Raw genomic sequence first — 143993 nt, forward strand, 5'->3', positions numbered from 1 at the left:
AGTTCGAGCTGCTGGAAGGCACACCTCTGTGGTCCAAGTGAAGGTGCCCACATTGGTTTGCTCAGAGGCATCAGGGGTGCATCAGACAGTTTCCTCTGCTGGCTTCCTCGTCCCAGAGCCAGTCTGCAGACAAAGGCTGTCTGCTCTGAGAATAACAAAGGAGGGTGTCGGGGAGACTGGGGCGGGCCACAGGAACGTCAGCCCTCAGGGAGATGGAAGGAAGAAGCAGGTCCTGGCCCCTCACCAGCCAGAGACAGAATCCTGGAGCAACACAGTCTGGGAGCAAGGGGCTTGTCCTGTGAGAAACTGGCTGGGCAGAGGCGCAGGGAGGGGCTGCGGGAAACAGCTGGCTTGGCTGAGATCCCAGCGGGGAGACGAGGCCAGACTTGTCTCCAGTCCTGGGGGGCAGGGGCTGGGGCCCTCTGAGGGGTTGGCCAGGCCTCTCCTGCCAGAAGGCTGGAGAGCGGCCAGGAAGATAGGCAGCGCCTTCCAAACACCCAGGGGCCGATGGGGAGGGGGTCCAGATGGCTGCTGGCCACTCCACTCGGCCGCCAGCTTGGCAGAGCCAGCTCCTAGGCCTGGCCCCTGGTGAGCTCCAACTGCAACAGGGCCACTCTGGGCCAGATCACCTGCCTCCCTTCACGGAAACATTCGCCAGTGCATTTGACTTGAAAACAAAAATCAATTTATGCAGAAATTAACAAATGCTTGGTTTACCTTGGTGAATCATTTCTTTTAATGACAAAAGTTGCATAATCACTTGTAAGAAGCCAATGACTTTATTATTTACTGGTTTAAGTCATGACTCTATTGTGCAAGCAAGGAAAGGGGGAATTCTAATCCTTGTTCGTTAGAAAGATTTCTCCAAAGAATGATGGGACAGTGAGAGGAACTGGGTCCCTGTCGCTCGCGAGGGTGGGCCGCTTTGGGCTCACTGCCATGTATCCATCAGACACCAAAGGGGTGTCCTGGCTTAGAGGGCAGGATTGTACATCACCAGAGTGAAAGGGGTGAGGCCACCGACAGCACATTAACCCCTAGGATGGCTGGCTGCGCCATGAAAGTGAAAAGTGAAAATGTTAAGTCACTCAGTCATGTCCAACTTTTTAATCCCATGGACTGAAGCCCCTCAGGCTCCTCTGTCCATGGAATTTTCCAAGGCAAGAATACTAGAGTGGGTAGCCAGTCCCTTCTCCAAGGGGATCTTCCCAACCCAGGGATCGAACCCAGGTCTCTTGCATTGTGGGCAGACTCTTTACTTTCTGAGCCACCAGAGGTTCCCACCAAAGCTGAAGGCCTTAATAAACTGCCACGGAACCCAGCTCCAAATACCAGGGAAGTAACCCAAGAAGGCAGTGTAGCCACATTAACAAAAGTAAAGCCTAGCCCAGCTCTCCCAGTCCTGCCTTAGAGAGAGCACAGACATGGAGGAAATCAGTGTGAAAGCCGACACCCTCCTGGAGTCTTCAGACCTTGCCCTCAGACCCCCATGCAGGTTACCCAGGATAAAAATGCCCTTTCTCTCCCACTGGAATGTTACTCAAGCCTGATGACCTTTTCAAACTGGATGACCTTCTTGCTGGACTATTCCAGAGAGGACTCCGGAACTGGGAGGGAAAGGGGCAGGGAGGCTGGGTTAGGGGGGTCTCAGAAACAAGACTTCCCAAGGAGATAGCACGATGGCAGAAGGTGGCATGGAGGTCATTTTCAACATCTCAGAAAATCCGAAGGAATCACACATTCACATCTATCTGGCTCAAGCAAGTTAAAACTCGGTAATCTCATTAAATATTTACGGTATCTTATGGCAGATGTACGTAGATCCAGTAAGTAGACAGAAAAACAAATTATTTCCTAATGAGTTATTCAGTTCTTGGTGGACAAAATTTCTGATAATCTAAGCGAAAGATAAAGTTCAAAAAACTCATGTCCATCGAGTTGGTGATGCCATCCTGCCATCTCATCCTCTGTCATCTCCTTCTCCTCTTCCCCCAATCCCTCCCAGCATCAGGGTCTTTTCCAATGAGACAGCTCTTCGCATGAGGTGGCCAAAGTATTGGAGTTCCAGCTTTAGTATCAGTCCTTCTAATGAACACCCAATGAACACCCAGGACTGATCTCCTTTAGGATGGACAGGTTGGATCTCCTTGGGTATAGTATAAATACATTTATCTAGCTGCTAGTGTTGTTTCCACTTTTAATCATCCCTGTATGTGTATCTTGGAATTCAGTGGCTCCTGACTAGCTCTGCTACACAAGAAAGTAATCAGAATTTTACCCTCAGTTCATCTTGGGGCGTTCTATGGTAAAAGGGTAACAAAATCCTTTCCTTTTGGAAAAGGAATTGACCTTGGGTTACCACAAAATGAAAACAGTTTTAGAAGGTGGGGAGGTGGAAAGACAAACTGAGGCAGTGAGAGTACCTCACTTTCTCACCTCAGAATTAAAGCCTCCTACAAACCTGGTTTCTGAGGCTCTTCTGTCTCCCGCCTTTGGGGGGCACAGCATAGCAGGCACGGAAGGGCCAGCCCACGTTAAGAGAATCAGTTTCTGTCAAGAACAAGAGGCTCTGTTGTTGAAAGCTCCCTGTGGTAGGTCAGTCATCATCCTCCTTGTTTCCACAAGTCATTTAATGAAGGAGGTATAGTTTAAGTAAATATGGAAACAGATTTAGTTAGCAAACAGGGTTTCCCTCTGGGAAACCAACACCTGAATTCAAAATCCAATTATCCTCGGGTGTCTCCCACGTTCTTCCTGATTTTGTTTTTCGTGTATGCTTTGTCTTCTTGCCAATTCGGATTCTTCCCAAACTCAGTTCAAATGTCATGTTGCTAGAGAAAACTCTGCTCTTAACCCGTCTTTCGTGGATCCTTCCTTTACCCTGCATTCTCATTCAGACCATGTAGTAAATATTGTGCTTGCTTGTACTCAAGCATGCTACTATTTCACTTTTAACCAGATCCTAAGTACTGGTGGGCAGGGTCTCCCCCGACTTCCGCACACAGAATTCCCAGGGAGAAGGGTTGGGCCACAAAAAGCTGTGGTACCTACCTAGTGATGCAGGAAATCCAGCCTCATTACTCCTGCTTCTTAATCTGCTTGAGTCTTTCTCTTTTTTCAGCAAGAGCACCACTGTCAGGGGCCCTAAGAATCAGATATCTCTCAGCTGATGAGGACAAATCGTGATGCTTCTCTGGCAGGCTCTAGTGACACTGCCTACAAGATTCAGAAAACCAAGTGATGCTTGATTCCCACAGGAGGGGAAGAACACCTTCTTTGCTCTTTGATGCCCTTGGCCAATGTACCCAGGAACTCATCTACCCCTTCTCTGCTTCTTCTGAAGACAATAGGCTTTTTTTTTTTTTAAGTCTGCCACAGACTTATTTTTGGCCAGTAATTCCCAACATTCTGTAAGGAATTCTCTGTGTAGAAACAAAAGGCTTTGTAGAGTGATTGGACAACATATGTTATACCAGGTCAATAAAAGTAATATTGCTTTTTTCCATCATGTGACCTAGGTAATAATTTTTTAAAGATAATCCTCTGGCTTATAAAATCTCTGCACTGTACAACATACATCCTGTAAGTTATCTTGACAGTCTTTACATTGAGTTAGATGTTTTCTAGAAAAAATATTTTTCAGAAACGTATTAAAAATAATTAAGACTTCTCATAAATAGATTTAATACAGTACCCTTCCGAGGTGTGGCCTGCTTGTCAGTATGTCCTATGAGCGAAGGATGGAAGCAATGCATGTGTGCTTCTGCTTCCTGGTACTGGCTGGACTTCTCACAGTCACCCGGGAGAACTTTCATGTAAGGAGACGGGCACACCTGGAGTCATGCAGTCTTTATTGATAAACAACAGGAAAACCTGCAATCATCTATCAAAATTATATCTTACCAAGAATATGAAAGGTAAGGACTTCCCTGGTGGCTCAGACGGTAAAGCATCTGTCTACCATGTGGGAGACCTGCCACACCAGGCCGATGACCTTCAATGCACAGATCTGACGTGTTCTGTGCAGAGGGCAGTTCTGACAATGCCATCCAGACGACCTGGAATGTGAGTGCTACAGTGGTCTTGTTGGGACACCTTGCTCTATCACTTCAGCGAGGGTTGTGAAGAGCTGAACCACTGTATCTAAGTCTCCCGTGTCTGGGGACTTTTAAAATCAAGTCTCTTCTCAAACTCCTACATTCAGGACAACACCCTTGGTGTTGGAGACGACAGATCAGATGGTTTTTTATACTATTCAAAAGCAAACTTAGAGAAAAAGGAATTGTACTGAAAGGACTGGTTTCTGGAAGAATCAGGTCACCTCTGTAACATACACTTTCAAGCCCTCAATAACAGTAATCATAAAAAAGGGTTTTGACAAGTAGACAGTATTTTAGAGAAGCTAAAATGGTGTTCACCAGAAAACAAGAGACTGCAGCTACACTGAGGATACATTTGAGTCATTTTTGCTTCCTTAGACTCCAGCACCATGCCAGGAACAGGGAAGACATTGAACAAAACCTTTCTGAGTGGTTTCTGAGCTCATTTTCTTTAGGGCTAGATCATAAACAGGCGAATACGAAAGGCCAGGCCCTGGGGGTCAGGATCAGAGGCTTCCTTGAGATGTCTGACCCTGTGAAATCTTATGTGCTGGTTTAACTTCTGTCTTACCTTCCACAAATTATGATTAAAACTACATATATAAAGTCTGTTGAGGTCAAGTAAAAGCCAAGGACTAAACACGTTTTCTGTTTGTAACATAAGGAAGGTTTTTAAAACCAAGGAACTTGAAAAAATGGAGATTCAGGAATTTAAAAGTAAAAACACCACCTTGTCAGTTGTTGCTTCTATAGTGCAATCAATAAATTGTTCACTTGTGATTTCCTTCCACATTGCTCAGAAAGGTTCTTTTTCTGATCAAAGTCTAGTCATTTATAATGAGCGCTGTGATCCAAGACTGCAGGCTCTCCTAGTGAGAATCAGAAACAGAGAAGCGAGCACTTCTTTGAAAAAAATGCTCCACAAATCCTCCAAATATGGTTGGAATTTCCACAGGCTGGTTTATGGCAACATTCTGTATGTAAACACTCTGTGTAGGCCAGTCAGACTCAGACATCAGGGGGCGCCATTCCTCCCACGACCCTCCCCCTCTTATAAAGCAGGTCAGCCGGGCTGGCCATGCTTTGTCAATGGTTCTGGCTCTACAGCCACCCCTCGCCCATGTATGAGGGCACATCCTCAGTGGAATTGCTGTTTTCTCTGGTGTCAATCTATTTTTCATGGTGGACGACTAGCTTTTTGATATTGCAGAAACTGACCTGACTTTAAGAAGAAGGTTCAAAGGAAAAGTTCTACATCTAAGACTGGCAATTAGAAGAAATTAGATGTTCTTCTCTCTGTGCTGAGATGTGGCTCTGTCTTGCAGAAAGTGACAGGTCCACTGCAATCTTTCTACATAGGCCAGTAACACACAGGGCAGATCTGAACACAATCACACACACCACACATCCTCTTCAAAGGTAAACCCTTCATGAAAGGCATAGCACATTTGGGAGCCTCACACAAATAAACTACTCAGGGCTCCCTTCAAGACTGCTTCAAGTCACATACTGGAGTTCAGGTGGCTTTGCTGTAGCTTGTTGAATCGTGTCCTCCTAGAAGAGAAGATCCATGTTGCCACATATCTGAGGAGAAAAATGGCCATCTTGGGGAAAGGGAGCTAAAGGAAAAAAAGAGAGATCACAAAACCTACTCTCGAGCTCCAACTTTCCCTGCAGTTCTCACAGCCCAGGAGCCAGTTTTTACACACAGGGTAGTGCTGGCACATTACTCCTAAAGCTAATTTCTTAGAAGAAATTTTCCACAACAGAAAACAAATCCTCTAAGATGGTGACTGCAGCCATGAAATTAAAAGACGCTTACTTCTTGGAAGGAAAGTTATAACCAACCTAGATGGTATATTCAAAAGCAGAGACATTACTTTGCCAACAAAGGTCCGTCTAGTTAAGGCTATGGTTTTTCCAGTGGTCATGTATGCATGTGAGAGTTGGACTGTGAAGAAAGCTGAGCTCCCAAGAATTGATGCTTTTGAACTGTGGTGTTGGAGAAGACTCTTGAGAATCCCTTGGACTGCAAGGAGATCCAACCAGTCCATTCTGAAGGAGATTAGCCCTGGGTGTTCTTTGGAAGGAATGATGCTAAAGCTGAAACTCCAATACTTTGGCCACCTCATGCGAAGAGCTGACTCACTGGAAAAGACTCTGATGCTGGGAGGGATTGGGGCAGGAGAAGGGGACGACAGAGGATGAGATGGCTGGATGGCATCACCGACTCGATGGACATGAGTTTGAGTGAACTCTGGGAGTTGGTGATGGACAGGGAGGCCTGGTGTACTGCGATTCATGGGATCGCAAGATTTGGACACGACTGAGCGACTGAACTGAACTGAAACTCCACAGAGAACCCAAAGCAGCCTCAGGGGGAAACCACATTCCACACAAATGCTCAGTGTGGCCACCATGGCTGAGGGCTGGCTGTGGTAGGAGAAGGGGGTGTGGTCACCATGGCTGAGGGCTGGCTGTGGTAGGAGAAGGGGTGTGCCTGGCAAAGCTTCATCCAGAGGTGCCATGTGCCCACAGCCGGTGACTCTATTTCTGTTCACTGTCCAACTAAACTGCTCAGGGGCTGAACTCGGAGGCCCAGCTCTCACAGAGGTACATTGAAACGAAAGATAACGCAGAAGGGGAAATGCAGAACACCCGTTTTGAGCTGCTTGAGGAATCGCTCGAATCCTCTCCTTCATGGGACTTGGCCTCATCTTGTCCCACTGGCTGCTGGGGGCCTCTCCTCTCTTCTCTTGGCAGCTGGTTCTCCTCCAGACTCTCGGTTCTCCCTCAACTCACCAAGGGAAACAACGGTGTTCTTCAAGCTTTGTACAGATACAACTGAGTTGTAAACTTTATAAACCACTGGCTTTTGGCTATTGGCTCAAATTCTGACCTACTGTCAAGAGACAATGGGTTGTAGTTTAAAAAAAAAGAAAGAAAGGAAAAAAACCAGGACAGAAAAGCGCTTCACGAGCAATTTTACTCTTCTTTAATTCTACTGTCTTTGGGCACACACTGTATTTTGCTATTGAAGAAATTATGACAGCAGGGCTTAGAGCACTGATTCATGACACATTCTTTGTGCCACACAAAGAGCAAAATCCTATGACAACCGGACCATCTGCTACCACAACAGGGCTGTCTTATTCACTGCACAGGACAAGTGCTCGTGAGGGGAGTAAAGGGAGAGAGAGGGAAGGAGGGAGGCACCTGGGGGCAAGTGAACCTCCCAATATGCCTACAAATTAGAAATTTGGTGGAGAATCCAGAATTTACCTAAGGGTGATAGGGAATCGTTGAGTTACAGTCCCATTATTTCCAGAAATTACTGAATTTGAACCTGAGGTTAAGACTTTTAAGATAAAGCAACCTCAAATAAGTTCAGACTGGCCTTGGGAAGAAATGGCAGCCACAGATAGTAATGAGCTTCAGTGCTTGAGAAGAAGTGTCAAAATCAACCTATACCTCTGACTTGACTCAGGTGAAAAAAAGTCTCATTTAAAAAATGGTAAGTCCGCAGCAAAAAGTCTGAAAGTTTGAGTCCCTTCTCGTCTTTCCATTTTGCTGCTGGTGCCTGCTCTCCTTATGGTATCTCCCGAAAAGGTTCAGAATTCAATACAGATTTATTAGGTTGATTTGCAGTATGTAGCTTAAGATGAAGAGTCCTGTTTGGTTTTAACCATTTCATTTAACCTTCTGGTAATGGTAGTCCTGAGAGTCTGCAGCGTTGGTAAAGTCCACCTGTGACCACAGGTCAACCTGCTGGTGGGAGCACAGCAACTTTTTGGCCCATGGCTTTGCCTTGTCCTTGTCCCTCAAATCTGGTAGTTTCTGCATTGAGGGACTTAGTTCACCACAATGACGTGTTCAAAACCGTTTTCTGTAGAAACCTCCTTCCAACGCCCAATAGTGCAGGTGGTCAGGAAGACTTGGAAGGAAGCTGCAAAAAGTCCAGCTGGGAATCTTGACTTTGTTAGATGTGGACACTGGAAAATCACCTTTGTCCTCCCCAGATTTTATTATAGTTAAAGGAGAAAAATCCATGAGATTCTAACTGTAAATATGCTAGATATAAAACTGATGGAATGCTAACTGGTCCATAAAGGGCTGAACAAGATAATCTGTGGCAAAGTAGAAAATAAGCCCAAAGGTGATAGAGACTGGAAGAGCTGGTAATGCTTTCTTGAAAATGGCGAGGAGCAATAATGTAAGGCACAAACCCTGTGGAGAAGTGGGGAAAAAACACAAATGCAGACATAATTATGCAAGTATTCTGTGCAAATCAACTCAATCACAAATCTGGGTCTTGATTTAGTTAACTGAACATATGATCCTTTGAGATTAAATTTTAGAACAAAAGTTTTTTCACTGAATCTGGAACATTTATTTTTCTTCACAATAGAGATTATCCATATATTATTGATATTTCATCCCCTAATTCTAGGTAGGGAATAGAATCTGAAAATAAGCAAAATGGTTTTTTAAACAAATGAACAATATTGAAATTTCTATCTAAAATATTGACTTGGCTACTGTAGATTTAGTTTGGCTAAAAATCCCAGAGGTGAAGAACATTCTTTATGCTGTCTGGGGGCAAAGAGGTGCTCATGGAATAAACCAACAAATATTTGTTTATAAAATGTATAATGTTTTCTTATAAAGACAGAGCAGCTATATAATACAGCCCATTTTTTACCCTAGTTAACTGACACTAAAACACATCCAGAAAACTAACCTCAAAAGAGAAATAAATGAAAATTCTAACTGGTCATATGACCAAGATAAATCACAAATATAATCACAAAATAAATACATAAGTAAAGGCTCTCATCTAACCTCTCATCCAACTTCACTCATATATACATATACATGAGACATCACACCTCCAGCAAAAACAACAGTAAGAAATATCTTATGAGTTACTTAAAATCACAGTTCTGAAAGCTTCAGGCTCACATTGTGACTCTATAAGCAAAATCTATGTGTGATCAGGCACTATGTTAGCTTTTCTTGCCTCATATTGCCTGCCCAAAGGACACTGTATGTTGCAGGTTGTGGTGTTAAATGCAAAACTGCCACCAAGACCACTCTAAGTGAGGAACTGCTTATCCCTTTAAGACTGATCTAATTCTCTACATAATTATTTATGCTGCCAGGCTTGAAGCAGTGGTTCCTAGTCAGAAGTGCTTACCAGAATTTCCTGGGGGAACTTAAAAAAAATACACAATTAAAACAAATTAAATAATATCTCAGGGCAGAGAAGCACTGTTTTAAAAGCTCTCAGGTGATTTCAATGTGTGGCCACGTGGCGAAACTATTCGGGTGAGGTCCTATTATTTGTGTTTTTAAAAAGCTCCCCAGGTGATTGGAACACTCAGCCAAGCTGGGGTTAAAAGAGCTGCCTTTTAATCAGAGTTTTGAGATAAGGAGTTCTAACAGGTTTTAATCAATGTATACTTACAATTAATATGGCTACAAAACAGGCTATGGTTGTGTTCCAGTCTCCACTGGCTGTTGCAGAAGCTTTACCAACCAGAACACTGTAGAAAATGAAATCTCCTAATCCAAGTTTTACTCCTCCTAAAATGGAAAGATTATGAATATAAGTTTGTCACTCTTTGCTATGACTTCACAATTTAAAAATGTGCCCCCTCCCCATCCCACACTGAATGCTGCTGCTGCTGCTGCTGCTAAGTTGCCTCAGTAATGTCCGACTCTGTGCGACCCCACAGACAGAAGCCCACCAGGCTCCCCTGTCCCTGGGATTCTCAAGGCAAAAACACTGGAGTGGGTTGCCATTTCCTTCTCCAATGCATGAAAGTGAAAAGTGAAAGTGAAGTTGCTCAGTTGTGTCCTACTCTTAGTGATCCCATGGACTGCACCCTACCAGGCTCCTCCTTCCATGGGATTTTCCAGGCCAAGAGTACTGGAGTGGGTTGCCATTGCCTTCTCTGCCACACTGAATGAGAAGTCAGTAAATGATATTATACAAAGTTAGGCTTTCTTTAGGTTTTCCCTCTTTTTTTTTTTTTTGGTTTTCTGTAACGGGAGGTTCAGATGCTATAGGGCTGACTCTGCAGTCTTAACAGTAGATGCTGCGGTTATATATAAAAAAAATACTGACAGTAAATAATAATTGTCATCTATTACTGCCTAGTTTGTACCTGGCACTTGTTCAAATAAATCCTCACAAGAAGCCCTATGAGATAGTATCATCTCCTTTTATTTGAAAAACAGTTTCACTGGAATATAATTTATTTCATAAAATGCACCAATTCAATGACTGTAAAAAACCTGGAGTTGTACAACCATCACCATCATCTATCACATTTCCATCACCCCACTTAGATACTTGTGTTTCAAGCCTTAAGCAACTACTTTCTAACTCTATAAATCTGACTTTTCTAGACACATAGAAATGGACTCATAATATGAAGTTTTTTTGTGACTGGCTTCTTTCATTTAATATAATTTTTAAAAACTGAAGTATAGTGACATTCAAAAAACCAAGATCATGGCATCTGGTCCCATCACTTCATAGCCAATAGATGGGGAAACAATGGAAACAGTGACAGACTTTATTTTCTTGGGCTCCAAAATCACTAGAGATGGTGAATGCAGCTGTGAAATTTAAAAATGCTTGCTCCTTGGAAGAAAAGCTATGACCAACCTGGACAGCATATTAAAAAGCAGAGACATTACTTTGCTGACAAAGGTCTGTCTAGTCAAATCTATGGTTTTTCCAGTAGTCATGTATGGAAACAGAGGTGAGAGTTGGACCATAAAGAGAGCTGAGCACTGAAGAATTAATGCTTTTGAACTGTGGGGTTAGAGAAGACTCTTGAGAGTCCCTTGGACTGCAAGGAGATCCAACCAGTCAATCCTAAAGGAAATCAACCCTGAATATTCACTGGAAGGACTGCTGCTGAAGCTGAAGCTCCAATACTCTGGCCACCTAATGCGAAGAACTGACTCACTAGAAAAGACCCTGATGCTGGGAAAGATTGAAGCCAGGAGGAGAAGGGGGTGACAGAGGATGAAATGGTTGGATGGCATCACCGACTCAATGGACACAAGTTTGAGCAATCTCCGGGAGTTGGTGATGGACAGAGAAGCCTGGCATGCTGCAGTCCACGGGGTCGCAAAGAGTCGGATATGACTGAGCAACTGAACTGAACTGATGTACAATGTAGTGTTAGTTTCAGGTGTACAAGGTGATTCAGTTTTATATATATATATATACAGATTATCTTCCATTACAGGTTATTACAAGATACTGAAGATAGCTTCCTGTAGTATATAGTAGGTTCTTGTTGTTTACCTATTTTATGTATAATACTATGTATCTATTAACCCCAAACACCTAAATTACCCCCCACCCTACAGGTTCCCCTTTGGTAACCAAGTTTGTTTTCTATGTCTGCGAGTCTATTTCTGTTCTGTTAGTAAGCCCATGTGTATCATTTTTTTAGATTTCACATATAAGTGATATCACATCATATTTATCATTCTCTGACTTACTTCACTTAGTATGATAATCTCTAGGTCCATCCAAGTTGCTGCAAATGGCATTATTTCATTCTTTTGTATTGCTGAATATATTCCATCGTGTATATATGTACCACATCTTTATACATTCACCAGTCAATGGACATTTAGGTTACTTCCATGTCTTGACTACTGTAAATAGTGCTGCTATGAACATCAGGGTATATGTGTCTTTTTTGAATTAGAGTTTTTAATATGCCCAGGAGTAGGGCTGCAGAATCATACGGTAACTAGTTTTTTAAGGAACCTCCATACTATTCTTACAAAGCGGCTGCAACAATTTACATTCCCACCAACAGTTCAGGAAGGTTCCCTTTTCTCCACATCCTCTCCAGAATTTATTATTTACAGACTTTTTGATGATGGTCATTCTGACTGGTGTGAGGTGAAACTTCACTGTAGTTTTGATTTGCATTTTTTGGGGGCTCCAAAATCACTGCAGATGGTGACTGCAGCTATGAAATTAAAAGATGCTTACTCCTTGGAAGGAAAGTTATGACCAACCTAGAGAGCATATTGAAAAGCAGAGATATTACTTTGCCAACAAAGATCCGTCTAGTCAAGGCTATGGTTTTTCCAGTGGTCACGTATGGATGTGAGAGTTGGACTGTGAACAAAGCTGAGCGTCGAAGAATTGATGCTTTTGAACTGCGGTGTTGGAGAAGACTCTTGAGAGTCCCTTGGACTCCAAGGAGATCTAACCAGTCCATTCTGAAGGAGACCAGTCTGGGGTGTTCATTGGAAGGACTGATGTTGAGGCTGAAACTCCAATACTTTGGCCACCTCATGCGAAGAGTTGACTCATTGGAAAAGACTCTGATGCTGGGAGGGATTGGGGCAGGAGGAGAAGGGGACGACCGAGGATGAGATGGCTGGATGGCATCACTGACTCGATAGACGTGAGTCTGAGTGAACTCCGGGAGTTGGTGATGGACAGGGAGGCCTGGCATGCTGCGATTCATGGGGTTGCAGAGAGTCGGACACGACTGAGCGACTGAACTGAACTGAATAATGAGTGATGTTGAATACTTTTTCATGTGCTTGTTGGCCATCTGTATTAACGTATTTCTGAGGTTTATCCATGATTTTGGCATGTATCTATAGTTTGTTCCTTTTCACTGATGAATAGCTTTTCATTGTATGGATATACTATATTGTGTTTATCCATTACCAGTTGATGGACGTTTAGATTGTGTTCCGTTTTTGGCTGTTATGAATAATGCTGCTATGAACATCAGCGTACACATCTTTGTGTGGGCAGACTGCTTTCATTCCCATTGGGGAGATTCCTAGGAGTGGATCTGCTGGGTTATATGGTAAATTAACGTTTAGCCTTTTGACAAGCTGCCAAGTTTTCTCTATGATGGCTGTATGTGTGCATTCCCACCAGCAGTGCACAATGCTTCTGGTTTCTTCAGTCCTCACCAGCACTTGGTGTTGCTGTCTTTTTGATTAAAGCCATTCTGAATCATGATGTTGAGTATCTTTTCATGTGTTGATTAGCCATTATACTTCTCCTCTGAGGAAATGTTTATTAAAAGTATTACCCTATTTTTAAAATAGCCTCCTATTATTGAGTTATAAGAATTCTCTTTATATCCTAACTACAAATTCTTTTAACAGGATTTACAAATATTTTCTCTCAGTATGTGGCTCTTTTTCTTTTTTAAAAAAATTTAATTAAAAAAAAAAACTTACTTATTTTTATTTGGCTTTGCTGGATCTTAGTTAGAGCACGTGGGATCTAGTTCTCTGGCCAGGGATTGAACCCAGCCCCCCTGCACTGGGAGCACGGAGTCTTGGCCACTGGACCATCAGGGAAGTCCCCCAATTTTTTAATTTTTTAAAAATTTATTTTTGGCTGTGCTGGGTCTTCGTCGCTGCACACAGGCTTTCTCTAGTGTGGAGAGGCAGGGCTACTCTTCCCTGTGGTGCTCGGGCTGCTCACTGCGGTGGCTTCTCTTGTTGCACAGCACAGGTCCTAGGAGTGCAGGCTTCAGCAGCTGCAGCACTCAGCACGTGGGATCTTTCTGGACAAGGGATCAAACCTGCGTCCTCGGATTCTTAACCACTAGGGAAGTCCCGCTTTGCTTTTTTTTTTTTTTTAATGTGGTTAAATACACAGTTCAGTGGCATTAAGTACATTCACACTGTTGTGCCACCATCACCACCATCCACCCACAGAACTCTTCACTTTGCAGAAGTGAAACTCTGTCCTCATTAAGTAACTCCTTCCTCTCTCCCTCCAGACTCTGGAAACCACCACTCCACTCTCCGTCTCTGAGTCTGACTACTAGAGGTACTTCATTTAAGTGGAATCATACAGTATTCATCTTACTGTGACCAGTTTATTTCACTTAGCATAATGCCTTGGATCATCCACACTGCAGCATGTGTTAGGTCTTCCTTTCTTTTTGAAGTTGAGTAATACCTCATCATATGTATACACCGCATTTTGTTTATCCATTCATCTGTCAATGGACACTTAGGTTGCCTCCATCTCATGGTCACTGTGAAAAGTGCTATGAACATGAGTATAGATACCTCTTCTCTCTCTCTCTTTTTCGGCTGTGCCATGTGGCTTGTGGGATCGCAGTTCCCTGACCAGGGTTCGCACCCTCATCCTCAGCAGTGAAAGCACAGAGCTCTAACCACTGCCAGGGAATTTCCTAAATATCTCTTCTCTAAATGGTATCGTCTGAAGTTTTAAACTTTGACAAGGTCCAACCTATCAATTTTTTTTCTCTATGTATCACTGTTGTATTAATGAACTCTTTGCTCAACTGAAGGTCATGAAGTTTTTCTTTGTTTTCTTCTAGAAGTTTTATAGTTTTGCCATTTACATTTCAGGTTATGACACATTCTGGGTTAACTTTTGATTGTGTTGAAAAGATTATATCCCTTTGCCACTGAATTATTTTAGCACCTTTGTAAAAAAAAAAAATCATTGACCATAAATATAAAGGTTTACTTCTGGACTTTCAGTTTTGTTTCATTGATTTATATGCCTGTCCTTATCTTGATTACTGTGGTTTTAGAGTAAGCTTTCATTGAAATCAGATTGCTGAAGTCCACCACCTTTTTTCTTCTCTTTCAAAATTGTTTTGGATATTCTAAGTTCTTCACATTTCCAAATAAATTTTAGGATCAATTTATAGAAATTAACAAGCTGATTCCTAAAACTTACACAGAAATGCAGAGGTCCTAGATTTTCTACTGTCAAACATTATTTTTAACTTTTCAAAACTATGGATTCAAAAATACTCTTTGACTTGAGGCTCAACAGTAACCCATTAAACTTTACAACTTGGTTTTACCTTTCTGATTGTTAAGTAACTATTGCCAACTGAAGTTTGATCCCGGTCTTAAAGCTTTGTTTCCTGAGATACTTCTGGAAGATAGGGGTTGAAAGCCCTGAGAAGCAGGGTCTGCTCCAGATGTGTGTGACAAAGGAGCGGGGTGCTGGTTAATAAGATCTTACTGAGTAGCCAGCATTTCTTTTTAAGTTGTGGAAGCCAGAGTGAAGTCTTCCTTAATGCGAAAAATAAACCATATGACCTGTGAAATTCAATGCTCTGAATTAGAGAGTCAGTTATCCTTTAACTTGCTAACCTTCCCAGAATGATGAATATTTCTACCAGTTTCAAGTGTGCAAAAGAGCCCAACTCATTCTTTAACCCTCAAATTCTTCAGCTACAAGATGGGGATTACAGAGCTATTTCACAAGGTTGGTATCAGAGTTGAAAATAATACAGAAAAGTTCTTGGCACACACAGTGGCTAAACAAATGATAGCCTTAAAAAGACTTGATTCCAAATAGTGCTATAAGAAACTAACTGAAAGAAACTAAGTTCTTCAGGGAAGGGAAAAAAAAGCTATAGAAATAAATTTTAAAAAATAATGCAGATGATGGACTTCCCTGGTGGTTAACAATATGCCTGCAAATACGGAGGACATGGGTTCGATCCCTGCTCTGGCAGGGTTCCACATGCCAGAGGGCAACTGGGCCCATGCTCTGCAATGAGAAGTCTGTGCATGGCACAGCAGGACTGTGTAGTACTCCTGCTCGCTGCAACTAGAGAAAGCCCAAGTGCAGCAACACAGGCCCAGCACAGCCAAAAAGAAACAAATACAAATTTTAGCACACAAAAAGGTACTCAACATTATTAGTCATCAGAAAAAGGCAAATCAAAACCCTGATGAGATACCACTTTACATTCACTAGAATGATTATAATCAAAAGACAGATAATAAAAAGTTATCAGTGAAGATGTGTAAGAACTGGAACATATAAACAGTGCTAGTGGGAATGCAAAATGGTGCAGACACTTTGGAAAACCATCTGGGAGTTCCTCAAAAGGTTAACTATAGAGTTATCATATGACCCAGCATTCTAACTGCAGGTATAAACCTAAGAGAAATAAAAACTATGTCCACACAGACAGGTACATGAACATTCACAGCAACAATATGCCTAATAGCTTGAAATGGAAAAAATCTAGATGTCCATTAACTGATGAATGGATGATAAACGTGACATATCCTTTAAATGGAATATTATTTGGCTACAAAAAGAAATGAGGGGGTTTCCCTAGTGGCCGAGGGGTGAAGAATCAGCCTGCCAGTGCAGGAGCCATGGGTTTGATCCCTCATCTGGGAAGATCCCACAAGCTGTGGAGCAACTAAGCCCGTGTGCCACAACCACCGAGCCTGCGCTCTAGAGTTTGGGAGCTGCAACTACTGAGCCCGTGTGCTACAGCCCGTGCTCCGCAGCAAGAGAAGCCACTGAAACAAGAAGCCCTGGCACCACATCCAGAGAGAAGCTCAAGCAGCAACAAAGGCCCAGCACAGCCAAAAGTGAATGAAAAAAAATAGAAACAAGTACCAGCACATACTATAACATAAACCTTGAAAATATTATGCTAAGTGAAAGAAATCAGCACAAAGAACCATATACTGGCTGATTCTATTTAGCTGAAATGGCCGGAAAAGGCAAATCTATTATGAGGGTACATTAGGTGGTTTTTTTGGGGGGACAGGAGTAATGAGTACAGCGTTTCTCTCTGAGGTGATGAGCATGTTCCAACATTAGCTTGTGGTAATGGCTATACAACTATAATAAAAACCACTGCATTGCACACTTTTAAAGGGGAAGGCAGGATGAGAGGGACTGACGAGGTAATAGTAAAGAGTGTAAGGTTTCTTTATGGGGTATTGACAATGTTCTAAAGTCAACTGTGGTGATGGCTGAATAATTCTGTGAATATATTAAGGCCATCACTGTAAATGTAGGACTTCCCTTGTGGCTCAGCTGGTAAAGAATCTGCCTGCACTGCGGGAATCCTGGGTTCAGTTCCTGGGTTGGGAAGATCCCCTGGAGAAGGGAAAGGTTACCCACTCCAGTATTCTGGCCTGGAGAATTCCATGGACTATATAGTCCATGGGGTCATTAAGAGTTAGACACAGCTGAGTAACTTTCACTTTCATCACTTTAAATGGGTGAATAGTACAGTATGTGAGTTATGTCTCAACAGAGGTTTACAAAAAAATAAACAAAAACAAAGTACCGATCAAGCTTAAAAATTATCACCTCATTTTTCATATACTGGCTTATGTTTGTTTAAATAATAATAATATTATGGCAAATGCTATAGTTATGCTTCACAGAATTCATTTTAATGGACAGAGAAATGTAGGTATATTTTATCAGCAAATTTAAAATAGAACTCAGGAGAATTCCCGGGTGGTCCAGTGGTTAGGACTCTGCACTTCCAATGCAGACCACTGAATAAACATGTTTTACATTTCTATCTAAAAACTCTCAGTGTTCAGTTTTCTGATTAAATTATGATTTTGATAGGGCTGTTTTGGAAGACACACATGTCTTTACATACATATCAAATTCTATTGTAAACTGAGACTTTTCTGTAAGTAACCACCACAAGTCTGGTTTACTTGTGAAGAATAAACCACTAATGAGATGGTTATGTGTGTGCTGGATGCTTAGAAGAGAAAAGAATGCCAATTATTAGTTTATATTGGTCCCAGATAAATGAAACATTAATCTGAAGGTGGAAGGGAAATTTTGGGGTTCTCCTTTAAAAAGAAAAAGTTACTGATGAAGAATGCAGATGATCCAGAGAGAGACTCTTCAAGTAGAAAAAGCAGTCATGAGAGAATCCCACTGCTGTCACGCTCAACGGCTACACTGCTGACTTCTTTTGTTTCTACACATCATTGAGAAAAGAAGAGACAGAACAGAAGAGGCAACCTAATTACAGTGGTAACTGCAGGCCGAGACAATACCAGCAAAGGCTAAGTTCAAGCCTGGCTAAGAGGTGATTGCGTCTGGTTTCCCAGGAGTGCGAAAGGTACAGGCTGCAGCTGACTCTAACATCTGGAAAACTTAGCCAGCACCACAGTCATGGATCTGCCCAGGTTCTAACCCAGGTAAAAGACTAAGGGTGAGCTCTAAGTAAGAACTGTTCTGCTCAAACTAAAGGACAATGTCAAGGTCACAATTAATACTGACTAGAGAAGGAATCTCTTGCCTGGAAAGTCCCATGGGTGGAGGAGCCTGGTAGGCTGCAGTCCATGGGGTCGCTAAGAGTCAGACAAAACTAAGCGACTTCACTTTCTCTTTTCACCTTCATGCATTGGAAAAGGAAATGGCAACCCACTCCAGTATTCTTGCCTGGAGAATCCCAGGGACGGGGGAGCCTGGTAGGCTGCCGCCTATGGGGTCACACAGAGTCGGACATGACTGGAGTGACTTAGCAGCAGCAGCAGCAGAGAAGGAATCTAGGTGTCTCTTTCCTTCAAACTACTTAATACTTCTGTATGTTTTAATCAAGAGTTTCACTTCTGTGAAAATGAAAACACCGAGGTAACTTGGTTGGGAAATGTGCTAATCTCTTCTTATTCAGTAAATCACCTCTCTAAGACCAAGTGAGGAGGTGACTGAGCCCTAACTTGTGGGCTCTACTGGCTAATATCCTAAGAAGCCCCGAGTGCTGACCTGAATCTGAGCAATTACACACCTCAGACACTCAACAAACTTTTACATTACTGCACAGAACCTAAATCCCTTTGATTTTCTTCAGAATTAATAAAACGCAGTGCTTGCCAACAAAGGGTAGGAACAATGTAAAAGGGCAAAACATTTAAATTCAAAGGTCTCTGTGCAGCAAAGAACGAAATATATTAATGACATTTTTGTACACCTAAAGTTTTATTGGAATAATATTTTAAAAATTTTTTTACCTTACAGAATCAATCCCCAAGGTTAAGGATATTATCAAATTATTAAGGGATAATTTTTAAAAATCTGAGGGGTAGAATTTGGTCCATTAATAAATTTAACCATGAGAAAAGCAGCAACTATTGTTACTTCTCAGTAAAAACTGCACTGCTGTTTAGAATTAGACTGGAACACTCTGACTCATGTTATTTTGGGAAGAGTATGATACTGCAGCACCTTAAAAACTCAGGACTTGCATGACTTGCCAGTGTAGAGAAAGGCACATACTTTCCTCTGGGTCCTCACTGGCCAGGATGCTGCTGGAAAGGTCCTGCACAGCAGATCGTGACTCAGCCGTAGAATGATGAGGCCCCAGGCGACTGTCCCTCTGGGCTTCCCACTCTTCGCTGAAGCCACCATCGTCACTCTCTGTCACTGGGTCTTGTGACTCACTTTCTGTGCCTTCAAGAAAAAGTGTATATTGCAGCTGTAATACTTGGAAAATTCTCTTTATACCTTTAAGAAAATTACATGGGAACAGTAATTTACCTGTCATTGTAACTAGGTGAGTTGTCTGGCCCTTAAACAACAAATCAAGGGTTATTTCAGTGCCCGCTGGTTGCTTCCACAACAGCCATTTCTCCCCTTATTTCCTGAGGGCAGAGTCATGATTTATTTGGGTTTCCACCTCTCACCCAGGACTCTGGTGGTTAATTCTGTTCAGTCCGAGCTAAGCGTGGTCACCCCACCCTTCCTCTTCCCAATGAACGCTCTAAGGCTGTGGGGCTCGTACCAGCCAATGTGTGGTGAGACAAAATCTGCTGGAAAGCGGGGGACACTTGTTCACTCTTTATGAGATTCAAGGAAGCCACAAGCAGCCCCTCGTTCCCCTGGATGTTGTCTTATCTGCATATGATGCCTGGCACTGCAGCTGTCACCTTGTGACCATGAGGAGCAGTGCGCCGAGGACCAAGCCAGCAAGTAAGGATGGCAGAGCAGGAAGGTAGGAAAGAACTCGGACCCCTGATAATTATCGAGTCATAAAATGAGCCAAGACTTCTGGTCACGTGAGAGAACGTTTCCTCTGATCTTTGCAGCTGGTGGCACTCACTAACTGGTGGCACCCACCACTGGCTCCAGTGACTGAGTTATAAAAGCAGACCACGACTAGAGGGTGGAGGATGGGAAGGAGCAAGGGGATTTTCTTATGGGCTAGTCATTTTGTTATCATGACTAGTTCTGACTGAAAACGGTGAGTATAACATGACTGTCTCCAGAACCTTCCATACGTCAAAAATAGTTAAAATACATAAGTGGAGTTGATAATATTTTTTTCTCACTTATTTTATTTTTTATACAAGTAATGGATGCTCAAATTTATTCATCTACCACGAATAAATGAAACTTGTACACTTCTTACTTGCATGGAGTTTTTTTTGAGAGAGGTTCTAGCAATTTTGTATTTTTAATTTGTATTTTTTCCTTACCCAGGTCTCCATAAAACCTGAATCTTCTCTGAGCTTGTTTATAAAATTATAAAAGTATAAGATTTAGAAATGAAAACAGCAGTCCCTGCCCTATCCTTCCTCACTCCTGATCCCCATCCTACTTCCAACCCGTTTGGCTATTTATTTTGGCATTTACTTCCATAATTAATTATAAACAGCATGTTCATAGTGCTGGACCTTGATTTTTTTTTTTTTAAGGTACAGGCAACCCCTGAGCTCTATTATTTTTTCCTCTTACAGACGACCTATACCCCTTTGTTCCAATCTAACTTCTAGTTCCTGTAACAGACTAGTTTTCAACTGGGGGTAGTACCTCCTTACATGGGTGGTTGGAAATAACTAGGATGCGGGGAGTTTTTGGTTATTGCAACCTCCACGCCACTCCTGGCATTTAGTGGGTGAGCGAGGGGCCAGGCATGTTAAACATGCTACATGGTGTGCAGAGCGGAGTCCACACAATGAAGAGCGCCCACCCAAAATACCAAGTGCACTCCCACCGAGCGAGTTCGTCCAGCTCCTCCTCCTCTCAAGGTCCCTGCCCATGATGCTTCCCCTTCTGGAAAGCTCTTACACTCTTCAGCTGGCCATCTCCTATTATCACTTCCTCAGGGAAGCCTTCCTGACTTTCTAAAATAAATGAAAGTCTTCCACTATAGACTTTCATAGCAACTTACACTTCTCCTTTGTAGAGCTTATCACAAACCGAATGAACTGTCTGGTGAACATGTGTGTCTCCCAAATAGGCTACAAGCTCCACAGGAACAGGACCTCTGATTCAGTGCCCTATCCCCAGTGCTGAAAAATACCAGGCACATGGTCAGGTACTCAATCTACACTTGTCGGAAGAGTAAAATCTTGATGTACAAAAACACACTCAAACTCATATACACTCACAGGTAACTAATCTTTAGTTTAACAAGGTTAACACAATACCCAGGCCTGGAGCAACTGTCTTCTCCATTTCCCACTTCTCTACCAGGTCTATAGCTGGTCTAATCCCAGCCTGATTTACTACCTCGGTCACTGCAGAATGGGCCAAATATCTTTGGGTCCCAAATACTAATTGCCAGTTGAAACTGACCTCCTCGCAGTTACTCAAATGCTAAATCAGCAGTTTTCTTGTCTCTATAAAACCTGAATTCTCCCTTTCCTGATGAATAGCATCTCAATTAAAGCCCTTTCTCTAACTTTTATTTTGCCTTTGTTTGTCTGCTTCCTCATAAGGTTAGTCCTGTTTTTCTTAAAAAAAAAAAAAAAAAAAAAGTTTCCTTTCTTTTTGACTATTGATATCAGGCTGTTATTCCTCAACTCTTTCTAACTACAACTCCTCCTAACCTGTGTTTGCCTTAACATCCTCTGTAGTGTCCAGGGGCTTTCAATCTCCTATCCTAGGTCATTATTCTTACCCTCCTCCAAAAAGTCAAGTCTATCTGGATATTTTATCTTCTTAGCATAAACATCACATCTCAAATCAAATTATATGTAAGTTACCCTGACCTTGTCAGACAAGGAGCTCTCATTTTTACATATTTGAAGATAGTGCTTAAGACCTTTCTAAAATCATACCCTCAACTTGAACATTTTCATACTGGTATTAATGGTAGAAATTCTTAAACCTAGCCCAACTGTCAGGTTTGGAGCATGTGAATTCAAGTATTTATCTGTGTTTGCTGGGTGTTACTACAGTTTCCAGGAGATTCTCAAAACAGTTCATGACCAGTGAAAGTACTTAAAATCATTGCTTCATAACTCATAAGATGACAATGATCCCCCAAATCAGGAAATAATAAAATAAAAGCCACCTACTTTGTGCATTGTAATTGGAGTTTTTGGATACCTTCCTTTGGGCTTCTGGGTCTCCTTCTGCCATATTCACCAACCATACCATTGTTGCTGTTGAGAAAGACAAAAGTCCAGGTAAACACTGGGAACACAGAAGGCAGGCTCACAAACAGAGAGCAGGCTGTTATTTCTCCACACAAATCAGAGAAACAACCAGAAGTAAATTCATATTGAAAATCACAAAAGGTTCTCTTCGATTTTAGTAGATCAAAGAAAAAATTCTGAAACTGGATGTTTATCGTGGCCTTCAAACTGCAGCTGCTATAATAAAACTTTTCATTATCACTTATAGTCCCTGAAAAGTAACCAGAAGGAAGATTCTTTTTCACTATTGATATAGGGCTGTTATTCCTCAACTCCTTCTAACTACAGCTCCTCCTAACCTGTGTTTGCCTCAACATCTTCTGTAGTGTCCACAGTGGGCCTTTCAATCTCCCAGCCGAGGTCATTATTTTATTCTCCTCCAGAAAGTCATGTCTATCTGGAATATTTTATCTTCTTAGCATAAACATCACATCTCAAATCAAATTATATTTAAGTTACTCTGATCTTGTCAGACAAGGAGTTATCATTTTTACATGTTTGAAGATAGAGCTTTTTGGACCTTTCTAAAATCATAACCTCAACTTGAACAATTTCCACTGAAACAAATGGACTAGTTAAATATCCTAAAATAGTGTGAATTCTAAGGAAAATTACTTATGGAACTAAATTAGAGGAAAAACAGAGGCTCACAAAGCATCAAATGCTTATAATTCAAAAGATGCAAATAAATTCCCTCATATTCTGTCTCACTTCGGGGATTTTCAATAATGCTAAACTGTGTTATACACAGGAAATAAGGAAAAAAGGTTAAAAGCAATAAACATAAAGAGATAGTCAATTGCCTTCTATTCTCTATGTCCCTTCCACAAAATCACATATATATTAATATACCTATACAGATCTAGGTATACACACACACTCCCTCATCACACTTTAATTAAGAGGCAATGTGAATACTCTAAAATGGTGCTTCTTTTACATACTGCAGGTACGATGAAACATGGAGGGGAATTTGGTAACCACTAACAAAACTACATGTACATTAACCCTCCGATCCAGCAATAATACTTTTGGGAATTTATCCTGAAGATACACCAACAGTAACACAAAAATACATACAGACATGTGCCACTCTCTCTGGGCGACAGCAGAAACCAAAACTTGCCGCAAACTCAGTTCAGTCCCTCCACTTGGCATCCATGTTTCTCTGGCATTTTGTCACTGATTCTATAATTCTATCTATTTGCCTAATACTCTAAGGTTTCTTGAATAACTTATGAAAGAAATACATAACCAAAGAGGATGAAAATCCTGTAATAGCTGCACTTACTCATCCACTATAGCTTTGTAATTCTGAGGTCAGACAAGATCATTACAGGATAACTTGGATCAGTCAATATCAGCTAGGCAGGCAATTCACTGTAACTAAACCCAAACCCAATGAAGGGGAAATATGGTGATCACCAAGGTTTGCAAATTTCAGTAGCGTTCTTGGCAGCAAAGGCAGAAAGTATTTATTTGATTTTCTTTCTTCATACAAGTATAGAAAGATAAGGCTGCAAATTCTTCCAATACTCGGTATAACTACAGAAATCAGGGACCAGCAATCTTTTTCTGGGAAGGGCCAGATGGTAAACATTTTGTGCTTGTGAGTCACATCTGGCCTCTGTCACACATTTTTCTTTGTTCTTTTCTTTTTCATTAACTCTTTAAAGACGTAAAAACCATTCTTAGCTTACAGGGCTGTACAAAAACAGGCCACAGGCCAGATTTGGTTATGGGCAGTAGTTTATTAACCCCTGATGTAAATTATCATGAACAGAATATATACTTGTTGAATGAATTAATATTACTAAAGTAATACCTTAAAAACCCACTTTCCCATTTTTTCGGCTTAACACCAAACATCTTAGATCAACTGAAAAATTAGCAAATTAAAATTCAACATAATCTAAAAACTTCCCAAAGTGATACGAAAACAGAAAAATTTTACATAATGGTCAACCTCAAGGAATTGTTACCTTTGTATTTTGAAAAGCTAACAAAGAGGTGTGCCTCTTTTCCTGTCCAAATGAGGGACACAGAAAACAAAAATGCTCAGGTTTCCTGAGGGTAAGATCCTTTAGCATACTGAATACCCTTAACTGGGGAAGAGTATACAAATGCATCAAAGGATTGTATTTTTTTAAAAAACAAATAACCGGGAGAACCAACTTAAAACTTTTTATATTCATGTATATATCCATTTCAAGGGGAAAGTACTGATTAATATTGCTGTTTTTGTATATTCTACTTTAAAAAAACACCTCTCAAGCTCAATGATTAATGAAATGCTCACTAAAGATTCAGTATTTCATGAGAACACTTTCTTAAACCTATTTAATTTACACAGGAGTTGAAGGTTTATGCTTATGCTTTCCCATATATGTGGAATTACTGCAAAAATATCTCAGCATCAATTGTTATACAGATTCAAGTTTTTAAAAATATTATATATGAATGATTTCTTCAAAATGAGAGTAAATCCTTTTTCTGAGTATAAAATTAACATATAAGCTTAATGTCATGGCTAACTCAACAACCTCTTCACCCCTCTTGCACCACTCTTGGTCAGCCTCACTGAGTCTGGAATGCAGTTTTCTTCCTCTTGACCAGGGGCTCAGCTATGTGACTTGCTTCAACTGATGGTACATGGGCAGAGGAGACAGTGTGCTAATACCGAGTGTAGGCCTTAATAGGCCGGCTGCCCTCCTGTTCCTCCAAATGCTTGAACATCACCTTCAGCTAAACTGCTGGTCCAAGGAGGAACGGGGAATACGTGGGGCAGAGCTGCTGCTGCTGCTGCTGCTGCTGCTAAGTCACTTCAGTCGTGTCTGACGCTGTGCGACCCCATAGACAGCAGCCCACCAGGCTCCCCCATCCCTGGGATTCTCCAGGCAAGAACACTAGAGTGGGTTGCCATTTCCTTCTCCAATGCATGAAAGTGAAAAGTGAAAATGAAGTCGCTCAGTCGGGTCTGACTCTTAGCGACCCCACAGACTGCAGCCTACCAGGCTCCTCTGTCCATGGGATTTGCCAGGCAAGAGTACTGGAGTGGGGTGCCACTGCCTTCTCCCAGGGCAAAGCTACCCACAGCCAAGTCAGATCAGCCGAGCCAACTGATCTGCAGGTGATGGTGGTGAACTAGTAATATTCGTAAGGCACTAAATTTTAATCTGCAGGTGATGCTGAGTGAGCATTATCTGTGAGGGACTGAATTCTGGGGTGGTTTGTTACACAGCATTATTGCAGTACTGACAGTAGATACAACAGTACAACAATGCAAATTTCTAAAACTAAGAAAACATTTAAAACTCACAATCCCTTCACTTTGACATTCACAATTAACTTCTTAAAAAATAATCAGTATCGCTTAAGACTCTACAAGAAGTGAAAGATATAAGGAAGAAAGTAAAAGCTGTCTCAAATCTCTAAATCCCACTTTCCAGAGGTAAACACTAGTATCATCAATTCTGAAATGTATCATTGGGATTTTACACACACATATCCATATATATTTGGTCCTTTCCCCCACTCCTTCCATATGACATTGCATATATTGTTTTAAATCTTGCTTTTGGTATATATTAATATATAATCTTTGACATTTAAAAAAATCAGAAATACAGAGTTATTTTCTTTCTTTCGGAGTACAAATGGCTGCACAACTATCCATTTTAGGAATGGACCATAATTATTTCAAAGTGTTCCCTTTTGATAGACATGTGTTATTTCCACTTATCTCTTAATAGAAGCATTGCTTCAGAGAACATACTTCTATACTTTTACAAGTATATTCTTTAGTCTAAATTCCTAGCATTCACTATTAACATTTGGTGTGACATTCTACACACACAAATATCAAATATATATAGAGAGAAATTTTAATTTCCAGGAATAACACAGAAGAAGCTTACACCCAACTGCTCACTAAGCGGAAAATATTGATGCTCAAAGCCTCGTCTGTTCTTTTTGGCTGAAAAACACAGTAAGAATGTGGTAATACATTTATACTGGAAAAAAGGTAAGAGAAAGATCCTTGCGTTTCAGACACTAGGTGTTCTAAAACTTTACCAGACTTCTCCTACTACAAGCACAATTCCCACCTTCTCCACGTCCCACAAATGACCTAACATCAAGGTCACAAGAATGATTTGAGGTCAACTAACATGTATTCCCAACTTGATCTCTCTATATATCTCACTATCTTCTGCTTTTCTATCTTCCTTTTCCTTCTTCTGGGTTTCCCCTGGTGGTCCAGTGGTTAAGAATCCACCTTCCAATGCAGGAGACACAGCTTTGATCCCCGGTCCAACATTCCACATACCAGGAGGCAACTAAACCCATGTGCCACCACTGCTAAGCCCGTGCTCTAGAGCCTGTGTGCTGCAACTGCTGAAGCCTAGAGCCCGCGCTTCGCACCAAGAGAAGCCACCACAACTACAGAGTAAGCCCTCATTCGCCACACCCATAGAAAGTCCACGCAGAGCAACAAAGACCCAATGTAGCTGCAAACAAAAAATTTAAAGGCACATATCCCTTGACCTAGCAATTACATGTCTACAAATGTATGTATACAACAGGATTCACAAATTCTAAGTGTCCTCTGCAAGTACTGTTTGCGATGGGAATGATCTAAATGTCCATCAATAAAAATACCCTTTACTATATGCAAGAGAAAACTACGCAGACATTTCATGTATGCGTGCTAAATCACTTCAGTCGTGTTAGACTCTTTGAGCTCCCATGGACTGTAGCCCACCAGGCTCCTCTGTCCATGGGATTCTCCAAGGCAAGAATACTGGAGTGGGTTGCCATGCCCTCCACCAGTGGATCTTCCCAATCCAAGGAAGAAACCCGTGTCTCTTACATCTCTTGCATTGGCAGGCGGGTTCTTTACAGCTAGTAGCACCTGGGAAGCCTAAAAAATGCTGATTTTCCCAATTTTCTGATATTTTCTTTTTTCCTTTACTATTCCCTCTTCATTTCTCACTCTCTAAATAGAGCAGTTGAGAAAGATCTATTTCTGGTGTCCTTTCCTCTTTTCCTTTTATTTGATTCACCCATCTAATCCCACAGCTGCAATTACTACCTCTATATTGGTGTTCTTCAATTCTGCATCTCTATTACCAACCTTTCCCTCTGCACTGGTACTTCATTTATAAACTCATGATGGAAATTTCTCTCCAGATGGCTCACAGATCCTGCCAAGAAAATTAGATATGGGCCACACGCAACACTACACAGATTTCTCAAATAAGAAAAACTTCTCTTTTTCATCATCCTTCTTTTAGGCTTTAAACTTCTCTCACTCATCACTAAGAACAACTGAAACGATCCCCAAAAGCTCTCACTGAGGCCTTTCCCTTGACTGTCATCATCATTCCATAATTTAGACTTTCACCATTTTTTACCTAAATCATGGCAATATTCACTTAGTTATACTTCCCAGTATCTCAGTTCTCACTCCCTCCCATTTATCTTGCCCAAAGCTGCAAGCTTACAAAGGCACAGCTCTGATCACATTACTCTTCAAGACTCTTCTATGATTTTCAAGCTATCATGAAGAGGATACAAAGATCTAAACCAGTCATCAAAGCTATCCTGGATCTTGCCCGAAGTGCCTTTCCAAACCCATCTCCTAGTACTCTCCCCATTTTGTACTCCATGTTCTAGTCAACTTGAACACTTGAAACTTGAAAAAGATGCCCCACTTTTACACTTCCAATGTGTGGGGCTTCCTTCATAGCTCAGTTGGTAAAGAATCCGCCTGCAATGCAGAAGACCCTGGTTCAATTCCTGGGTCGGGAAAATCTGCTAGAGAAGGGATAGGCTACCCACTCTGGTATTCTTGGGCTTCCCTTGTGGCTCAGCTGGTAAAGAATCCACCCGCAATGCAGGAGACCTGGGTTCAATTCCTAGGTTGCGAAGATCCGCTGGAGAAGGGATAGGCTACCAACTCCAGTATTCCTGGGCTTCCCTTGTGGCTCAGCTGGTAAAGAATCTGCCTGCAATGCAGGAGACCTGGGTTCGATTCCTTGGTCCAAGTCATTCTTTGCAACAAGCCCACTTTTGAAACTGACTCTTCTATGTGCGCTTGCCAAAATCCAATCCACTCTTAAAAGGGTCAATCCAAATGCTATCTCTTCAGTGAAGCCTTCCATGATTCTCCATTCAGATTTTCCCTGTTTTAAGCTCTTTCTGCACTTCCTATTCCTTCTGAATCTGGTAACAGTCTGCCTTGAATGTTGTGTATCTATTTGCCTTATCTCACTTCTAAATTGTAAGCAAGGGAATACCCCAGCAGTCCAGTGGTTAGGAATCCATGCTTTCACTGCCAAGGTTGTAGGTTCAATCCCTGGTCAGGGAACTAATATCCTACAAATCACATGACACAGTCAAATAAAAAAAGAGTAAGCAAATGCACTCTGAGGGAAAGCAAAGCATCTTAACCATCCTTATATCCTCCACAGTGCTCTGTGGAAGCAGATCAGGTCCATGACCAATAAATACATAATGAATGATTTGGAAGAGTATGACTCTACAACAAACCAAAAACAAAGGCCAACCCATACTGAAGGAACAGTATAATTTTTCCAACATACTAGTGTGAGAGCCACCTACAATATATGTATATAACAAATATTCAATACTTGTTAACTAACAAGATTTTAAGTAAGAATACTGGCTCCCCAATCTAAATATTTCTTCTATCTCCACACACACTGAAAACCCTCTTCAATCAATATCAGATAGAAGATAATAATTTGCAAGGAAACAGAGATCTGCAGGAGTCCCACCAATGCTATGTATTTAAGGTAAGAAAAAGTACCACGATAATGATCATAATTACATGCATTTGAATCTTTATTAATTCTAAGCTGTTTACTAATTTAACATCATTTTGAAATACTTACAAGAGTAAATAAGAGCTGGGAAGAGAGTTTCATTTCTCTCCTGAGCTGTTTCAACCAGCATACGAAGCGGGCCTTTTGGACACAAAACAGCCACTAAATCTAGAAGAAGAAAAACAGAAATGACATCTGAAAAATGTATTTGCTAAACTCGTAAATGAGTGTTAGGGAAGAATTAACCAACTGAAAAGGTTTAATTTTTTTTTCTACAAGAAAGATATTGAATGAATATGAAATAAGCAGCAGGTAAGCTGATGGGGGAGGGAGGTGGGGACAATCTAAACAAAATACACACCACCACACAGAGATCTTTGCTTTTGGTCTGCCTGCTATTTGGTTAGTTTACAATGTATTTTGGGTTCTAGGAGAAAGTCTTCCCAGTTTGAAAGAAAACAGGCAGAAATAATCACAAGACAGAATTATTCTAGAGCAGTTGTCAATTTCCAATAAGCAGAAACAAGGACAAGCCATTTCCAAACTAAACATAACTATGAACCACAAACTGAAGTTTTACAGCTTAGGAGGGATTTAATAGAGAGGATATGACTGAACTTTTTCAAAATATGAAGAACAGAGGAGAAAAGATGCATCTCTTTTTTTTTTGGTATCAGGAGTGGGATCCTCTCTTTTTTGAAAATAGTATATGTACTACTTAGGAATACTTCAAATAAGAGGGCAGTAAATTTCAACAAAATAACTAATAAACCTCTGTGTGAGAATGTTTAGCATTTCTTCAGTTCTCCTGTCAAAAGCACTTCACAAGTATTTAGGTCTCAGAATACATATGGTGCTAAAAAGTGTCTTATAAAAACTGCAAATCAAAACAAGGAAGCAATAACGCATAAATTATTCTTGATGCTACCACCTTCTCTTTTTCAACCACTGCGATTTTTTCTTACATTTACTGTGTCATGAAAATTCAGAATATACAAATATAGAAAACAAGTTCAAGCATTTAAAATGTAAAACAGATATAGGTAAATTTGTAAAGGAAGATCTGATCACTTGCATTGACATCACTATCATTCAGGTGCATTTAGGTAATAAATCTCACACTTTCAAGTGGTCATATCTTCTTGTACACCACTACTACTACCACTGCCATAATAAAACACACAAATGCACAGAAATCTCTATCTCACTGCTTCCACTTTGATTTGTTTGGATGAGAAAAGGGGAATTTGCCATGCTCTGAAATAATGAGATTTTCAACCTGTTTCAACCTTTAATATTCTGTAACTATCTTGGTTTTTCAACATACTTCGTTGTACAGAAATGCTAAATGATAAACCCTTATTTTTAGAGCAATTAAATTAATTTTGTTTTGAAAGCTTTCAGTTCAGTTCAATTCAGTTGCTCAGTGGTGTCCGACTTTTTGCAACCCCATGAATCGCAGCACGCCAGGCCTCCCTGTCTATCACCAACTCCTGGAGTTCACTCAAACTCATGTCCATCGAATCGGTGATGCCATCCAGCCATCTTATCCTCTGTCGTCCCCTTCTCCTCCTGCCCCCAATCCCTCCCAGCATCAGAGTCTTTTCCAATGAGTCAACTCTTCGCATGAGGTGGCCAAAATATTGGAGTTTCAGCTTTAGCATCAGTCCTTCCAAAGAACACCCAGGACTGATCTCCTTTAGAATGGACTCACTGGATCTCCTTGCAGTCCAAGGGACTCTCAAGAGTCTTCAACACCGCAGTTCGAAAGCATCGATTCTTCGGCACTCAGCTTTCTTCACAGTCCAACTCTCACATCCATACGTGACCACTGGAAAAACCATAGCCTTGACTAGACGGACCTTTGTTGGCAAAGTAATGTCTCTGCTTTTCAATATACTATCTAGGTTGGTCATAACTTTCCTTCCAAGGAGGAAGGAAATTTAATTTCCTTTTAATTTCATGGCTGCAATGACCATCTGCAGTGATTTTGGAGCCAAAAAAATAAAGTCTGACACTGTTTCCATTGTTTCCCCATCAATTTGCCATGAAGTGATAGGACCAGATGCCATGATCTTAGTTTTCTGAATGTTCAGTTTTAAGCCAACTTCTTCACTCTCCTCTTTCACTTTCATCAAGAGGCTTTTTAGTTCCTCTTCACTTTCTGCCATAAGGTGGTGTCATCTGCATATCTGAGGTTATTGATATTTCTCCCAGCCAACTTATGCTTCTTCCAGCCCAGCGTTTCTCATGTTGTACTCTGCATATAAGTTAAAAAGCAGGGTGACAACATACAGCCTTGACGTACTCCTTTTACTATTTGGAACCAGTCTGTTGTTCCATGTCCAGTTCTATTGCTTCCTGACCTGCATATAGGTTTCTCAAGAGGTAGGTCAGGTGGTCTTGTATACCCATCTCTTTCAGAATTTTCCACAGTTTCTTGTGATCCACACAGTCAAAGGCTTTGGCATAGTCAATAAAGCAGAAATAGATGTTTTTCTGGAATTCTCTTGCTTTTTCCATGATCCAGAGGATGTTAGCAATTTGATGTCTGGTTCCTCTGCCTTTTCTAAAACCAGCTTGAACATCTGAAAGCTTTAGAACAATCTTTTTGACTGAGACATCTTGAGATCTTATGAAAATGGAATTATCAATCATTACTCTAAATATCAGACAGAAAGTCTCTTTATTTCAGAGGAACTCAAAGGTCTGTAGAGATAATTTGTATATGTATATAAGAAACAGAGGATTGATGGGGAGAAACAGTGTATTGTATTAGAAAGAACATGGGACTTAGGACTCAGATTATAGATCAAATGTCGTAAGCTTTGGTAAATACTTTACCTCTACAAACTTTAGGCCTTTAGCGGTGAAATAAGTACAACAACCTTGCTTACTTCCAAAGATTATATATTTTTGAGGAACGGCTAATATTTACTGGTAGATACTGTATATATTTATTATATGCATTGTTCAATTTAATCTTCATAATAACTAAGACTCCACTGTTGAGTGTGGTGTGTCTGTAGTAACTCCCAATAAATTACAGGAGTAAAAGAGTCTAGATTTGAATCCAGGTAGTCTGTCTCCAGAAATGGCTTTATTTTAAATATTAAAATGGAATCAGATTCTTTATTATGATTCACCCCTGATGTTTCATTTATTAAGTTTTAACTTGCTCTAGTATGTCATAATGGTGCCCTGTGAGGCCTACATCATAAGACTGTAAGGGAGGTGAAAGTTACACTGCACACCTTATTCAAGACCTCAGCATTGTATATTTAGAATCTCTGGAAGTCCAAATTGAGGTCTGCATTGTGGATTTAATATGTACAGAGACATGTATAACTTTGATTTCTATCTTTGGTATCTATGATGCAAGAGATTGTCTCAGTTACTCTGGCTAAAGAGGGAAACCTTGGATAAGTAACTGCTGTTGTTACCACTGGCAGAACCAGGTGGCTAGACTACTGGCAAAGTCTCAAGGGTCTGTAAAAACAAACAGGCCAAAATTTATGCTTCAACATTAATCCTTTCAAGGATTAAAGGGTGAGAAGTTAGCTGAAACCGAAGTTCAGCTAAAGTGGAGATGCCAGGGATTGAACCCGGGACCTCATACATGCAAAGCATGCGCTCTACCACTGAACTACCCTGGTGGCTCAGAGGTTAAAGCGTCTGCCTGCAATGCGGGAGACCTGGGTCTGATCCCTGGGTCGGGAAGATACCCTGGAGAAGGAAATGGCAACCCACTCCAGTATTCTTGCCGGGAGAATCCCATGGACAGAGGAGCCTAGTGGGCTACAGTCCATGGGGTCGCAAAGAGTCGGACACGACTGAGCGACTTCACTTCACTCACTTAGGCCAAAATAGGATGACTGCCTAGAGTTTGGCTAAATTGGATCCCAAGTTAGCTGAACTTGGATCCCATTCTTTGATCAAGGATGCCTGGACTAAGACATGAAAAGCACAGCTCTCCAGTGAGCTCCATCACACGTAGCTCCGCTGCTGTCCATAAAGGGTACAAATTCCCACCGCTGTTTGTTCACTCATTTGATCCCAAAGGGCTCCTGAGGTCATTTATGTCAGTGGTAGCAATGGGATTTGAATCTAAGTCTTACAACCAGAAGTCTATGGATCCTTCCATTAACTCATCCCTGAGTTAAACTGGAGGCAATAATAAAACATTTTTAAAGGACTCAACTTCAAAAGATTTGAAATCTTTATATGAAAAAGATATTTTAGCTAACTGATTATTTACTGAAAAGTTATGGGATATTACTGTTATTTTCCCTAAGTCAAGATAACTAGAAGAGGAAGGAAAACACACCAGGAAGTATTTCTGTGATGAACAAAATGTCAGTCTCGGGTTTTACCATATACTGAAATCACAGCCAAGATGAGCCAGGCGGTCCATTCTGGGAGGTACTTGATAAATACCAGGGCCATGAGGGCACTGATCATAATGAGATATGCCTGCTGGAGTCTCAGTGGACCTTTCCAATGAATGGCGATCATTCCCACCACACCAAAATTCCAGATCAGGAGCGCAACCGAAATGTAGTCCATGGCAACATTATAGGTTTTAAACACTTCCCTGAAAAAAATTAAACAGATACTTGTATCATTCCTAAAAATGGGAAACAAGTACCACAGCCACAGCTGTAAAAATAAGTACAAAAACTAAAAAGAAAAAAAAAAAAGGCCATATAACACCTAAAATGCTATCTGTACTTCAGGAAATTCTTGCAGTATCTGAAATTGGAAAAAAAACTAAACATGTAAAATAAAGTTTAGAGCTTAGGACATATAATATTATTTTCATAAAATTAAATTTAGTGAATCCATTTAAATATATGCATTTTACACATATATTTATACACAAAACATGGAATATAGGCATGACATATTGCTGCCTGAAAAAAAAAAAAACCATGATCTTATTTATGTGAAATAGTGTATGAGAAGAGAGAGCAAGAGATCAATATAGTAATTCCTGAAAAGATGCAGGACATAGCTTTAGATGCCAGGAATTTGAAATTTCTTAACTTTTCTTTTCTTTTTTTCACAATGAATGTTTAGCACTTTTACCATGAAGAAAACATTATTTTAATTTGGGTGGGAGGAAACTCCATTTTAAAGTAAAGAGATACAAATATAGAAGACAGGTAACTGAGGAGAAAGAAGGCAGTCATTTAAGTGCAAATTTTAAATTCTGCAGACTATGCAGAAAGATGATCTTTCCATTTAGAAATTTCAAAGCAAATGTTGAAATAGCTGGACAATGCAGCCATTGACAGTATTTTAGATATCCCAGCACTTGAAACAAAAACCAAAAAATTTCAAGCTATGGTTAACTGTGCAAAATTCTTCAAGAGATGGGAATACCAGACCACTTGACCTGCCTCCTGAGAAGTCTGTACACAGGTCAAGAAGTAACAGTTAGAACTGGACATGGAACAACAGATTGGTTCCAAATTGCAAAAGAAGTACATCAAGGCTGTATATTGTCATCCTGCTTTTTAACTTATATGCAGAGTACATCATGAGAAACACTGAGCTGGAGGAAGCACAAGCTGGAATCAAGACTGCTAGGAGAAATATCAATAACTCCAGATATGCAGATGACACCACCTTTATGGCAGAAGTGAAGAACTGAAGAGCCTCTTGATGAAAGTGAAAGAGGAGAGTGAAAAAGTTGGCTTAAAACTCAACATTCAGAAAACTAAGATCAAGGGATCTGCTCCCATTACTTCATGGAAAACAGATGGGGAAGCAATGGAAACAGTGACAGACTATTTTCTGGGGCTCCAAAATCACTGCAGATAGTGAATGCGGCCATGAAATTAAAAGACACTTGTTCCTTGGAAGAAAAGTTATGACCAATCTAAACAGCTTATTAAAAAGCAGAGACATTACTTTTCCAACAAAGGTCTGTCTAGTCAAAGCTATGGGTTTTCCAGTAGTCATGTATGGATATGAGCTGGACCATAAAGAAAGCTGAGCGCCAAAGAATTGATGCTTTTGAACTGTGGTGTTGGAGAAGACTCTTGAGAGTCCCTTGGACTGCAAGGAGATCCAACCAGTCCATTCTAAAGGAAATCAGTCCTTCAGTGTTCACTGGAAGGACTGATGCTGAAGCTGAAACTCCAATACTTTAGCCACCTGATGCGAAGAGCTGACTCATCTGAAAAGACCCTGATGCTGAGAAACACTGAGGGCAGGAGAAGGGGACGACAGAGGATGAGATGGTTGGGTGGCATCACCGACTCAATGGACATGAGTCTGGGTAAACTCTGGGAGTTGGTGATGGACAGGAAGGCCTGGCATGCTGCGGTCCATGGGGTCGCAAAAGGTTGGACATGACTGAGAGACTGAACTAAGTTATTCTTTGGCATCAATAAACAGGAGTGGTCTACGGTTTCCTTTTTCTTGATTATTTATGGGGTTTTGGTATAAATATTACTCTGGCTTCTTAAAAAGAATCTGGAAACTTTTCTGCTTTTTCTATGTCCTGGAACAGTTAAAATAGTATTAGAATTATCAGTTCCTTAAAGGTTTAATAGAATTTTCCTATGAAATTATTTGAGCCTGGTATTATTGTTACTGGTGGAGGTGTATAAGAATCTCTTCAACAACTTTCTGGATTTTTTTTCTTTGCTCTACTTAGATTTTCTATCACTTCAGTGGTCAGTATTGGCAATTAGCTTTTTCTGAGAAAATAATCTATTTCATAGAGATTCTTACATTGATTTCTTTGGTCTATGGTCATTCTCCCTGCCTCTACCAAAGAATTAACCCTTCAGTTTATTTTTTACTTTAAATGTTTCTGTTCCTAATTTAAGAGCTAGTGCAATGACCTGCATTCTGCTACTAGGGCTTAGAGAAAGACCAAGTGGGCAAATCTCTGAGCCTCTCTATTCTCTTCAACAGAGCAGCTCCACTTTTTTCTATGTTGTATGTGTAGTTCTCATGTAAGATTTCAGTTGAAAGAAAAAAAGACTGATGAAAATAAAATGAAAGTTTGAAAATCAATTAATTCATCTTTATACATGTTTGAAATGCATTAATATTATGATTTATAAATTATACTAAAGAATACAGTAAATTTGCTTTACTAAAAAGACAGAATTAACTGCAGTGTTGAGTTCTTTAAGTTCTTATTATAAATAAAGATCAACAAAAGCAACTCCCTATGGTAATTGCAGCCATGAAATTAAAAGATGCTTACTTCTTGGAAGGAAAGTTACGACCAACCTAGACAGCATATTAAAAAGCAGAGACATTACTTTGCCAACAAAGGTCCATCTAGTCAAGGCTATGGTTTTTGCAGTGGTCACGTATGGATGTGAGAGTTGGACTAGAAAGAAAGCTGAGAGCCAAAGAATTGATGTTTTGAACTGTGGTGTTGGAGAAGACTCTTGAGAGTCCCTTGGACTGCAAGGAGATCCAACCAGTCCATTCTAAAGGAAATCAGTCCTGGGTGTTCATTGGAAGGAATGATGCTGAAGCTGAAACTCCAAAACTTTAGCCACCTGATGCGAAGAGCTGACTCTTTTGAAAAGACCCTGATGCTGGGAAAGATTGAAGGCAGGAGGAGAAGGGACGACAGAGGATGAGATGGTTGGATGGTATCACCGACTCAGTGGACATGAGTCTGAGTAAACTCTGGGAGTTGGTGATGGACAGGGAGGTCTGGCGTGCTGCAGTCCATGGGGTCACAAAGAGTCAGACACAACTGAGCGACTGAACTGAACTGAACTTATTGATAATATTAACAAGTTGTATACATACCAAGGATGATCTATACATGGAAACAATAATTTAAGAATAACTCATCAACAAAGACCATTTCTTTAAGTGACAGTTATAGAGTCCAAAGAGTTAATTTCTGAAAATAGACCAAATATTTCACCACTTACCCCAAGTAAATGAATGAGAAAAAGAACAGCAACAACAGGGATGAAAGAATAAGCCAGGCATGGATGACCTAGAAAAGAATTTCAATATAATTAACAGATCCCACAACCTAAAAAAAAAAAAAAAATCCAAATTTCTTATTTCAAAAATAGTATGTTATTTCTGTATATGTTATGATTTTCAAATACCAAAACAGAAGCAGCTTTAGGAACAGCAAATACCTATAACAGTTGGGGCTGAACTATTCATAAAATAGAAATTTCATACATAGAGACCTTCATTCCTTTAGAAATAGGTAAAATTTTAAAAGAAAAGATAAATTCAAAATTAATTATTAAAGACAACCTACAGAATGGGAAAAAATATTTGCAAATGATATGGCTGACAAGGGGTTAATATCCAAAATATATGAACAGATCACAGAACTCAATACCAAAAAAGAAAAAAATAGCCCAATCAAAAAAATAGGAGAACACATTTTCTCAACAAATACAGACAAATGGCCAACAGGCACACGAAAAGATACTCAATACCACTAATTATTAGAGAAATGCAAATCAAAACAACAATGAGGTAACATCTCATACTTGTCAGAATGGCTATCATCAAAATGACCACAAATAACAAGTGTTGGGGAGGATGTAGAAAAAAGGGAACTTTTGTACACTGTTAGAGACAATGAAAATTGGTACAGCCACTGTGAAAAACAAAATGAAGGTTCCTCAAAAGACTAAAATTAACATATGATCCAGCAATTCCACTCTTGGATATATATTCAGAAAGAAAAAAAAATCACTAATTTGAAAAGATACATGAATGCCTATGTTCACAGCAGCACTATTCACAACAGGCAACATATGCAAGCAACCCAACTGCCCATCAGCAGACAAATGGATAAAGAAGATGCAGTACACACGCACACACACGCACACACACGCGCGCGCGCGCACACACACACACACACACGGATACTACTCAGCCACTTACAGCAACATGGATGGACCTAAAAGAACCTGCTGTATATACAGCACAGGGAACTCTACTCAATACTCTGTAACGGCCTATATGGGAAAAGAATCCTAGAAAAAGCGAGTAGACATATACATACATACATATACATATATACACACGTGATTCATCTTCCTGTACACCTGAAACTAACACAACATTGTAAATCAACTATACTCTTAATAAAAATTAAAAAAAATAAGTTAGGGGTATGTGATTAAGAGATACAAACCACTATGTCTAAAATAGATAAGCAACAAAAATGTATTTTATAAATTAACTAGACTTCAATTAGAAAAGGTATCAATAGAGTCAACAGTTAACATTTATACTTTAAAGGAGCAATATTTTCAATAGAGGAATTCTGATGTATTCCTACAATAAAAAATTAATAAATAAAAATAAAATAACTGATAATAAATTGATAAAATAAAATAACTGATAAATCAAAGTCACAAAACTGAAAATCAGAAATTCAGTTAAGTGACCAGTGTACACATACATTAACTGTAGAGAGAAAATAGGCCTTCTAAATTATATAACCATTTGAAGAAAAAATATTCAGTATCTGAGATTTCAGTAAGTATTAGTATGCTATGTTTATTTTACTTCGTTCATTAATAATGCTTATATGTCAGTCCATCATTATAACACAGAATTCATACAGCACTATATAAATATTAGTCCCTATAACTCATGTGAAAAATGAGAGACAAACTCAGAACTTGATTTTTAATCAATTATTTTTTTGGGCCTAACCATATAGCATACTTTGGCCACCTGATGTGAAGAACTGACTCATTTGAAAAGACCCTGATGCTGGGAAAGATTGAAGGCAGGAGGAGAAGGGGATGACAGAGGATGAGATGGTTGGATGGCATCACTGACTCAATGGACATGAGTTTGAGTAAACTCCGGGAGTTGGTGATGGACAGGGAGGCCTAGCGTGCTGCAGTCGGTGGGGTTGCAAAGAGTCGGACACAACTGAGCGACTGAACTGAACAGAACTGAACATACAGCATGCAGGATCTTAGTTCCCCAACCTGGGATAGAAACCATGCCCCCTGCAGTGGAAGCATGAAGTCTTAACCACTGGACCACCAGGAAAAGTCCCTAGAGCTTGATTAATCTATTTTACAAGACAAAAAAAATTTATGGTAATTTTATGTGATGAGTATATTTGGGGAAATAGTATATAACCCAAGGAGTCTGCAGTTTTAAAAAACAGAATGGAGAAATATGATAAACTGTCAAGTAATTTTTAACCAAAAGTAAAATTATTTTAAGGTAGATACACCCATAATAAACTTTATTCTTTCAATGAATTTTACTGTTATGACAGAAGAAGCTACTTAACCACCAACTTTTCCAAACGTACCTCTTAACCAGAAACATCAAATTCAACCTTAAAGAAATAAAAAAGAAAGCTCCAGGGCTTCCCTGGCGGCTTGGTGGTAAAGAATTGGCCTGTCAATGCAGGAGACATAGGTTTGATCCCTGGTCCGGGAAGATCCTACATGCCTTGGAACAACTAAGGTCCTGTGATACAACTAACTGAAACTGTGCTCTGGAGCCTGGGAGCCGCAACTACTAAGCCCATGTGCCACAATTCCTGAAGCCTGGGCTTGTGCTTCAAGACAAGAGAAGCCACCACAAGGAGAAGCTTGAGCAGTTAGGTGAGTAACCTGTGCACTGCAATTAAAGAATAGACTCTGCTCTCCATAACTGGAGAAAAGTTTACACAGCAGTGAAGACCCAGCATAGCCATAAATGAATAAAATAAAATAAAATAATAAAAAGAAAAAGAAAAGCTTCAAATCAAGAATATTGTTTTGTCTCCATTTAAAAGAAAAAAATCTTCCACCCCTACCTCCCAGATCCGGTTGTTCCAATTATACAGCTCTAAGTTATCAAAATCTAGTTGTTACTAAAGTTAACATTAGAATCTACCTTCATTTTCTCTTTTGGCTCTGTTTGATCATTCAAGGTGACATGATTATTAAATCCCTTTGAAAGAAAAGATTTCTTAAAAGGTCTCTCTGCCTTTCTTTAAAACAACTTTATAAAATGTTACAACTTGGGAAAAGGTCAAAAGAGTGGTTTTCCATCATGAAAGTTGGTATTCCTTCAACAGTTAAATATTCTAAATTTACTATCCAAATACAATAAATTTAATTTCTGGTGTTCTTCCACAAAAACTTCCCCTAACATTTTATTATAAAAATTTTCAAACACACAGTGAACCACTGCCCATATACTACCTAAATTCTACCATTCACATTTGCTGTACTTGCTTTGTAACATTGCTATCCATCTCTCCATCCAACGAGTCCATTTTAATATGTATCAAAGTAAACTGAAGACACCTGTACATTTCCCTCTAAGTACTTCAACTTCAGCAAAATATTCTGAAGGGAGTCCTTTATTTCATGCGCAAAGAAAACAATAAAGCTTAAGCAAAAATGAATCTTTCCATATGCATCCTAGCCCACTGTACTCACAAGCCAGCTTTAGAAATAATCCAAGTTTCATGGACTGTAGGCCTGCCAGGCTCCTCTGCCCAGGGAATTACCCAGGCAAGAATACTGGAGTGGGTTGCCATTTCCTTCTCCAGGGGATCTTCCCAACTCAGGGATCGAACCCAGGTCTCCTACATTGCAGGCAGATTCTTTACAGCTGAGCCACGAGGGAAGCCCCATATAAAATAACACAAAACAAAAAACTTTAAAGAGTGGGAGATGAACATGGATATTCCATATTAAACTCCAAATTAAGGGCGAGAGTAAATATTGCATACTAGGAATCCTCAACTTTCTTTTTTTATCTTGTTTTATGTGGGGAGGGGCAAGGGAACATGAAATGCTATTTTAAAAAAACAGTATTTTTCTGAATACAAAGTAATATATACTTATGACATATAGAAAATATAGAAACACTAAAAGAAAAAAACGATTTCCACTGACCACGGAGAACCAAAGTTGATATTAACCTTTCCTTTTCAGACATGTTTGTCTGCATATGTAAAGACCTTTAAAAAAAATTAGAATCATGTAATATAAGAGTTTACATTCTGTCTTTTAAAACTTTATTTTTGTTACAGACAGATTCTCATTCCACCAAATATTTTCTGAAAATATAGATTTTAAATGCCTCAATAATAGTTTACTTATATTCACGAGCTCACAATTTTTGCGTTATGCATGGTATCTGTGGGGTTTTCCTTCTTTTTCCAATTATATTTTATGCTAGGATTAATATCTAGTGTGCAAACATTTTTCAGCATTTTTAATTCTCTAGGATAATTCATGAAAGCAAAATCACACAATTAAAGTGTATAGACATTTTCTAATTACTCACTACTGATATATACTGGCTTAGTGACTCCGCAAATTAAGTCCTGACTAATTTTTACCAAGTCAATAAGCTAAATGTTAATTTGCTATTTTAATACATATATTTTTGCTAGTGAGAAAATATACATATACCCCTCTCTCCTCTTTTCCTCTCCTGGCCATCTAGATTTCCTTCATAATTTCTCTTCTTGAGTGCCGGGAGCCAGTGTGAGGAATCCCACCCGTGACAAGGTCATGAGGAAGGAAGCTGACATACGCAAGGCGTGCTCAGACTTCAGGGACCCCTCTGGAAATTCCTAAGCATGTACCCCAACAAAAATCTGCCGGCTTTTGTGCTCTGCTTTTCCACTCTTCTGACATTTTCTGGAAAAAGTCAATTCAGGGCTTAAGTCTTCTGCATTTGAAAGAGTGTTTCAATCCAAAAACCCCTCTGATGGCTTTCTAGCCTGCCTGCAGGACTCGTACAGCTGCGCATGTGATTGTTTGAGGCCTCCTGACCGCAGGAGGCACAGGAAGCTTAAAACATCCTAGGAATATAGGGGCTTCCGAGGAGTCAAAATCTTTAGAATAGGACTGATTAAAGGTTTCATTGTTGAGTCAATGCTTGCTGCCAAATTTTCATATCCTTTATTTTTAGATACAGTTGGTATATAGAAAAACAAGTAGTAGACCTGGTATTAGCAACATTAGATCTTCGAGTTAAGTACCTTCTTTGTTATAACCCACTGCACCTTTGTTCTATAGAGATGTAACTTTAGTGTTTTAAGGAGATGTAGATTAAAGAAAAACACTTCAGGGGAAACAAAATTAACATTCATTAAGGAAGAGAGCCAAAAACTGTTAACAAGCCTCTTGGCCAAAAGATGATGTAAATCACCTGAGACCTTTTGTATACAAAATGATGTATGGAAAGAGTCTGAGCTGCGAACGCTACATAATTTTGTGTTACCCATTGATCTCCGTGTTTTATCAAAAGTATAAAAGGCCTTCTGAACAATAAAGGATGGGACCAGCTTCGGGGACCAGTTTCTCGGACCAGTTTCTCAAACTAGTCTCTCGGCCTGGTTTCTTGGGACTCTGGCTCCCCCTGTGTCTTTCTCTCTCTTTCTTCTTCTCTCCCTTTCCCTCTCTCTGCTCTTTACTTTAACTTCAGGCTGAATCTCCACCTGGGGCGCGGAGGCTCGCCAGGTCTACTTACTTGCCCTGGCTGTTAAGACTCGCACGAAAGGGAGCTTAAGGCGAGGCACCCTTAGATATTCAAGCGGGCGCCGGTCGCCCAACGTAGATGGTGCAAATTCCTTGTCTGGAATTTTATTGGCCTTCCGCGTAAACCAAGCTATTCAGCCCTCTTCCTCCACTTAATCTTCTTACTACGCTATAGTTTCTTAATCTAATCTTATATTAATAAATAAACAAGTCTTTCCACGCCAACGCCGTCCACCCTTCGAATTCCCTGGATCCACCGGGGCTGGACCCTGGCACTTGAGTTTCTAAAATATCTTATTAGGATATCCATAATTTTCTTAATTATTTGTAAGTGCTCTTCATACTGCAAAAATATTAGCCCTCTGCCTGCAATAATGACTTTACTGGTTTTCTTACTAGGTTAATCATGGATGTTATGATTTTCTGAACTATTACCTGAATTCAAAGCCTCTTCTGATGACTAAGTAACACCTCCCCTTTTCCTAGAACATCAGGTGGTAAAACAGGCCTTTCTCATCTTGCAAAAATCCCTAGTTCAGCTTTCCTATTTCAGAGCTACAGGTTCTGAAACAAATGAGCCCTGATTCAGTATAGCATGGCAAAGATCTCCTCTAAACACTGAACTATCTAGGCCAGAAATCATGTGACTTCAGTAAGCTGTATGGTTTCATCTATATCAAACAATAAATAATTAAAGTGCCTTTTCCAGTTCTTCCTTTTTAAGGTTTGTTTGAGACCAAAGACATTGCACAACCAACTCATGATACAACAAATCCTCAGGGCTTATTTGCAAACAGGTCCTGGCAAGTTTATGAATTTCTGACTCAAAAGCTCCTTTTATTTTTATACTAAGAGTCAAAGCAAATAACTTGTTGCTATAGAATTGGTTGGGGTGGCCAAGACATAAGCATTTTAAAAAGCAAAGCAAAACACCACCAGTGAATGGGTGAACATGGAAATCCAGCTAACTATAAACCTTCAGACTGTCTAACACGAAGCACTAACTAAAAGATGCACAAAACCACCAAAAATACCTTGAGATAGGTTCTATGTAAGGGTAAAAAAAGACCATTCCATCCTGTCTCTCCTACCAAACATACCTATAAAATCTGGACCGAATGCATGCAGCTGCCAGTACATAGGCTGGGAATCAGAAGTACCAGGAAGCCAGGGCTAAGTTTACCACCTTTTCCCTCCAGCACTGCCCTCCTCCACCTGCACTCAACACAACCTAAGTGGGCTTTAACAAGGTGAGAAGCCCTCTAAGTTCCTGCTGGAGAAGCAGAAAGAGGTTTCCAAACACCAAAGAAGAACGTAAATCCCTAGGGGACTCCCACTGACATGTGAAGAACAAAAGTAGCACACAATCCAGACACAAGTCACAAAGAGAGCGCAATAAAGCAGAGAAATGGAGATGGCAGGTAGACACCTTTATGTACACGGAATTGTATACAGTGAAAAAAACAGGTTAAAAGTAACCGAGACATGAGCACGTTTAAGCAGTGGGAGGGGAATGGCTTTACATCATTTGCTCTTCGGGTGCCTGACTGTAGATGACTGCCTGTCACATCACATCTTTTGTCTTCAATCTCCAGATTCTGATGTCAGACTGTAAATGGTCATCACTTAGGTTAATACTTTCACCCACTCAACAAACAAGGTTAAACTCTGTATAATTTTAGAAGTCTGTGAACAGTGAAAAGGTGAATAGTAAAAGGATATTCAATCTCACTAATAATCAATCAACTAAAAGCAATTTAAGACATTTTTGCTTTGCCTATTTGGGTTAGAGTACATTATATATATATATATGTGTATGTATTTTTAACCACACTGTACAACATGTGAGATCCTAGTTCCCTGACCAGGGATTGAACCCATGCCCCCTGCAGTGCAAGTGTAGAGTCCTAACCATTGGACTGCCAGGGAATTCCCTGCACACGTTATTTTTAAAAATTCAATGCTGGTGAAAGTAGAGTAAGACAGCCTCATTCACCACTAGTGTTAAGTACAAATTGATACTATCAATTTGAAAACAAAATTCTGCATACCAAGACAGCCAAAAATATGTAGACAATTTGCTCCAGAAATTCTGTGCCTGGGCTTATACCCTAAGGAAATAATTTGAAAAATTGAAAAGCTCTATGCATAAAGACATTCACTGTTTTTTAGGATAGTGAACATCTGGAAAGAACTCAAATGTCCAAATTAGGGGAAATAAATGACAAAACACTCATTGAGTCAAATATTATGTAGTCATTACACATATTTTCAAAGAATTTATAATATGGGAAAATGCTTATGCCAAAGTAATAGTTTTAAAAAAGGACACATACTGATTATACATTTGATTTTAATCATGTAAAAGAATATACTGAAGTATAGTAAATACAGAAGTAAAAAGCGTGTAGAATTCAATATTTGAAAAGTTAATATTTATTTTATTTCAGAATGAGCCTAAAGGTTCATGATCTGTAATAATTTGTCATTTTTCTGAGGCATGAATCTGAAACATGTGCCAGACAGCTGAAATTCACCCTCAAGTTACTTAGGTAGCGTGAGGTAGGGAGCAGAGGCTGGGAGGTCTGGGCTTGTCTCTTCCCTGCATAACCATCCCTGCCTTTATTTCCCAAGCAAAAAATTCCTGTTCCTGCAGGAGAGAAGGTGAGGGAATGGACGGGAATTCAGCCAGTCACCAATGAGTTCAACATCGGCATCTGAAGGTGGTTTCACTGCTTTGTTCTCAAGTTGAAGGGGCTTCCTCGCTGGCTCAGTGGTAAACAACCCGCCTGCCAATGCAGGAGCCTCAGGAGGCTCAGATTCGATCCCTGAGTGGGGGAAGATCCCCTGGAGAAGGAAATGGCAATGCACTCCAGTATTCTTATTGGGATAATCTCATGGACAGAGAAGCCTGGTGGGCTACCTTCCATGGGTCACACAAAGTGTCGGACATGACTGAGGAACGCAGCATGCATGCATTCAAGCTGAACATCTGATTTTCTGCGGTTATACATTATTTTATGGGGACAATTATATCATATAGTGCTATTTGTCAATGAGGGAATTCACAAAGGTCTTAGGATATATTCTTCTGGAAGGTCTTAAGTATATTGCAAATCAAATGTTAAAACCATTTAGACTGTGATAGTTTATGAAAACATTTGTTTTTCATTTATGCCTTTTTGTTCTACAAATGAGGGTGGGGGGAGACTCAAAATTAACTTAGTTTTAGAATATAAGACCTTTTTCTTTATTAGACCGAGTCAGGTAACAGGACAATCCAACCATAAAATAAAGAAGATAGTGGAGGGCTTCCCTGGTGACGCAGTGGTAGAATTCACCTATCAATGCAGGAGACATGGGTTCGATCCCTGATCCGGGAAGAGCCTACAGGTTGTGAAGCAACCAAGCCCGTGTGCCACAACTGTTGGAGCCTGTGCTCTAGAGCCCGGGAGCCGCAACTTCTGAGCCCCTGCGGCACAGCTACTGAAGCCTGTACGCCCTTGAGCCCACGTTCCCCAACCAGAGAAGCCGCCGCGATAAGAAGCCCAAGCACTTCAACTAGAGTAGCTCCCACTCGCCCCAACTTGAGAAAAGCCCACGCAAAAACAAAGACCCAGCACAGGCAAAAATAAATAAAATTATTAGGAAAAAAGAAAAAAAAGATGATGGAAAGCAAAGCTCTGTATCTCATGCTCACCTTGTAGCACCTGTATTTATATAGAACCACCAGGAAAATCGTCATGATGACAATGACGCTGATCATGATCACCGCATTCAGAATTGAGTGCAGGGCTCTCTGCCCCAGAGTCTCCGTGTCTTCTGTAAATGGAGTATAGATTCTGTAATAAAACAAAAGCCCCAGGGGTTAATGGATATTCTAAACTACATGCTCTCCAAAACCAGTTTTGTTTCCCAGATTTAACTGATACCTTATGAATCACTTTTTTTTTCAGCTCATCAATCTAACCAAGAATTTTTAACCTAAGAAAAGCAGCTTTATGCTAAAATAAGCTCTTCAAAATAAAAGGAGATGGTTAAAAAAGAGGTGGACCCACGTGCGCCAGACACTGGCTCCATCTAGTGGACGCTTTATGAGGAAGTAATTACCTCATCAAATGTTTTCCCCACAGCTTATCAGTGATTGATTAAAAGTACTACCAGATTCTGCCATAAACTACCTAGACTAGGAGTGGTTCTAAGAGGAAGGTAAAATGGTGGGTAATTATCTTCTATCTGTAGGGTGACTACAACTAAAGTTGTCTTCAGATAATGTCACATATCCAGCTACCCTTGTTTCATATGAAAACACACTTATTCCAGGTACCAATGTTTTCAACAGAGGACTTTATTTCTGCCTCCCCTGGAGTTACGTACAGCCACGAGAATAAGTAATGACCACTGAGTTATCAGCAGATGTGGTCTGTGGAACTTTTAAGGGAGGAGTGAGTTCTGCTGAGAGGTATGTCTTATGTCGTTTTCTCCTCCGTTCCTTCCTGCTGTCTGAATGAAGGCTGGGGCTCCAGCACCAATACTGGACCCCAAAATAACCTAGACAACAGAAGCCAAAAAAGAAGGAATGAAGAAGCCTGAGTCCTTGGTGAAAAGAAAGCACTGTACAATCTGAACTACTACCTCTTCACTATTCTGTGGGAGACAAGAAAATATGTATATCACTCAAACCAGTTTTCAAAATTTTTTCTTTTTTTTGGCTGTGCCATTTGGCTTGCAGGATCTTAGTTCCCTGACCAGGGATTGAACCTGGGCCTCAGCAGTGGAAGCGTCGAGTCTTAACCACTGGACCACCAGGGAATTCCGTTTTGATTTTCTATAATGGGCTCGGCAAACTTTCTGTAAAGGACTACAGAATAAATATTTTAAGCTTTGTGAGTCATATGGTCTCTGCTGCAACCATTCAACTCTGCCCTTGTAGTATGAAAGCAGTACATAAATGAATGGACACGGCCATGTTCCAATAAAACTTCATTTACCAAGGGAGGTGGCAGGCAGATCTAGCCTGTGGGGCATAGCTTGCTAACCTGGTTCTATAATATGCAGCCAAACCTAACTTTAACTTACAGAGACAATATTCCCCAACTTCCTTTGGTAACTGTCTCCAAGCCCTGCTCTTCACTCATTGTCTTAGCCTTTCTCTCAAAAGGTTAAAAGCCTGGCTTTCAGAACCCCACAGAGTTTTCCAGACACTTGCCAATTTCAGAATTCACTTAAAACATCCTGAGCCCAACAGGGTCCCAGAGACAGAACTAGGTGGCATCTGAATCAAAGCATTTTCCTTGGAGACAAAGGGCAGACACCAACAGCACCAGAGACTCTGCGTGGCATTCGGCAAACACTTCAGGGCCAGTCTGCATTCCTTCTTCACCCTTTCACTGAACTTTTTTTCTTTTTTTTGGCCTAACATTTATTACACTCCTCACCCTGGAAACAAAAGTGCTCTCATAGTCCTCGTGGTATAGAAGGAAAACAGGCATTAAATAAGGAAAGTAAATATACACTTGCATATTGTGACAAGTGAAAAAAGAACAGGTTGCGACAGAATACCGCGAAGGGCCTAATTCTTTTAGGAGGATCATGGAAGTTATTTTTCAGCCAAGATGAGAAGGATAATAGGAATTAATCTACCAAAGTTAGAAAAGGAAAAAAACATTCCAGGGAGAAGAACAATGGGCACAATGGCCCTGAGGTGCTAAAATCACTACTCAATTCTTTACTTGCTCAATTCCAAATAAATTGAGCCCAATCTAGGGATACTACATAAAAAATATTACTCTGAAGCTTTATTTTCTCTACGTAAAGCATCATCTTTTATCAGAGAGGATGGACTCTCTAGCCTTCACGGCCCTTCAGTGCAGAGGTCAGAGGTCTTCAAGGTGATGATGACACGCTACGCAGGACAGCTAGACTGGCCTTGAGGATAACAACCCACAATACTCATACGTACAGCTGCCCATCCTTCCGGGTATAAAAGCTGACTGATTTGATGGTGGCCACAACCACCACCATACAGAGAGTCACGGGGACAAACAGCATGATCACATGTTTGGCGCCATATTTCAATGTCAGCTCCTCATCTTCCTCTTCCTCTTGCTCCACCACCTGCTGTGAGCTGCTGGGGGCTCGGCCATTGGATACCGACTCAGTGTTGCCATGCCTCCGCCTCTCGTTGCCGTGATCATGCCGCTCTCTACTATCATTCTAAAAGCACAGGAAGAGATTTTTCAGTAAGTCAGACTGCCAGGAAAATCAAAGTGTTCTATATCAAAAACAGAAAATGTAATGATTAGATCCCAGGGTAACAACAGGCCCATTATTACGCGAGTTTCCAAAAACTTACAGCAAGAGAGAATCAATTTACAAGAAGTACGCAGCCTAAAAGTCGAGATTATTTACCACTGTCCACTGGAGGAACCCAGGTACCCCCTCTCACCTGGCTCTTTCTAACTCTAATAGAACTGTACTCATTCTTTGGAATTTTTGACTTAAAAAATGACATTTGCATGAAGCCTTCCTTATTTACTGCAGCTCCAAGCAGAATACTCTCACCTTTTTTAAAATCATGAAATGCTTTTTTACCTGTAGTTTCATATCATTTATACAAGGAACTATCTCACCTTCATCATTAATAAGACTTAGAAATCTTTGTAGTGACATACAGGGGATCTGTCAGTATTATTTCTTACCATCTATAGTTATCTCAAAACAGTATTCAATTAAAAAAAAAAAAAAACCTTTACAGAAAGAAACTAGGCCTTAATTCTGATGCTCTCCAAACCATTCCCACCTACATAGAGGAAGGGAACAATAAATGCAAGAATGAAGAAATGAAAGTAGATTCCATTTTTCTCTAGTTCTAAACATCACTTTTTTACCATTATCCTTATCCTGGATCTATCCTTGCTTAATCAAGTTCAATTTCCTTTTTGATATTATTAGATCTAAAATTCAGTTTTTGTAAAGGGTAGAATGAATCTCAAGAGCATTAACAACAACAAAATAAAAATAATAGAAAACAGGAGAAATATAACAGAGAAGTAAATGAAACAGGATATGCAAGTAGACTGATAGTCACTGTTGCTGACAAGAGGCAATCAGCTGGTTAAGACAGGAAGCTCCTAGGAAGACATGCCTTGTATCTTGTATCTCATTTTTGACTATAGAGTTTAACCAAGTATATTACATGCTTGATAACAGCAGTACTAGGGATTGAAATATGTGCCTTTTTTTCGGCTCCACGTCAAGGCTTGTGTGATCCCCAACCAGGGATTGAACCAGGGATTCCCCAACCAGGGATTGAACCTGTGCCCTAAACAGTGAAAGCCCTGCATCCTAACCACTAGACCACCAGGGAATTCCTGATATGTACTTTGACATTTAACTCTCACAACCACCTTACCATCACCACTTTCCAGGCAAGGAAACAGCCACAGCTTGTGTTATAAAGAGGGTTTGAACCCAGGTGTGCCCGACTGCAGAAATCAAGCTAACCTCCTCTCAATCTGTCATTCACAAGACAACATGACTGCTCTGCAGACTTACTGTAGGCTTTCTCTGTCACTTGACTTTCAATTTATTCATTCCGTAAGTAATTATAAGAATTCTATATTTCAGTTACTCTGCTGTAACACTACAGCAGAAATTAAAAAGATCTAGATGCTATCCTTAGAAGCTCATAAGATAGTTTTAATATTAGGGAAACACTAGAGATGTGAACAAAGTGCTACAGAACTAATTTTTTATGATCAAGAAAGGCGACATACAGTGGGAATGTAAACTGATGTAGCCACTATGGAAAACTATATGGAGGTTCCTTGAAAAACTAAAATTAGAGTTGCCAAATGATCCAGCAATTGCACTCTTGGGCATAAAACTCTAATTCAAAAAGATACATGCACCCTAATGTTCACAGCAGCATTATTTACAATAACGAAGACAAGGATGCAACCTAAATGTCTATCAACAAATGAATGGATGAAGATGTGGCGCACACACACACACTGAAATATTACTCGGGCATCAAAAAAGAATGAAATAACGCCATCTGCAGCTACACGGGCCTCGAGATGATCACACTAAGTGAAGTAAATCAGAGAAAGACAAATATATGACATCACTAATATTTGGAATCTAAAATGGTAACAAATGAACTTATTTATAAAATGGAAACAGACTCACAGACATAGAAAACAAAATTATGGTTGCCAAAGGGGAAAGAGGGTAGAGAAGGGATCAATTAGGAGTCTGAGGTTAGCAAATAACAGACTACTACATGTAAGGTAGAAAAAAATAAAAGGGCCTACTGTATAGGACAGGGAACCATATTCAATATCCTGTAATTAACCACAAGGGAAATATATGAAAAATAAAAAATACATACATGTATATATATGTAACTGAATCACTATGTATATATGAATAACTGAATCACTTTGCTATACACTTGAAACTAACACAACATTGCAAATCAACTATATGTCAATAAAAATTTAAAGCAAAAAAGAAAGACAACATGAAAGATACAATTCTTGAATAGAACCTTCAAGAATGGAAGGTGAATGGGCTCCAGGCAGAGACAACGTCAACTGTGCCACAGGCCTATGGAGAAAACCTATGAGTACTCCTGAGGTGGCTGAGAACAGGGTGGTCAGAGCTGGTGGCAGGAAAAGGAAGGTTAGGAACAGGTTGTAAAGAACCTTGTTTGCCATGCCAGGGACTTTAGACTTTGTCCTGTGGGCAACAAAAAAGTCATAAAAATTGCTAAGGTTGAGGAAGTGACACATCAGATTATGTTTCGTTTTTAACAAACTTGCTGAAGTGGTGATGGAAAATAGGAGAGGTGTGAGAAAAATACTTCAGAAGTGAATGACAGAGCTTTGTGGCAAATTACACGCGAATGGTCAGGAAGGAGTCAACGAGGACTCTGGAGGTTTTGGCTTAAGGGACTAGGAAGGTGGTGATAGCACTGATGGCCACAGGGAGCACAGGAAGATAAGCAGGCTAGAGGAGCGGAGAGAGATTTTAGTTAGATGAAGAGAGAGAATTTAGAAAGGAGCATTTGCAGCTCAGAAGAAAGCTGAAGGAAGCCATGAGATTCTGTACCTATGAAAGTGGATGAAACCTCAGGGAGAAAGTATAGGTGGATGCGTTGGTCATTAATGTAACACAACAGCTGTGGAAGGAAAAATACAAAGTGAGATGACCACCAAGGAGAGAAGTGTGAATAACCCCTAAGCTTAAGCAGCAGGTTATCCGTAAATCGTAATGGACTGGGGAATGAATGGAAACTGAGAAATTAAAGGCAATTATTCCTTGAAGCCAAAAATGGACAAAAGAGGAGATTTAAATTTTAAAAAGTTATTTTAGGGATGTCAGAGACTTGAGCTTACTTGTCAGGTCAAAGTATAGAGTTAGGATTAGAGGAAAATGTTGATGATACAAAACACAGAGATGATAACTAATGAAGCAGGGTAGGGGATAAATGATGGGGAATGGAAGAAGAGAGAAAAGCTGGCTTTACAAAGGCACTGGTGCTCTCTGCCTCAGTTTGACCTCATGGAGGAAACATTTATGAAGACTCCAGGCCTACGAGAGTGGAAAGGAAACTATTGCAAAGCACAAAAGACAGAAAAATACACACCACCTACCAGGAAAGATCATTTTTGCTGAACACAAGTCACTGAAGTTCATTAGGAAGGAAAGGGTTATGAGGAAGGTGGGCTCTAGACAACAGGGGCATAGTGGGGTAGATAGCTGAGAAGCAGGAGAGCTGAGGGAATTCACACTTCAACTCTCTCAAAAGGAGGGGACTGTGCCATATGCTAAGAACACTGCAGTTGTGGCTAATATTCAGCAATACAATTATGGCCAACTTGGGCTGATTAATGTTTAGTATAAACTAAATGCAAGTAATAACAGCTCTCTTAATACAGTATTTGCAAAGCATTTATGGAATTTAGTATTATATGATTTACATAAAGTACTTATATAATTTAAAAGCACTCTCACTTCATCTTGTTTATCTTTATATGTTAGGAGGTTTTGGTAGATGAACAGTAAACCAACTGATACAAAATTTCATACTCAGAAAACAGCAGAGGTAGGAAAATCAAATTCATATCTCTCACTTCAAAACTGTTCTTTCTATGGCACCACAGCTCTCCTATGAGGCTATGCGAGCTGTTTAACTGAGTGAACCTAGCATGAAAGAGGCAATCATAACATGCTTGTTAAGGGTACTCGACTGGATATTCTGGTTTATAGTGAACATTGGTGACCCCACCCTGTCCCGCCCTCAGAGCTGATACAGGATACTGGAGCACTGTTTCACATAATACTTTGGATACTACTTTAAAATTAACTATATAATTTATGTCTTTGAAAAAAATACAATTTATTTACTTAAAGAGGCAAAATACACATTTGATTCTAAACTCAAGAAGTATAAAAAAGCATACAGTGAAAAACCTCCTACTTAACTCTCAGTTTCCTAACCCCCCAGGTTACCACTGGTCACTGTTCTCAGCAAATCCTCTCAAAGTTTCCTTATTCATACACAAGCAAATACAAATACATATTCTCATTCCCCTTGTCCACAGAAATGGTAGCACAAGAAATGCACTGTCCTATACCATCCTTTCTTTTTTAAACTGTATCTTAAAATAAATAAATAAACAAACAAACTGTATCTTAGAAAATTTTCTACATGTCAGTAAAGAATATCCTTATTCTGTTAAAAAACCAGCTGCACAGCCAGTGTATGAAGATATCGTAATTTATTAGGCCAATCCCCTAGTGATGGACACCGAACTTGCTTCCAACTTTTTGCCATTTCAAACATCACTTCAGTGAAGTTATTTCACACATGAAGGGGCATATTTATAGGATAGCTTCACTGAAGTACAAGGTTAAAGTATATATTCACTTCAAATCCTGATTTATACAGCCAAATAGCACACTCAGCAATGCAGGAGAGTGCCTATTTCAACAAGCCCTGTCTACATAGTAAGCTTGTGACGCCTGGATTTTCACCAAACTGATAAGGTATTAAAATACAGGATCTCAGTTCAATTTTAACTTCTATGTCTCTTATCATTAGAAAAAATGATCATTTTTTAAAATGAACTAAGTATTCATACCCTTTGTCATTTTTTCTATTTGGCTTATGGTACTTTTAGTTAAAACTTTAAATTTAAAAAACAGTGAATGCCAGTTAGGTACAAGGATGTACCAGTAAACAAGACTGCCCTCATGCACTGATTTCAAGCAGGGGAAGACAGCTAATAAACAAGATAATTACAGATTAGGATAGTACTATAATAGGGTGATGTGATAAATACATAGAATGGGACTTTCAAGTAATGTGCCCAGAGAATATCTTTCTGAGGACATGACATTCGAGCTGAGACCCGAAGGATGAAAAGATGTGAAAGAGCTTTTGTACTGTAAAGGATTAACTCAGCAGGTCAGGGGTGTCCAAAACCTGCATACACCATAGAAAGATTTGGCCTGGCTCCTAGGAGATAACCTTTAAGTCCTTGAACAGCCTGCCTATTCAGACTGTTTCTGTTTACATGAGGCCTTGAATCACATTAACAATCTGATCCACAGTGGGAGTCTTGAGCCACATGGTATCTGCTTGACCTTAGGAGGGGTTAGAGAACTATGTCCAGCCATGTTTACATGACCAACGCTGAATAAAACTCTGGGACACCCAGGCTCAAGTATGTTTTCCTGGTGAGCAGTACTCTCTGCATGTTGTCTCACACTGCTCCGGGAGAATTAAGCATTTGTTTGCATGACTCCACTGGGACAAGACAATCGGAAGCTTGGGCCTGGTGTCTCCTAGATCCTTGCCCCTGTGCCTTTTTCTGTTGCTAACTTTAATCTGTGTCTTTTCACTGCAGTAAACTGTAACAGTGAGTATAACAGCTTTTCAGAGATCTGTGGATCATTCTACTAGCTTATCACTGAACCTGAGCATGGTCTTGGGGAACCCTGATTATATGTGTACACTGAAAAATCATAAAATATCGCTAAAAGAAATTAAAGATGAAAAGCAAAAATAGACAAATGGGACTACATCAAACTTTAAAACTTCTGTGCATCAAAAAAACAGAGTAAAAAGGCAACCAGAGAATGGAAGAAAATATGTGCAAATTATATATTTGATAATGGGTTAATATCCGGAATATATAAAAGACTCCTATAACTTAACAACAAAGAAACAAATAATTTGATTTTAAAATGGTAAAAGACTTGAACAGACATTTCGATAGACATTTCTAAGAAGAATATATACAAATGGCCAATAAGCACAAAAAAGATGCTCAATGTTACTAATCAGAGAAATTCAAATCAAAACTAAAATAAGATCTCTTACACCCATTAGAATGGCTACTATCAAAAAACTCCCCAGAAAATAACAAGTATTAGCAAGGGTGCAGAGATGTTGAATCCCTTGTGCCCTGTGGATGGGCACGTAAAAGGGTACAGCTGCGATAAGAAACGATGCAGGTTCCTCAAAAAATTAAAAACAGAACTGTCATATGGTCCAGCAACTCTACTTCCAGGTACAGATCCAAAAGAACTGACAGCAGTATCTCAAAGAGATATTGTATTTCACACCGATGATCACTGCAGCACTATTTTTAAGAGCCAGGAGACAGAAGAAACTCAAATGTCCAACAATAGATGGATAAAGGAAGTGTGATACATATGTACAACGGAGTACTATTCAGCCTTAAAAGAGAAGGAAATCTTGTCACTTGCTAAAACATGAATGAACCCTGAGGACTTTATACTGTGAAATGCATAAGCAAGTTACCAAAAGACAAATACTGCATGATTCCACTTATATAAAGTATCTAAATTAGTCTAACTTGAAAAACAAAGTATAACTGTGTTTGCTAGGGGCTCTGGGGACAGGGAAATGGGGCTATCCTGTTCCATAGGTGCAGAGTATTAGTTTTGCAAGTTGAAAATGTTTTAGAAATCTATTGCACCATAATGTGAATATAGTTAACACTACTGAGCTGCACATTTAAAAATGGTTAAGATGGGAGCTTCCCTGGTGGTCCAGTGGTTAGGAATCTACCTGCCAATGCAGGGAACACAGGTTCAATCCTTGATCCAGGAAGATCCCATGAGCTGCAAAGCAACTAAGCCCATGCGCCACAACTACTGAGTCAGCGCCCTAGGACTTGCACTCTGTAACAAGAGAAGACACTGCAAGGAGAAAACCACACACTGCAAATACAGAGTAGCACCCACTGCTCACCACAACTAGAAAAAACCCCCACACAGCAACAAAGACCCAGCACAGCCAAAAATTTTAAAAATACATAAAATTTTAAAAATGGAATCTCATGTCCTTAATCACAGTTAAAAATAATTTTTTTAAGACTTAAATAAGTATAACTAGAGCTATACTGTGTGTTCATGGATTAAAAGGCTCAAAACTGCCAAGTGTCAATTCTACCAACATTTTCCCTCCTCCCCCCGCCCCCGCCCGCCAACTGATCTGTAAATTCAATGCAATCTCCATCAGCTTTTCTATAGTAATGTTTATTAAGTTAATATAGCAAATAGGGGCTTCCCTGGTGGGTGTGGCTCAGATGGTAAAGCATCTGCCTACAATGCGGGAGACCCAGGTTCAATTCCTGGGTTGGGAAGATCCCCTGGAGAAGGAAAGGGCACCCCACTCCAATACTCTTGCCTGGAAAATCTCATGGACGGAGGAGCGTTGTAGGCTACAGTCCATGGGGTCGCAAAGAGTCAGACACGACTGAGCGACTTCACTTTCTGGTGGGTCAGTGGTAAAGAATCCACCTGCCGATGCAGGAGACATGAGTTCCATCCATGCCTCAGGAAGATTCCACAGGCTGCAGAGCAACTAAGTCTCTGAGCCACAACTATTGAGCCTAGCCGAAACTACTGAACCCACCCACGTCGCACAGCTACTGAAACCTGTGCGCCACACAGCCCGTGCGCCACAACAAGAGAAGCCACTGCAGTGAAAGCCTGTGCACAGCTGGAGAGTAGCTCCCTCTGGCCACAACTGGAAAAGAGCCTGTGCAGCAATGAAGACCCAGCACAGCCAAAATTAAATAGATAAAATTTATTTTTTTAAAAGGGAAATACAGGAGGATGTCCAAAACAACTCTGAAAGTTGGAGAACTAATGCCACATCTTCTACAGTTATAGTTCTCAAAAAAATGTTCTACTGGCACAGATAGACTAAGCAGAGTCCAGAAACAGCCTGACACATACGCACAACTGATTTCTGCCAAAGGATAGGCTTTTTCCACAAACAATGCTGAAACAACTGGATATCCAACTGGAAAAAAATGAACTTTGATCCATACCTCATGCCATATACAAAAAACTATACTCACAATACAGACCTAAATGCAAAACCTAAAACTATAGTTCCCAGAAGAAGGTAATATAAGAAAAAAACTTTTGAGAACTTGAGTGAAACAAAGATTTCAAAAAAAAGAGACCCACAAAAGGAAAAAATAGATAAAAGAGATTTCATCTATATTTATACTGATCTATTTCTGCCCTTTTAAAATACACTGCTAAGAAAATAAAAAGACAAGCCACAGACCGGAAGAAAATGTTTGCAAATCACATATATCACAGAGGACCTGTATATATAAAACTGGAATATATAAAACTCAGTAAGAAAACAAACAACCCCAAACCTCCTAGAAAAAGAAAGAAAAAGAAACAACCCAATTTAAAAACCGAGCAAGGCATCTGCACAGATACTTCACCAAAGATATGAGGAAGACAAGCAGATGAAGAGACATTTCACATCATTATTCAGAGAAATGTAAATTAAAATCACAATGATATTAGTACCCTTTACTAGAATGGCTAAAAAACTGACAAGACTGTACCGAGCGTTGGCGAGAATGTGGAGGAACTGGAACCCTTGTACTGGTGCAAAGTTACTGCACCAGTGCAGTGCAAAGTTACACAAGCAATTTGGAAAACTGTTTGACAGTATCTTAAGAAGTTAAATATACACTTTCTACACTGGATCACATTCTACTCTTGGGCATTTACTCAAAATAAATGAAAGCAATATGTCCAATCAAAGATTTGTACATAAATATCCACAACAGCTTTATTTGTAATAACCCCAAACCAGAAACAATGCCAACATCCATAAACAAGTGAATGGATAAAAAAAAAATACCTGTGGTATATCCATATAATGGGATGCAACATGGCAATAAAAAGGAACTATTGATACATGCTATACCACTGATGAATCTTGAAATAATTATGCTGAATGAAAGAAGCCTTACAAAAGTTATGTACAGTATGATTTCATTTATATAAAATTCTAGGAAATGAAAACTAGAATACAGTGACAAACATTAGTAAGTGGTTGCCTGATAGAAAGCAGTTAGGGAGGGATAGGAGGGAGAGATTACAAGGAAGAGGAAACTTACAGGTGATGGTTATATTCATTATCTTGACCGCAGTGGTGGTTTCCATGGTATATATGTATGTCAAAACTGGTCAAATTGTATACTTACTTTAAATATGTGCAATTAATTGTGTGATAATTATTCTTCAATAAAGCTGTTTTTCTTAAGTGTTTTTCACAAAGAGGTGAAGAGGTGTGTAGGTCCTTTGAAAACTGTCATATTAGAAAGTGACAGAAGTACTAAGAGATTACCAAAATGCAAAATCTTGGCTAAATACTAGAATGACAACTTAGCGTTATTTTTAAGGCTGATTAAAACCAATTTTTTTTAATTATGGAAAAAGTTAAAGTAAATATGTCCAAAGTGTGTAATAAAGCCCCATGTGCACTCTGCATGCATGCTCAGTCCCTCAGTTGTGTCCAACTCTCTGCGACCTCCTGGACTGAAGCCCACCAGGCTCCTTTGTCCATCGGACCTTCCAAGCAAGAATACTGGAGTGAGTTGCCACTTCCTCCTCCAGGGGATCTTCCCGATTCATCTTCCCAATGTGTCTCCTTCATCTCCTGCATTGGCAGGCAGATTCTTTACCACTGAGTCACCTGGGAAGCACATGTGCACCTGACCTTCAATTATGTCATCTCAAGGTTAAATCTTATTCCATTTGTATTCCCACCCACTTTGCCCCCAGTTTTATTTTGAGGCAAACTCAGACCTATCATTTACTTCATAAATATTTTAGTGTTAATATATATTTCTAAAAGATAAGAACATAAAGGCCTCTTTGTATGTGTGGCTTGGTAACTCATTTCTTAAAAAAAAAAAAAAAAAAAAAAAACTTTATTGATTTATTTGGCTGCACCAGGTCAGACTTGCAGCATGTGGGATCTAGCTCCCCAACCAAGAATTGAACCCGGGTCCCCTGCATTGGGAGTTTGGAGTCTTAGCCATTGGACCAACAGGGAAGTCCTTATTTCTTTATTAATTAAAGGGAAAACAAAAAACTTTAGTTTTTAGAGCAGTTTTTAAGTTCAGAAAAAAAGTGAGCAGAGTACTGAGAGCTCCCATAATACCCCTTGCCCCTGCAACCTTCCCCACCAACATCCTACACCGAAGTGGTATATTTTCACAATCAAACAATCTTCACTGGCACATTATCACCTAAAATCCATTGTTTACTTTAGGGTTCACTCTTGGTATTGTATAATCTCTGGGTTTTGAAAAGTGTGCAATACATGCATCTACCGTAGTACCATACAGAAGAGTTTCACTGTCCCAAAAACCCTCTGCCTATTTATCCCTGCCTTCCCACTATGCTCTGGCAAACAAGGATCATTTTACTGCCTTCAGTTTTGGCCTTTGAGACTATTTTTAAGGTTCAGAAAAACCAGTGTTGTAGCCATTATAAATGATTTCATTTCAGTGGCAAAAGCAGGATTACTCACTACACAAATGTTGTAAGTTTCAGGGAGGGCGGGGTCCTATGGGAAGTGGCCAGTATGTGGGAAGTGAGTTCCTATGAAGCCACATTCCCCAAAGCTCCTACACTGTGAAGTCAGAGGCTTCATTTTAATTCTTTCTCCCTTCTCTCACTTCAGAACACGTACAAGTCCAACCACTGAACACATGTGGACCCTCAGGCAGGCAGAGTAGTTCTTGGGCACCAAAGATTGTGGAGGTATTTTTGAGTGTGTTGGAGGGGAGGGGAGCTATTTTTTAATAGAGCATGCTTGCCCATTTTTTTTTTTTTTTAAAAACCTTGTTTACTGCCTGCCTGTCCTTGGCTTTTAGTTTTATTTCTGTAGTTAAAATACCATAAATAAAAGTTTATAAACATTTTTAGAAGTTTTAAAAAATGTTATCAACTTGTGTTTATAAATAGAAACTCAGCATCCTCCCGAATCTCTGCTCCACAGCACGAACAGGTGAGCAATCTGACATACTTTCAGATACTTTTATAGCCATGTTCTGCAATCTGCTTTGCCAATATACTTCAACTTACACATTATAGAAGCAAAAAGAAATAATTAAAAAATAACATTACAGTAGCAGCACAGTAATAACTATGATAATAATTGCTAAGATTTATTGACTATGTATGCGTGAGACACTCTGCTAAGCAGCTCAGGTGAGTCATCTATTTAATCCTTATAAAACTGAGTTAATATTGTAAACTTCATTTAACAGATTAAGAAACTGATGCTTAGACAGATCAGATAGTTTGCCAAAGATCCCATAGCTAAGAGGTTCCAGAGCTGAGATTCTACTTCAGACAGTTTAGTCAAAAGATCCTACTATTCTCCATTACCTTATAATATTGATTGGGTAAACCATAAGACAGATTATCTGAAAATTCTCAGTTATAAGTAATATTTTAAAGAATATTCTTGTCTATATTTCCTGGTACTTTTATGGAAATGTTTTTATAGGATAAGTTTCAAGAAGTGGTCATACTTGGTCAAAAGGTACATGTGTTTATTTATTTATTTATTTATTTGGCCGTACCTTGAGACATGTGGAATTTCCCCTACCCAGGACGAAATCCATGTCCCTGCAGTGGAAGCTCAGAGTCTAAACCACTGGAGTGCCAGGGAAGTCTAGTGTATGCATTAGAGTTAATTGCAATTAGAGTTAATTGCAATTAGAGTTAATTGCCAGATAATCTCCAAAAGGCATGTGTATGTAGCAGACTCTTTGACAGCCTGCTTCCAAATAAAGACAAACTTTTAACTCCTATGAACATCAAATGAAGAGTGCCTACTTCCCCATATCTTCAGTAGCAGTAAGAATCAAGCCTTGCTCACTGAAAGGTGAAAGACAAAGGTTTTCATTTCTACGTCTCTGATTACTAGTAAGGTTGATCAACTAGTCTTTTCATATATTTATTACCACTTATATTTCTTTTTCCTCCTTCATATATGTATACTGTTCATCAGTTCAGTTCAGTCGCTCAGTCGTGTCCAACTCTTTGTGACCCCATGGACTGCAGCACTTCCCTGTTCTTCACCAGATCCTGGAGCCTACTCAAACTCATGTCCATTGAGTCGGTGATGCCATCCAACTATCTCATCCTCTATCATCCTTCTTCTCCTGCCTTCAATCTTTCCCAGCATCAGGGTCTTTTCCAATGAGTGAGCTCTTCGCATCAGGTGGTCAAAGTATTGGAGCTTCAGCATCAGTTCTTCCAATGAATATTCAGGACTGATCTCCTTTAGGATGGACTGGCTGGATCTCCTTGTAGTCCAAGGGACTCTCAAGAGTCGTCTCCAACACCACAGTTCAAAAGCATCAATTCTTCAGTGCTCAGCTTTCTTTATGGTCCAACTCTTACATCCATACATGACTACTGGAAAAACCATAGCTTTGACTAGACAGACCTTTGTTGGCAAAGTAATGTCTTTGCTTTTTAATATGCTGTCTAGGTTGGTCATAGTTTTTCTTCCAAGGAGTAAGCATCTTTTAATTTCATGGCTGCAATGACCATCTGCAGTGATTTTGGAGCCGCCCCAAAATAAAGTCCCTCACTGTTTCCACTGTTTCCCCATCAATTTGCCATGAAGTGATGGGTCTGGATGCCATGATCTTAGTTTTCTGAATATTGAGCTTTAAGCCAACTTTTTCACTCTCCTCTTTCATCAAGAGGCTCTTTAGTTCTTCAGTTTCTGCCATAAAGATGGTGTCATCTGCATATCTGAGGTTACTGATATTACTCCCAGGAATCTTGATTTCAGCTTGTGATTCTCCCAGTCCAGCATTTCTCATAATGTACTTAAGACCCTAATACTGGGAGGGATCGGGGGCAGGAGGAGAAGGGGACAACAGAGGATGAGATGGCTGGATGGCATCACTGACTCGATGCACATGAGTTTGGGTGAACTCCGGGAGTTGGTGATGGACAGGGAGGCCTGGCGTGCTGCGATTCATGCGGTCTCAAAGAGTCGGACACAACTGAGCAACAGAACTGAACTGAACTCTGCATATAAATTAAATAAGCAGGGTGACAATATACAGCCTTGACATACTCCTTTCCCGATATGGAACCAGTCTATTATTCCATGTCCAGTTCTAAGTGTTCCTTCTGACCTGCATACAGATTTCTCAGGAAGCAGATCAGGTAGTCTGGTATTCCCATCTCTTTAAGAATTTCCACATTTTTTTGTGATCCACAGAGTCAAAGGCTTTGGCATAGTCAATAAAGCAGAAATAGATGTTTTTCTGCTCATACCTTTTAGTAATTTGTTTCTGAGTTATGTCCCTTTTAACTTCATAAGGATTCTTTATATATTAAGATATATCTGTTACTAGGTATATAAGCCTTTGCCTAATTTGTTTTTAGACTTTGTTCATGGCAGTTTTTGCCACACTGAAGTTTATTATTCTGTATTGCTGAATATGAACTTACATTATTTAATAAGGAAAACTTAATCTTACTTTTTTCATCGAATATTATTTCATGTATACATTCCCATGTACCAAGTCAAAGGCCTAAAAATTAACACTGTATTCCATTAAGTTGATATATTTATAATCACGTTATTTACTTAACATACATATTTATTTATAAGAAAAAGTATCATAGGAGGGAGGTTTCATGGGGAGGGGATGTATATATACTTATGGCTGATTCGTGTTGTTGTATGGGATGCACATATACTTATGGCTGAATCATGTTGTTGAATGGCAGAAACCAACACAACATTGTAAAGCAATTATCCTCCAACTAAATTAAAGGGCTTCCCTTGTAGTGCAGTGGATCAGAATTCACTTGCCAGTGCAGGAGACTCGGGTCCGATCCCCAATCTGGGAATTTCCCACATAGACGCGGAGCAACTAAGCCCGCGAGCCAGCACTACTGAAGCCTGCATGCTGTAGGGCCGCACACCACCGTTACTGAGTTCACATGCTGCAGCTACTGAAGTCCACGCACCTAGAGCCTGTGTTCTGCAACGAGAGAGGCCACCACAGTGAGAAATCCGAGCACTGCGACCAGAGAGCGGCCCCTGCTTGCCACAGTGAAAGAGAAAGCCGGCACAGCAACAAAGACCCAGCACAGCCAAAAATAAATAAATATAATTATCTTAAAAAAATAAATTAAAAAAAAGTACTACAGATATTGTTTGAAAGTTGTCTGTTGAAAGTGAAAGTCACTCAGTTGTGTCTGACTCTTTGTGACCCTGTGGACTATACAGTCCATGGAATTCTCCAGGCTAGAATACTGGAGTGCATAGCCTTTCCCTTCTTCAGGGGATCTTCCCAACCCAGGGATCGAACCCAGGTCTCCCGCATGGCAGGCGGATTCTTTACCAGCTGAATCACAAGGAAAGCCCAAGAATACTGGAGTGGGTGGCCTATCCCTTCTCCAGCGGATCTTCCTGACCCAGGAATCAAACCGGGATCTCCTGCATTGCAGGTGGATTCTTTACTAGCTGAGCTGTCAGGGAAGCCCTAGATGTTGTTTGGATTTCCACAATTAGAAATGTGAGGCTCCTAAGCCTGCACTGCAGAAAAAATGAGAAGAGTAGCTGAAGTGAAGAACTGGCAAGTGAAGTGGAAAACTTGAAAATATTTATTAATCATACACAATGTTTCCAACAGTATGCAGAATTCTATCCAGCACCTGTCCAAGCTTTGAGATTGCCCAGAATTAGAGCTTTAACCAGTACTCCATCATCAAGGAAGGTTGTCATTTTCCTGAACAGCTGACATAACTGGTGAGAGATAAAATTACACATTTATGGTGCTGTTGTGTGAGGCTTGAACCTAAAGCTTTTTTTTTTTTTTTTAAACAAACTATTAAGATCTGTGCCAAAGACCTCTGACTTTACTCTCATGCAAAAACAAGCATGTTTCTCTGAAGGTCACCCCAAGATCTTAAGTTTTTTCTCTTTGCTTCATTTTGATATGAATGGGAGGGAAAACAAATTAATTACCATAAACAGTACAATAACATCACCATCCAAAGGCTGACTGATTAAGCCTGTGAACCCGATTTAGCTTAAATTTAGATCACTCCTTTCACTTATTTTTCCCTCCTCAAGGTCCCAAGTACTTAATCACCTTTAAACATCTTCTATGTCTGCATTCTGTTTAATTTCATAAGATTTCTCACACTTTAAAAAAGTGACCCGTCATCATCTAGAAAATGAGAGGGTTAGTTTTACCAGCTTATGATTTGCTAGTAACTTAATAAAGTTCTCTGAATTTAGTCTTTTGAATTCAGAAGATACTGCAAATGACCTTGTTTATAAAGACCAGACACATTTTAATGTTGTAAATTTAGCAGAGCTGAAGGTAACAATCTGCATGTATTCCTCAGCAATTGCTTTACACAGAGAATTAGTATTGACCTTTTAATGAATTTCTACTTTAAGGATTCTTTTTTAGTTGGCAAATAACTGATTTTTCTATCCTTCTATTCTAAATCAAAAAGGCTGTTGACAATTAACTGCCTTAAGGACTAGAAAATTTGAGTCAGAATAAACTAATGAGAATTAAAATATTGAATGTTCAATTTATAAATCTAATTGTTTTTCTCTAAGGTTACCTTCCCTTTAAATCGTTATTCAAATATAGTGGCTCTCAAATTATGGTCGCTGGACCAGAAGCATTGGTGGGATCTGGGAAGTAGTCAGAAATACAAATTCTCTGGCCCTATACTGGACCTACAAAATCAGGAATTCTGGGTTTCAGGCCAGAGAATTTGTTTTAACAATTCTTCCAGGGCACTCCAATTCGAAAATCACTGCTGTAACATATTCTAAAAAGCTTAATTAACAATATAAATGAATTTTAGACTTACTTAAAAAAAAATCACTTCTTTGTATCTCAGAAAAGCAAAAAAGCCTCAGTTAATCCACAATAAAGGATGTAAGTCTACATCAAATCAAAACATGAACTCTACCCATCAAAATTTTGCACCAGAAAATAAAACTTTACAAATTAACAGGTAGTTCAATGGTTAAGAGTCCACCTGCCAACTTGGTCCAGGAAGATTCTACATGCCATGGGGCTGAGCCTGTGTGCCACACCTCCTGAAACCCTCGCACCTAGCTCCAAAACAAGAGAAGCCACTGCAATGAGAAGCCTGTACATCACAACTAGAGAGTAGTCCCGTGCTCACCACAACTAGGGAAGTGCTCAGCAAATGAAGACCCAGTGCAGCCAAAATTAAATAGAAAACAAAGAACTTCAGTTATTTAACAGCTTACAAGCTTTGCCCTTCGTCAAAAACACTGGACTTATTTAGTCAGTCTACCTTCCAGTCTCCAGTCCCTCTAGACATGGCCAACCAACAGCAAAAACATGAGGTCCACTCTAGCTTCCAGTAGAGGTGGTGCGTAATCTAATGGAAAGCAGTGAACATTTTTGGTTGAAGCAGGACACGCAGTCTTGAGACAGAAATAAATAAAATGGATTCTCCACTTGGTTCTCGTGACACGCCAAACTATCATTTGACAGCTGTTCTACATAAAAACTGGAGCTCTGCCCCACATGGTGACAGCAGTGTAGATAACGACATGGCGTCAAGAGCAGTGATGTGATGGCCAAGGAGTGGGTCCAGAGAACAGGGCACCCAGGGCGCCCTCTCACACAAAAGATGAAGTCCTTATGCAAATGAGACTCACTTCGCATTTTTATTCGCAGAAACAAAATTTTAAATTTTCTCTTGCTAATGTGAGAAAAAAACCAAAAACCTCTTTGCTCTTTGGCAGGGAGATTTGTACTGAATTGGTTTAGAGACACTTGATGATTAAATTCAAAAGTCAGCTCAGAAACATGAATAATGTTCTGCCTTTAGAGATTTTATAACCTAACAGGGCTAACAAGCATAAAAAAGTGAAGTATTCTAAAAACTGAAAAGGTGAAAACAATTTAACTCCTCTCATTCGTTACGAGCAGGAATTAAGATATTTTATATGGGTTAGTTTTCTAGAAAATGAAAGCGTGCTTAAAGTTCAAATCCAAAAAGTCAGTATTTTTATGAAACCTCTTTATAAAGCATGGTAAACATTTCAGTCTTTTAAATGAAACTGATAAACACAACTGAAGCTTTTACCAGTGGCAAGGACAGAATATAAATTCCAATTACCAAGACCTCAGGCTATCATGCTTTTCTGGTTTCTTTGACATCAGTTGCTCTAATTTCCCCACTACTGTTCGTTAAGTCAGTCATCATGAGCACCTTGAAGGCTTTTGCTCCTTTCCACAGATATTCCCCATCGACCTTCCTTCACATCCAAAAATTTTCCTCTTTAAAAATACATTTCTTTTTAAATTATGAGATAACTGTATTATTGAACATATGCAAAAAAAAAAGGGGGAAAATCACCAAAATCACCCATCTTTTCCTTGTTGGACTTTCATGGTATGGACATTAAAATAATAAATGGAACAGCTGAACATTAGCTGGACTACACAGAAATTTCTAATATAGTTTACTTCAGTCTGTCTTTATGAGATATAGAAAAGTTTATTTTCATATTCAGGCCTGCTGAATATTGCTTTTAAACGTTTTTTGGGGGGCATGCCATGCAGCACACGGATCCTAGTTCTCCAACCATGGATCAAACCCACACCCATTGCATTGGAAGAGCCTAGTCTTAATCAGTGGACCACCAGGGAAGCCCCTTTAAGACTATTTTTAATTGAAACAATGATTTTCATTTTTAAAAGGAAAGGATAATTCACCGACTTACCTAGTTTGTAAGGAAGTTATTCACTCTCTTTTCGGCTTCAAAACTATTTGTAAATGAATTTTCTTTTCCTTCTGTAATATCTAGTGTAAAATTGCATGTTTGTGTACTCTAGAGTCATATAGATAAGTACTTTAATAGAGCAGCTATTCAAAGGAGGGGAAGATAGAAGGAAAACTTGCTCATTTATGATAAATGTCCCTAAAATGCCAGGCCCTAAAGCTGCATGATGTTTGTGAGAGCACTGAGTATGAGTCCAGCACACTGAAGACACTCAGTAGGCTGGTTTCGTCTCCTGAGGGCAGACGAGTGACCTTTAACTGGTTAGCTGTGGAATCTTTTGTTCAAAGGGATCCATGGAAGATGGGTATGTGAAACAGATAGAACAGGAGCAGCTCTGGCTAAGGAAGAAGACCCAAGTCTGCAATTCCCACTTTTCCTCTCTCTTCTCTAACAGTTTGAAAATGAGTACAAAGTCTGCAGCATCCAAACTTACACAGCTGTACCCCAAGAACCTTCTAACCTAGTCCAGTCTAACTTTTGCAAAAGGCCATTCCTAGGGAACAGCAAAAAGGAGAAAGTCAAGCTGCTGACACACAGCAGTGGAGCAAGTGTGTTGTTAGAACACTCCTTATTAACCATCCACCCAGACACGAGGGGCAACAGCCCCTCTTCCACCCCAGCAACCCCTCAGGTGTTCTCTTTCGGGCTTCCCTCGATATTCATTTTAAATTGACTTCACTTGTTTAAAATGCTCTAACAATACAGTGTGATCTGCTTTTGATATCCCCAGAGAGAGCCCCCCTGTCGATTCACACTGTAGGACAACCCTTCTTCCTCTAGTGTTACTTCTTCCATCAGTCATGACTTCCCAGTTGGCTCTACTCGAATCTTAAGCATCCACGGAGGTTTACTTTGGGAAGCCTTCCTCCCACATTTTGACCCTTAACTGAATTCTCAATCTCTGGCCACCAGTGCTATAGCTCACCACTCAGTTCGTGAACTAACCCTCTGCAGATCCGGCTGATAATCCTCCAGCCTCTGTGGCTGCTTTTAGTGACATGCACACACTAGCCCATGAGACAGTCCATGCTCTTTCAGATATACAGTACTTGTGAGGAAGTTTCTCTTTCCTGATCCAGAACCTCTTTCCCTCCACCACTGGCTCTGCCCTCGGGTTCACACAGAGGAAAGTTTGGCCCTGCTCCCCACCCCCTGCAGCCTGTACAGCTTACAGTTGGCCTTGTGTTTTTCCCCATTCTGGCTCCACCTCTAAAAATAACACCGCCGCCCTCGCCGTCTCATAGGCCATCTGTGGACTCTGCCTTCAACATGTAATGATTAGCTAGTAGAGGAACAGGCAGCTCTGGCCTGTGTGTGGAGCCACCGACTCTCTGTGTTCCACGCACAGATTACATCCCTTTCCTTCTTTTCTCCTTTGACCTCCCCCGGGACTGCTACACTCAGGCCTGCATTCATCGTTCTGTCACTTACTGAGCACCGTCAAGAACCAGACCGGCCAGGCACTGAAAAACTAAAAGCAAATAAAATGTACTCAGCCCACAGAAGATTAAGAGCAAGCTAGGTAGAGTAATAAACAGCTGGGGAAGCTGGAGAAGGCATCAGAAAGGGAGGTGATGTCTGAGCCAGGGAGGAACTACATCAACAACCAAGAATCACGCAGCCTTGTGTCCCCTGCACCAAATGGGACAGTGCTTTCCCATACTTGAAGTTCCACAAATATGTAAATTTGGTAAAGCTGACAAAGCCTGCTCAGTCCTGTGCCTCTCCTGGAGGTGAGGGAGGGTGGTCAATGAATCCACAGTCTGAAAGGGTAGTTGCAGAGGTTGACACTGTACCTGGCTACGTACAGTACTGCTCAGGTGGTTGTCCTCGGACATCTGTGCATTCTGGAAGTAGGACAAGGGAGCGGGTATCTCTGTCATTGGAGCAATTGTACAGATAAACTTTTCCACAGAAAACAGAGCCTCCTGGGGTTCTGAAAAAGGGAAAAAGAAAACAATCTTTTGCGCATTACAATTATACGTTTATTCTGAAACACTTTCACAAATGACTTTCTTTCATGTGTTTTCCTCCAGGCCACACTTTCTAAGGACCTCACAGGCTGCTGTCACTTGCTGGCTCCTGGATTAGGTCTGGAACAGATTTTACTGGGTTACCAAGAGTTGGTTAAGTTCTAGTAAATCCATTCACATCAATTATAACACTTACAAGACTAATTTGTAAACCAGAAATGCATTATTATGCCAAGACCTTCAGTTGACAAACTTTTGTCAGCTCAAGTTACTTCTTGGTAATGAGTAGATCTACATGAGAAACCAAATACTTTCAATCACTATCATATCTAATGATTTCAGATCTAGAGCAAAGGATGCTAAATGATCTTAAAGAATGTTCTTGTCAACATTCCTTTTCCGATCCACCTTAATTTATATTACCATAAAATTATGTTTTGTGCTTTTAATTTCTTTTTATCATCTCATTTTTTCCTTTACCACAATGCTCTAAGGCAGAAGAACTAGGTAACATATTTATTTTACAAAAACTGAAGGGGACCCAAGTTCAGTGACTTGCTTAAAAGCATTAAACTGGGCAGACCAAGACCAAAACCACAGAGGCCTGACCCCCAGCCTCTCCTCTGCCTCCTCGCACAGCCTTGCTCACACACATTACTCCATCTCCCAGACTTCACCCTTCCATGTGCCTGTCTAGGTACCTGAATGTCCATCGGCCAACTCCTCAGGACTTCAACTTTGCTTTCCATTGAAAGTCTTCAGAAATACAGAAGGAAAAAAAATGGTTTGCACACCTAAGCAATACTCTAATTCATTTAAAGTGTCTAAAATATTACCATGTACATACTTAAATGAAAGTACGTTGTCAATGTCATTTCATTTCAGGATCTTCTATCCTCTAAATATTATTCTGCTTTCCTATTCTAATGATTTCTTAAATAAAAAACCACATAAAACAACTTTTTCCTCTAGTAAAGGTACTGACTTCCAATTAATCCTTATCACCTCTATTTGGATCATTTAAATCATGACAAATTCACAATCAAGGTATGCTTTCCTTTCTATTCCATGTATTTTTTGGGGGGGGGCCATGCCATGAGGCATTGGGGTCTGAATACTCCCACCAGGGGTCAAAACGATGCCACCTGCAGTGAAGGCACAACTACTTAACCACGGGACCACCAGGGAAGTCCCTATCCTACATGCTTTTAAATACTGTGCCCGCTTTTCACCTCCCCTCCAACCTGCTATGTGCCCATAGTAAGCTGGTGTGAGAGCAAAAGATTGTAAATTAATATCAACTAAAAAAGATGTAATTATATAATGAGACAATTCTGTTTAAAATATATATTAATTTGTTTTAAGAAAATGAATAAAATTATTTTAAAAATAAAATGAATTAAAATTAACAGCAGACTCAATGGCTACTTTCATGGGAACTGATCACCAGAAGGGGGTACACAGGAAGCTTCTGGAATTATTGGTAATGTTTGTTTCTTGATCTGGGTGCTAGTTACACAGAGATGTCAATCTGAAAATCCTCGGAGCTCTATACCTATGACCTGTGCACATTCCTATATACTTCTATTTGAAAAGTCAGATAGATTTTTGAAGGTGTAAACCTATATTCTGGGAGAAATATCAATAACCTCAGATATGCAGATAACACCACCCTTATGGCAGAAAGTGAAGAGGAACTCAAAAGCTTCTTGATGAAAGTGAAAGAGGAGAGTGAAAAACTTGGCTTAAAGCTCAACATTCAGAAAACAAAGATCATGGCATCCAGTCCCATCACTTCATGGGAAATAGATGGGGAAACAGTGGAAACAGTGCCAGACTTTATTTTGGGGGGCTCCAAAATCACTGCAGATGGTGACTGCAGCCATGAAATTAAAAGACGCTTACTCCTTGGAAGAAAAGTTATGACCAACCTAGATAGTATATTCAAAAGCAGAGACATTACTTTGCCGATTAAGGTCCGTCTAGTCAAGGCTATGGTTTTTCCTGTGGTCATGTATGGATGTGAGAGTTGGACTGTGAAGAAGGCTGAGCGCCGAAGAATTGATGCCTTTGAACTGTGGTGTTGGAGAAGACTCTTGAGAGTCCCTTGGACTGCAAGGAGATCCAACCAGTCCATTCTGAAGGAGATCAGCCCTGGGATTTCTTTGGAAGGAAGGATGCTAAAGCTGAAGCTCCAGTACTTTGGCCACCTCATGTGAAGAGTTGACTCACTGGAAAAGACGCTGATGCTAGGAGGGATTGGGGGCAGGAGGAGAAGGGGATGACAGAGAATGAGATGGCTGGATGGCATCACGGACTCGATGGACGTGAGTCTGAGTGAACTCCGGGAGTTGGCGATGGACAGGGAGGCCTGGCGTGCGGCAATTCATGGGGTCGCAAAGAGTCGGACACGACTAAGTGACTGAACTGAAACCTATATTTAGGGTTTGACAACATGTATGCTAGCTTACCCAAAAGGGAGGTGGATTCCAGCAGAACAGTTATATTCTCAAAGTACTGAAAGCAAATGTTCTGACCTATGCTTCTAGATTTTTAAAAGTTGACTAATTGAGAAGTGAAAGGCAAATAAGAAAGAAAAAGATATACCCAATTGAATGCAGAATTCCAGAGAATAGCAAGGAGATAAGGCAGCCTTCTTAAATGAACAAGACAAAGAAATAAGAGGAAAACAGTAGAACAGTAAAGACTAGAGATCTCTTCAAGAAAACTGGAGATATCAAAGGAACATTTCATGCAAGGATGGGCATGATAAAGGACAGAAAAGACCTAAAGAAGAGATTAAGAAGAGATGGCAAGAATACACAGAAACATTATACAAGAAAGTCTTAATGATCCAGAAAACCACGATGATGTGGTCACTCACCAAGCCCCAGACATTCTGGAGTGTGAAGTCAAGTGGGCCGTAGGAAGCATTACTACGAACAAAGCCAGTGGAGGTGATGGAACTCCAGGTGAGCTATTTAAAATCCTAAAAGATGATGCTGTGAAAGTGCTGCAGTCGACATGTCAGCAAATTGGGAAACCTCAGCAGTAGCCACAAGACTGGAAAAGGTGTTTTCATTCATATTAGGTATTATAAGTAATCTAGAGATAATTTAAAGTATACAGGAGAATGTGTATAGATTATATGAAAATATTATGCCATTTTATATAAAGGACTTCAGCATCCAAGGATTCTGTTAGCCATGGGGTGGGGCCTAGTGGGAGTTCTGAAAGCACTTGTCCTCCATCTCCGCCCCCCACCAAAGGACAACTGTATTTAAGACACATCTGGAATGATGGCACCCCACTCCAGTACTCTTGCCTGGAAAATCCCATGGACAGAGGAGCCTGGTAGGCTGCGGTCTCCATGGGGTCGCAAAGAGTCGGACACGACTGAGTGACTTCCTTTTCACTTTTCACTTTCATGCACTGGAGAAGGAAATGGCAACCCACTCCAGTGTTCTTGCCTGGAGAATCCCAGGGACAGGGGAGCCTGGTGGGCTGCCGTCTATGGGGTCTCACAGGGTCACGACTGAAGCAACTTAGCAGCAGCAGCAGGAGGAAGTGGAGGTAGGCAACAGGGCTAGCTAGGTCTCCAGTCAGGCCTGGAGAACAAACAAACATTGTTGGTACAAAGGGGCAGGCAAAGCTAGATTTGATTCCGGGCCAGTAACAGCTGAAAACAATTGATGACTGCATGGAGAAGGCCAATGACCCACTGTCCCAGCAGCGTGGCAAAAAGACACTACCGGACCTTATAACATTACGAACAGTGCCCTGAGAACAAGAAAAGACAGTTGTTGGGAAGTGAGGATCTTTCACATGACCTGAATTGCAGAGGGAGTGGGAGTAGGGATGTAAGTAGACTTTGGTGTTTTCTCTCTCTGGCCATCTGCTAAAGATTTTCTGAGGCTGATAAAGCACAACACTTGAATTCACTGCTATTCATTTCCTTTTTTTCAAAACACTTGCTCAATCAGATAAAAGGAAAAAGAAATCCTTTTCTGATGGGCAGCTGTAATTTCTTTCTATTATACACAAAGACTAAAAGCCCCAGGAGAATACAGATAATCTTGAAGTTTAGATGTGCTGAACAGAAAAATCTGTCTAACCAGAAAACCTTCCATCCATCAGCACTTTAAAAAGTATCACAGGACCAATGCTTGAAATCCCAAAAAGCAGCTTATTAAAAATTCATTTAGGGACATTCCAACAGAAAAGTATGTTTCTGTCTCTCACTACATCCCAAGGTAACAAACTAAAATTAATAACTTAAAATTAATCTAAAACGTCAGGAATACAGCCTAGAAAGACTCTCAATTTTAAGAGATTAGGGAGCAAACAATCTCCCCACTCCCACAAGAGGCTTCGTGAAAATGACAGGCCCTAAAAAGACTAAGCATAGTGATACATCTAATTTGGTGATTTTTCCCCCCTGCTTCCTTCCTTCCCACTCTACTGTGAACCATTTGTGGCAGATTAGATGATTATTCAGCATATATTCACTCCCTCCCCCAACATGCCCATGAAAGGATATTGAGCTTGGTTCTGTGAGTTGCTTTGACCTCAAGGTGAGTGCAGTCTACTGCCCACTCCATGCCTTTGGGCTCAACCGGACAACTTCCTTTGGTCATGGGATCTTGGCAGATGCGGCACAAACAGTTAAAACTGTGCTTGTGCAGGGGGCCCTGTCTTCCTGTACTTCTGCTGTCCCCGCAAGAACTTATCCGGGTAGCCACTGCCCCTTCAGCCTGGGGCCCAGAACACGAAGGGCAAAGCAGAACTGCCCTAGCTGTCACCTTTAAGAAGAGTGAGAGCTACCGCTCTAAGGCACTGAGTTTGGGGGAGGTCTACTATGTAGAGTTATCATGGTTGCCTTTAAATAATAATGGTTGTGTGGGCTCAGAAGATGCAATAAAAAAATGAACGAAGACAAAAACGTAAAATCCTTTATCTGAAACCCTTAGGACCAAACAGGTTTAGAATTTATATATTTTTTGGATTTTGTGAAGTTCAAAGTGAAAGTCGCTCAGTCGTGTCCGACTCTTTGCGACCCCATGGACTATACAGTCCATGGAATTCTCCAGGCCAGAATAATGGAGTGGGTAGCCTTTCCCTTCTCCAGGGGATCTTCTCAACCCAGGGATCAAACTCAGGTCTCCCGCACTGCAACAAGAGGCAAATGCATATAGAGGTTCTGGTTAGAGTTTGCTGTCAAATGATTTAGGAGCTTTTGGATTTGCGAACTGTGGATATGGGACCATGGTCCTGTATTATTACTTATATAGTTAAAGAGATTCTTTTCCTCTCAAATTTCACTTCAGTAACTTTACTGGAAGATGTAATTACAATGAGTCATTGTGGAAAATTTGTTGTGGAAATGGCAGAACACAACTAATCTTTAACAAAGAAAAAGACTATTCACAGTTAATTTGTAAATCATTGACTATTCTCAGCAATGCATTCTCTTGTTCGCTTAGATCACCTTAAGGAACTGTACAAGGCATAGTCAAACATTAATACCCTTTAATCAACAAACACTTGTTGGGATTCTTCTACACAACCACACACTGTGGTAGGTACGAGGGATGCTAGTGCATCCGATGATGCTTCTGGTCACTTAAGGCGCTTACTATCTAGAGGGGAAGACAGAAGAATGTTTTTACATTAATAACATGTTGAAATAAAATTATTTAGCTGTACCGAGTTATATAAAATATATTATTCAAATTTCACCTATTGCTATCTTTAAAAAATTTGTTCATCAGAAAACTTAAAACTGACCTTTGTAGCTCTCACGTGATGTTTCTATTGGACAGTGCTGCTCTAAAGCTTCAGTTCTTTCTCCGACAAACAGGCTTAATATTGAAAATCCCTGACAACCTTTTCCTTCCTGAAGCTTCCCTCCCGTCCTCAGTTTAGTGACACTGCATCGTGGAGGTTCTCCTCCCACCACTCATTCCCCTCAGCTGGTTCCTTATCCTCTTCCACCCTCTCATTATAAGTGTTCCTAGGCTCTGCCTGGGGCTCCTTGTCCCCCTCCTTTTCTCAGGCTTCTCCTCCAGTGTTCCAAAATCAACTGGTAAGGCTATTTAAGGGACGCATGTTTACAGCTCCAGGCCTGTCCACGGGATATTTCAACTACTGGCACTTGAAAAGTGATACTTCCAAACCGATATCTCCTCTTCCAGACTCTCCTTTGCTCCTAGCTTTCTTATTCCTTTGATTGTTTCCCCCGTTTTCTAAACAAAGCCTCCTAGTCAACTTCACATTTTACTCCTTGCTTCTCAATTGGCCAGTCATATCCTCTTCATACTTTTCCTCCTTTCTAAGCCTCTGTCACCACCAAAGGCCAAATTTTCATTATATCCCACCCGGTTCATGCAAAAGTCACCTCAAATTTCTCACTCATTCTAGACCTTCTGTCACAAAACTTATTAAGAGCAAAGCTCAAAACACCTTCCAAATCTGCCTGGAATTGATCACACAAAGGAGAGGCACTATTAATTTTTCAGAATACATCCAAAAGAAACAAGTCTCTCCCTGAAATCCGAGGTAAAGCAGAAGCAGAGGGAATCTGGATCCCTTTGTGAGGGAGGGGAAGGGGACCACAAAAGCCTTGCTGACAGACAAACTTTCTATCTTTCCTGCTGGAATGATTTTCAGAGACCAACTCCAATCCTCCAGTTCTCCCCAAATGGACATTCACGCAGCAGTCTAGGACCAGAGGCAGCCACTAACTTAAAATTCAGCACCAGGGCATATCCACGCAGAGGAAAGTATGTCCAGAGTTGCGATAACTTATTTACCCAAGGAAGATGAGCGGACGAATGTAAAAACAGATGATAGATGCCGCTTCTATCATCTACTTTTCTCTGGAGAGAGGAGGGAGGAAATCCATGCACTCAATAAATAAGCTTCTTTTTCACTGTTAAAGGCTTGTTACTAAATGGAGGTGGGAGGGGGTTTACGTTGGCAGAACACTGTAAATGAGTTAAAGGAGAATTGAAACTGGCTTTGGCAGGTGACTGAATCAGCCAAACGCAATCGGCTCCCAATCTCGTTCCTGTTTTTATTCTCCTTAACAAGAGTGATTTAAAGCGCACACCGGGTACCGGACGCTTCGGATCCAGAGTGCCGCTCTTCGTAGTACACCCTCTGATATAATGCCCTCCTCAATTCAACTCCGAGGGTGAAAACCTTTCCATGGTGAAACATAACTCAAGTAACAAGATGCTGTTAACGAGATGTAATCTCCACCTGCCTCTAACTTGAGAGAATACTTATGACTTTACAACGTGCTCTGCCATATAGTGATTTCCCTGCCATTCTTATCTCCCACAGTAAACCTTGAACGCTTTATTCCTCTTGTCCAAACCAGGCAAACAACCCTTGTAAAATCATTAAGTTGACTTTTCTACCAGAGAAGCAGATACTTATTTGAAAGGAATTTGCGGGATCAAAAAGCCAAGTATCTAAAACACAGGCAAAGCACTGGACAAAGCCTCGCGACAGTCCAGATTAAGGCAAAAGCATCAGAGCCCGGTGTTTTCCGCCTCGAACTCAGAAGGAAATTAGCCGAGTGCCACTCGCTTCCCCGGGACAAGGACACACTCAGGGGACGAGGCGTGGAGTTTCACCAGTTGCTCAACAAGACCCAGCGCAAGGCGCTTCCTCTTTTCTCTCGCTTCAACTCCAGGCAAGACGGTCAATCCCCGCCCAAAGCACCTGCGCCCAGAGCTGTCTTCGGGAAACCAGCACTTCCATACCAAGGCTGAGGGGGACTTTCTTCAACCGGACTGCGCGCCGCGCCCTGCGCCCGAGAAACCGGCCGCCCCTCCTGGTTCCCCACATGGGGTTCCTCGCTCCCCGCCAGACCGCGCCCCGCGCCTCATCCTCGAGGACACCGGCTCCGCGGCCCGGACGGCGACAAAGGGCCCAGCCCTGCCCGCAGTCGCCCGTACTGGCACCGGATGTGAGGCGTGTTCTGTCACCCCCAACTCCCCTTCGGGCACCTACCCTTTCCTCGCCGCCACCACCACCGGACCCTAGCAGCCGAGGTTCCTTCCCGAGCATCCGCTGTTTTGTTTCCGATGTGAAATCGCGGCCTTTGGTGCTGATGACCCAGGCCCCACCCAAAAGGCTTCACCGGTGTCGTCACTTCCGGCCCGGGCGTCGTTGGTGACCCGCCTGCCGAGGGGCGTGGCCTTGGAGGGGCCCCAGCGGCGGAGGGGCGGTTCCCAGGGGGAGGAGGCGGAGCTTCCGGTGGTGGCGATTGAGGCGGGGGACCTGGCGCTCTAGTCGGGCATCTGACCCCGGCCCTGGCTCACCAACCTCCATCCCCGTGGCCGCCAGCGCGAGGAGGAGGTTATCAGATTAGACGCTGCTCCTGAGCTGAGGATCTAGATTGCTACCTAAACTAGACCTAGTGTGTGCTTCTCCCGGACTACAAGAGATAGTACGTGAAATCTAACGTTTCTTTCATTTCTCTACAGGACCTATTTGCACAGCGTTTCTCAATGGATATCAGAGGCACCACAATCAAAACGAAAAGTTAACTTCAATTGTAAATCCCTGTGCCCTCCAGTAGTTCAATTCAGTCGCTCAGACGTGTCCGACTCTTTGCGACCCCATGAATCGCAGCACGCCAGGCCTCCCTGTCCATCACCAACTCTGAGTTCACTCAAACTCACGTCCATCCAGTCGGTGACTCCATCCAGCCATCTCATCCTCTGTTTTCCCTTCTCCTCCTGCCCCTAGTCTCTCCAGCATCAGAATCTTTTCCAATGAGTCGTCTCTTCGCATGAGGTGGCCAAAGTATTGGGGTTTCAGCTTCACCATCAGTCCTTCCAATGAACACCCAGGACTAATCTCCTTTAGAATGGACTGGTTGGACCTCCTTGCAGTCCAAGGGACTCTCAAGTCTTCCCCAACAACACAGTTCAAAAGCATCAATTCTTCGGTGCTCAGCTTTCTTCACAGTCCAGCTCTCAAATCCATACATGACCACTGGAAAAACCATAGCCTTGACTAGACAGACCATTGTTGCCAAAGTAATATCTCTGCTTTTGAATATGCTATCTAGGTTGGTCATAACTTTCCTTCCAAGGAGTAACCATCTTTTAATTTCATGGCTGCAGTCACCATCTGCAGTGATTTTGGAGCCCCCAAAAATAAAGTCTGACACTGTTTCCACTGTTTCCCCACCTATTTGCCATGAAGTGATGGGACCAGATGCCATGATCTTCGTTTTCTGAACATCGAGCTTTAAGCCAACTTTTTCACTCTCCTCTTTCACTTTCATCAAGAGGCTTTTTAGCTCCTCTTCACTTTCTGCCATAAGGGTGGTGTCATCTGCACATTTGAGGTTACTGATATTTCTCCCTGCAATCTTGATTCCAGCTTGTTTCTTCCAGCCCAGAGTTTCTCATGATGTACTCTGCATGTAAGTGAAATAAGCAGGGTGACAATATACAGCCTTGACATACTCCTTTTCCTATGTGGAACCAGTCTGTTGTTCCATGTCCAGTTCTAACTTGTTTCCTGACCTGCATACAGGTTTCTCAAGAGGCAGGTCAGGTGGTCTGGTATTCCCATCTCTTTCAGAATTTTCCACAGTTTATTGTGATCCACACAGTCAAAGGCTTTGGCATAGTCAATAAAGCAGAAATAGATGTTTTTCTGGAACTCTCTTGCTTTTTCCATGATCCAGCAGATGTTGGCAATTTGATCTCTGGTTCCTCTGCCTTTTCTAAAACCAGCTTGAACATCTGGAAGTTCACGGTTCACGTATTGCTGAAGCCTGGTTTGGAGAATTTTGAGCATTACTTTACATATTGATTGCAGCACTTTCACAGCATCATCTTTCAGGATTTGAAATAGCTCTACTGGAATTCTGTCACCTCCACTAGCTTTGTTCATAGTGATGCTTTCTAAGGCCCGCTTGACTTCACATTCCAGGATGTCTGGATCTAGGTGAGTGATCACACCATCATGATTATCTGGGTCGTGAAGATCTTTTTTTGTACAGTTCTCCTGTGTATTATTGCCACCTCTTCTTAATATCGTCTGCTTCTGTTAGGTCCATACCATTTGTCCTTTATCAAGCCCATCTTTGCATGAAATGTTCCCTTGGTATCTCTAAGATACCACGGGAAGATCTCTCTTGAAGAGATCTCTAGTCTTTCCCATTCTGTTGCTTTCCTCTATTTCTTTGCATTGATCACAAAGGAAGGCTTTCTTTTCTCTTGCTATTCTTAGGAACTCTGCATTCAGATGATTGTATCTTTCCTTTTCTCCTTTGCTTTTCACTTCTCTTCTTTTCACAGCTATTTGTAAGGCCTCCCCAGACAGCCATTTTGCTTTTTTGCATTTCTTTTCCATGGGGATGGTTTTGATCCCCGACTTCTGTACACTGTCACGAACCTCTGTCCATAGTTCGTCAGGCACTCTATCTATCAGATCTAGGCCCTTAAATCTATTTCTCACTTCCACTGTATAACCATAAGGGATTTGATTTAGGTCATCCCTGAATGGTCTAGTGGTTTTCCCTACTTTCATCAATTTCAGTCTGAATTAGGCAATAAGGAGTTCATGATCTGAGCCAAAGGCAGCTCCTGGTCTTGTTTTTGCTGACTGTATAGAGCTTCTCCCTCTTTGGCTGCAAAGAATATAATCAGTGTGATTTCAGTGTTGACCATCTGGTGATGTCCATGTGTAGACTCCTCTCTTGTGTTGTTGGAAGAGGGTGTTTGCCATGACCAGTGCATTCTCTTGGCAAAACTCTATTAGCCTTTGCCCTGCTTCATTCCGCATTCCAAGGCCAAATTTGCCTGTTACTCCAGGTGTTTCTTGACTTCCTACTTTTGCATTCCAGTGCCCTATAATGAAAACGACATCCTTTTTGGGTGTTAGTTCTAAAAAGTCTTGTAGGTCTTCAGAGAACTGTTCAACTTCAGCTTCTTCAGCGTTATTGGTTGGGGCATAGGCTTGGGTTATCGTGATATTGAATGGTTTGCCTTGGAAACGAACAGAGATCATTCTGTCATTTTTGAGATTGCATCCAAGTACTGCATTTCAGACTCTTTTGTTGACCATGATGGCTACTACCATTTCTTCTAAGGGATTCCTGCCCACAGTATTAGATATAATGGTCATCTGAGTTAAATTCACCCATTCCAGTCCATTTTAGTTCGCTGATTCCTAGAATGTCGACGTTCACTCTTGCCATCTCGTTTGACCACTTTCAAGTTGTCTTTATTCATGGACCTAACATTCCAGGTTCCTATGCAATATTGCTCTTTACAGCATTGGACCTTGCTTCTATTACCAGTCACACCCACAGCTGGGTATTGTTTCTGCTTTGGCTCCATCCCTTCATTCTTTCTGGAGTTATTTCTCCACTGATCTCCAGTAGCATATTGGGCACCTACCGACCTGGGGAGTTCCCCTTTCAGTATCCTACCATTTTGCCTTTTCATACTGTTCATGGGAATGTCAAGGCAAGAATACTGAAGTGGGTTGCCATTCCCTTCTCCAGTGGACCACATTCTGTCAGACCTCTCCACCATGACCCGCCCATCCTGGGTGGCCCTACATGGCATGGCTTAGTTTCATTGAGTTAGACAAGGCTGTGGTCCATATGATTAGGTTGGCTAGTTTTCTGTGATTATGGTTTCAGTGTGTCTGCCCTCTGATGCCCTCTCGCAACACCTACCGTCTCACTTGGGTTTCTCTTACCTTGGACTTGGGGTATCTCTTCACGGCTGCTCCAGCAAAGCGCAGCCGCTGTTTCTTACCTTGGACGAGGGGTATCTCCTCATGCTGCCCCTCCTAACCTTGAACGTGGAGTAGGTCCTCTCGGCCCTCCTGCGCCCGCACAGCCACCCCTGACCTTGGGCCAGGGGGAGCTCCTCTGTGCCCTCCACCCTCTCCCTAATGAATCAAGACTTTTGGTGGGTTTGGAGAACCTAAGAAACTGCATTTTAAAAAACATCGTCTGGGATTTTGGGTTCCAAGTTTAAGAACCTATCTTCCTTGATAGTAAGCTTTCAAAGTATGGCTGTCTTATATTTTAATATCCAAATGTTACAGAGTAACTGGTGCACAGTGATCTGCCCTATGGTCCTTTGATTTTTTGCCATCTGCCAACTTTCCATTCAGACGGCTGTAAAAACAGTACCAATAACTCACTCCTTAAGTAGCAGACCACACACATACACTTATCTGAAAGCCTGTGTGTGTTAGTCGCTCAGTTGTGTCCTACTCTTTGCGACCCTATGGACTGTAGGCCATGGGACTCCTCCGTCCATAGGACTGTCCAGGCAAGAATACTGGAGTGGGTTGCCTGTGTCCTTCTACAGGGAGTCTTCCCAACCGAGCGATGGAACCCGCATGTCCTACCTCTCCTGCACTGGCAAGTAGGTTCTTTACCACTGGGGACACCTGGGAAGCTCCTTAACAATGAATCAGTTCAGTTCACTTCAGTGCTCAGTCGTGCCCGACTCTTTGCGACCCCATGAACTGCAGCACACCAGGCCTCCCTGTCCATCACGAACTTCTGGAGTTTACCCAAACTCATGTCCATTGAGTCGGTGATGCCATCGAACCATCTCATCCTCTGTCGTCCCCTTACTAACATGTAAAAGCAAAGGTGAACAATGGAGAAATGTTCAAACGCACAGGCAGTTAATCCGAAAACTGAAAATGAAATCAGTAACAGCACCTGGCCAAATGAGACTTTTTATTTCTCTTAAATTTTCCCAAGAAAACCCTTCGTATTCCTAGAGCATCAATCTCCAACTCCTTTCTCCTCCCCACCCCAATACATGAATGGATTTAAATAAGTTTTACACACAACTTTATATTTAAGAACAAAGTAGCATTTGTTTTTCCATTAACAGGGAATGTTGGTGAAATAAAAAGGTTGACACCCCCCAAATAAAATTTTTAAAGTTCTCATCTCCCATTTTCCTCCTCAAACTTCACAAGGGTAGGAATTTTTGCCTGTTTGTCCACATATAAGTGCGGAGAACAATCCCTAGCACATAACACTTCTACACATTTGTTAAACAAGCATAGGCTAAAACCCATCCATCTGTGAACTAGTTCAATCTCTTTGAATGCAACCTGGGATGTAAACAGAAAGTCTTAAAATGCTGGCAAACTATCTTAGGAACAAACAAAAACTTTGTGTAAAGATATTCATGGAGTATTAATAATAGCAAAAATTGGAATGTTAAATGTCTTACAATAAAGTATGGTTCAGCCACCACAGAATGCGATTAAAATTGTTTATAAACATTATGTGTAACAGAAAATTTCTTACCCTGTTCAATTAATAAACAGATCTTTGACATTTATGCATATGGCAAAACACATTCCTGCAAAAAGGAAATAGAAGTGACTTAAAAAGCAACCACTGGCAGAATAACTGGACTACAGATAAATTTCCCTCCAGTATTCTGTATTTCACCTTTTAAGGTGTACAGAAACCCAGAAAGCACTGAAGAACCCAGACTAGAGGAACAAGGCTAAAGTGACATCCCAGGGAAAGGCTGAAGGCAAAAGAAGGTGGCAGAGAATGAGTAAGTAAGATAGCATCAGTGACTCAATGGACATTAATCTGAGCAAACTCCGGGAGATAGTGAAGGGCAGTGAAGCCTGGTGCTGCAGTCTATGGGGTCACAGAGTTGGACACAACTTAGCAACTGAGCAAGAGACCCAATAGAGAGCAAACGCCCAGAGTGTTAAGATGTAAACTATGGTGTAGCCTCTTACAAGCGGAGAGTCTCCTTTGGGATTATCACCAGTCACCAGCAAAGATAAGAACATTGAGTGAGATCTAAGTACGTTGGGATTCCCTGGTGGCTCAGACGGTAAAGCATCTGCCTGCAATTAAGGAGACGCGGGTTCGATCCCTGGGTTGGAAAGATCCCCTGGAAAAGGAAATGGCAACCCACTCCAGTACTCTTGCCTAGAAAATTTCATGGATGCAGCTTGGTGAGCTACAGTCCATGGGGTCACACAGAGTCAGACATGACTGAGCGACTTCACTTTTTCACTTTAAGAAATGTGAAGCACACATAAAACCGTAAGCTGCTGCTGCTGCTGCTAAGTCGCTTCAATCGTGTCCAACTCCGTGCGCCCCCATAGACGGCAGCCCACCAGGCTCCCCCATCCCTGGGATTCTCCAGGCAAGAACACTGGAGTGGGTTGCTATTTCCTTCTCCAATGCGTGAAAGTGAAAAAGTGAAAGTGAAGTCACTCAGTCGTGTCCGACTCCTAGCGACCCCATGGACTTCAGCCTTCCAGGCTTCTCTGTCCATGGGATTTTCCAGGCAAGAGTACTGGAGTGGGGTGCCACTGCCTTCTCCAAACTGTAAGCGAGTTTATGGAATCTCAAGTGTAGTGAAAAGGAAAAGGGAGGGCCTAAGGTTAATTTCCTGTCTTTTTCAAAACTTATTCCAGGCAGAAGGAAGAAAGAAGATAATGAAAATACCCGAGCAAGGCTCAAGAAATTGCCAACTGTAGTTAGAAACCAGAGACAAGTGGAGTGGGGGAGGTCTTCTGAATAGAAAGCAAAGGTTCAAGATGCATATCATAAAATGGAGAGCTGAAAATGGAGACTATGCCTAAATGAAAGTTAAGATTTTTTTAACGTGAGATTATTGGCTAAGTAAGGAAGGGAATCAAATAACTTTCACTCATTCATACCTACCTAAGATAGCACTGGAAGTTTTTAGTGTTTGTTTTTTCCTGTGCCACACAGCATGTGGGATTTTAGTTCTACAACCAGGGACTGAACCTGTTCCCCTTGCAGTGGAAACAACAGTGTTAGCCACTAGACTGCCAGGGAAGTTCCAGCACTAGAAATTTAAGAACAATGAAAACTGCAGTGTTTGTGGTTAAGCAGTGAAGTTCAGTAAAAGAATGAGAAAAATAATAGTAGGTCCAGACTACCTGCAGTTGTGCTTTTATATTTTCCCCAGAAACATCTCAACTTGGGAGAATGAAGAAACAAATGACAAAAAAAGAAAAAGAAAAAAGGCGGCAAAAATCAGTAATAAGCAGTGAAAGATGAAGCAGATGGGAAATTCAGGATGCCAAACCTGTTAGAACTACTGGGGAAGAGAGGCTGTTCAAAGCTAGAAAAGCTAGAGTGGTCACTAGTCCATAAAGTCAGGACCAAGGCCACTTCTTTACACTATCGATTCCAAGGCAAAGCAATCCAATTTATTAACACTTCCCACATAGTTTGTCTTTATTTATACATTACTGTCTTGTTTGCTATGGGAGTAAAGTAGGATCTGGCTCCTTAAATTGAAACAGCTCAAACTGAAGGGTTGGCTTTATCTTACTCATCTTGTTATTTTTTAGTCTTAAATTCTGTATGACTGTCAATATTTTATTAAATCTAATTTCCTTAACAAAGAATCTGGACCCCCTTTATGAAGAAGACAACTTTGCCTCAAGAATATACTCAAACTTTCACGTCTAGCTTTTCCACCCATGGTAACAATCAAAGTTTTTAATTGACAAGGAAGAAAAATGGACCTTCATGATTTCTAGATTCTAAATGTTTACTAGTTTTTCCTTTTGTGATAAGGAAGAAAACAGGAAAAATTGTTTAGAACTATTTTTAAATTCACAATACTTTTGCTTCAAAGATTTGCTAAAAATGGTTTCTATAAGAGAACTTTTATTAACAAACACTTTCCTCTGCCTCTAGGGGGCTATTAGCAAGACGATACCTATCCAAAATAAATTTCTGCAATCAGAATACTATTCTTTAATCTGCAATGTCCATTCAATCTTGGTAGCCATTAGCTAAATATGGCTGCTGAGGACCTTTAAATATGAATATTGCAAATAAAAAACTGGATTTTAAAATTCAATTTAGTCACACCTGACTTCTGAATACTTGAAATATGGCTAGTGTAATTGAAAAATTTTAATTTTAATGAATTAAACTCGACAGTGCAGACCTATACCATGAATTATAATCCAATATCAAGGCCCTCTAGATATCCACATAAAGCACATGGTACCACTGTTCCAGTGGGTAGCTAAGACTGTGGGATCTGGAGAATTTCCTGACCACCTAGTGGTTAGGATTCTACACTTTCACTGCTGAGGGTCCAGATTCAGTCTCTGGTCAGGAACCTAAAATCCCATGTGCCATGCAGCACAGCCAAAAAGAAAAAAACTCTGATTTGTAAGGTCTACATATTACCACCTCTGCTGAGAAACTTCCTATCCCTTGCCTCCCGACCTTGAAACCAGCGCATCAAGTTTGACGGTTCATATAGTGTACATTGTGTATCTATTAGTGATCTTCTCATTTTTTTCTCCACCACTAGACTGTCAGCTTAGAGGGACTTTGCCTTATTTTTGTCTATCAGTCCATCTAGCTTAAAACATGAATGGCACATATTAAAAGTGTGCTTCAATGGCAAATATGTCATATACAAAAAGACAGAAGGGTAACCTAATAATCTAGCCACTACTCTGTGCAAGGGAATCTACAAGTCGTTTATTCAACTAATACATGATGCGGCAGAGTAGGTATACTTGTGGAGTGTCATTTAAAAATGGCTTGAAAAGAATTTTTATTCATTTTTATATACAGAAATTATTTTCTCCCTGGATATTTTAGATTGCCATTCCTAATTTAGTCTTCGTGAGTCAAGTAATAAAAATGAAAGGCAAAGGACCTTTAAAGATGAAAATTACATTCAAATGCAAATAAAGACTTCAATAATTTAATGCAATCACAATTCAAAAAATCTAAGTTTATCAAAATACTATATACCAAGTTCACCTTGGTTTCTAGTATGAATATAATAGTTCCTGGGTTTAAAAATGTGTGGAAAAAAAAAAACCTGTGTACATTTCCTAGTTTTCTTCCTAAAACTTAGACTATTTCTTAGTCTATTTGGAATTCCTTCTAATACCTTTTTATAGCTAGTGGCATTCACAAATCAATTTCACCATCTTTTGCTAAGCAAAACAGTTTCTCAATTTCCTATTAACAGAAGGCTGAAATAGGACTTGGAAAAATGTACAACCATTTTGACATAAAACCTTTCAGCAGTTTTTGGCTAGAAAGTGAAAACATTCATAGAACTTATATGAAAGAGCTGGGTAAATAAGCTTCATATATACATTGTATACCTGCTTGCATTTATCTAAATTTTCTTCATAGCAGAGAAAAAAATGATGTGTTTAGTCCAATTTGACTCTTGAATTATTTTCTCAATTTGTCCACCAAGTCTATGATTCATGCCTGATTAGTACCTGAAACTGCACTCTCCACAAAAAAATCATCAGCCTCTACTATCACAGATCAGGAAGTGCTCTGATAAGATTCAGAAATGAGTAACAACATAATGTTCTCTAAGATGTTCTGGGGCTCGCTGGGAATAAAATCTAGAATACTAGAGCTATTCTTGGGCATCCTTTTGGAAGATTACTTTTATGTTCTTAACATAAATGATAACTATCATTTATCATTTGCCTCAAAAAATGTTTTTAAGACATACTTAAAAAGAAAAAAAGAAAAAAAAATTAAGCTGCATTTATGCAGTCTGTTAGGACAAAATACCAGTACTGACCCTGAACTGACAATCAAGTAGTCCTTATTATCATTTAGCACTGGCAACATGTGGGAGCTGGTCAGAAAGGCAAAGTCTCAGGGCCACCGTAGCCCTTACTAAGTCTGCATTTTAACAAGATCCCGCTGGTGATTCAGGTGCATGTTAAAAGTTTGGGAAAAACCACTTTCTTCCTGTAGACAGATGTACACATTTAAAATTATTTTATTTACAGGGTTAAATGAAGAGAAAGCATATTTGTTTCCTAGCTGCCACATCAGAATGGCTATCAAGACTTTCATGTAATTTTATAACAACTTGAAGGGGCAATATATAGATTAACTAAGGATTCCAATTTGAAATTAACCTATGGACAAATCGTAAAGACAACCCAGAAACTTCAAGCGATTTAGCAGAAATTTTCTGAAGTGTAATATTACTGACACTAGAATGTGCCAGCTTATTCTTATGCTTATACATGTCCGGTTCTTTACATACAAACCTGAAAAATTCTGAAGATCCTGAAGTTTAAGCTTAGTGGCAAAATCTGACTTGAACTGACATTAAACAATTAATGTAGCAGTCTTTAACTCAATGATCAGTCAGATCAGATCATTTGCTGCAGAAATGTTAATATATAAATCTGGGATCCTGACACCTATCTCACTGGAGGTATTATGCAGTATATGGTACGTGCCCCTAAGAGCTTCACGCCCTTTTAAGGTAAATATGATTGAAAGAGCAGAAGAGACCAAAGCAAGGAAAATTAAATCTACCTGAATAAACTTCCATGCTAATGCTGGCTAAATAAAACCAACCTAATATGATGTCTAAGAAGCAGTAATATGTAAGAGAAGATAGAGAGGCATAATAAACTGCTCGAACAAGGAGTTACATTGGGGGATCAATCTGAGAAAGGACGGGCAAATTAGTTTGTAAATGGCAAGAAACATGTTTCTAAAACATTCCCTTCAGAAACTACAATTTAAAATATTATAACACTAAAAGGGGCTATATCTCCATAGATGTCTAGACTAACCCAAAATAAGGGAAATGGCCTCTTCTCACCTTCAGGTACTAATACTCAAAATTCCAGTCCATCAAAAATTCAGCCCATATTTTCAAGTTAAGTTTCTAGTATGCACCGCATAATTACACCATGATGCCATTTATTTAACAAGACTCTGAAAGAATGAGTCCCCAAGATCAAATATATACATTTTTAATATTTGATATATTTACATAATGGAACCATGCACATCATGGTTCAATGTTAAGAACAGTGTTTTCAAATGTCCTCTTAAGATGTAAAAAAAAATTCTTGTAATTCAAGTTCAGTTATGCTTTTTATGGTGTTTTTTTTTTTTAACACACCCCCTCAATCTTTTTAAAAAATAAATACTCAGACATGGGAATAGCTACACCTAATTTCTGTTTAAAACTTGGTACATTTTGGGGTAATTTTGCTCCCTGGTGAAGTCCTGATCTATAATAAAGAAAGCCTCATGTATATCTGTAAGAACACGATCAGTACAGTTTTGAACACTGATGAGCAGAGAAGTAAACAAGGTGTGTGCCTGCATATACACACACACACAAGATATAAACCCCTGACAGACACAAATGAGTGGTAACTGCTTTAAATGACTTGCTTTATCCTCAGAAATTAGATGTAAACTTTGTAAATTGCCATGCTAAACTGCTACAGTATTTTTTCAAATGTTTGCTAGCCTGTAAAATTGCCTAATTTTATCTTTTGATAATTTTAAGATTTTTTTTCATTTATGGTTTCTGAATGAAGCTTTCTTTTTTAAAACAAAGGGGTACATCAAAATTAAACTAAGTATCAATGAAGTGCAAAAAAATGCATAAAATAAAGCTCTCCAAATTCTAAGGATCTGCCTCATTTCTGAACAATGAAATCAGGGGGGGAAACCACTATGATTCACACTCCCTTAAGGAGAGGCTGACACAGCCAGCCATCAACAGAAAAACCCATTTCATTCAATAGACTGTTGTTTGCCACAAGAGAATACCATGCTCTGGGAGAGTAATAACCTAATTATCCCAGACATCTGGATTGGCACAATACCGTGTTTCCTTTACAATTCTATTCTTGAGTTAGGAAATGTTTAAGGGAAATTTCCAAAGCAAACTAGGAAAAAATAAGACTTTTATACATACACTCACACAAACACATTCATACAGAGATACAGCAGGAATGGATTGTCTGCTAATTTTCACACTCTAAATCTCATCCCATCATGAGGGCCTGCCATTTTTGATCAAGGAGGTAAGAGTAATAGGTATGACTGGTTATTTTTTCAATTTAACATCATTCATGTTGGTGCCTGTACAGTACAGTTCAATATTAAGTGCAATTCTGCATAAGAATTGGGGAGTCATTTTAATATTTACAAGGAACAAATCAGCAGAACAAGATTATATCAGATAGGCTGTGTACAGTAGCTGCGGCTTATAAAACATACCAGTAATTTGTACCTGGTGAGTATAAAGAGAGCCATGGTAGGGTTCAGATGTCTTTACAACCAAGGGAATACACACGGCATCAACAAATTAGAGGACAAAAAATTCACATTTTCTACATTAAAAAAATTACAGATCTCACAAATGTCTTTGAAGACAAAAAAAAAAAATTAATGTCCTTTGAAGGATGGGAAAGAAGAAATCTGAAATGGAACTCTTAATGTAAAAGAGTTTACTTCACAAGACCAATTTTCTTAGCTTCTGTTTCATATATCAATAACCTCCACATCTTGACTATAAAAACTTCTGCTTCTTCATCAAGTACCTAGAAAAGGAAAAACAAAAAAGCCAGTTAACGTGTAAGAAAAGCAATCACCAGCATCTCCTAAGAAGGCAAATGGAATAAAAACCGCTTTTCTCTACCAACTAGCATTTATTTTATTTATACATGTCTTGAATAACTATTTCCTAAGGAAACTACATGTTTGTTATAAAGAATAGTCATTCAGACAAATCAGTTATATAATCACGTAATACTTAGTACAGAGTATCTCACTTACCCTCTCCCCAAGAACCTCACAATCTTAACATTTACCGAGTCCTTATTACATGTGACACTGAAATATTAAATGAGAATACATGTATAGCATTTTAATATAGTTATCTGGGATATAGTAAACAAAATGAACACTGTCATTCCCAAGGGAAGGTCCTTTCCTCTTGGCAAATCAAATGACCTTTTCTTTACATCTGTGCCTCCATTGCTGCCCTGCAGAGGGCTAGGGTGGGGAAGGAGGTGCGGCCAGGGGATTCAGGATGGCAGGGACACATGCGTACCTGGGGTCAGTGTTAACGTATGGCAAACACCATCACGATATTGTAAAGTAGTTAACCTCCAATTAAAATAAATAAATTTAAAATTACTTGGGATTCAAAGCCCACTTCTCCCTCCTACCAGTTACATGCTCTTGGTTGGGATACTTAATTACAGGGAGCCTCAGTTCTCTTATCTGTAAAACAGAGGATATAGTAGCTATGTCATACTGGTTCTACTATGGGAATTAGAAGAGATAGTATGTACAAAGTACTTTGACGAGTGCTTAGTACAGTAAGTACCTAACACAAACCAGAAATTTGATTTTTCTGAAAAATTTCCCTGCATTTCTCAGTGATGAGAAAAAAAAAAGAACTTAAATCAGACGTCCACGAGCTAAACTTAACCTATAATTTAAAAATACCATGCTGCAGGAATTCCCTTGAGGTCCAGGGGTTAGAGGAATCCTTGTTCCCACTGCCAACGGTGTGGGTTCAACGCTGGGATCCCACAATCAAAAAAAAAAAAAGAAATGAAACTTTGCTGCAATACTAACATGGAATTGTACCCCAGACATAATATAGTTATAGGCACAAAAATGCAGCCAAAGTTCATTAGCTTATGTAAAATGAGTGAAGGTACAGTCTGAGAATGATTGCTAATAAGAACAAGATATTATTTGAGCTGAATATACAATCTCATTTATTCAAGAAATATTACAGGGTCCATGAGCTATCACCAGAACGAGCTGAAAACACTAGCCCAATTGGTTTCCTCCCACTGTGATCAACACTGAAATAGAAAATAATCAAAAACGTGTTTAAATGGTAGTTTAATTATACTCCAAAAATCAACCTATTTCAACCGATCAAAATAGTCATATATTGATATGTCAAAAGATGACATATGTCATCTTCAACAACAGTCATTACATCCTTGCGAAGGCAAACCAGAACACTGATTTTTTTTCTTTTTGGCTGCACATCTTGTGGCATCTTAGTTCCCCAACCAGAGGCTGAACCTGGGCTCTTGAGAGTGAAACTGCGGAGTCCTAACTACTAGACTGCCAGGGAATTCCCTGATTTTTTTTTTTTTTAATTCCTTAACTCAGGAGTAACTACAAAGCCCTCTCTTTACCCAAAGGATAACTAGAAAGAAAGGCTGGAAGGTCAAGGACATTCTATCCTTAAGGATCTATTCACATCTCTCCTTTCATCTGAGGCTCAGCATTACAAAACCAGAAGCTTTTCACAATTTTCCCCCCAGGAATTTTAAATAGATACATTAGCTAGGCTACAGAAAATTAATGTTATCTGGCTTTAGACATCATGAAGTGCTTAAACTCTTAATATCTTGACTTTAGAGCTCCTTTTGGTTAGGCAACCCCCTATGCCACTCCCTGACAACTTTAATTGTAGCTCAAAATAAAAGGTTCCCCGATCACCTACCATCTCGTACCATGCTTGACACTTCTTCCTCTCTGGCTCTTCTTCCCATTGCTACGTTCCCACTCAGCCCTTTAGACTCTATTTCACTTTATGCTAACCACCCTCAACTGAAAACCTGATGTGACCCCTGAAGACCCTGACAGTCTTGTGGCCTTCTGAGGAAGTTCCTCACTTTCAAAACTTTAAGTCTCCACAACAGAGGGAAAGTTGCTGGATCTTCACTGGTTCTCTCCTTGTAAACAGCATCTCCATTGATGTTCACAAGACCTCACGACACCACCCCTTCACTCCAACAGCAGCTGTCCAGGAAATATCTAGTCTTTCATCCACATTAAGTGAGCGCTATGGCAGCTGGTTCTTGTATTTCTCTCCAATCCCAGTCCCAACATGCAGCAATTTCAATTTCTATGTGTTATAACCCAGCTTAAAGTTTGGTGATACTCTAAACAATGATATCTGCTCTGCCCCAGAAACTCCCATGGCCACACTCTGCACCTTGCCATTATCTGGACCAATTCAGCACGTGTATTCTTTCAACTACTACCAACCCAACAGATACCTGTTCAAGTAACAAAAGAGTTACACAATATTCAAGCTTCAGTGTAGATGGTAATTTCTGTGATGATTTCTCTCACTACCCTCAACACCTAACTGCTCTATCTCCTCTGCCTCCATTATTTTTTTACATACACCCATTATATTAAATATGTTGTAGTATCAATACTGGTACACCTGTTTCCCTCCTAGTTCTTTAAGGGTAATTATTCCATCTTTTTGTGCTTTTAAGCACATTGTTCTACCTAGTTAACACTTAATAAATGTTCTCTAAATGTATGAAATAGATTCAGAATTTATATTTACACACACAAACACTAAAGACAGGTGAAGGAAGAGACTGATAAAGAAAACTTTTAACTCTACTGATGTCTAATGATATCTTACTGTGAATACCTTTAACCTCTTAATGCATATTCAAATTTTAATTCAGTCCTATAGAGTCTAGAACCAATACAGGTAGAAATTCAACCAAATTCAGAGGAGCAAGTTTGATTATACTGATCGTAAATTAAAATATAAATAACAGTAAGTTTTCTCTTACCATGGCAACATCATCTAAAATGCTCTGAGGTGAACTATGAGCCATAACCTAATAGAAAAAAAAAAATAATGCCAATTTGAAAATAAAACATTAACAATACAGTAAAAAGATTTTTTAATGTATCCTCAAACTAGCATGAAAATTTCTTGTGACTGAAGAATTTTTCTATAAATTTCTAAATTTCCAGAATCTCCTTCTTTTCAATGAAAGTTTGACACCAAAATCTAAGATCTTAATCACTACATATCTGTCTTCTAATTCAAACCCAGACTTACAAATGTTTATGCTACAATAATTACAAGTGGAAAAGATAATTTGCTATTCCTGATGTTAAAGGAGCAATAATGAGAGAAAAACAGCATTTCCTTAAAATGCAATTAGCTATTCCTTTGTAGAAATACAGTGCTTCTACTGTAACTATCTTATTAAAGATAAGACTGGGCCTTCAGAGGACAATGAAAGGATGAGGTGTCTCCTGGTGGTCAAGAGCATGACTGTCACAGGACTGGCTCTGCTGCTTATTATATAACCATGGTCAAGACACAATCTCTCCTCAAGTCTCAATTTCTTCATGGACTGAATGGGGACACTGTTAGAAAGTTACACTTCCTAAGGTTGTTGGGAGGTTTAAAGAAGATAAAGTTTGGGAAAATGCTTAAAAAAAGGACTTGCCAGGAAAGAAGCCTTGCACATAGTAATCAGTCAGTTACCACCACTGTTATGCTGAAGGACACTATTTCGCTTCTTTCCAAAGAATGGATGACTGACAAAAAACTGACACAAGCGACTGGCTGTCTCCACTAAACCTCAACTGTACTTCAGCAACATTCTAACCATTAAGACAAGAAATTGATGGCAAGGCATTCTCGGGGTAGAGAGAGAGCAAGATTGGTAGTAGCCAGCAATTCTGTCTCCTTTGACCCTCTGAAATGAAAGCACTTGGTGTGGGGTCTCAAACTGTATAGAGGGGTACACGTAAGTAGCCATGAATCTTGTAATTAAAACTAAATTATCAATGACTTGGCCCAACAAAAAATCCAATTTAGAAAGTCCCTAAAATTTTAAAGTATGTAACAAATATTTGGAGGTGGAGAGAGTAAAAGACCAACCTTAGAACAAACAAAATCAACTAACGTAGCTTCTTCTTCACCTATGTATTCTATGATTTTTTTATTAATCCACGGTCTAATTCGTCGTTCCATCAATATCTGTAAAATAAAGCACGGACACTAAGTTGAAGAGCTTTTTATTACACTTACTTAAAAAGCCTATATAATCTCTTAATTTTTCTTAAAGCTAAAATACAGAGTAGTAAGATCATTCACAAGTTGAAGTAAAACAAGTATGTATAAGGATACAATTATTTGCTTCTAATTTATGAAAACTTCAAGTACCACTAAGACTTTTCACAATAATGTGTTAGCATTGACTGAGTCTCAAGACTCTGAGCTTCCCTGGTGGCTCAGATGGTAAAGAATCTGCCCGCAATGCAGGAGACCTGGGTTCAATCCTTGGGTTGGGAAGATCCCCTGGAGGAGGGCATGGCAAAACACTCCAGTATTCTTGCTTGGAGAATCCCCATGGACAGAGGAGCCTGGTGGGCTACAGTCCACAGGGTCACAAAGGGTCGACCATGACTGAGTGACTAAGCACAGCACATGTCAAAGTTCTAGCCACATTATCACCCTCCTTAAACAGAGTTATGTGCTATATTCAGAACCAAAAACTTGTAATAAAATGATAAAATACAATTTGCTACTCACAGAATCCACAATAGACCAATCCAGGGGATAAGCAAACAGTTCAGGTTTGGCTGTAGGGATTTTTTCAATGAGACTTTTAATATGTTTGCGTTTTTCTTCAGTGTTTACAGTGCCTTTGGCAGCATTCTTATCATCTTCACCATAATCCAAGGGAACCAGTTTCCTTTTCCGGGGTACATCATCACTGTCTTCATCCTCAAATTTGTTAAAGACACTATCTACCGGGAGCTTCTTTCTTTTCACAGAATTAGGTTGACCAGGACTATTGGAAGCACCTATAGTAAAAATACCGTATTAGCATGGCAACTTAAGCTTCAAATGTCACATTATACAACCCACCATCCCTCAAATGCAGAGTAAATGTACTTCCACAAATCTCAGAGAATGATCCCAACTGTAAAAAATAACTCACTACTCACAAGTGCTAGAAAATTTAACTTTTCACTTCTTCTCAGAACTCGAGGCAGCTGCAGATATAGGAGCACTAGTAGAACTATGAAAACAATTGTGAGCTAGAAAGGCAGTTTTAAATAATCTTTTTCTATCTACCTACCAAGCAGCGCATATTTATTTTTTCCTTAAGGCAAAATTGAGGTAGTTGTAAGGGGGTGGGGAAATGAAGGAAAAAGGAAGGAAAAAAAATGCTGACATACCCAGTTTAAGACTTAGTCCTATTTTTGGCCTATGCTCTTCAGGTTGCTGTTGATCTGGCGAATTTTCATGAGGAATAATAATGCCACAGGGAGACTCGTCCCCAGGAGTGTTGGGAGTTGCATTGCCACTGGCAGAGGAGACAGATGGGGCAGAACTGATGGGCCTCAGGGTTGGCTTGAGACAAGGTTTTTGCTCTGGCTCCTCTTCCTCTTCCATGGGTTCCTCCCGTTTTTCTTCTTTTTCTTGCTTTTCTTCTTCCTCTTCCTCGGATTCTGGTTCTTGCTTTATCTGTGGTTGTCTGCGCCTCTCAGCTTCTTGTTCCATCTAAAAACCCAGAAAATAACCTGGTTAACTGAAATGAACCTGAAGAGTTGACTCATTGGAAAAGACTTTGATGCTGGGAGGGATTGGGGGCAGGAGGAGAAGGGGATGACAGAGGATGAGATGGCTGGATGGCACCACTGACTCGATGGACGTGAATCTGAGTGAACTCTGGGAGTTGGTGATGGACAGGGAGGCCTGGTGTGCTGCGATTCATGGGGTTGCAGAGTTGGACACAACTGAGTGACTGAACTGAACTGATCTTCAATTCAACCAGCTCTGTTTTTTTTAATCTCACAAAACCTCTATTTTTCTTTTTCACCAGGAATAAAACACTGCCTCCTTCTATAATCAGAATCTGTAAATCCACAGCATATATTAGGTACTCTGCAAAATGTTTTTTTTTCAGTATTTCACATATATTAGCATTCTTCAGTGGCTTATATCCACTTTTCAGAGAAGAGAGAGGTTAACTGCTAATAGCTAATTCAAAGTGAAAAAGTCTTTTTATATTTTTATTAAAGAAATTATAATCACAGATTTTAGACTAATACAGACAATACATAAAAGGCAACTCAAATCCTCAGCCTGGTCATATATAATCATTTTTTATTTCTTGATAATGGCTGAAGGTACAGTCACAAATAGGAAAAGGAAGAAGTGGCACAGAGGGAAAATTCTGAAGTCAAAGTCCTATACCAAATGAACACTCCCCTTGAAGCTACAAAATATAATAAAGTATTATAAGAGTATTTTAAAAACTTGGATGAATAGACTAGCAAGTTTTCTGAGCATGAAAACAAACAAAAACAGAAAAAACAAAAGTAAAAATATGCATTGTGAACTACAAAAGAATTTGAAGTCTGGGTATCACCATCTATCTATCAACTCACAAGGAAGTACGATGACCACTAAAGAATCTGCATGGCATTCAAACCCACTGGTACTTAGAAATTAAAACATAATAACATTCCTCAACCTAAATGTTACAATGGTAAGGATTTAAAATACTAAAAACACTGTCATGACGACAAAGGTACGGAAAAAAAGACACATGGGCAGGGCTTCCCTGATGGTCCAGTGGTTAAGAATCTGCCTGCTGGGCTCTTCCACCCTCTCTCCTTTTGCTACCACACCGTCGCCATCATGGGTCGCATGCACGCTCCCAGGAAGGGCCTGTGCCAGTCGGCTCTGCCCTACCATCGCAGCGTCCCTACCTGGATGAAACTCACTTCTGACAATGTGAAGGAGCAGATATACAAACTGGCCAAGAAGGGCCTGACTCCCTCACAGATCGGTGTGATCCTGAGAGACTCTCCTGGTGTTGCACAAGTACGTTTTGTGACAGGCAACAAAATCTTGAGAATTCTTAAGTCCAAAGGACTTGCTTCTGATCTCCCTGAGGATCTCTATCATTTAATTAAGAAAGCTGTTGCTGTTCGAAAGCATCTTGAGAGGAACCGAAAGGATAAACATGCTAATTCCTTCTGATTCTGAATGAGAGCCGTACTCACCAGTTGGCTCGATACTACAAGACCAAACGAGTCCTACCCCTCAAGTGGAAATACGAGTCATCCACAGCCTCTGCCCTGGTTGCATAAATTTGTGTATTGTACTAAAGCAATAAAATCACTGTTTAACAGAAAGAAAAAAAAAGAATCTGCCTGCTAATGCAGGAGACATGAGTTCAGTACCTGGTTCAGGAACTAAGAACCCACGTGCCAAGGGGCAACTAAGCCCATGTGACCCAGAGCCCACGAGCCACAATGAGAAGTCCTCAAAACAAGAAACCTGCACATCCCAACTGAAGAGCAGCCCCCACTCACTACAACTAGAGAAAGCCCAGCAGAGCCATAAACAGATAACAGATACATGGGCTGAAACTGGAGAAGTTCTGTGTAGAAGATTACACCTGTTGCAAAAGCACATTAGAAAACAAAACAGACTCACACATATACACAACAAGCTGGTGGCTGCCAGAGGGGATCAAGGCAAAATAGGCGAAGGGGATTAGGAGGTGCAAACTTTTAGTTATTAAAAAAACTTATGGGGAATGTTACATACACCATAAGGCATATAGTCAATATTGTTATAATAACAATATTGGCTTGGTGACAGACGGTTACTTGGTTACTAGATGTTATCAATTCATAATGTATAATAAACATCAAATTGCTAAACACCTGAAACTAATATAATACTGTGTATGAACCATACTTCAATAAAAATTTAAAAATAAAAAAAAGTACATTAGAAAATACCACATAATTAGAAAACAGCTTTATATTCCCATTACATGTGTGAAAACATTTTTAAAATAACCAGACACTTTAAAATGATTATAACTGGCTGATAAGAAATCACTTTTTCATTACTGGCTTCTATGTTGCCTAAAGTTTCTATTTACTCACGTAAGTACTGAATTAGCAGAAAAAATACTATTTCATTGTGAAAAATAAAACAGACATGTAAGAAAACAAGGTTTCTGTTAACAGCATATAACAGATTTTTAAAGTTGACATGAAGAATTTGTAGTATTAGATTCATGATACACTAAGTAAAAACTTTTCTAATATGACATACTATTCTTAAAAGCAAGAACTGGTATGCCATGTCCTACAACAGAGTTTTCCTTTATCCCTTTTAAATGACAAGCTGTTCACGAAAACATCTTTATTTTGGAATCAAAATATTTAAGGTGGCAACAAGAGAACTACAAAAGTTACTATCAGATGACACATAGGGAAGGACAGGTTCGTAAATACAGTTACATTAAAAGACACTCACTTAACAGGTAACACTTCACAGAAATAAAGGAATAAGACATATAGAAGATGTTGAAAATAATGCTTTAAATCAACTAATACCGATGACTTGCATAATAGAAAGTACTAATATCTTCCCCCAAAATAGCAAGATGCATGGAAAATAAACATTTCCCTTATAAACGCCATCATAGTCGGCTGGCTTAAAATGATGTGACAGTCTTAAAAGAACACTGTTTAGAATGTATCTTACCCGCTGGAGCTCTGCATCTGGATCCGGGTGCCCTTCTGCCAGAAGGCGCTGCCTGATTTCCTCCAGCTCTTCCTTCTCTCTCTTCCTATCCCGTTCATCTGCTTCCATTTCCTTTTCCCTATCACGCAATCTTTTCTGAAGAGCACTTCCTCTGCAAAAGCATATCACAAGAGGCCTGACTTAATACTCAAGTCAGCAACTACTACACACAGTGTCTCCAAAAGCAATTTCTTTCCATACTAAAAGCTGCATTCTACAAGACTGGAGACTGTCTTAATGCTCTCTATCTGTAGAACACCCAAGACAGCATGCTCTCTACAGGTTAATGCTGAGTAAGTAAGCACTGTCTTGTCACATATCACCATGCCTTAGAATGAAGTCATTCTAAATGTGTATCTAAAACAGGTTTTTTTTAAAAAAAGTGGCTTTCTCAGCAAAGAATGTGCTCATTTTATACCTATTCCACAGGGAAACTCTATAACACATAATTTGTTTTCTTGGATGCCAAATTGTGAAACATTAATACAAGGAGTAGTAATATCCCTAATAATAGTTTTGTGTGTTCAATTTACACTTAATCTTAGCCAAACGGCCGAGAAACGATGTGTGCTCAATTTAAATCAGTTCCTCTCCTTGTGGGGGAAAAAAAAAATCACAGAAGGAAGCAGGGCATAACTGAGAGAAAGCAGAGGTTCTAACACTTTATTACATCTCAGAAATAACGTAATGCTATTTATGATTCAGTAATTTTATTTTGCATTTTCTACAAAGTCAAATCCTTGGCATTCTTTCAATATAAGGTGTTACTCCAATGTTTTGATTATTTTGCCTACAGTGTATTAAATTTTACATATTAAATGCATTCACTACATGCCTAGATTCTTTCAGGAAAGTGAGAAGAAAAAAATCAAAACAATGCCCATAACTTTAGGGAAACGATAGTTTGGAATGGAGGGAACAGAACAAAGCAAACAATTTCACCATGTGCCGTAAGTGTTAAAAGAATGAGAGAAGTCAAGAAAAGCCATGGGAAGAGATGAGAAAAGACAGGCTTCACAAATCTCACATCATAATAGTAAAGTAACTGGGTAGGAGAAGGGGGGACTCAGATTACTACACAGCACTCTAGAAATCTTTGAAGACAAAAATTTCTAGACCACCTTAGATAATCATGAAGGCATGTTGAAATTTGTTATAAAAACTGAAGTTCTTTAAAATGCATGAAGAAAAGTTCATCTGTTATAATACTATTATGAACTTCCTTCCAAAGAAGATCCATAGAACTGTCGATTCTTTTGCAACAGGCCCCAACTCCTGGAAAACAGCATTATCGACTACATGGGTAATTACAAGATAAATTCAAAGATTTTTCTTTCTCACTCCACTGAGTGAACTTGCACTCTCTAGTACAAAAAATACAGCTAATAATAAACTGATAGTGTGAGTTCATAAAGCAAGGCTTCTTCACCTGTAATATTTGGGATCATCTCTATCATCATCATAGTCTTCTAAGAATTCTTTCAGTCGTTTAGCTTCTTTTGCCTTTGAAGAAACGAAGGACAAAATGTGGAAAATTAATATAAAAGCAGTTTTAATTACATTTCCCCCTTTCTTGGGAACAAATTTTCCTTATCCATACCACTTGAACTTTTTTCAATTCTCATAAACTTCATATATTAAATGTAAATAACATTAGATTTTTAAAATCTTTTATTCTTGAAAGCAAATCAGGGCTTCCCTCATGGTCCAGTGATTAAGAACCTGCCTTGCAATACATAGGACATAGATTTAATTCCTGGTCCAGGAAGATCCCACATACCATGGAGCAACGAAGTCCATGTACAACAAAGACCCAGCACAGCCAAAAATAATTAAAAATAAGTAAAATTCTTTTAAAAAGCAAATCAGATTTAGAACTTATCTATGAAATGGAAACCACAGAGTATGCTACAAAATTTTCCCTATATATTATAATCTTCATAGTAATTTTTTTCTAATGAAACCTGAGCACACCAAGAAACAAAACTAAAAGTTATCTTATTGAATTTGTTAATTGGACAAGAATATTTTACACTTTCATTTACAGGAAGATGATGGTACAAATAGTAGTTTTTATGAAATGAAGGATTAAAATTTTAAATCATGTTTATATATCAATCTAAAGGTAATGCCAGACTGAGTACACAAAACACGAAAGTACAGAAACTTCTTGCTCTTATTTTTGGAATTTTAAATACAACTACTATTATATTTCACAGAAATATTATTTAATCATTATATAGATATAAAAATATTTTAAAGTTAGTATTTATAATCTACATCTCTACTATATTAACAACTTTTATGTGTGTGTGCTAAGTCGCTTCAGTCATGTCTGACTCTGTGACCCTATGGACGGACTGTAGCCTGCCAACTCCTCTGTCTATGAGGATTCTCCAGGCAAGTGGGTTGCCAAGCTGTCCTCCAGGGAATCTTCCCCACCCAGGATGGAGCCCTCGTCTCGTACATCTTCTGCACTGGCAGGTGGGTTCTTTACCACTAGCGCCACCAGGGAAGCCCAACAACTATTATATCTATATGAAAAGCAGATGTAGATTCCTGTCTACAAATGTTATCAATGTAAAGACTACCCCCTCAACACACACACAGACACACACAAAAAAACTTCCCAATCTAACCATCTATTCATGACCAACTCCTTCCCACAGACAAAATTGATCACTTTCTCTGTACTCCCCTCCCAAAATATTGTAAACACACTTTTATCATACCTCAAAACAGTCACGTACACAGTGCAGTAACTACTTCATCTCTCTGATAATACTATCCAATTGTTTAAAGAGTAAAAAGTATTAGTTATTCCTATACACCCAGGACCTAACACAAAATCTGCCAAATGAATGCAAGCAGACTGCCAGGTAGTGATGACCATATTTACAAATATTTAGATGAAACACAGGAAGATCCATAGGTATGTACTAAAATATTAACTTAAGTCACCTCTCATGAGGAATACAAACTTTCACTTTTTATACTACATACTTCTGTTCCTTGAACATTTTTCAAATTCCTTGAACATTTTTCAATTGACAAGTAACTATTTTCTAACTAGAGGTTTTTTAAGCTTCCCCCCCAAAAATTACTAATAGGAAACCTTTCTCTAGAAAGACAGGTTTCAGATTTGCTTATAGGAAATGGAATCACTTCTTAAAAGTATTTTGTCTTTTACTATATTATTCTCTATTTCTAACCTAAGGGTTAAGAACAAATTATAGAATGGGAGCTACAATCCAGGGAAATCAAAATCACTTTAAATAATTCTAGGACTTTAAAAGATCTGCCATCCAGAAAACCCATACTATCTAACTGCTGTATGCACCCCTTTGGTTACTTACAAAAATTCCATCTATGTCTCATGTTCAAAAGCTATTTGAAGAAGGTTCCTAACTTTAATGATGTTTTTGGGAGAATAGACTCCAAACTGGAGATAAAGAAACTTTCATGAATCTCTGGCAAAGACAGAACATATGGAACATACTATAGAAGCAAATACTATGATAAAATATATTATCTTTTCATCATTTTACTTCATTAACCTATGCCAATTGCTTCACTATTAGCTTATCGAAGTGTAAATGCAAAAAATAATTGCATTATTCATTATTATTATTATAATTCATTATTATAATGTAGTTAAAAGGAAGGATAATATAGTAACATAAGGAAAAACAATAACTCATAAGTGCTATATACTGAAGTCAGTAATTTTGATTTCTAAAAACAGATCTTCTCGTAAGACTGTTTCCTTCACCCAAATATACTACACCGATAGAGTATCAAAGCCTCTAAAACCCTCTTCAAATTAAAAAATGCTACAGATGTTTAATCAAAGAAAGTTCTATAAATCCTCATTTTATACATTACTCTATACAGGTTTACTTTGACAATATGCCAAATGATAATTTAGTTTATAGGAGGCCAAAATGTGAAAAACAGGAAGAAAAGGAGGCGAGAGGGAGACTCAAGAGGAAGGGGAAATATGTACACCAATGGTTAATTCATGTTGATGTATGACAGAAATCAAACCAATACTGTAAAGCAATCAATCAATTAAAAATAAATATTTTAAAAAAGAATAGGAGGAAGAAACATCTTGCTGTACTGAAACTGTCTCAACTTCACTTGAAATATTATTTATATTGGAGCTCAGGTTTTTTGATGAGAGATGATACTTTTTAATTATAAAGTCACTTCTACTTAAATGATTTGATCTGATTTTTATCTGAAAAACCACTTATTTTTAAACAAGAAAATTACCATTTCTCTTCTTCTTTCTTCTTCTCTTTCAGCCTCTTTTTCATATTCTCGGGTTTTCTTTCGTTCTCTGATTTCCCAATTCTTAAGGCGCTAAAAAGAGAAATTGTCAAAAGTTTTAAAAATGTATACAAAAGGTTCTGAAATTTTTGACTAACCTACTAAGTACCAACTTTTATCAATAAAAGCATTCCCTCAATTTACCTCTTGATAGGCAGCCTCTTTCTCGCGGAGCTTTCTTTCAAGTTTTCTTCGTTCATATGCGTCTTCTTCATCTTCTTCTCGATCTCGCTTTTTGTCCTTCTCTCGCTCACGCTCCCGTTCCCTTTCTCGCTCTCTCTCTCGTTCACGTTCCCGTTCTCGTTCCCGTTCTCTCTCTCTTTCTCTTTCCCTCTCCCGTTCCCTTTCACGATCTCTGCTCTTTTCTCTACATAAAAGATTGTAAAAATCTGTCAGTATCCTGTTTTCTTTTAGAAACCAAGAGAAAGGAGGACAATATGAAATAAGACACAAACTCACAAGCCAGAATTTAGCATTTGGTTTCTGCAGAATTGTAAACTCCTCATACAAGCCAGAAAGACACAGAATATAATTCTAGCCCCAAATTCTGAACTGCATTCTAAACTCGATGTTAACGCTTATCAGCATCTCAGAAAACAAACAAAAAAATCCGGAATAAGAAAAATACTAAGGGCCGATGAACATGATACAAGATAGTCAACTTCAGCAGTGATCAAGCCAATATAGACAATGGCAACGGTGTGAAGCAAACAGCACTCTGGCATGCTGCATGCATAAACCAGAACTACAGCTAACTCTTGAATAACACTGGTTTGAGTTGTACAGGTCCACTTACATATGGGGCCTTCCCAGGCGGCTGAGTGTCTGAGAATCCACCTACCAATGCCAGAGTCACAGAAGACTCGGGTTCTATCCTTGGGTCACCAAGTATTTCTGCTGGGATAATCCCGAGGACAAAGCAGCCTGGTGGGCTACAGTCCATGGAGTCACCAAAAATCACACACGACTGAGCAGCTGAGCATGCACATACATATTTACAAGTGGTGTTTTCTCAGCCACAGGTACCACAGCACTACACAATCCGAGGTGGGTCAAGTCCATGGACAGAGAACCATAGACACAAAAACTGTATACAGATGGCCATCTATAAGTTATACTCAGATTTCTGACTGCACAGAGTTGATACTCCTAACCCCAGCATTGTTCAAGGGTTAACTATACATCTTTCAGCAGTAAGAAGTTCTCATGCATTTAATTCAGAGGGATAAAACCAAATGGCAGATTTGTGATGCCATGGATTCTAATCAAATCTAATCAAATACATGTATATATGAAACAATATACCTTAGTAAAAGTATTAAACCATTTTATACATGTATAAAACCATGATTTTATACATGTCAAATCTTAACAGTGTTTATTCAAAAGAATGATGGTTATTCCAGGGCAGGAAGGAATTTAATGCCCACTACAGATTTAAAAGCACTGAATTTCAGTAACTGGTGGACCTCCTTTCAGCTACAATTAAGTGGAATATCTCAACAAAGTAATGTATATATGAAAACTAGCTTGGGAAAAAAGTGAACTTTCCTCTCTTCCTTTTTTCTGCTGCTTCCTTCTGCTCACTCCCTTCTCTTTGTTCATTTTTGCTGTCCCTCATTCCTGAAGAATTGGAGATGATAGCCCATAGGAAATCTATATAATGATGAGAAAATTTTAAATAAAACAAAAGTGAAATCACCAGGAACCATCAAGAAAAGACTAACTTGTCTGGGAGGTAAGGTGTGACCAACCAGTGGTTTATGGGACCAAATAAACACCAGGAACTAAAAGCAGCGCAACTAGAGCTGATTTTCCACGCAGAAGACCTCAGTTAGTGTCTAAAAACAGCACCCACTGACCAAGGGAATCACGCCTATCCAAACACTGGGAGAACGACTGGTGTATGCTAGATCTGAGTAAAAACTGGCTTCACACAGAAACTAACCCAAAGTTGAAAACTGTTAGTTTAACCAATATTTCACACGTGTGTGAGACAGCAAGCCAGGCATGCTCTGTGGCCCATGAAATTCTCTCATCACATCAATGTAAATGGCCCCAATGTACTAAAGTAATTCTATTAAAGCTATCAGGCACACAGTAACTTCATACAGCCTTACCTTGATCGACTCCGATCCTTGTTCCGATCTGAGCTCCGTTCTCGATCGCGGTCCCGATCTCGCTCTCGATCCCGGTCTCGATCTCTCTCTTTCGTCCGGTCACGATCCCTATCCCGTTCTCGTTCCCGCTCCCGTTCCTTCTCCTTTTCTCGTTCACGTTCTCTTTCCCTTTCTCGTTCCCGTTCTCGCCTTTCTCGTTCCCTTTCACGCTCCCTCTCTCTTTCTCTCCGTTCTTTCTCAATTTCCTGTCTTTCTTTTTCCTTTTTGCCTTTCTCTTCTTCCAGTTTCTAGAAACCAACAAAAGTACTTTTAGAGTTAGCTCTCTAGCTCCAATATTCAGACTCTTCCCGGCGCAATGCCCAATACTGGGAACAACAATAACAAAACCAAACCACTGGTACTTCAACATTAAATACTAGAGGTTTTATTTGACAAATTAAACTGAAGCAATCACAAGCCTAGACAGATTTCGTGCAAAACCATATACTCTACACAGACCAGGAATCTCCAATCTTGGATGCTGGGAGATTGTGTCAAGTGTGGCTGACCACTCAATGACTTATGTAATAACTAAAATGACTGTGAGGAATGCGATGGTTTGAAATAATTTCTAGAAATAAAATCACTTAGCTAACATGTAATTCTTCCCATTATGAATTTCTTTAAATCAGTGGGATAACTATTGCTAACTATAACCCCAGACATTACCTAAGGATTATTAGTTGAGTGTTTCAAAGGGGAAGGTGGGGGAAGAGAGTAAGGTCATTGGAATGCAACTAGTCTTCTGCCCTCTGATTTGCCCACCCTCCAAAAGACAATGTGAATTCAGCCATTATCTGCCCTATCATGTATGGAAACATTTACTCCCACCATTACAAGATGGACAGCCCACTAAATACAAAAAGTGAAAATCACTCACTTCAAGCAGAAAGGTACATAATCATAGTATTTTAATTTAATAAGATTAATTTCTGGCTTAATTTTAAAGCAATATATTTATACCCATTATGCCTACAAGACAATGAAATATATCAACAGTGATAAATCCATCCTTGGAAGGAATGATTGCATATTAACTTACAGATGCTGTGCTAGGACATGGATCGCCAACACTGGATTAACCTTGCCTATAAGCTATGCTTCTGGGAGGAAGAGCAAGTACATGGTTCACAAATAAACCAAATAACAAAGTCAGACCAAGTTTGTACCCTGACAAGATTACCAGTGTACCACACAGTTTCTACACAAACTCAGGGGAAAAAAAAAACCCAAACAGGGAAAACAAAACAAAAACAAAACACATTCTTCCTCTTGTTTTCATGTTTAGTGTCATAGAAATGAAATTTAAATTACAACAATAAAATGTGCATTTTTTTCTTTTCTCAGTCATGTAAAGCATTTAAAACAACTTTAAAAAAGCAATCTTACCTGTTATACTCTTTCTCTCGCTCATGGATCAGAGAACTGACAGAGGATTATGAAAGAAAAGCTAACGAATGAGAAATCAATATATTCAGCTGTGGTGCCAGTCTATATCAAAATGGAATGGAGGCAAAGCCAATACTGAATACATTGAAATTACAAAGAGAAGAGAAAAGAAACGGCAGAAAGAGGACAGAAACTGTAAGCTATTTAAATGGGCAAATTCTAATTTCTGAAACAGTTATCTGATGAAATTTTTTAAATGTATCATAAAATGAGGCTATACTATATGAAACTTACCTCAGTATCATACACTTAAAAGAAATTTGTTTATTTCTGAGATAATACTTACAGATTATTTTAGCTCTTCCAATAATACTTTTTTTGGTAGATTCCCTCAATTTGTTCTACTTTTGCTTAATCACTATACCTTACTTCTGAAATGTATAGTTCCATTTAATTAAATAATAATTTGTTTCAGAACTCATTTCAAAAGTTTTCTTCTAAGTAAATGAAAAAGTGAGTGAATCTGGTCCATACTAAACACAATTCTAAAAGATTTTATAATATATATGCAGTAAGTAGATACACATACACACATATATATATTTTTTTTTAACACAAAGACTGGAGAAAGAAAAAATGAAGTGAATCTAAAAAGATTTAAGAAAGCAGTGAAATAATGAAGAGGAAAGGACAGAAAAAGAAAAAACATAAATCTTACCTTATTCTCTCTTCAGACTCGTCCGTGCTGTAAATGGACGCCCCCTGCCACGCTGATACCCTGACAGTCTGTGGTTATTTAATAAACTCATACCAAAACATGCAAAGGTTCACTGAGCTCAATTTTTGTTACTGGAGTTTCAAATATCCCTTTTAACCATACCACCCAATAAAAAGAACAGCTTTTCTTTTTCACTTTGATTTTATTTTTAAAGCACATTTTGGAAATTCAAAACATTCTCTCCCCACAGTGAAATACGTGTAAGGCAGTCAAAGGCCTGACAGCTTCTCAAACTCTGAAGCAAATATCTTTCCAATCGATTTTTTAAAACATTATTTCTTCATACTTTACCAGTGACATGACAGGATTTAACAAATAACAACAAAAGGGGGGCAAACCACACACACACACACACTGTATACCGCTTTCAAGCTTACACAGACCCCGAATTTGAGTACTGAACCTAATATACCTCTAAAATGACTTCCCACAGACTAACTTTTTAACTCTAAATTGGGAAATCTACATTTGTGCTTTTAGACATACTTAATTCCTGAAAAAGTCCTGTGTTATGTGAGCTAAGGCTCAGCATCAGGATAATGTGTTCAGCAGCATTGATTCTATGACATTAACTGTCAATAAGGGATTTTGAAAGCTATAAGAAAAACGTAAGATTAAATAAACTAAAAAATGAACACTTAACATCTCACTGAGTTAAAGGTCACTCAATCTTAGGAGTAAGAACCAGTAACATCTTCTTATCTCCAGCATCAAAATACATTTCATGCAGTGTTTGCCTTTCACTGTCCGTAAGCATCACCTTCAATACCAGCGAACATTCACAGATGCACTGTCATTGAGAGAAGCTTTCAATAGGCAAAATTCGTGAGTGGGATTTACTATGCATAAATATCCATTTCCAAGCCAGTTACCCCTTTGCATATTTTTCTGAGGGGGCATCCATAAATATAATAAAAAACAGAAGCTCATACTTACATCCTACTCCTTGTTACTTTCCAAGCTGAGAGTTTCATCTTGCATTAGTCACCATATGATCTCTATCATAATGGTGGGGGTCAATGAATAGATTAGCTTTATGGGAATTTACAGTTCTTCCATGCATCTAAAATTTGGTAAGTCTGGTAACCACTGACCTACTGTTTAAAATCTCCCCCTCTCAACTTAAATCTACACAAATATAATCTTAAATTTTAATCTCAGCTCTAAAGAAAAGGTTTTCCTAAGATTAAGTTAAATAACTGCCCCCAGAAATACACTACAGTGTATGTTATTCTGCTGCCCCCTTGAACTGTTTAAATCTGTCCTTGATGTTTATGTTGAAATCTAAAAATAAAACTAGCTTTTATTCATATTAAAGTGAGATGACTGCAGAGTAGTCAGTAACTGAGAAATCTACATACAATATGCCAAGGACTACTCTAATATGGCACTGATCTTCTGTTTCTTTGTTTCTATCTAAGTATAAATTAAACCTAGACAAAAAAGCATTTAAAATCATATTCTACTGTAAGGTTGATTTTTTTTCTTTGTCTGTTTGCTTTGGATTCTGTAAAAAGTCTAGATTGGTATCAAGTGAAAAAACAAGAATACTACCTTGTGTGTGTCTCTGAATTTGCTGATCTCTCGAGATATCAGGTCTCTCTTGTCTTCTTCCATTTCTATAGCATTTATATCCTCCTAAAAAACAAGGGGGACAGGTAGGAATGCATAAAGATCAATCTATATTGATACAAATAGAAATTAAAGGCTAGATATTCTATACAGGCTTTATAAAACACAGGAGTAAATTAAAAAGACCTTATATAGTAACAAATCTAAGTTAAATAGTAAAGAAGACAAGAATCACACATCTGGCAAGTAGCAGTAAACATTGATTTTCAATTATTCATTTTAGTTGGAGGCTTATTACTTTACAGATGTAAACGAACCTTAGTGATGAGTGGATAAGGGATCAGTGGGGCCACAGGAAATCTGCGGAAGATCTGCGGAAAAATCCACAAAGATTAAAACAAACAGTTCATGTGACTCTGAAGAACAATTTTCTATATGTTTACACTATAAGCAATGCCTGATTTCTGTAACACTTTCTTCATTTTAAATTACTTGATAACAAAAGAGATTTCACTCAATCTATCACCTACCACTTCCACTCCTTCCAACACCCCCAACCAGGGGAATAAGGAGGATCTCACACTAGCAATGTGAGACTTTATTCATCCTTTCCAAGAGAGAGGAAACAATCAAAACAACAAAGTTTACCCAATAATTCTTGCCACAGAGCAGAATTTTTGACTCTCTCACCTCAAACCATTTCAAATGAAGGTGTCTAGGTACTTTTTCCTATGCCATTAAAGGGGAAAGAGGAAGAACAAACTCTACAGGTCTCTATTACCCTATACCTGATGGACTCTTACCAATTTCATTTCCAATGACTGGCACTTCACTAGACAGCTTTTTATGGCCACAGAAGCAAGCAGCAGCCAAATAATAAAAATGCAACTGATGTATCAGAAAGAAAGCTGACGACGGCTTAATAAGGCAATGAAATCCAGAACAGTATGAACTGTGAAAATGCCTGGATATTAATTCACAATGTTTACAGTACTACTTTTCCAGGGCATATACAATCCATTCATATAATATACCTCCAATGTTTACAGAACTCTCCCCATAATTTCTATTAAGTATATCCAAATGAAAGTAAGCAAGAAAATCAAACATTTTCTTTCAACCTGCACTCCTTACTGTTCAATTAGCTTAGACTGACAAAAGTGGGTGATAATACAATACTGGAGAGGAGTTTTCATCTGTGTTGGTCTTTCATAGTACTCCATTTATAAGGCCAACAGCATTACTGCTGATGGAGTGAAATGAAACGTGGTTTATAAGGAAAAGTGGCTTAGAAATTTGAAAATGGGTCAAAATCCTCAGTGAACAAGATCTGGTATCCCGATTGGAGCAGAGAAAAATAATTAGGGAGTAAGGCAAAACAAGGCCAGCTCTTCTGTGGCAAAAGGGGGAAAAAAAAACTTTACTCCTTAATATTAATTTCTATCCATCACTCAAGTTTGTCCTTTCCCCCCCTTACTTAATGAATCCACAAACACAAGCTTCCATGTCACTGCATTTAAAAAATGTAAAAACAGGAATGTTTTTGGTTTTAAAAAAAAGGAAGATAAAACATGGTCAAATTAGCCTTAACAGTATATTGTTATAAATGCCAGTCATTCTATCTTCCCCTCATAAGTTGGAATGTAATGAAAGCACAAATGTAAATTATAGAAATGATTCTGCTGGCATAAATCAGTAACACATACGTCCTCCTTCTTTTCCTTCTTCTTCTTCCTGGGGTGAGAGTCAGATTCTTGTGAGGGGGCATTGAGCTCACTGGAGTATTCCCGTATTAAAACTTCAATGGCCCCTTTGATCATCTGATCTCTTCTCTTTGTTTCTTCATCTAAGGCTTCTTCGTCATCATTAGTGACAGTTTCTGGCCTGGCATTCTTAAAAAAAACAACAAAGCAGATTCAGGAGATGGGAAAGGTTGTGGGGGGGGGGGGGGGAATCAAACAAGAAAATCAGAATCATTCAAAACAAGTTAGTACACAAAACAAACAAACATGTTTTCTCCAAAACATCTCTGTAGTCCTATTAAATGCAGACTTAGCTTTACTCCCAGCTTCACAAAACTAAACTGTATTTGTTTTACATATTTTTCCTTAGATATACTGTACTCTATCATTTTCTTTTCTTTGGTCCCTTGATATCTAACATTCTGATCCCTAACTAGCAACAGAAAGACTGAATCACAGGGTTAGCATACTACACATCTGAAAAGCTTTCACAATTTTTCAGATCCTCTTTCTCAATACTTGCACAAGTTAATGATATTTACTGAGTAACTCATTCTAGTGTTGAAAACTTAATTACGCTGAAAAAGCAAAATACAATTTTATGTACCTATGATAGCCACCATTTTAAATAAACAAAAACAGAGACTTCCCTGGCAGTCCCGTGGTTAAGATTCAATGCTCCCATTGCAGGGGATGCGTGTTCAATTCCTGGTCAGGGAACTAAGAACCCATATGCTTTGGGGTACAGCCAAAACAAAACAAAAGTAAATATAATAATATATTTATAGTATACAATATAATAAATATATAAAATAAAATATATAAAAATATAATAAAGTAAAAAAATATATAAAACAATAACCAAAAACATATGTAGGTTAAACAAATAAAACTATATACAATAAAGGCTATATATAACAAAACATAAACATTAGGAAGACCAGGAGCTGAAATGATGGCTTCTCTTTTCCCCCTCTGCTTTCTGCAATGTGGGAATACCATTTTAAAAACTCACATAACTAAAAAGGAATCAACTCTAAATATGAGCATCTCTCTCCCCATGACTTGTGAACGTAACATAATGAAAAATAAAAACAAATTCATATTGTACTACTTCTCACAAATAAGTGCCAGACTATGGGGCTGGGGTGAAGCAGCTGGGTCACAAGGCTTGTGGGAATCTTAAGTTTCCTAAATCACAGACTAAACCCAGGCCCCCTCAGCAGTGAAAGGGCACTGTTTTAACCACTGGACCACCAGGGAATTCTTTCCCAAGACTTACTATTTTTTAAATGAAGTCTAAATGGTTACCTGTGTCCATGTGGGAAAAAAATGACTGGTTTCCATTATCCTACTGTTCTTATTTCTGTTTTATTTTAAAGCTCCTAGTTAAGTAATTAATCGAAGTTCAAATGACAAAATTTAGAGAATGACCTCAAACTCCAGACAATTTCATTACCCTCTCTCTTCTTAAAACTTGGAAAGGAGGAAAAGTATGACAAAGAAGCAACAAAAAAGTATGACAAAGAAAATAAAGATTTATGTATACAAAAAACTTTTGTAACTTAAAACTACATACATACTTGGTAAACATATATTGTGCAAATTTTCAGATACAAACAAGAATTCTGCTTTTCTGGACAAATGCTGGCTCTTGGTCACAATGCTCTAAACTCTCTTCAAGATGAGTGTCATGCCTTGTGGCTCCTTCACGTAACTGAGCCGTGATTTCATAACCACGAGCATTCTGAAAGCTATCCCCAATGGATACTTCTTCAGCATGCATTTATTTCTTAATTTGCTCAAATTATTGAGTTTACTATATGCAAGACACTAAGTTAGATGGTTAAAAATTCAAAATTAAAGAAAGAAATAACTTTCCCTTAAGTATTTAACAATATAAGAAAAGGAAGAAGGACAACAGACACAGATATAGGTTATGATACAGATAATGTTCATGTAAGTCCTTAAATGTGGTAACTGAGCATTCTTGAGTTCCTTACTTCCTCAAACCTGCTTCTTCATCTAATTTTCTTATAGCCAACTATCTACTTAGCATCTTGGATAAAGATACAACGCTTTAACCAAGGAGAGTAATTGAATTGTTTATATTATTTACCAAATTATTTTCATAATAAAGAAAATTGTAAACTAAATTGTAAACTAAAATTTGGTGATACGGTCCTCTCTTATTCTAAATCAATGATATATAACAATAAGGTCTTTATGCAGCTTTCATTAAAATCCCTTCAGCAATACTCTGCTTCTTCAAAAGTTTTAAAAGGAAAAGAATTAAACCACCAGTAACCTGTCACTGAAACCTCAGGTCCTGAAGAAACATACAACTATTTTTATCAACCCTCAGCTGTTGAGATCTAAATTCTTTATTATGAAAATAAACCTCATGAGACAAAGTGCAATCTGTCTTTAGCATTTTACCTACATTCTCAATTTCTTTCCATGAACCCTCTATATCTCCATGCTCTTTTAAACATAAGGATAGAGGTGGAGTTACAAATCCAAAGCCTCATTCATCTAAAAATATTCATAGCCCCTAAATTCCCTACCACCACACATCCTAAGCTAAGACTTAAAATATTAATATAGCTAAACATAAGTAAAGCATTTGGAATGAACTAGTTCACACTACATTACAAATGACTACCACCCCTTGATCTATAGAGAAAATGTACATTTTTTAGAAGAAAAGCTTATGAGCCCCATCTCTTAAGCAACTGTTAATGTAAGTAAAACAAAAATGACAATGTATGTCTTGGGAGGAAACGTTAATTTCAATTTCAACTTAAACTCTACTTCTGGGTCCCGAACCACAGACAACTTCCTGACTTCATTTTTTCTTCCACTTCAGAAACAGAAAGCATACTGAGCAACAAAAAGTGAAGGGTTCAGCAGTGCAGTGATGAACAAAAAGATCAAAGAAATAGACTGAATATCTGAGATGTCTACATGTCCCAACTATTTGGCTCTTTCCAGAGAAATTAAAAGCTTTTATAGTAAAGCTACTAGTTGGAGAGTTAGGTAAAAACTCCACTTGGCTCACTCTTTGGCATTGACCTCTAGAGTCCAAAACAAGAACTTTGGGAACTAAGCAAATGTAGAGCTCTTTCTTTTGAAAAAATGTAGGTTCCACCACACTCACACTAATTTCCAGAGAAAAACATGAGGTGTTCCTACCTGCAGTATCTGATCTGTCCTCAATTAAAAAACATAAAGTAGGCAGCTCTTTCCAAAGGATATTTGTATTTTCAACACTTGAAGTCAATTTTGAATGTGTGGTAAACAAGCACTATTTCTGATGATTAAGCAGATATCTCTAGTCCTAAACCGCTACTACTGAACAAGAGGCAAAACAACAGGACAAGGACTAAGATCAGTGTTGCTACCTCAAATGAAATAATTTTACTAGAGGTAAAAAAGTTCTTTCTACAGATTCTGCAAAATCTAAATAAAAGCTTTTAATAGCACTACTAATCAAGGCACATAATTCCTGTTAAAATTCTGGATCAGGAAAAACATCTTTCTAGACACATTCGTGGTTCTTTTTTAAATCAGAGAACTATACAACTAATTGTGTTCTTTCTTCTGCCTGGGAATCAGGAAAATGGATGAGGTACCACACACGTTTCTCAGTGTCCCATTCTCATATCCTCTACTTCAAATCACTATTTTCTAAATTTCTCTAACAAATCAACAATAAAAGATAAAGAACAAATACATCTTCACATTTACCCTGAAAAATCATGACAATGTATTTACTTGTTTGAAAAAAAATTTTTATCTGATAGAATTATTCGTCTTCATTCTACTAGTATTGTTGAGTAAAATCGATAACTCTGCAAAACTATGCCATGTTTGTCTTACGACTTCAATACCTCTGGAAACCATGCCAAATGCACCCAAAAGTCAGGCCTGCTAATTTTTTAATTTCATTTTATCTGAAATAACTGTTCCATTTTTCTTAGAAGTAGCTTCAACTCCATTCTTGAGGAAAAATATATAAACAGGTATCAATTGTGATTCCTCTTACTAACTGATTACAAAATGAAGTCACGCAATTATACATTTCCTCATTTATATAAACACACAGTGAAGTGATTTAGTTTATGATCAGAGCACACCATTTGCAAATGCCACAATTTAAACCACCTCACAAATGACCAAGCAGAGTACAATAATGAGTCCAGGTGAATTACATAAAAAACTTTGAAAGCATTGCATCCATGCTTTATTTTAAATATGAATCCCAGCAAGGAAAATCTAAGACCATTGGCTTTTTTAAGGTTTTAGGGGTACGACAGACAACAGTGCTGATATGAAATAAAATACAATTTCTCTGGAGTGTAAATTGCATTAATCCCTTATACAGCTAGGTAAAGACAGTAAAGATGATCAGGTGAGCAACATAAATGCAACTGTTACAATAAATGTTCACTCCATTCTCATCACAGGCTAGAAAGACTCTGAGCCAGGTTCTGTGGAGGTACAAGATGAAATAATAGTCTGTGAACTTATTGCCCTACCTTATAATCAGTGAATGTAGGATATGAGAATGAAAACAGGGGATAAGAAGGTATGAGAGTGATACAAACAAAATACACTACAAAGCAGACTGACATCCCAGTAAAATCCTGCTTTATATAAAAAGAAAGGATTTAATTCTGCCTGAGAGGAATCAAGGGTAGGACTCATGATAGTTACATGAATCAAGCAACATTTAAACCAAATGTGGATAGAATTTCATCAGGGAGCTCAGACGGGCAACAAGGACATCAAACCACAAAGGAGTTTGTAGGAATGTATGACTGACACATGGAAGGGAATTGATGGAGAAAGCCAGAAAGGTAGATGGGAGCAAGGTTAGGATGCCATAATAAGAATATAGGCTTCATACTTTGAGAAATTCAAAACCATTAAAGATGTATGAGCAAGGGGTTGACATAATTACACTCAATGTCTTATACCTTAGAGAAAAATGCCTGGAAGAATATGCAACAAAAATGTCTACGGTGGTTACTAATGATGATAGAATTATGGGTTGTATTTAACGTCTTCTTTAGAGGTTGTTCTGCTTTTATGAATACTTTTACAACGTTTTTGTAAAGGAGGGAGTGACGGAATTAAGAAAGCTACTTCCATTTTGAATAACAGTTAAAAGCCTCAACAGACCAAAAAGGCTGTTTTGTTTTTATAGAGATAGAGAGGTAATAATGAATCTACTCTGGATTCATTCAGATTGATATGTCAAAAGAAACTAGGAAAGGAAGACAAGGAAATATACACTACGGCTTTAGCTATTTTTGGCTTTGTTGAGAGAGAGTAGTAATGTATATATTACAACACAACATACAAAAATTTCCTTTACATTAGCTTCATTTAAGAGAGCCACCACCTGATACAAGTAATGAGACTTATTTTAATTCATTTCAGAACCTGTGTACTTCTAAAGGGCAACTAATAAAAGTTTTGTAGGTCGAAATATATTCTGTACTTACTTACAAAGCTGTCTTAATGAATTAGCTCTGTTTGGAATAGTCTGTACCAGTGTTTTCTCTGGCAAGTTAACCTTGTCCAGCCTCCCTTACTACCTTCATCCCAACCTGGAACAAGCAAACCAACAGTCATCTACCCACTATGGGTAGATAAAAGACTTAAAATAACTCTATATAAAACACACTCTTGATGATCTTGTGAAGCCCTGTATTAGATTCATTCATAATGAGAAGCATTTACACTGAAAAAGCACGCTGGCCTTCAGAAGACAATATAGAAAACATACCCCATTAGAAGCTTTCTTCTTTGCTTTCCATTCATCTAGCTGTGCCTTTGTCTTTGCGTCAACTTTAACAAGTAGCTTCTTCTCTCCAATCTGCAGGTCATGCAATAATCTGAGTGCACGGAGCGTAGATTCCGGTTCCTTATACTCACAGAATCCAAAGGCTAGCAAAGGATACAAAGAATTTAATAAGATATCAAAACAATTATGAAAGATGAAAAATATTTATGGAAAACTGAAATCATTAGAGACCAAAGCATTATAATGCAAAGATTATTTCATCACTCCTTCTTTTCCTTCAATTGCTTTTGACACGGATTTCTCTTTTAAAGAGAAAAAAAAATGGGAAAGGAAGAAAAATTCTCATCAGGCAAAATGCTACTTATTAAAACTTCTAAAAAAATACTCAGCAAAACAGCATATTTCATGATTAATTCTTTTAATTATTTCATGGATTCATTCCATCCTCAATTTCCTCACAGCTACAGAGAGGCAAGAAGGCTGCTTGAACCTAAATACAGCACTTTTCAGTTCAGAGATGTTAAACTACGAAAGTACTGATCTTTTATTGTATTTACTAGTCTAATTTTTCTGTCTGTTTCATTTTAATAGCTAGTCTCATTATTTTCATGATTTTTAATAAACAGATAATAAAACAAAATTAAATTTAAAAGAGAAAATATTGAAAATAGAATTTAACAAATGAATCCAAATATGTTTACACTTAGTGATACAACTACACATTGAGTGATTTTAGAACAGAAAATTTGACCATACACTTAAATGGGATATATCCTAAAGAAAAAAAGACCTGTCAACAAGCATATTATTGATGACAGTATTGGTGCTACTGGTCTGAAATTATTGAATGTGAAATGTGAGAGGATAACAGTAACAAAAAATAATTACTGAATAGTCTGTCAGCCCCAGTGTTGAAGCTCAGGATTCCAAGTGTGGAAGAAACAGACATACGACAAAAAAGATTAGATAAAAATCTTTTAGGCTTGAATTTGAATTACTGTTCATTGGCAAAGTAAAGACCAAACAATGGTTACAGTGAGTGCATCAATTTCCAGATAATCTTCTTGAAAACAATTTCCCACTAAAAAGAACCAGAGCTTCTTGAGAAATGGCTGATCCCAAGTCTTGGGCAGAAAAACTACCAGCTGAACTTTGAATATCTTATTCCCAGATAACAAGGAAGCTATCAAAGGCATTTAGGTTTGGGTCAAAAAAATCACTGAAGATCCAATTTCCAGAGGCAACCTGAGACAACTTAAGCTTCCCTAGGGATAATGACAATTAATCTATCTTAAATTTAACAACAACAAATTAAATATGCGTCAATCTAGAAGTTCAAAATAGGTCTTAAAAAAGTCACTGCTAGAGGATGCTAAGAACAGAAGATCATTCTTCTGAAAAATTAAAGAACCAAAGCATTTATCCCATTTTTCTTACAGAAATTAGACCTCTAAGTAGCCATATAGTACATGGAAAAGAAAGTTTATCCTTATGGATGTATTGTACTAACAAATGATGATTTGTTCTTCAATGAAGGAATAACAATTCTTCCAAACAGTCTGTTACATTTGGCAACCCCCCAGTGAATGAATCAACTACTCACTGACAATAACTGCTACCATTTAAAAAAACTATAACTGAATATGATTCCTAATGGAAGAAACTTTTAATTAGAATTCTAACATATAAAAGCATCAACAAAAATAACACAGACAAACTCAAATTTAAGATATAAGCATCTGAATGCAGAGTTCCAAAGAATAGCAAGAAGAGATAAGAAAGCCTTCTTCAGCGATCAATGCAAAGAAACAAAGAGGAAAACAACAGAATGGGAAAGACTAGAGATCTCTTCAAGGAAATTAGAGATACCAAGGGAACATTTCATGCAAAGATGGGCTCAATAAAGGACAGAAATGGTATGGACCTAACAGAAGCAGAAGATATTAAGAAGAGGTCGCAAGAATACACAGAAGAACTGTAAAAAAAGATCTTCACGACCAAAATAATCGTGATGGTATGATCACTCACCTAGAGCCAGACACCCTGGAATGTGAAGTAAAGTGGGCCTTAGAAAGCATCACTACGAACAAAGCTAGTGGAGGTGATGGAATTCCAGTTGAGCTGTTTCAAATCCTGAAAGATGATGCTGTGAAAGTGCTGCACTCAATATGCCAGCAAATTTGGAAAACTCAGCAGTGGCCACAGGACTGGAAAAGGTCAGTTTTCATTCTAATCCCAAAGAATGCTCAAACTACCACACAATTACACTCATCTCACACGCTAGTAAAGTAATGCTCAAAATTCTCCAAGCCAGGCTTCAGCAATACGTGAACCATGAACTTCCAGATGTACAAGCTGGATTTAGAAAAGACAGAGGAACCAGAGATTAAAATGCCAACATCTGTTGGATCACAGAGAAAGCAAGAGAGTTCCAGAAAAACATCTATTTCTGCTTTATTGACTATGCCAAAGCCTTTGACTCTGTGGATCATAAGAAACTGGGGAAAATTCTGAGAGAGATGGGAATACCAGACCACCTGACCTGCCTCTTGAAAAACCTGTATGCAGGTCAGGAAGCAACAGTTAGAACTGGACATGGAACAACAGACTGGTTCCAAATAGGAAAAGGAGTACGTCAAGGCTGTATATTGTCACCCTGCTTATTTAACTTATATGCAGAGTACATCATGAGAAACGCTGGACTGGAAGAAACACAAGCTGGAATCAAGATTGCCGGGAGAAATATCAATAACCTCAGATATGCAGATGACACCACCCTTATGGCAGAAAGTGAAGAGGAACTCAAAAGCCTCTTGATGAGAGTGGAAGAGGAGAGTGAAAAAGTTGGCTTAAAGCTCAACATTCAGAAAACGAAGATCATGGCATCTGGTCCCATCACTTCATGGGAAATAGATGGGGAAACAGTGGAAACAGTGTCAGACTTTATTTTGGGGGGCTCCAAAATCACTGCAGATGGTGACTGCAGCCATGAGATTAAAAGACACTTACTGTTTGGAAGAAAAGTTATGACCAACCTAGATAGCATATTAAAAAGCAGAGATATTACTTTGCCAACAAAGGTACGTCTAGTTAAGGCTATGGTTTTTCCAGTGGTCATGTATGTATGTGAGAGTTGGACTGTGAAGAAAGCTGAGCTCCCAAGAATTGATGCTTTCGAACTGTGGTGCTGGAGAAGACTCTTGAGAGTCCCTTGGACTGCAAGGAGATCCAACCAGTCCATTGTGAAGGAGATCAGTCCTGGGTGTTCTTTGGAAGGAATGATGCTAAAGCTGAAACTCCAATACTCTGGCCACCTCATGAGAAAAGTTGACTCATTGGAAAAGACTCTGATGCTGGGAGAGATTGGGGGCAGGAGAAGGGGACGACAGAAGATGAGAGGCTGGATGACATCACGGACTCGATGGACGTGAGTCTGAGTGAACTCTGGGAGTTGGTGATGGACAGGGAGGCCTGGCGTGCTGCAATTCATGGGGTCGCAAAGAGTCGGACACGACTGAGCCACTGACCTGAACTGACAAGCTACAAATACCAAACAGTTTACATTACAATGCAGTGGACAGAGATGTAAGGCACATAATTCTACTAGAGCTGCAATCAGCAAATCCAAACTGAGAAAACACTACTGCGCAAATGACCCAGTTTCTCCAACAAATCTCAAGAGGAAGAAGAAACACAGAAGAACTAAAAATATTAAGAGTCTCAAAAATATGTCAACCAATCGCAATGCAGGGATTTTACATGAATCCTGAGTCAAAAGGACTATTTAAGAAACTGACATTTGAGTCAGCTGGACATCTGATCGTGGACTGGATATTGACTGAATGTTGGCTATCTGAATACTGAGAATAATTAGAAGAAATGTTTTTTCCTTTGGTCTTATAATTGCATTTTAGGTATGTTTTTTAAAAAGAACTTATCTTAGGTGGGAGGGCGATTCAGGATGGGGAACACATGTACACCCATGGCTGATTCATGTCAATGTATGGCAAAAACCACTGCAATACTGTAAAGTAATTAGCCTCCAATCAAAATAAATTAATTTTTTAAAAACTTATCTTTTAGAGACATAAAAATATTTATATACAAAATGATCTGGTGCTCAGGACTGTACCAAAATAATACAAAAAGAAAATGGACAGGGTACAGGTTAAGCTCAAATGGCATGACCTAATAAATGTTAAAACGTTAGACAACAAATACATAAGAGTTCACACTATTCTGCCAATTCTATACATGTAGGAATTTTTCCATAATAATAGTGTTTAAAGAATGTATATCAAACAGGTGTTTCTGCCAACTAGTATGAAAAGAACAGTTTGCTTTTAAGACTAACAGGTCATCTCATCATCTCTTCTACACTTCCTTCCTAAGTCCTAACTTTTTCTTCTTATTTTTTAATTGTTCCATAGAGATCATACACTCCAGCTCTGAAACAAGAACTTTTTAAAGTAATAAGAAACCAGTTAGTCTAATTTTTCCCCTCTCCTACCTCCTGCTAGCCTTTTTCACTTTCTAATCTCACCTCTCAGCCAACATTTTCCCAATTGCCTTTAGTCCTTATTCCACTGGGACTGAAGACAGAGTGCTAATAGCAGACCTCTCCCAGGATTAGCGACAATGAGAGCAAATGCAAACCTAACTTATACTTCCAGATTGAGAGCATCTCAATAAATAAGGAAAAATTTACCTACCTTGAAGCTTTCCAGATGCACCTTGTACTCTCTTCCAGCTCAAAACCAAGCCACATTTCTTTAAAAGAAAACAAAATAGGTCCTTACCACTTAAAGTTATAATGCAAATAAGAACATAATTATATTCCTGCTTAGGAAAAAACAGAAGCTAAAAAATTCTTCTCAGCAAGTAAATTCTGCAATTCCCACAAGCTTATTATATGAATTAAATACACACGTCATTTTAAAGGAAAATATAAATTCTTACTCATTTTAATAAAACTCATTCATTAAAAACTCATTTTTAATAAATTAGACATTTCAGTTTTATTTATCTTACAAATACATGTAAATAAACCCAAAATGCCCAAATATTGTAATAGTTAGAACTATAATAAATTCAAGTAAATATTATAAGTCCATAAAGACTGTTTTAAAACACATGTATATATTATAAAGGATTTTTAAAGACATAGGGAAATGCTTGATATGGGATGCAAATATATCATGAGACATGAAATTGCAGATACACAGTAAGCTTTTTCTTTTTGGCCACACCCAAGGCACGTGGGCTCTTCACTTCCTCGACCAGGATGGAACCTGCATCCCCTGCATAGAAACATGGAGTCTCTAACCACTGGACCATTCAGTCTTAACCACTGAAAGTCCCAACAGTAAGATTTTTAATTATGCAAAGAAAAAAATTTCCATAAAATGATCAGAAATACTGTAAAATGTTAATGGGGCAGGTTATCTGAAGGGTGGGATATTTATTACATTTTCTTTACACACAAAGTTTATTTCTAATTATTAAAGAAAAATTAGAAGGTTTAAAAAAAGTTTTGTGTAAAGTAATAACTAAAGATTGTCTGTCAAAGCTGAGAAATGCATGGATTTTTCACATCTTCGTTCAGAGAAACTACTAAAATGATAGTCAACGAATTGGGACTTCCCTGGTAGTCTACTCTAGAAGTTAAGACTAAGTTTCCACTATAGCGGGTATGGGTTCAATTCCTGGCCAAGGAACTAAGTAGGATTCCACACACCTCACAGTGCAGCCAAAATACATATAAAAAACAAAATATCATAAGGTCAAACAGTGTGAGAGAATAGCACCAGAATTCAACAAAATTTTGCAAAGACAAAAGGCAAATGGATGGATAATAGCTCATTCAGGAAAGCAAAGAAAGCTATGACTCCAAGTGTGTACAGAAGCAGATACTGATAAGAAAGAAGTTAGGCTGATTCTATCAATACAAAACCTAGTGGATCCAAACCGGGGGTGAAAGATACTGTGGAGAATTGGGCTGAAATGTGAAGCTGAATAAAAATAAGTTACTGCCTGACAATACAAATATGAAATAATCAAAGTCTCAGAGGCTTCAAGCAATTACCCTTTCCCCACTACTAGAGAAGAGAGCCTGAACAGCAACAATCTGAAGAAAGCGAACAAAACAAGCTTGGGATGTGGAGCACCAGATATGAAAATACGAATGAGATTACAAGAGTAAGAAGGGAAGACAGTAAAGGTATAAGAAATGCTTGACGTCAGTCTTGTACCTGCAACCTCATACAGGCAGTCAGTCATAAACTTACCGGGCATAAAACTCAAAAGTTTTCTAGAGAAACCCACCCACCTCAAAGAACACTCCACAGAATTTAAAACCTCTGGCTGCCAGTCAGATTACCCTACAGCAATGCCCAACATTTTACAAAGTAAGCTTATGTACACAGGCCTTTTAATCCCTAACTCTTAAATATGGACAATCAAAGCTCCTCAGACATCCAAGTAAAGTCTTAAAAGTAAAAAGAGAAATAGAAGAGGTAAATTCAGGAATTCAAAGATATCTTAAAAAACACTCTGCTGCACATATACATCAACAAGTTTTCAAAAGGGATGTTTCAAATTGAAAACATACACATATATCCACACAAAAACTTGTACATGAATATTCACAGCATAATTATTCACAACAACCCAGTGGAAACAGCTGGTTGTCCATCAGTTGATAAACAGATAACAAAATGTAGCATATCCATTAAATGGAGTATTAGTTGGCCATAAAAAAGGAACAAAGTTTCACTAATAAGCTACACCATAGGTGAATCTTAGAAACATCAGGCTAAGTGAAAGACAAAATAAAAAAGCCACATATTCTAAAATTCCATTTACATAAAATGCACAGAACAAGCAAATCCACAGAGACAGGTTTAATAGCAGTTGCCAGATCCTGAGGGGAGGAGAAAATGGGAACCAATGTTAACGGGTACAGTGTGTTGATATATCTATATATATATATATTTCTATATGGGGTGATAAAAATGTTCAGGAATTAGACAGTGGTGATGTTTGCAAAACTCTCTGAATATACTAAAGGCCACTGAACTGTACATTATAAAAGGGTGAATTTTATGGTGTGTGGATTATATCTCAATAAACATGTTTTTTAAAATGTCCTCCCAGGACTTCCGCGGTGGGTCAGTGGTTAACAATCTGCTTGCCAATGTGGGTGGACACAGGTTCAATCCCTAATAAGGGAAGTAAGATTGCATGTGCTATAGGGCAGCTAAGTCCACACGCCACAGTTGCTGAGCCTGCACTAGAGCCCGCAAGTCGCAACTACTGATCCCGCATGCCGAGAGCCTGTGCTCCTCAGCAGGAGAAACCACTGCAACAAGGAGCCCACACACCACAGCCAAGAGTAGTTCCCTACTCGCCACAACTAGAGAAAGCCGATGCCGAACAATCAAGACTCAGTGCAGCCAAAAATAAATAAGTAATAATAAAATTAAAAATACATCTGTAATAGAAATAAAATAAACAAAATGTCCTCCCAATGTTCTACCTTGGGGGAAAATTGGCATTATCTTTAAAAGTGAAGATAAGCATGCCCAATGACAGAAATTCCACTTCTAAGGGAATACGTGACAATTTATTTCACGTTCACTCAGTATGTGCTGACGAAGTGAGCACTTCCATGTTCGTTTAGAAAGACATATTACCAGTAATAACATACCAAAACATAATATCAAAAGTGAAAACGATCCGTATGACCATCAGTAAACAATCTGACAATTTATCACGTATCTCTGTAAGGCAGTGGTATATACCAGTGAAAAGTGAACAAACTAGAGCTGCATATATGCTGGGCGAAAAAAGCAAATTGGAGGAATGCAGAATTTAAACTCATACTTGATAAACTTTTATGAATATAAATATGTAATTAAAGTAAAAAATACGGTCAGGAATGATAAACACCCAGTTTAGGATAATGGATTCCCTCTGGTTATTACCTTTGTGGAAGACAGAAATGAGAATTAGGACCTTCATGTTTTGTTTCTTTGGGATGAAAATCTAAAGCTAGCATCACAAAATACTCAGATCTGACAAAGCTAGGTTTTATGTTTATTTTCTAAATCCCTTTTTTACAGTCTCAAAATATTAACCCAGAGGTTACTCATTAATGACAAAGGGAGAAAAGATATCCTAAAATGGAGCGATCAGACCACCTTAACCAAATAACTTAATACCACCAAAAATGGAACCAAGAGACATGGTGTTTCTTCCTATGCTACACCTGAGAACAGTCATCACACATGGCCCATTCTTCTAAAAAATGCTTACTCTAAACCTAACTATGGGTAAACAATCAATTCAAATCGGGTGAGACATTTTGCAAAAGACCCAGACACTTCAAAACATCAGTTTATCACAAAAGACAAAAACAAGTTAAACAAAAAGAGGCAGGGAACTGTTCTATAATAAAGAAGCTATCTAAAGAACCATGACAATTAAATGCAATGTATACACATCCCTGACTGGATTATAGACCAAAAACAAAAATCACCTATTATAGAAACTGTTGGTAAAATTAAATATGAGGTATTTTGTATTTTAATTAACAATACTGAATCAGCCTTAAATTTCCTAAGTGTGAAAAATGTAGGAGAGTATCTTGGTCATAGGAGATATAAGTAGTATTCAGAGGTGAAATGCCATAACTTACTCCCAAACTATTCAGAAAAAAACTGAGGGGTGTGTGTGTGGAGAGAGAGAGAGAGAAAACAAATGTGGCAAAATGTGTTGCAAAGGTGTTCACTATTTATTCAACTTTTTTGCAGGATTGAAACTTCTCAAAATATAGAAGAGACAATAATTCAGTCTTCTCTGATTTTTCTTAAGTCTGAAATAACAAAAAAATTTTTAAATGAAAAATAAACAGTTTAACTTACAGCGAGGAGCTGTCTTATAAGCATGTCTGAGGCTTTCTCAGAAATGTTGCCAACAAAAACTGTAGTGGTGGGACCACAGTTTTCATCATTCTCTTTAGCCTTCAAGCCTGGATGATCCTTTCTTGCTCCCAAATGCTTTCCAACCATGGACACAGTGGGTACTAAGACCTAAAGTGAAGAAAGACAATAAAATTTGAACTTGCAATTAAATTTGCTGTCACGCTTAATATAACATTAGGGTAAAACATCCATTTTAGCTTTTTTTTTTAGCCACACAAAACACCATGCGGGAACTTAGTTCCCACACCCAGATGGAACCCTTGCCCCCTGCGGTGGAAGCTCAGAGCCCTAACCACCGGACCACTAGGGAAGTCCCAAAACACCTGTTTTAAAGTAGCAAACATAAAGGACAGGTTCTATATATTTAATACAAAGTTCTCAAAGCATATTTTTCATTAATACAACTTATTCATGACACGTAAAGTGTCACTATTAGATTTTGCTGTTATTGTTTAGTAGCTAAGCTGTATCCAACTCTTTTGCAACCCCAAGGACTGTAGCCCTCCAGGCTCCTCTGTCCATGGGATCGCCCAGCAATAATAATGGAGTGGGTTACCATTTCCTTCTCCAGGAGATCTTCCTGGATCAGTGATCGAACCTGCATCTCCTACATTGGCAGGCGGATTCCTTACCCCCGAGCCACCAGGGAAACTCACTATTGGATTACCTTTCTTTTAAACACAACTTGGACGACCGAATAAAAAAACTTGGGTAGAAATTTTAAGTTTAAGACATCAAAAATCATTTCAAGTTTTCAAATATACCCACACATTTCTTCACCTACTGTACTCTGTACTAGTATAAAAGGAAACTCCAATTATCCCTGCTAATTTTCCTGCAGAATTTCACATATTCCCATAGCACTCTCCCCACACTCTCGGTTTACCTTTTCTCAGTTACTTGCGTTACTATCTTACTTCTCCTTTCATAAAGTTCAAATTCCTGAACAGTCTTACTCATCTTTATATTTGGAAGTGAATCTAGCAAAACATACACAGTCGGCACTGAAGTGGTGACCTGGGGGAGCTGCCTTTTCCCAGGCTGAAATGCAGGAGGAGAAGAGTACTTACCATGTGGCGGTTTCCTAGTGCATGTCTTCCAATGAAGGTTCAATACAAGAAAAGCTGGACTGTCCCTCCCCGGTCCGCCTCACAGCAAGTTCCTATTTCACTACCCTTTTAATATAAATAACACTTCCCTCCCTCTTCAAAACCCACAAGTCAAAAAAAGAAAAATAGCTAAAAAAGTAATAAGACCTAATCTCCCTCACAGAGGAATTACAATTTAAACCCTGTATTTCTACTAATTAACTCAAAGAAGAATTCTGGTTAAATAAACATTAAGAGGGTTATCATTTAATCATGTGTTACAGTATACCAGTCTTGAGGACTTCCCTGGTGGCTCAGATGGTAAAGCGTCTGTCTATAGCGCGGGAGATGGGAGTTTGATCCCTAGGTCAGGAAGATTCCCTGGAGAAGGAAATGGCAATCCACCCCAGTACTATTGCCTGGAAAATCCCATGGAGAGAGGAGCCTGGTAGGCTGTGGTCTATGGGGTCGCAAAGAGTCGGACATGACTGAGCGACTTCACTTTCTTTCTTTCTATAGTATACTAGCATTCTTAACTAAGATGCCTAGAGTGTACAGAAGCTTTTATGAATGTGGAGAATTAAAGTTCAAGACATAAGACTGAATAATAAAACTTCAGCAGAGAAAAGGTTTCAGTAAAACTTAAGAAAGCTTGACAGTATCATACTAGAGGACAGAGGAAAAAAAATAGTTTTGAAGAAGCTAAACATCAGGTATGTCAGAGCAAAGAGTAAATATATATTCAATATTCATTTCAAATTTTAAATCGCTACTAGATCATTTCCGCGTTCTTTTAAGAAGTCAGATATGTCAGATCACATCTCCTGCTTTCAAGGACCAAGACCTAAGGGAGTGATGGAAGAGCCAACGCGTGAACCTGAAGTAACAGTGTATGAAGAGTCTAGAGAATACGAGGAAAATCACAAAACCAAAATAGTTTATTTAGGGAGCATTATTTTAGGAGCAACTGTACTGGAGAAAAAATATTTAAATTAGTATGATATATATATGCTCTTTCTTCCTATTATTCTTTTAGACATTTAAAATAATTTATCTGAGTTTATCAAATTGTTTAGATTCAGTTAAAAGCAGCAGCACTTGTAATTCCTCCTTAAAAGTTATACTTACAGTTGGAGCAGGAGCCATAATGCTCATCGGTACAGGAATCATTGGGGTCCCTAAAAAAGAAGCAAAATGAGTCTTAAGAATGTAATTATATAGACAAGAATATATTCTATATCAAGTACATGCCATAAAAATAAGCACCTTCATAGTTCTTTTAAGGGGAAATATAAGGCTAATAAAAAATGAGATATTAATGAGATATTATTCAAAACCAAAAGTACTTTACAGATTGGTCTATCTAAATAAACTTAAAAACAAAAACACTCATGAAGCAAAAAGACTACTACAACCTGCTATTGCCTTAATGAGTACAAAATTCTGGACAGTTATCAATTCATTTAGTATGTGTTTTTTTTAATTAAAAGGAATTTAAAATTTCTTCTATAAAACCAATAAACTGGGAAGGAAACAAACGATTTTTCATCATCACCTTTCCTGATTCTGAACAAGTGATTAAGCTTTATTCTCAATGCCTTAAAATTTCTTCACAAACTGGAAGTAATCTAGTCTTCCCTGTAACTGTGTAACACAAGGACTTTGTTAAAAGTATGTTACTAGGAAAGACTACCAGAAAATAAGATATTATGAGACTAACAAAAAAATAAAGAACCCCTCAAAAATTGATGCCCAAATGAAAGTGGCTCAGGACACTATCCTTCTCAAGAAATTAATGTTTGATGGTTGATAACTATTCAGATCTCTGTTAACATTATTTTCTTAATCCCTCTTTTCAGGACAAACTCCTTTATTATAGGGCAGTTAACTTACTGACTGTAATTCATTAATTGCTACATGGAATAATACACTGATAGCACTCAAGCTCTCCCACTATGTCCCTGGTGGCAAAGGGGTAACAAATACATATCCATGATTATCTAAAAGAACAGCTTAAACAGCCAGTTACAAGCATAAATGTCTTAAAAACTTTTATAAGTACAGCATTCTACTCCACAATGTATATGCATAAGTAGTTGTTTTTTTAAATTATGATTTACCCTCAAATTGCTGAAGCTTTAAATGATACTCCAGAAAAATTCCATATTTATCTTGTGGCTTTTCACATCTACTCCAACACAGCTGTGTACTTGACCTAAGGGTAGGAGGCCCCCAAAGCTGAGCCTCTGTAATGTACATGTTATGAATTAACAACCCATCAAATTAGGCAATTGCAAGGTACTTTTGATTCTGCAACAGTCAAGCTCTTTAGTAAACACCGTAATTTCAAACAGATAATCCAATGGTTAAAGCCAGGTCACTGATGTAAAGCTTTCCTAAAAAAGAAATACTTCTAGTTGGTTTACAAGATCATTTGTTGCTTTCAGCCTGAATTACATGGATTCTATGTTAAATGAAAATACTTCCCAACATGCAAACTACGCAGAACTCTTAGATACTATCTTTCATAAGGGAAACTGAAATCTGTACAAAATGCTTTCAATCCTATTAAAAAGAAACTGAACTACCACTGATAAACCAGAGGAAAAGTTTGAGTCAAGCAATGCTAATTATAAATCTCAAGATAACAGCTCTATAATGTGGGTTCTCTTAACTGTGCCTAAATGGATACTTAGGGATCACCTGTGAACCTGTTAAAAAGACATTCCTGGGCCTTAATTTCTAAGGATTTGATTCAGTAGGTTGGGGTTGGACTTAAAAAAACTTTTTTTACTTTATAAAACACTGAATAGAGGAAGCTTTTAGATAGAACTTTGGAACTTTCTCTAAGATAATAGTCAAAAACATATATATATATATATCAGTTAAGGCAGAATAATATATATACGATGTTACTACATTATCTGTGTTAAAGGAATTACACAAAAACAAATGGAATAGAAAAATATATACTTAGAGCGGCTTGTAATATGCACCAAAAAACATCTGGAAGGATAAAGAAGAAACTAATAACCCTGTTTTGTTTATGCGTTTCACTAAGGGGATAGTAATAAATTATATAGGAAGGTAAGATAAGTTTTTCACTGTATACCTTTTTGATTGGTATAAATGTATTACCTATTATTTAAGTAAAGATTTTTTATTTCCCAGATGAGTTTGATACTCAGCCAGAAATGAAAACTCCCACCATAGGAAAATGAGACAGCACATTTCTAGAACGCTAACAGGAAGCGTTTCTACCAATACTCACACACATATTTTCTAAAGATAATATTGCAATGCTATAAGGACACATTGAAAAAAAAAAACACCATCATTGGTGGGAAAGTAAACTGGCGCAGCCCTATGGAAAATAGTATGTTGTGGTTTAGTTGCTAAGTCGTGTCCAACTCTTTGTGACTCCATGCACTGTAGTCCTCCAGGTTCCTCTGTCCATGGGATTTCCCAGGCAAGAATACCGGAATGGGTTGCTATTTCCTTCTCCAGGGGATCTTCCAGACACAGGGATCAAACCCAGGTCTACCGTACTGCAGGCAGATTCCTGCCTTGCAGGCAAATCTTTACTGACTGAGTCACCAGGGAAGCCCCAGAAAACAGTATGAGGTTCCTAAAAACTAAAAGCAGAGCTACCGTATGATCCCACAGTCCCACTTCTGGGCATTTACAGAGAAAACTCTAATTCAAAACATACATGCACCCCAATGTTCACCACAGTACTATACACAATAGCCAAGACATGAAAGCAACCTAAATGGCCATCGACAGATGAATGAATAAAGATGTGGTATATATTGATGTTTACAATGGAATATTACTTAGCTATAAAAAAAATGAAATAATGCCAATTGCAGCAACATGGATGGACCCAGAGATTATCATATTAAGTGAAGTAAATCAGAGAAACACAAACATTAAGTGATACCAAGTACATGTGGAATCTAAAAAAATGATACAAATGAACTTACTTATCAAACAGACTTACAGACAGAAAACAAACTTATGGTTACCAAAAGGGCAAGCAGGGAGGAAAAATTAAGAGTTTGAGATCAGCAAATATAAACTACTATATATAAAACAGATAAACAAAAAGGATTTACTATATACACAGGAAACTATATTCAAGACACGACTGAGCGACTGAACTGAACTAAGTATAATGAAAAAGAATCTTAAAAAAAGTATGTGTGCCTGCATATATATATAAAACTGAAACACACACACAAAAAAATTCAAGAAACTGAATCACTTTCTTGTATACCAGAAACTAACACAACACTGTCATCAACTACAAAAGCAACAGTAACCACAAACTTACCTGGAGGCACGGGTGGTGGAAAGCCAGGGAACTGGGGGGGTGGGATCCCTGGTGGGAGTGCTGGGATCCCCATCGGAGGGCGATTCAAATGAGGGGGGAAAGACATTCTTACTGCAGCGGTCTAAAGAAAGAAATCATGGCAAATCACGTTATTTGAAACATTTACAATTCGATATGCCTGGTTTCTTGGCCTTCATTTTTAGAGTATCTGCAAAATTCTGAAGTTTCTTACCCAGAGGAGTTGGCAAAGACCCTCTTTTCTCTGTCTGTCCATTGAGAATTTTTTAACCTTAGATCTTTTCTAAAATAAGTTCCCAAAATGTACACGATCTAAGTTCAGGATAGACTCCTACAATCATATGGGAATACATATAAAGGAAGAAAAAAATTTTGAGGTTCAGTTAATATCCAAAAATTAAGTACCAAACATCAACGAATTTTTTTAAACCAAATTCAGAATTCAGGAAAATATCTAACAGTTTTTAAGTGTTCTGAAGCATTCATTTTTTTATGCATCCTGAAAACTAAATTAACAAAGTCACACAGTATTTGTTGATTCAGTGTTGGCCAGTTCTTGAAGGACAAATCAATGTCTCAGTGACATTCTACAAACCTGGGGAGGTGGGGGGGAACCTCCAGGTATTAAGTCCCATTGTAATCATTCAAATATAAAGAAAATATCCAATTTATGACAATGAAAAAAAAAGTGATAATTTTTCTTAAACTTTAAAGCAAACCTCTTTACCATTCCTGAACGATATTCAATGAATGGATGAAATTCAAGAATCAGATGCTGGTATTTGATTTTTAAAAATACAAGAACACACTGAACTGTTTCATTTCGTTTATGACACCAATATCACTTAAAAGAAACTTTTGTCTTTTCCCTACTGAATAGAAATACTTAAGACTTTCCCTACCCTCAAATTTTATATTGTCAATATTTTTGCCAACGTACTCAAATATTCAATACTGGGAAAAGTTTAGAAAAATGATGTTAGAATGTTCTAGTAAGATTCCATGCACCAAAATAAGTGGATTGACCTGATATTAATGGTGCAGCTACAAGTAGCAACTTGATTAATAGATTTTCTGTTTTACCCTTAGAAAAACTCCCCTACCTAAACTCTGTAACAAGGGATCCAGAGTTGTCTAAAGCTTTTAAAAAATGTTTTTCTCTACTATTTTCTTTTCTGGGTTTTATATATTGTTTTATTCATCCTTCAGAAGAGAGAGGATAAAAAGTTCATGTCTTCCACTTCCTTGCTCCTAATCCCAAGTTTGGTCTCAATCATTGTATTCTTCTAAAATACCTTTCTCTACACAAACTAATATATAATCATTTATGTTTTTGTGCAAGCAATATAATCATAGTATATTGTTATGTACATTTCTCCCTCATTATTAACATCTCTTCATGTCATCAACTTCTACTCCATCCCTTATAACGCAGTAAACTCTTACTATACAGACACAACTATCTACCAACATGGATGGTTATCTCCGTATTTCACCTCTTACAATATTAAATGTTCTTGGACATAATGGACATATAACTCTAAGCACCTGTGCCAAGTAATTCAATAATACAGATTGGTATTATTATATATCTACTATATATATTACTACTACTATACATATTACTATTATATATCTACACTTTACCTCCAAATCCTCCTCCAAACCTACTGTACAAATTAATATTCCCACCAAGAGTATCTAGGTATGCCCCTTCCTTATATCCGTACCATCATTCCAATCTGATAGGTAAAAAAAGATACTCTCGTTTCTCCTTGAATTTCCCTACTCATTAATGAGATTGAGTATCTTTTTACTCCTTTATCAGACATTTCTTTAAAAAGCATGCCCTTCATCTTCATAGCTTTTCTTCCTCAGAATGTTTCCCCTTAAGTTAGGATATTGAAATATTCTATAAAATCTAAACTTCAATTTCAAAAACACAGCACACTTAAAATATTCAGAAAGCTTTACAGGTAAAATAAATACCTAGAATAATGCCATATACCAGCAAGTAAGCTATTGGAAATGCCTTAAAATAGTAGATATGAATGCAGTTAATTTAACAGTGCAAATGTGTTGAATCTTTAAACGATTTTTAAAAATACTTTTTTGCCCAAAACAAAAACAAATATTCTATATGGAAGGGGACAGGAGTGTGTATCCTTTTAAAACATTGAGGGCTACTGTCCTACTTAAAGAAGCTCTTATATTATCATTATAATACTCTATCTCAGCATTTTCTTAGAAGAACAGTTGGTATTAATACCTGTTCAATGAATGAATCAGTAAACAAATAAACTCTAAGAAACTCTAAATAAATTTATTAAATTACCATGTGTGGGTACGATTAGAGCAGTGACAAGCACCTAGCCTCACAATGGTTACAAAGATAGAACCATGAATTCATCTTTAGAATCACTTTTCCCCCAAGTATTTAATACAAGTACTACTTAAAAAAAACCTCTATGTTCTTGGTGTTTAAACTATTTTTTCAGTTTTCAAATGTCTTTTCATTCTGTTAAGAATTAACCAGATTATGTTTTAGTTTATGCAATATACCCATTTCATTCACTCCAATTTTTCTACAGAATATTTCCCTTTTATTTGGAACTGTTTAAAACTCGCTTATTCAGAGGCTGAACTTCAAAGATGAAGGCAATCTTAATAAGATAATGGCCCCTCCTACGGAAATTCAGAAAACAAACATTTCTGGTGATCTCTGATAATTATTAATGTTCACTTTAAACATCCTAAGAGGAGAGTATCAACCACGTATTTCAACACAGAAATGTTTTTTGGTATGTTTTGGTGTATGTGAAATGACTGAGAATAAACTTTTAGAATAAGCAACGTTTATCATTTTTACCTGTAGTTGATAAACTGTAATACTCTTACAATACATTATAAAGATATTCAAAGTTGGTATGTACTTTGTTGAATAAAATAGGGAAGAGAGCTAAAGAATTCTTTATTTTAAACGAGGTGGTCAGGCTTCACCAAGGCAACATTTTAAAAGACTTGCAAGAGAATGAGGCAGGAAGCCCTGTATTGGGGGCCATAGCCTTTCAAGCAAAGTGAAAGTGAAAGTGAAGTCGGTTAGTCGTGACCGACTCTTTGAGACCCCATGGACTGGAGCCTACCAGGCTCCTCCCTCCATGGGATTTTCCAGGCAAGAGTACTGGAGTGGGTTGCCATTTTCCTTCTCCAGGGCATCTTCCCGACCCAGGGATAGAACCCCGGGGTCTCCCGCATTCCAGGTGGATGCTTCAACCTCTAAGCCACCAGGGAAGCCCTTTTCAAGCAAAGGAAACTGCAAATACAAAGAACCTGAGGTGTGTTTGCATGAGGAATAAGGCCAACAACTGAAGCACAGTATTAGCACAAACTGGAGCTGGGAAGAGAGTTCAAAGAATGTAACGCTTTGTAAACGGCTTTAAAAATACTGGGTTTTATTCTGAAAGGTTTTTGACTTGACTTTTATTTTAACAGTGTCACTGGCCCCTACGTTAAGACTGGAGGAGAACAAGGGTAGAAAAGTAAGACTACTGAAATAACCCAGACAAGAGAGGTGGCCTAGAACAGGTGGTGGTTCTAGGTCTATTCTGAATGTAGTCAATTGCCGAGGGATTGTGTGTGGGGTTTAACAGAGATGAGGAGCTTATTTTATCAGCACTGAAATGACTTAAATTATTTAAAGAATACTTGAAAGCATTTAAAGAATACTTGAAAAGTACCTTCACTTTTGGAAGGTTCAAAACATTTTTATCCTCCAAGGATGAAACTTCATGGCCCAAAATAACAAAAACAAGAACCTATGTTGGAAGTGTTTCCTATCTCTATTGTGGCAGTGGTCAGCCAGGTTTATGTATCCATCAAAATTGGCTGAAATTAAAATGGATGCATTTTAATGTATGTAAATTTTATCTCAATAAATTTGGTCCTCCCCAAAAACAAAATAAACTTCTAAAGAAGCTTTATCTATACATTCTGCTTTTCTTTTTCACCTTTAAACTACTTTTTCTGCACTCTTAAGAATACCATTACTGCTTATATGCATTCATCCATTAGATTTATCCTGACAGAAACAAAGTATTTCATCTGGGATATAGACTTACAGGCTAACCTCATCAGGACAGATTTCTAAAATGTTAAGAAGCAAATGAACCAACAGATCCTCCTCAGCAAACACTCATATACAGCTTATTCATTTACTCCATAAAACGTCTAGCTCCAATTAAGTGCCAGATTCTTTCCTAACATTATTTTCATCAGTCCTGAAAGAGAAAATTTTAAGTCATGTGTAGTTACGCAACCAACCCAGGGGCTCAACATTAAATATGAATGATCATCGGTATAGCATGCACGGTCTCCTGCGGTGCGTACAGCCTGCAAAGTACAATGGACGACATGACCGTCCCAGCCCAAGCAAGGCAAGCCTACCTCAGCAGAGATCAGTGGTAGTCTAGAGCTACAGTGGGAGTGGGAAGGGACTTGTAAACAAAAAAGAGAGTGCCTTTGGGATAATGGTTGCACATCTCTGCACATATACTGAAAATCACTGAATCGTACATTACAATGAGTGTTTTACATGTCAATTATACTAAAATAAGCTGTTTTAAAAAAAATTACCAATACCAATTCCGGACTCCTTCAGGCAAAACCAAATTAAGACCTGTAGACTACATTGTATCAATATTAATTTCCTGATTTTGTCCTTAGAGAATGTAATTGTTTTTAGGAAATACACACTTAAGTATTCTGGGGGTTAAGAGGGACACCACACCTGCAACTTACTATCAAAGATTTCTGAAAAAAACTATGAAGACAATAAGGAGAGGAAGATAAAGCAAACAGGTAAAATGTTAACATTTGGGGAATCTGAAAGATATTTGAGAATCCTTTGTACCATTCTTACAACATTTTTTTTAAGTTTGAAATTATGTCAAAATAAAAAGTTAAAAAGCGATAGCAGTAATTCTCAGTGAAAATATTTTTATTTTCTCAAGTTTCAAAATGCAAAAAAAGTTAGGAAAAATTATATTCAAAAAACTGAGGAATCAAAATTCTCTTATGAACGCCAGTAGCAGTATCAGAAAGAACTATCAAGAAATTAAAAAGATAAACAGCATGCTTTTATACGAGATTAAGAGTCAATGATTACTTTCGTTTCTACAGAATAAAAGTCAATATAATTTTTCTCTACATTATGTGTAAATGAAGAAAGTATATGAAATACAGCTAACTTGGAGGTAGCCAAAAAGGAAATAATTCATCTTCTGGGGTTACCAATGTCATGAAAATATCAACTAATTTTAATCTACTTTTGTTTACAAAAGCTTTCAACACAGGTCATCTCATTTAGCCTCCCAAATTACCTAGCAAAACATATTCTTCTTTTACTGATGAAGAAGCTAACATCCAAAAGAATACAATTCGCGGGTAAGGACTCCAAGGTCCCCACTATCCTAAATTGCCAATCCAAAGGCTGTTTTCGCTTATCACAATGCCTCTGTCTAATAATAACATACTAATGATTAACTATGACTTCATACAACTCTATTCAAGGTACACTGGAAGAAATGTTAAGTCAGGGATAGGCTCCTGTACTTCAGGGAAAATTCTTAAACAAACACCATCAGTTAATATGCACTCAGCACTTACTATGTTACCTGGTTATTGCACTAAGGATTTTACATACGTTTTTCTCAATTAATTCCCAGCTCTAATAACCTATGAGGTGGATATCATCAATAATCTTCACTTTACAGGTGAAGAAAACCAAGGCTTCAAGAAAAATTAAATGAGTTAAAACAGCATAGTATCTCCACTTGATCGTGAGGAACTATTACTGACCAACTGTTTGCCTTACCACCTCTGAACATTTTGGAAATTATCTTTTAGAAAGTAAAGCTCTCAAAACAATATAAAAATTGCTTATACACTACTGCCAAATACCCAATTCACAGGACTTCACAACTAGAGCAGTCTGGTGCAAGAGAAGCCCAATTTCCTCCCTCCTGGTCCGCTCCACTCTGCCCAGTTATCAAAATGGCTTTTCCGTGGCAATATAAAAACCATATTACGTAACTTCAAAATAATCGTCATACTCCTAGAACTTGTTCTAAAAACGTGTTGTAAAAGCAGTAATGAAGACCACAGAAGGATGAGAACGAAGTAACATTTTCTAACGTGGAGGTTAGACCTCTCCTAGAATCAATGGAGACACAGTTTACTGTAACCTCCAGAGGAGCAAAGGGGCAGGGCCACAACACTCATCACAATCTTAAGACAGGCAAACCAACCAGGAGGGTGCTAGAAAAGTTGGGCAGCAGCTAAATTTAAGTTGGGGGGGGGGGGGGGACGCGGGGAGAGAGGGCAGTTCACTCGGTGGCGGGCTTTAGATGACCAGAGAGGAAGGGAAAGAAAACAGACGGTGGCCAGTCCCCCTACCCCACCCGCGCTAAAAAGGGTGGGTGAAGGCCGGCTTCTAGGCAGAGTCTGGAGCAATTGTACACTCGGCCCGGAATATCTACCGGAGGGCTTCCGCAGGCTCAGGTTTGAAAGGGATCTCAGGAAAGGACTCCCCAGGAGGGCGACCGCTCGTTTTCTGGCAAACGCGGAGCCCAGAATGGGCCAAGGCGACTCTGTGGCGAGCCGTGGAAAGGCAAGGAAAAGTGGGCGACAATGCAAGGAGGAAGGCTCTGCCGGTAGGTTTGGCCTGCACCGGTTACCGCTAGGCCCACAGATTTCCCAGGCCTTAGAGAAGTGCAGAAACCCAAGCCTCGTGCCCGTCCCCTCCCCCACCCAACTCCCCGCCCCCGTCCCCTTATTCCCATCCCACCCCAGCCCTCTCGCAGCCTCCCAGGCTTTCCCTCCGCCCGCAACCGAAGTACCCAGTCTCCCGGTTTCCACACGCGTTCTGAGGCGTGAACTCACCCGCCGCTGAGGAAACGGTACTGTCTTCGCGGTCTTCTGGGCTCCAGGTTACGAGTGGGCTCCACCGGTTCGAGGTTTCTGCGCGCCGCTATCTGGGAGACTGGTTCCAAAGCGCCTACTCGCACAGGCCGCAAAACACCGCCGCGCTGCGCGGGGAGCTTCTTCTGGAGGTCTTCCTAGTGCCCGGAGTGCATTGCGGCCAGGGGCGTGGGGAGGAGGATCATAGAGAAGAGCGCGTATAGATAGTCTTCACTGTTGGCTCTGAATCACCACGCAGCGGCGGATCACCATAGAGATGGAGCGCCTAATGAGGGCTAGAAAGTCTTGAGCCGTCATTTACGACCCACCCTGCCATTTTTGATTGGAGCTGATTGAATCTTATGATTACGCGACGCCATCTTGAGGTCAAGGTTCCGGCCGGACTCGGCGTGAGGAGTGTAAAAAGGGCTTCCTGCTTTCGGTAGTTCGTGTTTTGGGGGCTAGAACCTTGCTTTGTGGCTCATTGAAGTTCAGTGGGCTGACAACTGGGTCTCACCCAGCCTCTCAGTAGAAACCCCAAGGGTTAATCCTAGAAAACTACTGTTGATACCAAAAGATAAGTGGCTAAGGCTGTGGTTTTGAAAAAGTGCGCACGTACACAAACAGGAAAGCTTACACGCGCTGGTAGGGCCAAAGAGGCGGCTGAAACATGTTTGAAATGCCTAAAAACGGCCTGTAATAGTAGTTAACCCATAGAACTTCGGTGATTAGATTAATTAAATCACGAATGATTAGGTTATTCAATTTATGGATTGTATGGTCAGTATCTAGTACAGGCCTGTGTTTCCCAACTGCTTGCATCTTAGAAGAGTTATTTCTTTAGTATAAAGTTACTGTCTCTGAGTGCCTGGTGCTGGGAGTATCGTAAATAGAAATGGAACTATTATCCTTGTTCAGGAGAGCTGCAAACAACCCAGAATAGAGGACAAACTGACCACTGCCTATAAAATTGAACGTATTTATATACTCCTCATCCGGTTTTCCTATTTACTTTTACTGTATAACGCTTTTTCCTTCTTTATTTTATGGTTTGTCTGCCCATACCCCACTAGATGTAAACTTAAGGAGTGCGAGTATTGTCTGTTTTGTTCACTGCTGTGTATCCCAAGTGCCTAGGATGATGCCTGATAAATACCAAAGGCTCAGTAAATATATGTTGAATGAAAGAAATGGTTATATGTGGATACCAACAGTGCATAAAACGCAGGAGGAGACTAATGTAGAATGCTATACCAGTACCACTATTTGTAAAATTTGCATCCATCTGTATTTTCTGCTTGCAAAGTTTGTTACCATTAAGAAAGTCTAATAAAACCTACTCTCCCAGAGCTATTGCATGGATTAAATAGCTAATACATGTAAAAATACTTTGTTCAGTAAAGTACTAGTCAAATGCTAGTTATATTTTCAAATAAAAAGTTTGTGCTTTTTTTTTTTTTTAAACAATCACAAGCATAAACAGAAATCCTCTCAGGTTATCTCTATATATAATTAGAAACAGTGCACACGAATTCATGTATTACTTGTATGATAAAACCTTAGGTCTCAAGCAACAATTTGCTTTCCTATAGTAAACGTGTTGTTTATGTTGACCTGGCCTCTTTTTCCCCAGCCTTTGGTAAAGGCACTCCAAATTTCTTAAAAGAAACCATCCTTCCACTACTCCAGATCTTTGTAGTTTGGATAGAAAGTCCCAAACCTAGCAAAAACCCTTAGGACATAGGGAGGGACTTATGACCCAATGAGAGCTGGTAATATAGCCCTTACACTGCATCAGGCACTATTTTAGGCATCCTACAAATATTAGCAACTTTAAATCTCATAGCAACCCAGTAGTAGAAACTATTGTGGTGGTTGTTCAGTTGCTAAGTTGTATCTGACTCTTCGGGACCCCCATGGACTGCAGCATGCCAGGCTTCCCTGTCCTTCCAACTCATGTCCATTGCTCAAACTCATGTCCATCGAGTCGGTGATGCCATCCAGCCATCTGATCCTCTGTTGTCCTCTTCTCTTTCCCTCAATCTTTCCCAGCATTAGTATCTTTTACAATGAGTCAGCTCTTTGCATCAGGTTGCCAAAGAATTACAGCTACAGCTTCAGCTTCAGCATCATTCCTTCCAATGAATATTCCGGGTTGATTTCCTTTGGCATTGACAGGTTTGATCCCCTTTCTGTCCAAGGGACCCACTAGAGTCTTCTCCAATACCACAGTTCAAAACCATCAGTTCTTCAGGACTCAGCCTTCTTTATGGTCCAACTCTCACATCCATACGTGACTACTGGAAGAACCATAGCTTTGATTAGATGGACCTTTGTCAGCAAAGTAATGTCTCTGCTTTTTAATATGCTGTCTAGGTTTGTCAGGGCTTTTCTTCCAAGGATGAAACGTCTTTTAATTTCGTGGCTGCAGTCATTGTCCACAGTGATTTTGGAGCCCAAGAAAATAAAATTTGTCACTGTTTCCACTTTTTCTGTATCTATTTGCTGTGAAGTGATGGGACCAGAACTATTGTGATACAGATGGAAAAAAGCTAAGGCTTGAAGAGGTGAAATAAGATTATAGGAATAGTAGATAATTGATGAAGCCAACCTAGTTAATGAGTCCATGCTTTCAAACTTTACACTATGTGCTTCATGAAGAAAAATGCTTAAAGAGGAAGGGCAGGAGAACTCTTCCTTCTTCCACTGAACTCTAGGAGGATTTAAACTTAGAGCTAGTGGAGAGAAAATGAAACCAACACAGAAGGAAGCAGGGATAAGCTGACAACATCATTTGAAATCATGGATTCAGCCATTCTTTAGGCCAGTTATCCTTCTGGGACTTCCTTGGTGGCACCGTGGGTAAGAATGCATCTGCCAATGCAGGGGACACAGGTTTGAGCCCTAGATGGGGAAGATCCCCAAAGAAGGAAATGGCAACCCATCCCAGTGCTCCTGCCCAGAAAATCCCTCGGACAGAAGAGCCTGGTGGTCTGTAGTCCATGGGGTTGCAAAAGATCCAGGTACAACTTGGCATCTAAACAGCAACACAACAACATGCTTCTAGGCTTCTCGGTTTGTAAGCCAATAAATTCGTTTTCCTAAATCAGTTTGAATTGAATGTCCCAGCCTTTCAACAGAAAGAGCCCTAAATAATGCACTCATATATCACTTGTAGGGCTTCCCAGGTGGCACAGTGAATCAAGAATCTGTCTGCAATGCAGGAGACACAGATTCAATTCCTGCGTTGGGAAGATCCCCTGGAGGACGGCATAGCAACCCACTCCAGTATTCTTGCCTGGAGAATCTCGTGGACAGAGGAGCCTGGTGGGCTACAGTCCATAGCATCACAAACCGGCGAACAGGCAGACACCACTGAAGCGACAGAGCACGCATGCACACATCACTTGTCATGGACAGGCCAAGCTATTCATATGTAATGACCCTCAACCCCAACCGGAGGGGCCCCTGCTGAGGAATGCAGCTGAAGATAATTTGGATATTGCTAATTGTATTGTGTGAGCTTCCCTGGCGGCTCAGATGGTAAAGGGTCTGCCTGCAAAGGGGAGACCGGGAGACCGGGGTTCAATCCCTAGGTTGGGAAGATCTCCTGGGGAAGGAAATAGCAACCCACTCCAGTATTGTGTATTACGTGGACTTCCCAGGTGGCTCAGTGGCAAAGAATCTGCCTGCCAGTGCAGGAGACGCAGGAAGCCCAGGTTCAATCCCTGTGTTGAGAAGATCCCCTAGAGTAGAAAATGGCAACCCTCTCCAGCATTCCTGCCTGAAAAATTCCAAGGACAGCGGAGCTTGGTAGGCTGCAGTCCATGGGGTTGCAAAGAGACATGACTGAGCATGCACACAATTTCATTATGTACATTGTGGCGCTATTCCTATTACCATATTTGAGCCAAATTGTCAGCAAAATATCAGATGCCTTATGAAAAGAACATACTTTAGCTGAACCAAGCAGATCATCTGAGGAATTTAAACTCAAGATCAATGAATTGATAGCAAAAGAAAAATGCAGTGATAGGTGAGATAGTAGGTGAATTATGTCAAAAACAGAAGGTCACTAGAATAGGTACATTTGTGCCTTGGATTGAGAGGAGGAAATTATTGGAACTCATATCAAGGCATCTGAGTTGTCATCAGAGCTGCTGGAACTAAGATGGTGTCCTGGCGAAGGTCCTATATGATTGTTATCCGTTTCTCACATAGTTTCCATGTTAGACACAGTTCCTTCAAGGAAGGGACCATGTGTTTATTCACCTTTAAATGGCTAAGCTATATATGTCAATATTTAAAAATCACAGCATGTCTTTAAAAACAGGAAAATAGTTTTAAACAGCCAGGTATCAAGCAGTTTGTCTCTACATCTCTGCCTGGAGCTCCAATTTAGGCTACTTTGTCATCAAGATTTAGACTTTATGTGAATTCAAACTGCTGTCAATTGGCATTATTAAAATATTTATATAATTATAGAAGATAGGCATATTGTGTTAGGTCATCTAAAATTAATTATCGAAAAAGTAATAGCATTGGGTAAAAGAGGAAATAAGTATAAAAAAGGGCAGTTTTCCATATGAAATGGTAATCTGGTGGCTCAGTTCAGTTCAGTCGCTCAGTTGTGTCTGACTCTCTGAGACCCCATGAATTGGAGCACGCCAGGCCTCCCAAAGGCTGCCTCAGTTGGCAAAAAAAATCTGCCTGCAATGCTTGGAGACTCGGATTCAATCCCTAGGTCGGGAAGATCCCCTGGAGAAGGGACTGACAACCCACTCCAGTATTCTTGCCTGGAGAATCCCATGGATAGAGGAGCCTGGCAGGCTACAGTCCGTGGGGTCGCAAAGAGTCAGACACGACTGAGCAACTAACACACACCATGTGAAATGATGAATTAGATTATTCTTTGGGCTATGAAGAAGAGATAGTCATGAGACTTCCCTGGTGGTCCAGTGGCTAAGAATCTGCCTTGCAATGCCAAAGACGTGGGTTCTGTCCCTGTTCAGGGAACTAAGATCTCACATACTGCAGAGCAACTGAGCCTGCATACTGCAACTACTGAGCACGTGCAGCAGAACTAGAGAGTCCCTGCACTTCAATGAAGGACCCTACATGACTCAAACAAGACCCAAGGCAGCCAAATAGTTAAAAAAAAAAGAGAGAGAGAGAGATAAGTAGCTTTGAAAACTGGAGGATCTGTTAAAGTGTAACAGTAGAAGAAATATGCAAAGTATTAGTACTGGCACTTAGGCTAGCCTGAGAATCTGGTGAAGTCAGGGAAGTCTTCCAGGAGGAAGTATTATCCTGAGCTATGTTTAAGGGCCGAGATCTGATAGATAGAATGCCTGATGAACTATGGAATGAGGTTCGTGACATTGTACAGGAGGCAGGGATCAAGACCATCCCCATGGAAAAGAAATGCAAAAAAGCAAAATGGCTGTCTGGGGAGGCCTTACAAATAGCTGTGAAAAGAATAGAAGCAAAAAGCAAAGGAAGGAAAGATATAAGCACCTGAATGCAGAGTTTCAAAGAATAGCAGGAAGAGATAAGAAAGCCTTCTTCAGCGATCAAGGCAAAGAAATAGAGGAAAAGAACAGAATGGGAAAGAATAGAGATCTCTTCAAGAAAATTAGAGATACCAAGGGAACATTTCATGCAAAGATGGGCTCAATAAAGGACAGAAATGGTGTGGACCTAACAGAAGCAAAAGATATTAAGAAGAGGTGGCAAGAATACACAGAAGAACTGTACAAAAAAGATCTTCACGACCCAGATAATCACGATGGTGTGATCACTCATCTAGAGCCAGGCATCCTGGAATGTGAAGTCAAGTGGGCCTTGGAAAGCATCGCTACGAACAAAGCTAGTGGAGGTGATGGAATTCCAGTTGAGCTGTTTCAAATCCTGAAAGATGATGCTGTGAAAGTGCTGCACTCAATATGCCAGCAAATTTGGAAAACTCAACAGTGGCCACAGGACTGGAAAAGGCCAGTTTTCATTCCAATCCCAAAGAAAGGCAATGCCAAAGAATGCTCAAACTACCGCACAATTGCACTCATCTCACATGCTAGTAAAGTAATGCTCAAAATTCTCCAAGCCAGGCTTCAGCAATACGTGAACCGTGAACTTCCTGATGTTCAAGCTGGTTTTAGAAAAGGCAGAGGAACCAGTGACTAAATTGCCAACATCCGCTGGATCATGGGAAAAGCAAGAGAGTTCCAGAAAAACATCTATTTCTGCTTTATTGACTATGCCAAAGCCTTTGACTCTGTGGATCACAATAAACTGTGGAAAATTCTGAAAGAGATGGGAATACCAGACCACCTGACCTGCCTCTTGAGAAATCTGTATGCAGGTCAGCAAGCAGCAGTTAGAACTGGACATGGAACAACAGACTGGTTCCAAATAGGAAAAGGAGTACGTCAAGGCTGTATATTGTCACCCTGCTCCTTTCACTTCTATGCAGAGTACATCATGAGAAACGCTGGACTGGAAGAAACACAAGCTGGAATCAAGATTGCTGGGAGGAATATCAATCACCTCAGATATGCAGATGACACCACCCTTATGGCAGAAAGTGAAGAGGAACTCAAAAGCCTCTTGATGAAAGTGAAAGACGAGAGTGAAAAAGTTGGCCTAAAGCTCAACATTCAGAAAACGAAGATCATGGCATCTGCTCCCATCACTTCATGGGAAATAGATGGGGAAACAGTGGAAACAGTGTCAG

At 39.2% G+C, this 143993-nt stretch overlaps 2 protein-coding genes, 1 non-coding gene and 1 pseudogene across 5 annotated transcripts; 1 reads left to right on the top strand and 3 right to left on the bottom strand.

Moving 5' to 3' along the window:
• PSEN1 (presenilin 1) lies at positions 7071-77011 on the bottom strand. Of its 3 annotated transcripts, none has more exons than XM_005686046.3 (11): positions 76870-77000; positions 68683-68810; positions 48623-48876; positions 46361-46502; positions 37096-37163; positions 33550-33770; positions 29246-29344; positions 22209-22295; positions 19183-19356; positions 9568-9686; positions 7071-8327 (listed from the first exon to the last, which is right to left on the bottom strand). In XM_005686046.3, the coding sequence occupies exons 2-11, from the start codon at positions 68755-68757 to the stop codon at positions 8172-8174; spliced, it is 1395 nt and encodes a 464-aa protein (XP_005686103.1). In that variant the 5' UTR covers positions 68758-68810; positions 76870-77000; the 3' UTR covers positions 7071-8171. The 3 variants fall into 3 exon arrangements, with proteins under 3 accessions (XP_005686103.1, XP_005686102.1, XP_013822724.1); XM_005686045.2 differs by having other exon boundaries at positions 68671-68810; XM_013967270.2 differs by lacking the exon at positions 68683-68810 and having other exon boundaries at positions 76870-77011.
• TRNAG-UCC lies at positions 47401-47472 on the bottom strand. The gene has a single exon. It is a non-coding gene; the product is annotated as a tRNA-Gly (tRNA).
• On the bottom strand, positions 86380-137453 carry RBM25 (RNA binding motif protein 25). The gene is made up of 19 exons (XM_005686044.3): positions 137243-137453; positions 130286-130406; positions 127078-127127; positions 124802-124969; positions 120590-120647; positions 115860-116020; positions 110027-110212; positions 108638-108691; positions 108303-108386; positions 104543-104829; positions 102567-102789; positions 102366-102455; positions 99517-99590; positions 98049-98199; positions 94709-95033; positions 94056-94330; positions 93402-93500; positions 92293-92340; positions 86380-89256 (listed from the first exon to the last, which is right to left on the bottom strand). Exons 2-19 carry the CDS (start codon positions 130389-130391, stop codon positions 89164-89166), a joined length of 2532 nt encoding a protein of 843 aa, XP_005686101.1. The 5' UTR covers positions 130392-130406; positions 137243-137453; the 3' UTR covers positions 86380-89163.
• On the top strand, positions 96149-96662 carry LOC102182315 (annotated as a pseudogene).

This window comes from Capra hircus, chromosome 10 (assembly GCF_001704415.2).
Source record: "Capra hircus breed San Clemente chromosome 10, ASM170441v1, whole genome shotgun sequence".
Taxonomy (NCBI): domain Eukaryota; kingdom Metazoa; phylum Chordata; class Mammalia; order Artiodactyla; family Bovidae; genus Capra; species Capra hircus.

Excerpts from the sequence above, each read along its gene's own strand:
- PSEN1 (XM_005686045.2), bottom strand. The coding sequence starts at position 68,757 with ATGACAGAGATACCCGCTCCCTTGTCCTACTTCCAGAATGCACAGATG. Across the intron at positions 37,164-46,360 it reads ATAAATACAGGTGCTACAAG|GTCATCCATGCCTGGCTTAT; the intron begins GTGAGCATGAGA and ends ATTCTTTTCTAG. Across the intron at positions 22,296-29,245 it reads CCCAGCTCTTATTTACTCTT|CAACAATGGTATGGTTGGTG; the intron begins GTAAGTATTTCA and ends CTTTCTCAACAG.
- RBM25 (XM_005686044.3), bottom strand. The coding sequence starts at position 130,391 with ATGTCTTTCCCCCCTCATTTGAATCGCCCTCCGATGGGGATCCCAGCA. Across the intron at positions 127,128-130,285 it reads TCCACCACCCGTGCCTCCAG|GGACCCCAATGATTCCTGTA; the intron begins GTAAGTTTGTGG and ends CTTCTTTTTTAG. Across the intron at positions 110,213-115,859 it reads AGAAGAAAGCTTCTAATGGG|AATGCCAGGCCAGAAACTGT; the intron begins GTATGTTTTCTA and ends GTTTTTTTTAAG.